At 36.1% G+C, this 144,179-nt stretch overlaps 2 protein-coding genes and 1 non-coding gene across 4 annotated transcripts; all 3 read left to right on the top strand.

The window, feature by feature from the left end:
- Positions 1 to 14,448: 14,448 nt before the first annotated feature.
- Positions 14,449 to 14,555, top strand: LOC114495757. Its single transcript, XR_003684434.1, has one exon. It is a non-coding gene; the product is annotated as a U6 spliceosomal RNA (small nuclear RNA).
- Positions 14,556 to 35,377: 20,822 nt separating this feature from the next.
- On the top strand, positions 35,378 to 131,285 carry PSMD14 (proteasome 26S subunit, non-ATPase 14). Of its 2 annotated transcripts, XM_028509295.2 has the most exons (12): positions 35,379 to 35,570; positions 41,374 to 41,499; positions 43,757 to 43,808; positions 88,923 to 88,994; positions 89,223 to 89,342; positions 92,232 to 92,302; positions 93,292 to 93,442; positions 108,773 to 108,880; positions 113,951 to 114,025; positions 118,574 to 118,699; positions 128,588 to 128,650; positions 130,871 to 131,279. In XM_028509295.2, exons 3-12 carry the CDS (start codon positions 43,761 to 43,763, stop codon positions 130,967 to 130,969), a joined length of 933 nt encoding a protein of 310 aa, XP_028365096.1. In that variant the 5' UTR covers positions 35,379 to 35,570; positions 41,374 to 41,499; positions 43,757 to 43,760; the 3' UTR covers positions 130,970 to 131,279. The 2 variants fall into 2 exon arrangements, with proteins under 2 accessions (XP_035879288.1, XP_028365096.1); XM_036023395.1 differs by lacking the exon at positions 41,374 to 41,499 and having other exon boundaries at positions 35,378 to 35,570; positions 130,871 to 131,285.
- A 4,597-nt stretch (positions 131,286 to 135,882) lies between these two features.
- On the top strand, positions 135,883 to 143,677 carry TBR1 (T-box brain transcription factor 1). Its single transcript, XM_028510954.2, has 6 exons — positions 135,883 to 136,650; positions 137,207 to 137,361; positions 137,711 to 137,832; positions 138,469 to 138,627; positions 139,693 to 139,754; positions 142,767 to 143,677. Exons 1-6 carry the CDS (start codon positions 135,959 to 135,961, stop codon positions 143,623 to 143,625), a joined length of 2,049 nt encoding a protein of 682 aa, XP_028366755.1. The 5' UTR covers positions 135,883 to 135,958; the 3' UTR covers positions 143,626 to 143,677.
- The last annotated feature ends 502 nt before the right edge of the window (positions 143,678 to 144,179 follow it).

Here is a 144,179-nt window from a genome sequence, read left to right as displayed (position 1 = left end):
CATGGCTACCTGAGTCACCTGTAACATTGCAGTGTTCTGCTGGACACAGTGGACTTTGCTCCTTGTTCTGGGTCATGTTTTTGACTGTTCCACCCACCTCTTTTATCGGGCTGAAGTAGCAACACCCTAGAACATATTCTTCCCATGATGAATGGTAGGAGTTCAATAGGCGTGGTGAAAATTTGGCCACACTTCTAAAATCTCAACACATTCTCTTTTCCATCCACACACCCACTGGTTTGAGAAAATCACATGGCCAGGCCCTAAATGAATGAGGAAGGGAAGTATAGTGCCTTCAAAGGCTGTGGAGAAAATGAAGGCTTGTAAACAAATAATACTTCTACCACACTGAGCTAGTTATATTTTTTAAGTCTCATGTTCCTCACTATTAAAATATGATTATTGTTAAGATTCAATGACATAGATAATAAATATCAAACACATTGGCACCTGGCATCTAGTAATTCAGTAAATGTGTATGTGTTTTCTCACAGTATACTATAGCTTTGCAATATACTTTACTGTGTGGAAGAGCAGATTAGCTCTTCACCATCATTCTTTCTGTTTTTGTTCTTTTTTTCTTTCTCTCTTTTTTTCCTAACACTCTTTTACAGGATTTTTTCTGACTATCATCTACCATTTTTTTCAAAGTGAATAAACAGACTTTCAATTCCATCACACAGGTTTATCTCATTGTAACTGAGGAAAACATCTCAATCACACTACTTTTAGATGATGAACAAGCTATTTCAAGGTCTTACCAGGAGGAAGTTAGGGGATTACTCTTGAGACCCATAATAATCAACATATTTCCTGTTTATTAAAACAAGTCAAAATTATACTGCACAAATTTGCCAATGATGTTAAATTAATTGAAGTGGTTAGTATCCAGAAAAAATAAATGAAAATTCAATTTAGGATAATGATCATATGAAAATAATGCTCAAAAAAAGCAAATTCAAGGCATGCTCATAAACATTCAGTGGAATATAGGATTGTACAAGAATGTCTAGGCAAAAGGACTAAAAAAAGAGACTGAGGTTTACTACAAAGTAGTGTCAACAATGTGAAAGAAAAGCATATGTGTGGGAACCCCCAAAAAACAGAATTTATTTATTAAAAATTGTGTATTTATTCTTAACACATTTGAATTCCAGTCACCTTCAAAATGCTTTCCCTTTGATGCAATACACCTATTGAGACATTTTTTCCACTGCTCAAAACAGCTTTGGAATTTGTTGATTTTGATGCCTTTTAAGGCTTCTGCTGTTTTTTGTTTCACCTTTTCCACATCAGCAAAACGTTTCCCTCTGAGGACTTTTTTCATCCAGGGAAACAAAAAAAAAGTTGCCAGGGATCAGATTGGGTGAATAGGGAGGGTGGGGCACAGGGGTCATGCCATTTTTTGTCAAAAACTGCCGAACACTCAGTTCAGTGTGGGCAGGTGCGCTTGTAAATTACTCACCGTGAAATGGCCAGATGTTCAAAGGGTCTTCAAAAAAATTTCCTGAAGCCAAATGAAGCTTCTCACAACAATGCCAGATGGTACATTGATACAGGTAGATACCTAGACCACTCACCTAGTGGGGGACACCTGTTTACATGGAGTCAGCCTTCCAGAAGATAATTCAGGGTATTTTGGGGCCTCCCTCATAATTTTTCTGATTTCCTTAAATAACGTTAAGTATGCAAGAGACAGTTTCTCCTCTGTATCATGTATTCATTGTACTTTTGTTTGAAAGGCACTTCCTGTTGGATCACACTTTTAAAAGATTTGGAGATATTGATGATAGTTCAATGAACAGAAAAATAACCAAAGAGATCTAATTTAGGTTCTTGCGGAAAGCTAAAGGAATTGGTATTATTTAACCTTAAAATCTAAAGTGTGACTTTATTCCTATTTAATTGTAAGATTTATTTTAAGAGAAAAGATGAAGAGCCAGGGTTTTCTATGTCTAAATAAGAAGAGAAAATTTATTAAAATAGACAGTTTTATGTGATTTTATAAGGATGCATTCATTTTTAGGTCAAGAAAACACTAGAGGTAAATATCAAGATTTTAAAATTTCTATTTCTGGAAAGAGAAATATTCTATTTTATAAGTTAGAAAATAGATAATTATTATCTGGTTAAAACTGCCATTCAAGGGTCACTGACAGACCAGATTAACCCTTCTGATACCATGAGCCATGAATTTATACCAAGATAAGTTGTGCAACACTTTAATCTGTATTCTTCATTAATAAATTGATTCAAATATTTACAATGTAGTTTCATCATACAATCATGCTGACATGTTTACCTAAATTTTGAACATGAGACAAAATAGTTACTGTGTTCTAATTATTTCTTCTTAATAATAATAATAGGTACATGAGAAATACATTCGGTCAGTTATGCTCTATGGGCCATTTTGGATTATTTTTCACAAGCATCTAATAAAATGTTGCCCAAACTATACTCATTCATTCTTGATTGTAACATAGAAATTCTGGGTTTAAATATAGTTTTAAACTGTACTTTGAGCATAGTTTTAGGGCCATATAATTTAAGTTGTTCTCCAAAGATGCAAGTTTGGGAACTAAAATGCCCTTTTAAATGTTACTTGTTAGTTCTGAAAACCTGATTTTTAAAAGGTATCATCTTCAACTCATTTAAAAAAGGGCCTTTAACACAAAAAAACCATGAAACTCTCAGTAAAAAAGCTGTTGGGAAGAGCTGAGACATCCTTTGCTTTCAGTGTTATGAGGCACTGGCTGTTTCTTGTGTGTATGTATACACGTATATGTGAGATAAGTTTTAAGAAAGAATAAACGTCAGTTTTCAAAAATATAACACAAACCTTTCATTAATTTAGATCCAATTATAAGAAATATGTTTCTGTATAAAGCAAGAATGAAATAACATGGTTTTGGTTCTATTTCATCATCTGCCAATGGTTCTGAGAAATGTGTGTATATACATAGAAAGCACATTAGTTTATTCCCAATTCGTGGCTCAGTGGTGCAACCTGTGTACAAGAAAGCAGCACATCTGCGTATTGTAAATGGACCAAATAATCCTGCTTTATTTTTTAGAAATATTTTACCCAAACCACTGATATTACCGGTACTGATTTCACTCCGTCCTAAGTCAAAGCCTGTTCTCACTTTTCTCCACTTAACCCATCTTTACCTGATTAAACGCACTTCACTGCCTGCAAGCCTTCCAATGGATTCCATATTTCTGATCTTATAATTGCATTATTTGAATGATTGATAACTTCATATTTGTATGACTAATAGGCTATCATAGTGTGCTGATGTCTGTGTTATTTTTGAATTAGTCAATTTGAATGTCCCTTAAAGTTTTCCTTGCACTGGAGCTACAGAGATTAATCTGTTTTAGAAGAGAATGAGATCAAAAGTGATAGCCTTGATTTTTTGGTCATAGAATTGCCAATGCATGCAGGTGTACAAGTTGAAAATAATGTAAGCTGTCTACTTTAATTTTGAAAATCAATTTCATTTTATATTACTTTGTATTTTATTCAAACATTCATTCCATTTTTTATAAAATGGAGAAATTGCACCCTGAGACTCTGCTGTAAGAACTATGATCTTAAGAGTAAAAAGATAGTTTATTCTGCCTTGTAACTTCCTGTTCCACCACTACACAGCACGTGAGGCTTGGTACCACTCAATACTTACTTGTTGGTTGGATGAACTGACAAAGTAATGTAATAGTATCAAAACTGGCCCTTTGGTTCTTTAAACTTTATGTAGTTTTGCTGTTTTTTAAGCTGCAGTTTAAAAGTCCTTAACAGATATTTTCATTCATTGTGGTTAGCAATTTGGCAGTGTTCATCAAAATGCAATACATGTGTTTGACCTAGCAATTCCAGTTCTTTGAACCTACCCTATAAAATACTCAAACACATCCACAAAGATAGGTATGCAAGGCTACTTGTTGCCTCATTGTTTTTAACAGAAAATATTTGAAAGAAACTAAGTGTTCATTGTTGGCAGATAGTTAAATAAAAACAAGGTATATCTATTCTTGGATCACCATGCAGAAATCTTAAAAGAAGCAAGTAGATGTATATATGTGTACATAGAAAAATCTCTAAGATATTGTTGAGAGTTAAAAGAGCAAACAAAAGTTTCCAAATAATTTGTGTGATGTTAACGCATAAGAATATGTTCTGAAATGATAGACACCACACTTTTAATTGTGTTTACTTCTGGGATAGAAAGATATATTGATGATAAAATTAAGTGTTTTAAAATGCTGACAAGGGCTTTTGCTTCTTACTCTATTGTACTGGTGTATTGTTTTAATTTTTAACAATGAGCATGCATTTATATATTAAATAATTAAGTAAGCCTGTGATTTAACAAAAAACAAAAAACAATACTTCTTTACACAGAGAAAACTATCTTGTAAACAATTATTAAAATATAATGTGAAATACTTAGTTATTCTCTACATCTCTTTCTGCCATTCCTCTCTTATACATCCCACCAATTACAAAGATACAACGAGCAAACCAAGAAAAGTCTCTTTAAAAAACAGAAAAAGGGCAATAAAGATATGCCTAGAAAAATACCTTGTTCAGATTGTGTCCCTCTCATGACAAATAATAACTTTTTTTAACCCAGAGGATACTATTCATACACCTGGTACTCAGACCACTGGAGGAGCTGGAATGTTGGTCCCTCCTAGTAAATTTCTAGGGAGGTGCAGCTGGCCATTTCTACCAAAGATTAAAGGTGGAAGAGTTCTTAAATGCTTTTGAAGGAGTAGATGCATTCCATTTTAGCATTTTATCTGGTTATGTTACATCAAATAATATTTGATTGGGTTAATATTTTTCTTTAAGTAGATCTTACATTGTTTTAATTTCACTAGGTATTAATATGTATTAGTGTATGTTCTGTTACATTTTTCTCTATTTTTTTTGCCTACCCCCCATGTGACACTATTGCTGAGACTAAGTCTTGTTCATGCCTGTGTATTTCAAATATAAGAACTACGAAATCATTACTTATCTCTTATCATTTCTTACTCTCTACTTTTATATATACTTGTATACAACCTAATACTTAATTATAAAATTATTTCCTGTTTCTATGTTTTCATATGGGAGCTATTTTAAATAATCAATAAGAAAGAGAAATACTGATATATAATGAGAAATTGCCATGCAAAGGAGGTGAATTTTTCAAATCTTACAAATGCTTAAACTTACTTGCTCCATGGAAACTCTTCCCTTAGATTTCAGCTACAGGTTTTGAGCTCCACTTTTCAAAACCCTGCATATGTAAACCAAGCCTTTTATTATTTTCTCTGAAGCCTAACTTAATCTGAGCAGATTTCTTTCTTGAAAAGAGAAAAATTTATTAGTGAGGCCAAAGGCTGTGTATTCAATGCCATTTTGAGCTGACTTCTAACATAAGGCTAAGAAGAAAATTTAGGTATCACCTGTCACATTAGCCTCTCCAGAATCTGATCTGGTCAGTAGAACCAGTTACAAACCAAATAATCATTTCATAAAACCACTATTCTAAGTGAAAAAACATTATGCTAATAAGATGAAACAAAATTGTAAGACAGTTAACTCTTTCTGCTCCATTTAAATTCAGAAATAGTCTCCCACTTTTCCCAAGGGAAATTTTTTACTAAATAAGTAGAAAATAAAATTTCTTTCATATATTTTTCTATTAAAGTATTCCAAGAAGAAAGAGGCAGTTAAAAACCTTACAGTAAAATACAGTAAAGAGAAAAAAGTGTCTGTTTATTTTTAATAAACAGGAAAGTAGGAAAATACAGTAAAGAGAAAAAAGTGTCTTTATTTTTAATCATTCATATTATTTTCTTTATTCTTTAAATCTACTCCCCAATTTCTTTCTAAAAGAGTTGTACTTGTAAAGTTAGTGGAAAATGAAGGCATTGTTGTAGATCAAGTAATATGAGATATGTTAATAATGTGTAACAATGTGGAAAATCCCACTGAGGTCTTAACAGTCACTCAGGACATTGGCTTCCCCTCACATCCTGTTATTTCCCCTTGCACCACCTCCTTTTAAATCAGTACTGCCATCGCTACTGAACACAAAAAGAATAAGTGATGCTAAGAGAGCTGCAACTTTCATTTAAATACAGTTCAAAATTTAAAATAGTTGATGGCCTAATGGAGAGACAAAATAAGCCTAAAGTGACTTCACTTAAAATAAGGTAATAGGTATTATTTAATTATAGTTATTTACTTGTGGGTTTGCTTTTATGTAGGTATTTATATATATATATACCTATTATTTATTATTTCATATGAACATACTACATGAAAGGGAGAAAGTGGTCAGTTGTTCTATATTAATCAGAGATGGCTTCTAAGAGTAGATTCCAAATATCTAAACATACAGATGGCTGATAATTCCATGCCTGTAGAAAGCTTTAAGGTTATAGTACATCAAAAAGCCACCTACATTTTTTACCTCTAGAAATTGCAGTGTTGTTACAGGAATGGTGGCTCTCTATGGGACAAATGGATGCACATACACACAATTATTTACCTATTTGCTTAAGATGCATAACTTCATTTCTTTGAACTTTGTTTCAAATTAAGTTTTGATGAACGGGAAATAACTTCATATATGAAGATGAAAATTTTTTCTGTTTTCCATTTCTGTACACAAAACAAAAAACAAATAAAAACAGTTTCATGACTGATTTCTATTTTAGGACTATTTGTCACACAAATCTACAGAACACACATGGGAAGAAATGTCTATGTTGTCAGCAGGAATGAAAATTTTAAATTACTTTACTAGAACTTAAACCAGTCTCAGGTAACCTTCACTCAAAAAAGTCAAGAGCAAGGTAAAAGCATCCCATTTACTGAAACGACCATTTATCTTTCTAAAGTTGACGATTTTAGTAAGATTACATGTTTTAAAAGTTAACAGACTAGAAGGATTACACTTACCTGCATCTGTATGAAGGAATAAATGAGACTATTATTAGAACAATTTTATCTATTTATCAGCTAGCCTATGTTTCTATAGGAATCAAGCTCCAGCAAATCTGCTTCTAATGATCTTTGTCTTGTCTTTGTTCAGTGAGTCGGGACCATTTTTGACGTTTTTGTGCTGAGGCTACTTCCAAAGCACTTCAAAATCAAAATAATCTTGAAGATCCCATCCAGCACAACTTTGGTTAAAGATACATTACCTACCTGTAATAAACCAGCAAAAATACACTTTGCTCAGCACAAAGTGGAAAAGTATCCTGAGTTAATGTCTCAAACTTGGTGCACTTCTCTTTAGGGCACACTGAACAAATTGAACACTTTCCTTTCCTGATTTTTTTGGTTAAATGGACTTTTAATAGTAGAGCAAGCCACCTAAGTGGTTTTCCTTTGAGAAGAGAAGTCCTCCTACAGCGACGTTGGGTTACTTTACCCAACATTTTTGTGATGACCGGCTTACGGTCATGCTGTGAACTGGACTGTTACTGGGCCTCATGGTCTAATTCTGTAGGGTCTTGGGAACGAAGCTCCACTACATCACTGGCAAGACAACTCTCCATTGTCGTATTTCAAGGTAGCTCTTCATTTCTTTAACACAGCTGGGTTTTTCAACTTTGAAAAGCAGCTACTGCCTAAGCAGCCTGACTTAGACTGACAAAAGCAAGGAAATCCTGGATCCATAAATCACCTTCCACCCCTTGACCTCGCCACCCGCCATGTTCGCGTGATCACACCCAAATACCAGCTTGTGTTTACACTTTCAGTCCCGATGGCGGAGGACCGCGTGCACGCGAGCGCTTGCTCTGTGAGCACTGAATGGGATCGCGACCCGGAGAGCTGGCAACGTAAACACAAGCTGGTATTATGGTGTGACTGGCGGTTTGTGGTCCTGTGTTTGGATACTTTAAAAATGGGCACCCTGGCAAGAACCAAAGAGGCAGAAAGCAGAACTGCTCTTAAAGGACTTGTCTTGTCTTCGTCTCGCCTCAGGTAGACCCAAAATAACTTACCCACTTGACCAGGTCCCTCTCAGCCATTTGTTTTTGCGTAGTTGGCTACACTTCAACGCAACAGTTTTGTTTTCAAATGCAGGCCGTAATACTTTGCTTTTGGTAATTTCAAATTATTTTCTGAGTATTTGCAAGTACTATATTTATCGAGTTAATATTTTTATCAAAATCTTCCATGTGGCCAATTCATTGTGATGTTTGATATGTTTAAGCAAGAACCTATATGCCTCATGTGATCTTGTTTTCATAGTTGCAAATTCACAATAGTTCTTTCACCCCAAGTGAGGATTGGCATCAACACAACTCCGTTAGACTACACGCCTACCTAGTGTGCCTGCTTATGCTATTTTAATCATTGATTTTGAAGTTCAGAAGTTGACCTCAGGAGAAACATAAAGGATGAAAAGCCTAAAATTACAAGCGTTATGTTAACATAACATGTAATGGCACAGTCCGTCCTTCAGTTTGCTCTGCAGCCTTTGTCACTTCCCCATCCTCACAGGCAGTTTTGCCCCGGGCTCTCCACTGTGAACTTGGAGTCTGAAATGGGTTTGCTTGTAAGATGAAGAGATGATCATCCATTTCAGGGAGAAAATTAAGGCATGTAAAGGAGAAAGGTTGAAAAAAAACGTATTTCTTAAAAAATGTCAACGTAGCTCATGATATGCTTGGCTTAGTGATCAAGTATATCATCCTGCTTTTTAAAAAATAAAATTTTCTCCTTGGAATTAGGGATGCCATCACTACCAAAAATCAGTAACAGAAGAAACAGTGGGTAGTTTGGCATATCCCTCTTAAATAAAAATTACAAATTCAGTTTACACCTGTTGAGGCAGCCATTCTCCACTATAAGCTTATTCCTGACAACTGTTTCTTTTAGAATCCTGTAAGTAATTGAAAAACAAAAGTGACGTTCTCAGTACAGTCAAGAATGAAGTTAATGTAAAGACATAAACACAAACAACTCATGGTTGTAGACAGTTCTGATGTGGACTGCAGTACTTAAGAAATAAGAGGGGTTTAAACTTGGGATCTTTAATGACATGTCACTCGCATGGAAACAAGTGAATTCAGAAGTGTTTCCAGTCACTTTAGACTACAAGGAAATAACTTTTAAGATATCAAATAATTTGCGCTAAAATGCTGTAGGGCAACAAGTTGCCTTGTTTATTTAAAACCTATTGTCTTTGATCACGTCACAAAACTGCACAACGTGACCGACCTTTGCCATCTTGTGTCTTGATTATCCATCTCTGTATGAGACATCTCCTCAAGACAGCCTGCAAGCATCTCTTAAGTTACAATAAAGGAACCACCTGCAAGTACATCAATAGTGACAGGTCTGGATCATCTTATTTTCACTTGATATACATTCAGGCTCAGTGGACAACCAAACTATGGAATGAATAGATGTACTGGAAGAGTGAGTATGGCCCTATCTTACACACTCATTTTCAGAACAACTGTATGAAGGTATTTTGAAGATTCAATACCTATGGTAATATGTTCATATATACAAATAAGTATTGTACAAAGAATTGACATTTTCACAAATTTAATCCCCAATACCATATACATTCATATCTCCTATGCTATAGTTCATATTCTGAAGGAAAAAAAATCCATGCTATAGGATTTCATAGCTTTAAACTTTAGTTTTCAGTTTGAGATTTTTAAAAATTCTTTACTTCAAATATATTATTATAATTTTACAGAAAGTTTAGAACATCTTTAAGCCTCCAGACTTCCTTCCCACTCCTCATAATTTGCTCGGGTCCATTCAGTTTTTCAGGTCATCACTTTTCTGAGCCACTTCATGCTTTTAGCGTCTGTTGGGCAAACACATAAACAAACCTGGCCTTTTAAATTAGAAGGTGTTTGACAAATTCCTCTTGTGGAAACAGAGAGAAAGGTAAAGTGGGGCCAGAAAAGCTGCAGCAAAGGCCCAGTCAAACATCTCTAGTGGTGGTTTTTTGTTTTTGTTTTTGTTTTTAAACAGATCATTGGAGATAGACGGTGGTAGTGATTGCACAACACTGTTCATGTGCTTAATGACACGGAACTTTGCACTTACAAGTGGCTCGAATGGCAAATTTTATGTTATGTATGTTTTAAACAATTTTTTTTAAAAAAGAGGTTAAGGTGAACTTGAATGAGAAATTAAGGACGGACTTTAAGAACCTAACTGTCCCACAAAAGAAAAATATATATACTACAACAATGTTGCAAAGATAACTGATAAAGTAAGCAGAAAAAAACTAACTTTCTTCCCAGTGTGTTGGAGCAAACATTTAAGAATTCTTTGTTGTTGGAGTTCATCAGAACACAAATGCCATGTAAAGTAGCCAGAAGATAATATAAAAGTAAGACAAAGTTTATTAAATACTTTTTAGTCCCTTCTCCATATTTTTTCTAACTGGCTTTTTTTTCCCAGTTTGTAATTTTTTTTAAAGCTCATGCACATGAGCATATAACTTGTCTGTGTAACTATGAATATAAATGCAAAGGAATAAAGTAAAAAGTGAAAAATAACACCGCCTTAAATACTGATGAACTTTAGTAGCTGATTTTTTTAAAGTAAACTCTAAGTCATACTGCAGGGCCTACTTTCCCACTTTTTAATAGCTTTCTAAAAAAACTCAAACCTTGAAGTGCATGCAATTAGAAACATGCAACAGTGAGGCTAGGCTTAGTCACAGTCCTATTTCAATGCAAGCTGCTCCTATTTTCAGTGTCCGCCAGAGAAATAGAATTAGAATGTTCTAACCTCTGCTCATTCTGTAGGTGAAAGCTGACAGCTGACTGTTTAAAAAGTTGGGGTGGGGGGGGTCTTCCTTTATCACCAGTTCTTTCTCATGTATTATATATTAGGTAATTTTATTACTATGATGTGGACACTTAAAAACAAATAATTAATTTTGTATGTACAATCAGCTCCAGACTCTTCTGGACAGATTGCCATGAATATGTCCTATTTGTGAGTATCAGAACATGGTTTCTGCCTTATATTCACAGTGTTCTAAGAGTTGTGTGCCCTAGCTGTATGTTTTTAAGACTGCTCCATGATCTAAAATAGTGCAGTGTTACATAAATTCAAAATTCATCGAATCCTAAGATTTGATGAATTTTAAATTCATCCAGTTCAAGCACCTATCTAAGGCTTGAATCTCTCAAGTACTTACTTGGCCTTAGCATTAATATTCCTTTTTAAAAAAGATTTTTATTTATTTATTATTTATTTATTTATTTATTTATTTTAGGGACATGGGAAGGAAGGGAGAAAGAGAAGGAGAGAAACATCAACAGAAGAGAGAAACATTGGTTGGTTGCCTTCTGCACATGCCTCATCTGGGGATGGAACCCACAACCAGGCATGTGCCCTTGCAGAGAATCAAACTGGTGACCTTTTGCTTGGTGGTACAATGTGGGCATTGTACCAACTGAGCCATTCCAGCCAGGGCAGCATTAATGTTCTTTGAAGCAAAATGGTGGTACTGCTTAATTCTTCCAGAGCATATCCAGTTGACAACAGGAAAACTAATAAGCCAGAGAAAATGATCGTTTCTTCATCTGCAAAAGATGTATAAGTTGGAGAACTAAATGAAGTAACCTACATAATCTTGCTTAGCGAGTGCTAGAAACATAATATATACTAAAAATAGTTATATTTAAATTCATTTATATCACACTTACTACTCCATGTGTTTCAAGCTTCTAATGCTGGTTAATGTCACCTAGATTTTGGGGTGCCTGGTTGTCTGTGATTATGTTAAGGAACAGGAAAATATTTATGTAAATATATCACAGTACAGCCATAACCCTAACACCACAAGAATCTAATATATAAGAGAAGCATCTTTATTTTCCTGTTAAAAAATTACGAACTGTATCATAATATTAGACTAATGACACTTGAGTAACCTTAACTTTAAATTCACCTTCCCATTCACTCACTAATGCTAACATCTCAGTTACAAACTATAAGAGTCACCACATGTTTTGGAATCTTATGATAGCCTCAATAAGTGCTTGTCTTCACAAAAGCAAGATTGCTCTTCTAGTTCATTCATAACTCTTTATTGACTAGATGTTGAGAAGCACAAAAAAACTACTAACTTCTTCATCTAAAATACACCACATATCCATTTTTTAAATTTTATATTCACATATTAAACCACCCCAAAACTTCCCACTGGTTCCCTGGCTGGTGTGGCTCAGTGGATGGAGTGCTGGCTTGCAAACCGAAAGGTCATTGGTTCAACTCCCAGTCAAGACACATTCCTGGGTTGCGGGTCAGGTCCCCAGTAGGAAGCATGTGAGAAGCAACTGATCCATGTATCTCTTGCACATTGATGTTTCTCTCCTTCTCGTTCCCCTTCCCTTCCTCTCTCCCTAAAAATAAATAAATAAAATCTTAAATTAAAAAATTTCCCTCTGGTAAAATCACAGTCGACTAGGTATTATAGTCTTTGAGCTATGGTTTTAAATGTTCTTAAAGATTTCTAGTTCTATGGCTATGATTATTCAGCAATCTGCATATAAGTAGTTTTATTGAAGACAAATTGATTTGAATTATGAGTGTGTGACCTAAAACTTCTTAAAGTAATTAGCAGCTCTGGTTTACCTGAAAGATGCAGTTATCAGGAGCATGTAGTTTAGTATCAGCACATCTCTAATATCGATGTTATTTAAAGCCATACATTAAGAGTCATAAGCATCTGTAGTGACAGAAGAAGCATGCAGCAAGGCACTGGAAAACTGGAATAGAATTAATTGGTTTTGGTCTACCCACTTCACATTAGAAAATAGCAACAGAAAAAAAATAAAAGACTAAATGTATTCGTTAGGCAGGATCAGCAATCATGCTGCCCACACATGATCTGCAATTAATTTGTAAACAAGAAGATTCATCACCTGGAGGATAATAAACTCTAGCTTTATGGACCAAAAGACTAGACAAGTAAAAAACCACTAATGAATGCACTGTGTAAACACAGGGGCAAGCATGTACATTGGTTGAGTAAGTGAGGATAACAAGGAGACTCTGTTTTGTTATTAAAGTAGACCAAAAGATACATGATGCATATCTGGAGATTTTCTGGTGTTAACACTTCTCAAAACAGGGTCATTTAAAAGGCATGGAAAAGTGTTTCTATCAGTAAGGAGGGCAAAAGTTGATTTTTAGAAAAAACATTTGAAAAACAAGTAAGGATCAGTGTAAAAAAAAAACCCTGACATAGTTACCTTAATTTTAATTATATTTTCATAGTTACTTATTAGAAAATCCTATGAATAAATAGTAATCTGAAGTAATTTTAGTTTACGATCTTTGGATATGATTTGAACTATGAAGAGATGTCCCCAAACATTATTTATTGAGAAAATAAGTACTAATGGAATTATCAGTATCATCTTACTTTGGAAAAGGCTTTGATGTGAACACTAATTTCCTTCCTGTAAGTTACGGTTGTATAACACACCAATTTTGAATCGAAAATAAAGCACTCAACTTTACATTTATTCAAGTGAGAATTGCTCCTTTAGTGTCAACTAAAAATTCTGAGAAACACAGAGGTAAAGAATCAATTTAGGGTGTTTGTCTAAAATACTGAGTCCTGGTCTCCACCTCATACCAACTGAAACACAGTCTCTGGAACTGGGGGCCCTGGAATCTATATACATTTGTAACAAGATTCTGATGAATACTAAAGTTTAAGAATGAATTTATTGGTTAATATACATGTTTTCACAAATGTCTATAAATTGTTCCTTTTTATAGATAAAAATTATTTTAATAAGTATATGAAAATCTATTTTTAAAGTGTAAAAAGTAGACCTGAAATTACTTGCATGAAGTAAGTTCTCAGACCTGGAGTCACCTTAATGGAGTGAATGGTATCATTAATGCCAAAATGAAAAGGAAAAGTAGTCAAAGGGAAGTCTTAATGTGGTAAATAGCACTGACATTTTTGAGTGTCCTGCACTTCAATTATTAATATATCAAATATATTCAAATATATATTTGCACATCAATATATTGCACATCAATATATCCAAACACATCACTTATTAAGCAACTTCAGCTTTCAAAATATCTCTACCCAAACAGATCATAGAGGACTCAAAACAAAAACCATAAACCATACTAAAGTATATGTAGTTCATCAATAAGAGTTCTATTTGACCCAATTTTAATAACTTCATTTCTCTTGTTGATTGGATCAAAATGCATTAGAAGTAGCAATATTTCATTTTTTAAAAGATTTATTTATGTATTTTTAGAGAGAGGGGAAGGGAGGGAGAAAGAAAGGATGTGCCCTAATTGGGAATCAAACTGGTAACCCTTTGTTTCACAGTCTGGTGCTCAATCCACTAAGCCACACCAGCCAGGATATAGAAGTAGTAATATTTCAAAACAAAGGATGGGCAGTGCCCACTTCAGCAGCACATATACTAAAATTGGAACGATACACAGAAGATTAGCATGGCCCCTGCACAAGGATGACACACAAGTTTGTGAAGTGCTCCATATTCTTATACTTCTCCAAGGAGGACATACAGAGGGCCCAGAGACATAGGAAAGGATGCTCAGCATCACTAGCCATCAGAGAGATGGAAATTAAAATCACAAAAATACCACTTCACACTGGTCAAAATGGCCATCGTTAATAAATCAACAAATAACAACTGCTGGCAAGGTTGTAGAGAAAAGGGAACTCTAGAACACTGTTGGTCGGAATGCAGAGTGGTGCAGCCACTGTGGAAAACAGTATGAAATTTCCTCAAAAAACTAAAAATGGACCTGCCTTTTAACCTGGCAATTCCATTATGAGAGACTATACCCTAAGAATTCTGAAACACCAGTTCAAAAGAACCTATGCACCCCAATATTCACAGCAGCACAATTTACAAGAGCCAAGTGCTAGAAGCAACCTAAGTGCCCACCAGTAAATGAGTGGATCAAAAACCTGTGATACATTTACCCAATGGAATACTACCCAGCAGAAAGAAATAAGGAGCCCCTACCCTTTGTGACAGCATGGATGGAACTGGGGAGTATTATGCTAAGTGAAAAAGCCAGGCAGTGAAAGACAGATACCATATGATCTCACCTATAAGTGGGACCTAATCAACAAAACAAGTGAGCAAAATAGGACTAGAGATATGGAAAGAAAGAACAAACTGACAGTGACCAGAGCGGGTGGGAGCGGATAACAGGGGAAAGAAGGAGAAGGGTCAAATCAGGGAACTTGTATAAAGGGCCCACGGACAACGCGGGTGGTGGGGAAGGATTGAATGTGGCTGGTGAGAGGTGGATAGGACAGGGAAGAGTAATGGGGGAAAAATGGGGACTATTGTAATTGACAACAATAAAAAATATACAAAGGTTGGGCAAAGATGACATTTGTTCCTAGAATTTTTAAAAGTAATATTTGGAAAGAAAAAAAAAGAGGAAAGATGTTTATTTAAAAAAAGCCCCAGAATACTAGACTAAACTAAAATACTGTAAAAAGTGAACTTAAAAGGCATAGTTATGTAGGGCTGTTTAATGTAGGATCAAGCACTAGAATGATCTTGTGTAGTGCTGTAACTGATGTTATAATGATCACTAAATCATCAGGCAACAGGTTTATTATGCTCTAGATTAAGAGAGAGAAATGTATCACTCAATTTAGAAAGATTGTATCCTGGCTGGTGTTGCTCAGTGGATTGAACTCAGGCCTGGAAACCAAAAGGTCGCCAGTTTGATTCCCAGTCAAGACACATGCCTCAGCTATGGGCCAGGTCCCCAGGTGGGGGCACTTGAGAGGCAACTGATCGATGTTTCTCTCTCTTTCTTTCTCCCTCTCTCTAAAAAATAAATAAAATCTTTTTTAAAAAGAAAGATTTTAATCCAAATTGTCTAAAATGAATATTTTTTAAAAGGTTTTATGTATTTTTTTTAGAGAGAGGGGAAGGGAAGGAGAAAGAGAGGGATAGAAACATCGACGTGTGGTTGCCTCTAATGAGCCCCATACCAGGGACCTGGGCCACAACCCAGGCAAGTGCCTTGACTGGGAATCCAACCAGTGACCTTTTGGTTCATTGGTGGCACTCAATCCACTAAGCTTCACCAGCCAGAGCTAAAATTAACAATTTTTTAAATCATAAAGAGATAAATTTTACCTATTATCAAAACTCAGCAGGATTTACCTCAAAGGAAAACAAGGTTATTTCCAAATTAACTTAAAAAAAAAAAAAAAATTTACTTAGACATAGGCGCCATCTAGTGGTAAAAAGCAATAGTTTCAGGGTAATTGTTTGTATTTTGGATTAAGACAAAATGGAAGTGGCTACATCCAGAGATTTTGTTTAAGATTTAAAATAATTGTCAATTTTAAATTATATGGATTAAATTGAAAATTATTTATTTAACTTCAAAAGTCTAATGAATATCACAGAGTGAGGAAGAAATTGAAGGTGATTAAGGCAGGTCAACATAAACAAAAATAAAGGGGATATAAAATGAAAAATAAACACAAATAGAGTTAAAGGAAAAAACTTTATTGAATATTGATTATGGATATGTACATAGGTAAGTGTAACATTGAATTGAAAAATAAATATAATGATTAACTATAAGAATCTTGAAAGCAAGATGGAACTGGCAGATAATAATATGGAAGATGAAAGAGCAGTTTATTGGAATTCAAGCATCTTAAGATCCTTGATTTGAAGAAATGAGAGAGATATTGGCTCAATATACATTGATAAGTTAAATAGTCATGTTAATATATAAGGGTAGCAACTAAAATGGCTAAATGTATAATATACAGGTAAAATCAATGGATTCCTAATTATATATAATAATTATAACAATAAGTGCATTACAAATATTAAGATATTTAATCCTCACAACAATTCCATTGAGTAAGAAGCATAATTGTCTGCATCCTCACTGCAAAATGTACTCTTAACCACTATGCTAGTGTTTTTTATTTATGTCTTATTTGGTTACCATTGCATATAAGTCAATATTTTTACACAGCTGACAATAAAGAAGAGTAAATGTGTCATGAAAAAATAGCAAAATGCTAACAATCAGTGTACAGAACTGAAGTCTTCATAGTTTAAGAAATAAGGACTGTAATATAGTACTTGTTCTTGGCAATATGTAAAGGATGGGAAGAGATAAAAACATTCATATAACTAAAGTACCAGAAACTAGAAATAGATTTGATGATATATGATAATTTATTATAGGAGAAGGATGACATTTCAAATCAATATGATGAGTAGAAAATAATAAATGGAAGAACAATTAGGTAGTAATCTTGGAAAATATGAATTTGGAGATCTATATTACTCCTTAAGTGAAAGTGAAATCCAGATAGAGCAAGTTTTAAATGTGAAAGTCTTTGAAGAAGGAAGATGTGACTGTTTAACAGTTTTTATGCTGCAAAGTCCTTTCCTGAGTATGTACAACCTAGAAACAAGAGCAACATCATCAGATTTTTTTTAAACATTTATGCAGTGAAAAATAGCATAAACAAATCTGCAGAGGGCTCTAGGTTTTTCCCATCCACCACCTCAGCAGAGCAGTTCTCCATTTATCTGTTTTGTATATTGATGCTGCATGTAAGATACCATTTGACAAAATGTTCTAACACTGGAATAGGAAAAAGAAGGGGAGGAAGTGCACCCCTCTCCAGTTGTGCACCCAGAAAAGTTAAGTGATACAAAGTTAGCAGCATATGGTGGTCCAGACCTGAGCTGTTTCTTTCCTTTTTACCATCTCTTTGTTAACATTAAATGAAGCACCATACTAGCCATTGAAATAAGTCTTCTTTTGAAGGAATTAAATAAATAGCCTATTGATTTTTTTCAAATTGCATAGTATTTAGTAGTTTTGACTGGTTTTAAATCTTTTGCATGTGTCCCATTATTGATTATTTAATTACTTATCATAGCACTATAGTCTAGAAATATGCAGGTTAGAAAAATTGAGTAGCCTATTCCAAGAATATACAATGTATCTGTTGCTTTTACAGTTATTTTTCCATTCCTCCAAACAATGAAAAATTCATTAGAAACAATTTATAACCTAATGAAATTTGGCATTATGCCAAATTTTGAGGAGCTATCCCCTTTGAGGCAATTCTGTACCACAGATACCGTGATTAGTATTTCAACTGTAGCAAGCCTTTTTGTATCCTAGCCTGATAATATTTTACACATATATTGTACATCTATAAAAGATTTGATGTATTACATGTGAATACTATTTTTAAATGTTTTTGGTCAAAACAATTAAATTGCTCTGTTGAGCATTAATGGCCCAATTATGTTTTTAAATATAAAATAAAAATGATCTCTCAGTAAAGAAAATAATCTGCCCTTTCTTTATTGAATAATTCTTAATCAAGTTATTTGTTGTCCCAGAATTACCACTTTTGAATCTTCCACTCAACAGCTGAGAGTTCTTTAAAATGTCATCATCTATCCATAAAGAATTCTTGTCATTTTGTCTATGAATATGAAATCCTCTCCATGAATGAAGTCATTTTCACCCAAATCATTAGGAAATTCATCTCTTACACTAACATTATAAAGCATTAAGGTTACTGCTTAATTTAGTAAGTGCACGATAATTATAGAAAATCAAAAATGCTAAGAAAACTAATATAAAGATTAAAAGAGTTTATAGTGTACTACTCTATGAATCAAGTAAGTTCATTATACAATAGTTATACTCTAATAATGGGATTCTTTATAGACCCAATTAATATCACCCAACAAAGATAATCTTGTTTAATCTACCACATAAGAGGCCAAGAAAGCTTTTGAAGTTTAAATGGAGAACATTTTCTGATCCTTAACACATTTTGATTTAATTTTCATATTTGTAAGTGGATCAAGTTTATTTTATAAAAGGTTCGGGCTTTATGTACGTCCAAACCTATGAGTCACTAATATTTTTATACTTAAAGTAGGAGATAATTGTCAGTTTAATGATATTGAAAGTTCCTTAACTACAATAAATAGCTGGCTTATTGTTAACTCTTTGCTTGAGATAATAGAACAGCAATTTTCTTCTGGGACCCCAAGGATACAGTGATGAGGCAGATACAGTCCCTGTCCTATGAGCCTGAGGTTGAGTGGGTAATTAATAAAAGCTGACATTCTTTTTACAGGTCCAGCAGTGTGTTAAATGCATTATATATGATGTTATTTAGTCACATAATCCTACAAGATTGTTAATATTATTGTTTCGACTTTCCAGATATGAAAACTGAGGCTTAGAGATTAGGTGATGCACCCAAAGTAAGTAAGAAATGGAACTGGGGCCCTGGCTGCTGTAGCTCACTTGGTTGGGTGTCGTCCTGCATACTGAAAGGTCTCAGGCGTGATTCCCATCAGAGAACATGCCTGGGTTGTGGGTTTGGTCTCCAGTTGGGGCACATGCAAGAGTCAAGCTATTGATGTTTCTCTCTCACTTTGATATTTCTTTCCCTCTCTTTCCACTCTTTCTCCCTCTCTCTGGAATCAATAAAATAAAGAAGTGGAAATGGGATTTGATTCTAAAACTGTCAAATACCACAGTATTTGTAGCTGTATTATAAGTCTTGAAGTCAGCTAGTGTAAGTCCTTCAACTTTGTTCTTTTTCAGAGTTGTTTTGCTTATTCTAAATCTTTTGCATTTTCATTTGAATTGTAGAATCAGCTTGGGAGGATTCTTAATATTGAATCTGGTTCAATTACTCAGAAACACTTCTATCTTTTGGAACCTTGCTTTAATTTTTTAAAGCAGGCCCAGACCAGCATTTAGTCTAAGGACAATTGTTTCCCACTACTGAAGCATACCCTACTTGGTGCTCTAGTGATACTGCTTCAGTTACGAGGGGTTTTCCCCTGAGTCTATTGCTGTTGGAAACAAGTATTATTTCTGGCCCCAACAGCCAGTCACCATCCCGCCTAGTCCTTTCACATGGTTCTTTCTCCAGCCCCATGCAATGCACTGATCACCACTGAACTCAAGGGGTCTCTGTGAAGATCTCTGGCATTCTCCCTCTGCGTCTCTCTCCTCTCTAGTTCTCTGCCCTGTGAATTGTAGCAGCCTGGCTTCCCAAGACTCCCACCTCTCTCTCCTCAGCTCAGAGACACCTCGAGGTTCTCTCTTCCTGTGCTGAGGCTTGGAAACTTTCTCTAGCAGGGGTGTCCAACTGTTTGGCATCTCTGGGCCACACTGGTAGAAGAAGAGTTGTCTTGGGCCACACATTAAATACATTGTACACAAAATCACAAAAAAATCTCATAATGTTTTAAGTAAATTTACAGTTTTGTGTTGGGCTACATTCATAGCCATCCTGAGTTGTGTGTGGCCCAGGGCCACAGGTTGGACCCCTCTACATAATGTAGGACAATTGGGGGGGCTAGAGGACTCTCCTTATTTGTTTTTCATCTCTCAGAATTCATTTTCCTTTGTTGTTCAATGTCTAATGTCTTAAGTTTCATTGTTTTCCTCCTTTCTACTAGAAATGACAGTATCTTCTTTTGCAGTTAACCACCAGATTGTAAATAAAAGGCATATGTGTAAGTACTAGTTCATGCTCTTAATAGAAAGCTGTTTGCCCATACTTTTTTCTTTCCCCTTCCAACATGCTGCTGCGTGAGAGGATAGTGGAGCAGCTAGGTAGGAGGGCCACAGATTCCTGGACAGCTTCACAGCACAGTGCCACCCTAAGCCCCTCAGTACCTTGAACTTTCATGTGAGGTAGAAAAAAATGTTATCACTTGTTTAAGCCATTACCATTTTGGTCTTTGCTAAAAAACAACTAATATGCCAACCAATTCAGCCATGGGAAGTAAATAACTTCCATAGAGTCAATTTATAAACCTAGATTTAACCATGATCAAAACCACAGATCACCAGCCAAGATGGAGGCATAGGTGGACACACTGTGCCTCCTCGCACAACCAAAATTAAGGACAACAAAAATTTAGAAACAAAAAAACAACCAGAACAGACAGAAAATTGAACTGTACGTAAGTCCTGACAACCATTCGTCCAGACCGGTAAGAAAGGGCAGAGTTGGTGGCCAATGGACAGGGGTCACAGCAGGAAAAAGCGGTGGCTGTTAGACCAGGGGGCACAGGGCACAGGCAGCAGCTGGCAGACCCTGGTGGCATACTGCGGGTGTGGGTGCGGGCTCGGGGAGGCAACAAGCAGATCCAGTGAGACACGCAAGGCAGCTGGCTGTCCCTAGTCACATTCATGAGCAGATAAACCAGGTGAAAACGGGCAGCCAGGAAGTAAAACCTAAAAGCACTGATTAAAAACACTTGTGGAGGTTGAGGTGCTAGGAGAGACTCCCAGCCTCACAGGAGAGTTTGTCGGAGACACCCACAGGGTCCTAGAATGGAACCGGCACCGAAAGGACCCAATTTGCTTGTGGGAAGCGGCAGAGGGGACTGAGATCCTATAGAGAGAAGAGCAAGCACCATTGTTCCCTCTCTGACCCCGCTCCCACCTACAGCATCACAACCCAGCAACTGGGTTGCCCCTCCCAGGGGAACACCTAAGGCTCCTCCCCTCATATGTAACAAGAACAACCAGGCCAAAAAAAAAAAAAAAAGAAAAGAAAAGAAAAGGCTCAAACGAAAGCACAAATCAAAGCCGTAGAGTCAATTTTAAGGCACCAAGAAATAGCCAACCTATCAGATGCACAGTTCAAAACACTGGTGATCAGGATGCTCACAGAATTGGTTGATTTTGGTCGCATATTAAATGAAAAAATGAAGGCTACACTAAGTGAAACTAAGAAAAATGCACAGGAATCCAATAGTGATGGAAAGAAAACTGTGTCTCAAATCAATGGAGTGGACCAGAAGGAAGAAAAAAACATACAATCAAAAAGAATGAAAAAATAAGAATTCAAAAAAATGAGGAAAGGCTTAGGAACCTCCAGGACATCTTTAAACATTCCAACATCTGAATTATAGGGGTACCAGAAGGAGAAGAGGTAGAGCAACAAGTGGAAAAGTTATTTGAACAAATAATAAAGGAGAACTTCCCCAATCTGGACAAGGAAATAGACTTCCAGGAAGTCCAGGAAGCTCAGAGTCCCAAAGAAGTTAGACCCAAGGAGGAACACACCAAGGTACATCATAATTACATTACCCAAGATTAAAATGAAGGAGAGAATTCTAGAAGCAGCAAGAGAAAAGGAGACAGTTACCTGCAAAGGAGTTCCCATCAGACTGTCAGCTGATTTCTCAAAAGAGACCTTGTAGGCAAGAAAGGGCTGGAAAGAAGTATTCCAAGTCATGAAAGGCAAGGACCTACATCCAAGATTGCTCTATCCAGCAAAGCTTTCATTTAGGATGGAAGGGCAGATAAAGTGCTTCTCAGATAAGGTCAAGTTAAAGGAGTTCATCATCTGCAAGCCCTTATTTTATGAAATGTTAAAGGGACTTATCTAAGAAAAAGAAGATAAAAAATATGAAGAGTAAAAAGACAGCAAACTCACAGTTATTAACAATCACACCTAAAACAAAAGCTAACTAAGCAAACAACTAGAACAGGAACAGAACCACAGAAATGGAGATGACATGGAGGGTTAGCAACAGGGGAGTGGGAGGAGGAGAGAGGGGGAAAAGGTACAGAGAATAAGTAGCATAGACGATAGGGAGAAAATAGACAGGGGGAGGGTAAGAATAGTATGGGAAATGTAGAAGCTAAAGAACTTATGACACATGGATATGAACTAAAAGGGGGGGGGGAATGTGGGTGGGAGGGGGTATGCAGGGGGAAGGGAGTGAAGGGGGAAATGGGACAACTGTAATAGCATAATCAATAAAATATATTAAAAAACACAGTCTAGTGTTTTCCAAATTTGGGTCACTTCTGCATTATTTTCACAATTTTTCCCACCCACATACTATTTGTGTTATTGTTTACTTTATATATTTTTAACATAGATGCTCTAAAAATTGAATGTTCTTTTAAGACGTAATAGACATTAATTCAAGGGTCAGACATGCTCTTTAAATATTTTTCTAGTACACATCAAAATAAGTACATATTTATTAATGCAAAAATTGTCCATGGACATTTTGTGCTACCTGGTACTCATGACAAATAATGAGAAATACATTGTACATTTATTTTGCCTCTCAATCACTTTACACAATGGCTTACATAGATCTCAATGAATAGAAAGATCAGGCTCATCAGAGGGTATTTACTACATTACACACTTTACCCACTTCATTCCCCCAATTTGAGTTGCCAGGGTAGTTGTTAACAAATTTCCTCTGTTATCTGCAAATATAAAGAACAAACCTGTGACTTCTCAAGGTTCACTATGAGGTGTAGCCTCCTTGGAGCTGCATTTCAGTCTCAGTAATAGCTAAGCCTATACACCTGCCTAGCTCAGAAAGGACATGATCATATGCAATCCAAAGTGTCATAGAAATCTAATATTATACTTGTTTCCACTTTAGAAAAATAAAATTGTAGCAAGAAATAAATGACACTAGTTGCACATAAGTTGCTTTTTCACCAAAAAAAAAATTACTGGGTACTAGGAGGTTTGACTTTGCTATTAACTGACTACATGACCTTTCCTATGCTATGTGTCTGCTTTGGGTCTCATTTGACTGAAGTACAAAGTTAAGAAAGCATGCAGAAAAGGACAAATAACTTCATAACAAAGAATGTGCCAAAGTCATTAATTGGCATTTCAGAAAAGAAAAAGTATAAATGACCAAGAAACACATGAAAATTGTTCAACCTTATTAGTAATAAGAATCATGCAAATTAAAGCAAAATGATGTTGTCTTACTCCTATTAGATTGGAAAAAATTATTAAATCTGACAAAATGTAATGTTAGTTATGACACAGAGCAATGAGAAAGCTTGAATATTATATTGGAGTACAATTTGGTATTATCTAGTAAAACTGACACGCATGCCTTGACTTAGGTATACACTCTGAACAATCTCTTAGTAAGATAGACCAAGGAACACAGAGAATATCTATAGAAGCATTCATAACACCAATACCTGGAAATAAGCCAGATGTCCATCAACTGGAGAATGGATAGTGATATAGTCATATAACAATGAAAAATCTGGATAACAGATAGGCATGGACAATAGAAGTTTGCAAGTCTTCAGAATGTACATGACACAAACTTTAAGCCTGAATGAAATGATACATAGAGCCCTGTAAAGTGAAAAGAGAAACTGGTAGAGAATGGCAGACGATAAGGGACCATCAAATTGCCTTTTCAAAAAGGCAGCGGAAACAAAGGCTTATACAGTAGTTCCCCCTGATCCATGGGGAATACATTCCAAAACCCCCAGGGGATGCATGAAACCACAGATAGGGCCTAAACCCAACATAACAATGTTTATTCCAAAACATACATAGCTATGATAAAGTTTAATTTATAAATCAGGCACATTAAGAGATTAACAACAACAAAACGGAATAATTATATAAGATTATACTGTGATCTTGCAAATGTGATCTCTCTCAAAATATCTGTTTCATTCTTACCTTTCTTCTTGTGATGATGTGAGATGATGCAATGTCTATGTGATGAGATGGAGTGAGGTGAATGACGGCATTGATGAAGACTCAGTCCACTAGGCTAGTAGTACATACAGTACAGATATACTAGACTAAGACAGGAATGATTCACATCCTGAGCAGGACAGAGCACGATGATTCGAGATTTCATTATGCTACTCAGAATGGCATGTAGTTTAAAATGTATGAATTGTTTATTTATTTTTTTATCCAGAGGACATGCTTATTGAATTTAGGGAGAGGGGAAGGGAGGGAGAGAGTGAGAGAAACATTGGTGCAAGAGAGAAACATCAATGGGTTGCCTCTTGTATGTGCCTAGACCGGAATTGAACCCACAACTGAGGTACATGCCCCGACTGGGATTCAAACCCACGACCTTTTGGGTTACATCTGATACTCCAACCAACTGAGCTACACTGGACAGAGCAGGAACTGTTTATTTATGGGATTTTCCATTTAATATTTTGCACTGTGACTGACCGTGGGTAAGTGAAACAGCAGAGAACAAAACTGCAGGTAAGGGAGGACTACTGTAAAGTCTTTGTTTTAATAATAATCTACCATGAATTTCCTTTGAATGTTATTTTTTATCTTTTTCATAAGGTTTTTTTTCAGTTAGAAGCCCTTTATAATGTGCAAAATTATCTTGTACTATAATCACCCTCTTTTTTAATCTTAATAATATGCTAGGTTTCTGAACTTAAAGTACATCAATTTGAAATCATTTGAGTTACTCTGTATATTTTATTTAGTTTGCTAGAATGCAGTAAATTACATTTTAGAGCCTTCTTGAAAACAGGGTATGCTGTTTACATACTAGCAAATTCAACATAGACTTGGGATTCTGATTTGTCCTCCTTATGATATTCCTTCTTTGCAGATGCTAAGAAATGAGGAAATTATTTGAGAAGATTAAATTTTATTGACAACAGGGATATTCAGACCACATCACCAAAAATTTTATGGCAATATCAGTAGAGCCTTTTAAATTAAATGACAAATTGGAAGTATTTAACAACATATGGTCGTTTTTTTCTTGACATATATGATTAAGAATATACTTTTTATCAAAATGTAAAATACCATCTGGCAGAAGTAACAATTATTCTATTGGTCTTATACATTAAATTAATTCACTGTACTTTAAAAAGTAAATATTTTCCTATTTTTTCTGTTTCTTGTGCTAGATCTATATTTATTTATAATACTCAGAAACTGCATTATTCAAAAACTATAATTAGGTATAACAATTAAAACTGACTTTGAATTTTGAACAGAAAAAATGTGTTTCTTAAGTTCTTTCCAAACATTTCTCAAAAATTAAAATGGCAACAGCCCTCTTCTGATATTCATAATTGTAAAGCTGGGCTATTGGAAAATGTGCTGTTATGATGTCCTGTTAGACACACAGTCAGACTTTGTACATGAAAAGAATTATATGTATATGCACATAATGTCCTTTACAAATAGGAGGACATTTTTATAAGGTTGATGCAATTTGAACGGGTTCCTAGTCATGCCACTCTAAATAGAGATAGTAATTCATTTAACAAAGCTGTTAGGTTCAGAAGAACCTACCAAATGAGTAGGAGAGCTTCTCTGACACAATGTGTATGTTGCATATTTAACAATGTGGACTTTTGGCAATTTATGATTCTACAACATATCAAACATTTCATAATTCCATACAGAGCCACAATGGGACTTACCTAAACAATGTATGCTTTAAGCTTAGCATGTAATATTCATATCAGATATGTGGACATTTAGATTCCATAAATATGTTATTATGGCAGATTAGTTTTATTTATTTATTTATTTACCTATTTGTTTATTAAATTTGTTGGGGTGACATCGGTTCATAAGGTCATGGAGGTTTCAGGTGTACACTTCAATGATGTATGATCTGTGTATTGCATTGTGTGCCCACTGCCCAAAGTCAAATCCTCTTCTGTTACCATATATTTGGCCCCCTTATACCCTTTACTCTCCTCCCACCCCCCTTCCCTCTGGTAACAACCATGCTGTTGTCTGCCTGTGCCTATGAATTTTAGTTTTATATCCCACATATGAGTGAAACCATATGGTTCTTAGCTTTTTCTGACTGACTGACTGACTTTGCTTAGCATAATAGTCTCAAGATCCTTGCATGTTCTCACAAATGGCAGTATTTCATCTTTTCTTATGTACCACATCTTTTTATCCAATCCTCTATCAAAGGACACTTTTGCTGTCTCCATGTCTTGGCCACCATGAAAAACGCTGCAGTGAACATAAGGGTGCATATATCTTTATGAATAAATGCTTTCAAGTTTTTTGGGTAGATGCCCAGAAGGGGGATTGCTGGGTCATGTGGTAAGTCTATTCCTAATTTTTTGAGTAACTCAATACTGTCTTCCACAGTGGCTATCCAATTTACATTCCCACCAGCCATGAATGAGAATTTCTTTTACTCCACAAACTCTCCAACACTTGTTATTACCTGTCTTGTTGATAATAGCCATTCTAACAGGTATGAGGTGGTATTTCATTTCAGTTTTGATATGCATTTCTCTAATAGCTAGTGAGGTTGAACATCTTTTCTTCTTTTTTTTTTTTTTTGGTTTATAACTGCCACTTCATTTATTTATTTTTATTTGAAGGAGGAGTTGAAACAAATCTTTAAGGGTATTTTCATTTTTCCCCCTCAACATGAGTCATTCAAGTACCACCAACTATAGAAATGCAGCGAAGTAAGGAAAAAGTAGCACAAAAACACAAGAGGCAAAGGTTGGGCGGGGATGGGGGGGAAGAGGTGGGTGCAGTCCGCATATACCGTATGCATAAGTGCCATATGATTCACCTGCTCAGGACTGCCTCCCTGGAATGAACATCTTTTCATATATCTGTTGGCTACTTGTATGTTTTATTGGGAATGGTGCCTGTTCAAGTCTCCTGTCCATATTTTCATTGTATTGTTCATTTGTTTGGTGTTGAGTTGTATGATAAGTTCTTTATATATTTTGGACATTGACTCCTTGTTGGAGCTGTTGTTTGCAAATATGGTCTCCCACGAAGGTGGTTGCCTTTTTGTTTTGTTGGCAAAAAGCTCTTTTGCTGGGAAGAAGCTTTTTAGTTTTATATAGTCTTGTTCATTTATTTTTGCCTTTAGTTCCCTTGCCTTTGGGGTCAAATTCATAAAATGTTCTCTAACACCCAGGTCCATAAGTTTCATGGCTATGTTTTCTTCTATGTAATTTATTGTTTCAGATCTTATATTTAGGTCTTTGATCCATTTTAAATGATTTTTTGTACATAGGGACAAACTGTAGTCTAATATCATTCTTTTGCTTGTGGTTTTCCAAGTCTCCCAGCACCATTTATTGAAAAGGCTTTTTCCCCCGTTGTGTGTTTTTGGCTCCTTTTCAAAAAACTATTTGCCCATATACATGTGGTTTTATTTCTAGGCTCTACATGTGGTGTAATTTCTAGGCTCTCAATTCTGTTCCATTGGCCTGTGTGTCTGTTTTTCTGCCAATAACATGCTGTTTGCATTATCATAGCTCTGTAATATAATTTGAAGTCAGGTAGTGTGATACCTCTGGCTTCATTCTTTTTGCTCAGTTCTTTTGTAGTTCCATACAAATCTGATGATTTTTTGCTTTATTTCTTTAAAAAATGACATCAGGATTCTGATGGGGATTACATTAAATCTGTATATTACTTTGGGTAAGATGGACATTTTAACTATGTCGATTCTTCTAATCCATGAGCATGGAATATCTCTCCATTTCATTGTGTCTTTTTCAATTTCTTTTAATAGTGCTTTGTAGTTTTCAGTATATAGGTCCTTCACATCCTTTGTTAAGATTCTGTAAATTTGGTTGTTTATTTTTTAGAGAATTGATTATTTTAAGAGGGGCTGTATCTGGATTTAAAATATTTCTGATCCTTTTCAGCATTCTTAGCAAGGAAACTACCTGGACAAGTACTACATCAATTTTTAGTACCTACTATGGACAGGCCATGCTCTCTATTCTCAAGCGTAAAGTTTAGCCAGGAAGGTAGACAAGTAAAACAAGGCTGGTAGAGTTCAAATGTAGGGTAACATACATGGCTGGTATTAACTAACCACACTCCAAAAGGTGGGCTTAAATGTGGGGATTGGAGATGGAAGGACATTTCAGATAAGAGAAACAATAGATTTGAAGATTCTGAGGCATAAAACAACATGATTTATCCACAAATACTTTGGTGTGACTAAGAAAAGGGATAAACTAACAAATTTGAGAATTTTTTCTTCTTTTAAGCCAACTTGATTATAATATAAATTATATGTAATAGAATGTACCTATTTCATGTGCACAGTTTGATGAGTATTGACAAACTACTATCACAATAAAGACAGAACATTTCCAACAACCCCAGAGGAAATTTCACACCCTAAGCAGTCAATCCTTCCACCTAACATCACTTGGAATCCCAAGATAACCACTGATCTGCTTTCTGTCACTACATCTTTGATTTCATTTGTTTAGAATTTCATTAAAACAGTATTATTCGCTCCGGGCTGGTGTGGCCCTGTGGATTGAGCCATGGGCCTCTGAACCAAAGGGTTGCCAGTTAGATTCCCAGTCAGGGCACATGCCTGGGTTGAAGACCAGGTGAGGTCCCCAGTAGGTGGTGCACAGGAGGCAACCACACATTGATATTTCTCTCCCTCTTTCTTCCTTCTCTAAAATAAATAAAATCTTTAAAAAACAATTTTATTCAATATGTACTCATTTGTGTCTCACTTCTTCAGTATGTTATTTTTGAAAGGCATCCTTGTTGTTGCACATGTTAGGAATTTCCTTTTTATTGCTGAGTATTATTGCATTGTAAGGATGTACCACACTTGATCCATTTATCACCTGAAAAACATATCATTTCCCATTTAGGGCTATTATTAATAAAATTGTTATGAACTATTATGGTCAAGTCTTGGTGTGAACATAGGATTTTTGCTTATTTTTGGTAAATATATAAAGTGGAGTTGTTGGATGAAATTGTATCTTTTACTCTATAAAAAAATACCAGTACAATTTTCAAAGTTGTTGTACTTATTGTTTGTATGCTATACATTTTTTATCCTCTTAGTTTCAACATAGTTCTGTCTCTAGTGAACTGCATATAGTTCTTTTTAAATTTTTCAACTATTCTGCCAATTGCTGCCTAGTAATTGAATGTTTAGTCTTTACATTTAATGTAATTACTGATAAGGTAGTATTTCCACCTGCCATTTTGCTATTTGTTTTCTAAACATTGTACATCTTTTTATTTCCTTATGTTTCTTCATTGCTGCTGCTCTTTGGGTAAAACACATATTTCATTGTGTACCATTTCAATTCTCTGCCATTTATTTCATTATATATTTTTGAGTATTTTCTTACAGGTTGCTCTGGGGATTATAATTACCAAGTTACAACAATATAGTTTGGACTAATACCAACTTAACTTCAATAGTATGCAAAAACCTTGCTACTGTAAAGCTTCATTCTTTCTCCCCCTTTTTATGCTGTTGCTATAATACAAATTACATCTTTATACATTAAATCAATACAGGTTTATAAATATTGCTTTATGCAGTTGTCTTTTAAATCATATAGCAGACAAAATAAATTGCAAACAAAAATATATCTGTACTGTCTTTTATATTTACTTACGTAGTTACCTATACAAGTGTCCTTCATTCCTTTATATGGATTTGAGTTATTGTCTAGTGTCCTTTCATTTAAGGCTGAAGGACTCCCTTTAGTATTTCTTGCAGGGCAAATTTCCTAGTGATAAATTCTCTCTACTTTTTTAGACATAATTTTAGGAATATGTTAATTTCTCCTTTTTTGAAGGATAGTATGTTTAGATATAGAAATCTTGGTTGAAAGTCTTTTTTTCGCCCCTGGCTGGTGTAGCCAAGTGGATTGAGGGTGGGCTGCGAACCAAAGTGTCGCAGGTTCGATTCCCAGTCAGGGCACATGCCTGGGTTGCAGGCTCCAGCCCCCAGCAACCACACATTAATGTTTCTCTCTCTCTCTCTTTCTCCCTCCCTTCCTTTTCTAAAAATAAATAAATAAAATCTTTTTTAAAAAAAGAAAGTCTTTTTTCTTCAGCATTTGAGTGTCATCCCACTGCTTTCTGCTTCCATAACTTTGGCTATAAATCTTACTGAGAATTATGTGATAAGTGGTGTCTCTCTTGACACTTTCAAGGTTCTCTCCTCGCCTTTGACTTTCAACAGGTTGATTATAATGTATCTGGGTGTAAATTTCTTTAAATTTATTTCAGTTGGAGTCTTATGCTTCTTTGACATACAGATTGTTTTTCATGAAATTTGGGAAGAATTAAACATTATTTTTCAAATATTATTTCTGCCATTTTCTCTTTCTCCTTGTCTTCTAGGACTCTCATTATACCTATGTTGTTATGTTTGATTGTGTCCCACAGGCTTCTGAGGCCCTGTTTATACTTCTTTATTTTCTTTTTTACAGGCCTACTTTGGAGTTTTACGAGTTTAGTTTCAGACCAGAGCAAGAAATTAAAAATCATAATAAGTAAGTCACACTAATTCTTTGGTTTACCAGCACATATAAAAGCTATTTTTATATTGTTCTGCAGTCAATTAAATGTGCTATAGCATTAAACCTGAAAAAAATAATGTACATATCTTAATTTAAAAATACTCTATTGTTGCCCTGGCCAGGTGGCTCAGTTGGTTGGAGCATTGTCCCATACACCAAAGGGTTGTGGGTTCAATTCCTGGTCAGGGCACAAACCTAGGTTGCAAGTTCAAACTTGGGTCAAGGTGCATATGGGAGGCAACTGATCAATGTTTCTTTCTTACATCAATGTTCCTCCCTCTCTCTCTCTCTCTGTCTCCCCCCACCCCTCTCTCTCTCTCTCTCTCTCTCTCTCTCTCTCAGATCAATGAAAACATGTCCCCAGGTGAGGATTAAAATAATACTTTTTTGCTAAAAAACCTAACCATCATCTCAGCCTTCAGTGAGTCATAATGTTTTTGTTGGTAGAGGGTCTTGCCTTGATGTCTATGGCTGCTGACTGATCAGGATGGAGGGTGCTGAAGGCTGGGGTTGCTGTAGCAATTTCTTGTAATAAGACAATAGTGAAGTTTGCCACATCAATGGATCCTTCCTTTCATGAACAATTTCTCTATAGCAGCAATTTTCAAACAATGCTGTAAGAATTTTTAAAACATGCAAGACCTAAATATTTAGTCAGGGGCACTGACCTCTTTTCTATTAGATTGTCAAATAAAAAAATGACAACAGCCAACATAACAAATGCTGTCTGGTGTGAATGAATCAAATTATACTTATTCCTTTTTGTCAGATCAGCAAAAAATGTAATATATTATTTGGTGTGCCACAGAATTTTAGTAATTTGTTTCTGTGTGCCATGAGATGAAAAAGATTGAAAATCACTTCTCTATGGCATGTGATGCTGTTTGATCCACAGTAGAACTTCCTTCAAAATCAGAGTCAATCCTTTCAAACCCTATAGCTTTATCAACTAGGTGTATATAATATTCTAAATTTTGTGTTGTCATTTCAACAATCTTTATGGTGTTTTCACCAGGAGTAGATTCCATCTTAAGAAATCATCCATGAGGCAACCCCTCATCCATTAAAATTTTATTCTGAAATTGCAGCAATTAAGTCACATCTTAAGGCTCCACTTCTAATTCTAGTTCTCTTGCTATATTCGTATTCACCAACTCTGCTGCTGCTTCTTCCACTGAAGTCTTGAATCCCTCAAAATCATTTGTAAAGGTTGGCATTAACCTCCAATCTCCTGTTAATGTTGATATGTTAATGTTCATCATGTGCCCAAACAATTACAGCAGTAGCATCAAAGATCACTGATTATAAATCACCATAACAAGAATGATAATAGTGAAAAAGTTTGAAATAGTGTGAGACTTAGCAAAATGTGACACACAGAGACATTAAAGGAACAAATGCTGTTGGTAAAAATGATAGTGATAGACTCATTCAACATATGGTTGCCATAAACATTCAATTTGAAAAAAAAATCTGCAAAGTGCAATAAAGTGCAATAAAACTGACCTATATCCAAATTTAAAAATTCTTTCTTCAATCTGATGAAATCTCTGTCAAGCCCCTCAAATGAATTTTTCACTTTGATAATTATACTTTTCTTTTTCTTTTTTTTTTAAAGAGGAGTCAAGACCCCAGGTTGTTGGTTTTTTTTAAGATTTTATTTATTTATTTTTAGAGAGGGAAGGGAGGGAGAAAGAGAGAGAGAGAAACATCAATGTGCGGTTGCTGGGGGTCATGGCCGGCAACTCAGGCATGTACCCTGACTGGGAATCAAACCTGCAACACTTTGGTTTGCAGCCCGTGCTCAATCCACTGAACTACACCAGCCAGGGCTGGTTATTATACTTTTCAACTCCAGAATTTTTATTTATATTTTAAAAAATGATTTATATCTCTTTATTTTTATTTTTTTAATGTGAGGTTTTTTTTCAAGATTTATTTATTTATTTATTTATTTATTTATTTATTTTTTAGAGAGGGAAGGGAGGGAGAAAGGGAGAGAGGGAGAAACATCAATGTGCGGTTGCTGGGGGCTGTGGCCTGCAACCCAGGCATGTTCCCTGACTGGGAATCGAACCTGCGATGCCTTGGTCTATCTCTTTATTAATATTATCTATTTGGTGAAACACACCTCATATTTTCCTCTAGTTTTTTAGACATGGTTTCCTTTAACTTTGTGAACATATTTAAAATTTCTCATTTAAAGTCTTTATCTGGTAAGTCCAAAGTATGAGCTTCCTTAAGGATAGTTTCTACTGATTCTTTGACCCTTGTGTATGGGCATTAATTACATTCTTGTTTCTTTGCAAATGTCATATTAATTTTTTTTTATTTTGAAAACTGGACATTTTGAAAAATAAAATATGGCAATTCAGGAAATCAGATTCTATCCTCTCCCCAGGGTTTTTGTTGTATCTGCTTATTCAGATAGTTGTTAGTTTAGTGACTTTTCTGAATCCATTTCTTAAAGTCTCTGCTCTTTGTTCTGTGTGAGCACTGAAATCCTTGCTTAGTTAACTTAGTGGTCATCCAATGACTGGACAGAGATTTCCTTAAACATCTTCAACTAATAGTCTCCCACTCTTTGCCATGTGGGTCTTACTATGTGTGTTGGGGCATGCCTTCTACACTCTGCCAAAGACTTTACAACTGTATCTTAGCCTTTACTTCTTACTTGTATAAGAGCCTCAAGGTCAGCCAGAAATGAAAGTTTAAGGCCTTCTCAGGTCTTTCCTGAGCAATCACATGGCCCTAGGCATGCACATAATTCTAAGCATGCGTATTTCCTTCTAGATTCTCAGGAATATGTCAGAGTTTTTAAAACTCCCTATGGACATCTCATTCTCCAGCTAAATACTTTAGTATGGGTGGAGCAATGGTGCTCCAAAGAAAGTTGAAGGATTCTTAATTTTCGATTGGATGTTATGGGGAGCCACTGGTGAAATTTTAAGAAGAAGGGGCATGATTGCAAAGACATTGCAGAAAAAAATCTTTTCCAATGGAGAATGGATTGAATGGAGACAGGCTGGAGACAAGGAGATCGAGGAGATTATTGCAATGTTCTGGGGGTGGGGGGGAAGTGATGCAGGCCTGAGTTAAGAGAGAATGGAGAAAGGGAAGCGGTGGATTGGAAAAGCTATTTTACATTTTTGACATTAGTTGGGAGGCCAGTGGGAACAAGGATATAAAAGGGAAGTGTCTACTCTCAGATCAGACTAGGAAAACTGGTTGAAGGATGGGTTCATTCACCAAAAATGTAAACAAAGAGACATAGGTTTTGGGGAAAACATAAAGATAAGGACCCAAATATAATTAATATTACCTATGCTTAAATAACCTATGTATTTTCTTAGATAGATAGAATACCTTTGAGAGGGAAATTCTGTGTAATCATGTCTCTCAAATAGTTTTGGATTCAGATGCGATAATCCCACCTTCCCGTTCATCCAGTAGACTTCATAACCATTCTTGGTTTATGAATGTTTTAAAAAAGCTTATTATTTGTAATATATTTGACCAAGTGAGTGGGACTTGGTAAACGTGTTGCCTTAAACAGAGCCTGTACCTAAGTGTGACAAGTACTTTCAATACTCATTTTTGGGTGGTTTCGCTCTCTTAAAACCTAGTAGAGAGCAGATAATGGATAAAACGTTATTAATGCAAATTACAAGGAGAAACATCAGCAAATGATTCTTTAAGCCCTACAAATTAAGTTGAGCTTAAAGTAGGTGATTTTAACATTTGGTAACTTTGGTTTTACTTGAAATCCAATCCTAGCAAAGCGGTAAAAACAAGGTCGGCAGACCGCACTGACAAAAAGCATCTGACCGATTCCCCTTCTTTTTACGCCCCTCCTTCTTCTTTTTCTCTTTTCTGGTGAGCGCGGTGAACACCAAAGCAAAAGGGGTTCCGATGTCTGCGATCTTGCAGTTCCATTTCCTAGACAGTCACCTCCCGGACTAGGTAGGCGGGCTTGCCAGATCTGGGGCGCAAAAACGTAGGGAAAGAAAAGAGAGGGTGTGGGAGCGGTGGAGGAGCGGGCTGCACCATTCCACCCCGCCCTCCTAGCCTGGACCCGAGAAGTGGGGCCGTCCCAGCCGACCGTCCCGGGAGCTCCTCCGGGGACGCAGGCAGGACTCCAGAGACGTCTCCAATTGGCCGTCGGGGGAACGGAAGCCGAAGTAGTGCAGTGAACCCGGAAGTGCTTCGCAGCGGAGGCCCAGGCGACTCTTTTGAATGGAATCGGGCTGATTCATCGCCGGTTCGCGGAGCCAGAGCTCGACCGAGTCTGACCCTTTGCAGCAGCTGCCGCCGCTCCCGCGTCACCGCAGCAAAAAGACCAGGGTGCAGATCGCGGACCCCTGCCGGTCTTCAGGTATGACGGGGAAGTCAAGTCCCGGAGATACGCGGAGACGGCCGCGCTAGGCCGCGGCCAGCCCGGTGCTTTCCTGAGTCACGTTGCCCAGCCGAGGTGGCACTGGAGGCCCGGGCCCTCACGGAGGGGCTCGGGCTTCTTCGTCTTCCTCGCGGGTTACCCGGGTGTCTGGCAGAGTTTGGTCTGGGCGTGATCTCCTTCCTCTTGGAGTTTCTGCTCCACTAAATTCAGATCTTGGGAACCTCTCCTTCCTTAGAGGGAGAACCCGTGTTTATGGCCCCAATTTGTGCTCTATTGATAGTTACCCCTATTTTGAAAAACTCCAAAGTAGACAGGGAAAAAAGGGGAGAAAGAATAAAATTAACCTAATTGAATGCATGTTTGCTTTATTACTTGCCTTTCCCATAGGCCTTGACTCTTCGTGTTAGGTTTTCAACTCCCTTCAAAAAACAAAAACTCCAGAGACTCATTGGTTTCTCACCTTGAAGATCTTCAAAACATAGTGTGGTAATTCCTGCTATGCCTTTTAACTAACTTTCAATGTGTCGTAACTGTAGTTTTGGTGAACTGATTGCATTTACTGTTTTCAGTAAAGTAGAAATCATCTACTGTTTGTTACCTTCTGATTTTGGTGGGGACGTTACTTAGTGTACGTCAAAAGAAGAAAAATGTAAACTTTTTGAAAGAGTCTGAATATAAGCCTGGTGACCAAGTGAAAAAGTACTGAAATTTTAAAATAGTACCAAAAGTTGATAAAGGTTTCATGGGAGAAGCAGGAAAGAGGCTTTAAAAATTAGCATCGAAATGTAGTTTTAGGGCAAAAATAATTTTTTCACTGCTCACAGAATTATGTTTGTAGAGCTGATGACTTTGTGTTTATGAGTAAAGCAACAAGACAGTCATTGGTAACGTTGAAATAACAACAAAAAAAGAACTGAATACAATTTTAGTGGAGATTAACAAAATGGTGACCTTCTTGTTCTGTCATGTAAGCCTACTATCATTCAAAGTGTAAATTATACGATTCAAACAAATTGTATGGGTTTTTGTGCATTTGAAGAGATTAAGACATATAATGGCTCAGAATTAACTAGCTACAATGTATTTAGTGAAGTGGTATTTAATGAAAAGCTTGACTATTGCCTTAAATTTGTCCCAGAACAAAATTGCATCATGCCAACAGAAGGAAGTTTTGAACTCATGATCTTTCAGTGAAGCTTCACCTGTTGAATTTAGGAGATTCCACTTACACCACCCCCTGCCCCATGCTTAGAAAATAATATATTGCTGTTCTAAGTGAAAAGCTGGAGTTGAACTTCTTTGACATGGGTTCGTTCTGTTGTGTGTTATACTTGTCATCTAAACTGTGTGTTTAGTATCTGTGCTCAGAAACCATGTTTGCAAGTCAGTAATGAGAAGCAATTGTACTTTTATTTTTTCAATTTCAGTAAAAAGCAATATTCATTTCACAAATCACTGTCCACCTGTGAAAGCCTTACTTGAATACTCATGTGATTTCTTACTCATGAACTTGACATATATCCTGTTTTTTATACTCATTTGACATTTATATTCTGTTTTGTGATAGTTTCATGTCCTATCTATAAAATGAGAATTGGATTCAGTAATCTCTTCCAGCTCAAAGATGATAGTAATAGTAACAATAACAGCAGTTATTGAGTATCTATGAATGTTCCAGGCACTATATTCGGTGCTTGTATTTATTCTTGCAGACTTGAAATTGCAAAGTCAGTATTGCCCCCATTTTATAGATGAGGTTGAGGAGGTTATCTTTTTCTAGATCCTATCTAGCGTAGGTGTTGAAACCGTGATTCAAATCTAGATCTGATTGGGCTCAGAGCCTTTCAAGCTCTACTCTGCTATCCTTTCATTTTATGTGTTTTTCATGGGTTTATGTCATGCCTCCCCAGGTAGATTATAAATTCGTTCAGTGTAAGCCACTAAGTTTCTTAGTGGGTCTATTTTTTTATTGTCTTATACACATGGTAGTACTTAATAACTGTTTTACTTGAATGATGTAATTAGGAGACACTGCAAAAGATACTTAGGATAATTCTATCCTCACTGTTCTGAATTGGGGAAAATCTTGCTTTCAAAATCTTGTTTATATAATTAAGGTTAATGTTGACTCTTTGTATATCTTCCACTGGAGAAAGCCCTTAAGAATGTGAGAGAGTTCCTAATTACTTTCTACAAATCAGAGTAAAGGAATTAGAAATACAGTGAGATCACAAAGGATTTAGCATCAGTCTGAGAAATAATAGTACATAACCACAACATGGGTTGGAAAGTAAAAAGGGAAAATAAGAAACAATGTTAAACCCAAACAGCTAAGGGTTTCATGATTTAGTTAGAATTTTATGAGTTATTGGGATACTGTGTCCCTTGTAAAAAGGTTGAAAAGTTAAAAAAAATCACATACTTAATCCAGATTAAGATAATTTTGAAGGATTTGTTTTTTAAGGTTATTTATGTGTACATAAATTTCCTATAGATATTTGAAAATGATATGTTTTAATTACAACATGAACATGATCTAACTATATATCAGGTTCTAACCAGATACTAACTTAGGAGATGAAAAAATAGAAAATCATTAACCTTTTGAAGGTAATGATACTTTGTACTGTTTTTACCAATTAAAATACATTACTGTATATATGGCATGTTGCATATAGTTAAACACTAAATGTTTTAAGTAAAAATCATATCATGAATGAGCTCTTAAGTTTTTCATATTTTGATATGTATGAAAGCCTTCTTTAGATTCATAGGCTTTTTGTATTGCTTTTATTCCTAAGAATTAGAAGTATTCTCTTTTATAGTATAACACTTTAATTTTATAAATCCGTTTGGTAAATTCTGCAGTGTGCAAGTCCCTTCTCTCTCTCCATTGTGGTTCATTTAGTACTGTGAAATATGCCCAGTCCTTGGAAACTCCCTAAGTGGCAAGCTGTGTGTGAAGAAGGATCTGTATTGGATGAACTATAGCTGTGCTCATATGTAATGCTGATGACAGCAGCTAGTGTTCATTGTGTACTTACTTTGTGCAGGACATTGTGTTAAATATTGTTTATGTCCATTGTCTTTAATCTTCAAAACCACTCTTTGAGATGGGTGCTATCATCATCCCCATTTCCAGATGAGGAAACTGAGGCTGAGAGAGGTGACCGACCCCAGGACACAGAGCTAATAAGTGTTAGAGGCAGGATTTGAATCCTGGCACTCAAACTACAGAATCATAGCTCTTAACCCTCATATACCAAGAAAAATAGTCATCATGTTTACCATCTGGCTTGTATGTTAGAAATAAAAATATAGTTTAAACATAGAAAATACATTTTTATTCTGTATTTTATTTGAAGGTACATGTAATCCTTTGAATGTATTTAATTGCTCTTCATCCATCATGCATAAACCTGGGCCATATCCATCTTGTAAAGATAAGCTTCACATTTTAAAAAATGTCTCTAACCAGGCCCTCTAACTCATTATTTCTTCTGGTTGTCCTTGCACTTGTAGTTCTTGGTATGTGTAAAAATATACCAACCTGAAGTTTACCATATTAACCACATTTAGGTGCACAGTTCAGTGGCATTAGGTACAGTCAGTTTGTTGTGCAACCATCCCCACCATCCATCTCCAGACCTTTTTTTATCTTCCCAACTGCAATACTTCCAGAAACACTGGCAGTTCATAGTTTTGTTGAAAAGAGGACGGTCATCATCTTTGCTAGCAAAGCATTTTATTTTTAGCTTCATAAACACCAATTAGATAGTCCAATGGTTTTTTTCCATTTCTACATTATTTTCTATTTTAGTCACCTCTGTGTTACACTTCTGCATTTATTTACATATAAACTGTATCAACTTTATAAAAGATAAAAGAATATGTTACACATCTCTTTAAGCAAAACAGGTTCTTGTAAAATAGAGTGTGATGAAGTCCTTCTTGTTGAAGACCTGACTGGGTGAGAATGTCATATTTCTATTTTGGTCTTAGAAATATTGTTGTTTGTACATTGATCCTTTTAAGAGATCATTTATTGAGGTGAAATTTATGTGACATAAAATTAACCATTTTAAAGTGAATAGTTAGTACAGTGTCATTCAGTACATTCACAGTGCTGTACAGCGGACACCCCTATCTAGTTTCAAAACATCTCCATCATTCTAAAGTAAAATCAGTTACTTTAAACCTGTTCAGCAGTGTCTACATTTTACTCCCTCCACCCAGCCCCCGGCAATCACCAATCTCCATGTGTCTCTCAAGATTTATATATTTTGGATATTTCATATAAATGGAATCATACAACATGTGGCCTTTTGTACATGGCTTCTTTCACATAGCATAATGGTTTGAGGTTCATGAACATTGTAACATGTACCAGTACTTCATTCCTTTTTATAGCTGAATACTATTCCATGTTTCATTGTTTATATAGACAGCCCTAGAGTTTGGTCAATATTTGGGCTGTTGCCACTGTTTGGCTGTTGTGAATAGTGATACTGTAAACATGCATGCACATGTACTTGTTTTGAATACTTGTTTTCACGTCTTTTGGATATATACCTAGGAGTGGAATTGCTGGGTCATATGGTAGTTCTATGTTGAACTTTCTGAAGAGCTCCCAAACTGTTTGCAGCACTCATTGATTAAGTTTGAGAAAATGAATCTAAGATATTGCCATCTGAAGATACATAATCTGAGATGTTTATACCAGTGGTTCTTACTTGGGAGTGATTTTGCCCTTTCAGAGAACATTTGACAATGTTTGGAGACATTTGTGATTATCACTGCTGGATAGGTGCTACTAGCATCCAGTGCAGACAGGCCAGGGATGCTGCTGGACATCCCGTAATATACAAGACAGCCCCTACAACAAAACATTTTTTGGTTCTGAATGTCAGTAGTGCCCCCCAAGCCCTAGCTTATACCATCAGTTTTACCGTCATTATTAGAGAATAGAATGCTGTTAGTTCTTTCTTTACACATTCATCTTGTGATTCTCTAATAACTGTGAAACTTTTTTTTCTTCTTTGCCATTATGGGTAGGATATGGAAGATTCTAAATTCTCAGCTATGTTCAATGAAAGTTAAAAAAAGACTACAGTGATAATGTCTCTAGTCTTCTGTATCTTTTTGAAAGATGAAGCAATGATTTGGGCAGTACAATCAAAACTAAAGGGTGATACAGTAGCTCTGATGTATTTCACCATTGCTTCATTTTGGATGGTGGTTTTCTTTCATTTCCTTCTGATTTTAGTCTTTTTTGGCATAGTTGGAAATAATGGATTAAGAAATGATGAACTAATTTCTAGGATAATGAAAATAGCAAATTTCAGGATATAGGACAGATAACATTATAATGATTCCATAATGCATCATAGATTTGTAATAATGTTGCAAACATTGTGGACCCAATATGGTAATTGCATAATTGAATGAATTTTGTCCTATTTATAATGTAAGTAAATTTTCTCATTGCTCCTTGAAATGCCTTTAGAAAGACTAAAAGTCATGACATGTCAATTTTTATGCATAATTAGAACTGCTCAAAAAATTAGAAACAAAATTTTGATACAAGATTAATTACTATGTCTTGTAACTTCCAGGATGGTATTTCATTTTATACCCTTGGGTAATTAAAAAAATCAGTTTTGATTTCTGGGTTTTTTTGTTTTGTTTTGTTTTTAGGAATTTTGCTTCTCATAAAGCCCTTGTTACATTTTCCTTTTTAGTTCTCAGTGTACTTATATCTTACTTATTTTTATTTTTTTAGGAAAGAGATAAAAAATAGTTGGATAAAATCATACCTGCCAGTATTAGCAAGAACTTGATTTAAAAGAAACTTGTCAGAATCAACAAATTGAAGTGAAACACGACAGGACTTGTAGTTACTGACCAGGTAAGAATTAAGAATGTATTTTACTCTTACCTATTCTTTCAGGAGATGATATAAGAATGTCATGAAAATATATTATTTTTAACACATGTCAAATTATAAATCAGATAACCAGATTTAAGGATTCATCAAAGTTAACTAGCGTTTTTGTTTGCTTTCTGTAAAGTTATAAAAAATAGTGTGATTTAGAACATTGATCAGTATATTTCATTTCTAAATGTTAAGATCTGATTATTTTATCTTAAAATGTTTTAGTTTGTTAAATATTTTTTCCCGTTTGCTTAGACATCTAATTTTGCTAAAGACACAAATTTGACCTGCCAGATTTTCTTTCCCTCTGCTCCCTACATTGCTCATGTATATTCACAGCATCTGGAGTCTGTGTAAAGTCATCAGAAACAACACAGGGGATTAGAGAAGCTGAACACAGCTGGGAGTCGACTTTGGCCTGGAATATACATCCTGTCTAAAAGTATACTGTATACTGTTAGTTTTTTTTCCATTTGTTTTTAAGTTTGTAAGCTTGAAATGGTCCAAAAGAAGTTTTTTTTCTTTGGTAATACAATATATTCTAGAGAAATGTCTTTAATATTTTAAATTGATATAGGTTTTTTTTCCTATCCACAATCTTTAAACAGTGCTATGTACTGAATTCCATATTTTAATTGAAGAATTTTAATGATAATTTGATGGAGATTTTATTTGTAAATGTTGCTATTAGGAATATGAGTTAAGGTTGTAAAGCAGAACTTTGTCTGGACTATCAAGTTTTCTTCTGTGCTTTTTCACTTTTTAAAATGAGTTTATTTCTTGTGAATCTCACAAACTTGTGGAGTGAAAGCCAGATAATGAAAGTATATGACTTCATTTCTATAGAATTCAAAAATAGCAGAGCTAATCTCCACTGTTACAAGTTGGAATTATACCTTTGTGGAGTAGCAGAGACTGGGAAGGGAGCGTGAGGTGTTCTTAGGTGCGAACAGTGTTCTGTTCCTTCATCTATGTGGTGATCATGGGGTTGTGTTCACGTTGTGAAATTTCCATGGCTGTATCATTTGTGTACTCTTCTATATGTGGACTTAAATACAGGTTGCAATGTTAATATTGTTAAATAATCTCAGGATTAAATTATTAGCAGGATTCAACAAACATGATAAGGCACTAAAGTAATAATCATAGGTACATTATTGAGTCTGTGTAGCAGTTTAACTTAGTTATTGTTAGTATATTGTTTAATTTAGTTAAACAATATGGACAAATGACTAAACATCTGTTAGTATTTAACTTAGAATATATTTGTAGTAATACCATTTTCTAAGGCATACCCTACTAGCAAGTAGGAAAAAATACTTTGTTCTTATGTTTAAGTATTTAGTTGTACTGGATATTGATTTTATAATTTTTCTCCTTTTTGTGTATTTGAGGCCATATACTATACTTGCTGTTTTTTCCTTTGAGTTTTTTTGTGAAAGTTTTAGGCTTATAGGAATGTCTTCTGTAGTTACTGCAGACGTAAAAAACAAATCAGATGGATCTTTCAAAGTTAATCCTCTCTATTGACCTCTAAGATTATAATTGGGAACAGCAGCTGAATTTCCTTAGCAAAAAAATACATATCTCCACAATATCTGAAATAACGCACATCTGTGTAGGTTCTAAAAACACTATCTTAATGCATTTAATGTTTACTTTTAATATTTCTTTTAGTATAATGAGTTCATTTTTTAAAGCCTTTGATGCTAATTCAGAGATCCATAATCTGCTCACAATGTCTTTCACGTGTAGTTTTGATGATAACTGACAAGCTGTAAGTTAATTAGCACAGAACTTACTATGAGATGTTAAAATTTAATTTAAAAGTGAGGATTTTTATTTGTACACTGTGGACAAATTGAAGGAAATTCAATCATACATATGATACGCATTTCAGGCTCTTTTTCATTATTCGGGTACTTTATTAGATAACAATAAGAAAATATAATTAACTTAATGATAGCAAAATTTTGAAATTATGCTAAGATTGCTTGTCTTTAAACTGGGGGTAACCCAAAACCAAAGCAGTAAAATAAGGTCTGTTAATTAGCATGGAAGACAGCTTCTTGAATTAATATGTGGTGTTAATTAACAGGAAAGTCTGAGTTGTGTTGTAATTACCACCAATATTTTTGACATACTGAGTGACTGAAGGTGAATTATATAGATAGCAATTGAGTAAACACTTTTGTGCTTAGAAACGTTTTCCTTTGTTTCTGTTTTCTAGAAACATGGACAGACTTCTTAGACTTGGAGGTGGTATGCCTGGACTGGGCCAGGTTAGTATATAGACGCTCAATATTTCTTTGTGTGTAAATTGCACTCCCTTTTTTAGTTATCCAGAGAGAAAGAAATCACTCCCAAGAAAATCACCTCATATATAACCTTGTTGTAAGAAGCTCATCTTATTGCTGGTACTGTATTTCAACATGAAGTAACATATGGAGAACGTTCTCTACTATCTTAATTTTCACCTAGGAATCGGAATTTTCTCTATTTGCTTTGATTTAAAATTTTGGGATATGTGAGAATATTGGACTTGCCTTTTAGTAAAAAAGGGACTCAAAACATCTTATTTGGAAGTTTACAATGTAGACTTTAAGAGTAACATATGAAAAGTAAACATGGCATATTCTTGGTAAGATCTAGAAAACTGACCCATAGAATGTTTGTATGTATAATCTTAAGACTGATAAATTCCTGTTAGTAATTAGGATACATGGATGAAGTAATAAATAATCTCTTTTTTCTTTAAATTTGGTATATATTTTTTACATTCTTATTAAAATTAAATGAGTTTTTAGTTGTTTTAATGTTATCATTTATCTTGTGCTGTTGGGCAGATGACCTCCAAATAGACTTCTGTCTCAGGGTATTCTCTCTGCTTAAAGAAGAAATTTCTGCTTCTTTTGACTTCTACACTAATTATCATTTTACTTCTCTGTTGATAAGCAAGATGACTATGTGTTGTTCTTTTCTTTTATATAGTGAATTGTTTTATTACCAAATTTTGGGACTTTTTATAGCCCACCTTCAGAACCCTTTTAGTTACCAACTTTTCCTTATTTCCATATCACTGTCAATGACTTTGTCTTCCTTCAGTCAGAGTAGTCTATATTTTGTGTAAGAAACAATTTTGTTTGAAATTTCATGAAATTTTTAGTGTTTTAGAATCACTTTTTCAGTAATTCTCTGATTAGGTCTATCATGGTTTATGACTAATGAATTTTTTAGAAAGTTTAATTCATTTTGTGATTCTATATATTGCATCCTTGCATAGACTTCAGTTATTTTTCATTTACTTTTGTTTTAAATATTCTTATGTTTTTCTGTTGTCAGCCTGCTTCTCCGTGATTATTTCCGTTTTGCAAGATGTAAATCCATACTTTTAAGAGGCCTGTCATGTCTGAACTTTATGGTTCCAAAGCTACTTCTATACTTTTATAAACATTCTAGATAGCTTCTAGAATTTTCCTAACTTATTCTGAAATTAACAATAACAATGTTCAAACAAAAATGTCAGAAGTGAGCTGAGGTGATATGTAGGTACTGCAAATTTACCTGCAAATTATACGTAAGGATGTTGCCTTAATAGACATTTAACAGAAGTTGCATCAAATTTAAATACCAAAATAACTTCCCTTAAGCATTAGATTCAATAAATTATATATCCATGCTGGAAAATTGCTGGCCATGAAGTAATGATTTTGTTTACTGCAAATTGAGCTACATCATATCTCAGTGACCATTGCAAACCTTAAGTTCTGGTTCAATAACTTCTCTTTGGTCTTTGATAATTCAGTCGAGCCCTTGGGTCCTCAGTTACTTTCTTATTTGAAGTTAAGAATATATTGTGTAAGAATCTGTCATTTCATGTGTGTGTTTCATCTGCCCAATCAGATGACAAACTCTCAAAGGAATAATTTGTGTCTGTTCTTATTTTCGTGATATCTCCTTTATCAAATACTTGGTATTAAAGGGATAAAATTTTTCATAAAATTTATTTTATTTTATTCTTGTTCTAGACTAATTTGTCATACTTATGATGTTACTTTTGCAACATGAAATGTTAAGTGTGTTGTCTTTTAATAAACAGGAATAAAGTGATAAGCATATTATTTATTTTTTAATAAGTCTTATCTTTGGATTGGTAATAGTCATTCTTGCTATTAGCTAATGCATAGCAGCCAATAAAAATAGAAAAGGAGACATAAGTTGTTTTACCTTCCAAAAATCAGTAGAGAATGTTACTATCTTTCCATTTTTCTCATAATATTTTTCCATAAAACTTGCTGGTGAGTTTGCAGGTGGCCCTTTTAAAACATAGGAATAAGAGCAGAAAAGGATTCTTTATTAATTCTATGTACTCTTACCTTTCTCCAAATAGAAGTAACTTTTCTCTTTTCCAAAGCTGACTGACATCAGCTTATTTTCTGATCCCCATCCTCTCTTAAAACTTAGTTCCATTGACCGATGTCCTTCTCTGCCTACAAAGATGTTTAAGTCTCCTGTATCCTAAAACAAACAAAACTGCACTGTACCCTGATATTAAGCCTTTTATTCCGTTTATTTCTAGAATTTCCAAAATAATAGCTTATACTCAAATATTCTACTTCTTTACCTCCGTTAACTCACCTGAGATTAATATTCGAGCCTCCTCCATAACTGTCCTGGAATTGCTTCAATTGCCAAGTCTACTTACCAATTTTTAGTTCTTTTTTAACTAGACTTTCCTATTCAACACTGTTTACAGTGTCTTTCTTAAAACTTTCTCTTCTGTTAGGTTTATCATGCTATGTTTTCTCAGTTCTTTGTTAGAGTGTCTATACCTGTAAAACAACTTCTTTTAAAGTCTTTTTTTTAAGATTTTAATTTATTTATTTTTAGAGAGGGGGGAAGGGAAGGAAAAAGGGAGAGAAACATCAATGTGTGGTTGCCTCTTGAGTGCCCCCTACTGGGGACGTGGCCCCCAACCCAGGCATATGCCCTGACTGGGAATAGATCCAGTGACCCTTTGGTTTGCAGGCCCTCACTCAGTCCACAGAGCCACACCAGCCAGGGCAAAGTCTTATTTTTTAATAGTAGATTTTAAAATATTAGTATTTGGACAGGGGTAGGCTAAAATAATTAAGTCTGCCCAAGGTCTCCTATTTCAATATAACTTAGATTGAAATAGAAACATGTTTTATTAGAAATACTAGATTTTGTAAACTAATTGCTTTAAATTTCAAATGTTTTTAAATTTACTTTGCTAAAGTGCTTACAAAGTATAAATTACTAAAAGATGTGAAATGATTGTATTAAAAGCATTCAGTGTTGTAATTTGGCTACCTGATTGTTTTTATAACTCTCCCAACTTAGGTCTTGGTAACTGTTTTCCAAAATCAGTGACAAAATCCAAAAGATGTGCATAACCAAAGCATAGTATCTAGTCTCTAAAAGTGTTAGTTTAAGTCTGGGTCCATTTTAATTTAGAAACAAAGTAAGCTCAAATGTAAATGAAACTTAAGTAAAATGTCAGTGGCATTTATTATCTTGTATTTGAATATTTAGGCAATATTTTGAGAATCTGTGTGTTGGGTGTTATGCTTTCAGGAATTACCAGGGTAAATAAGAACATCATTACTTAATCTAGATCCTTACATTCTAGCAAATACATGGCAATTAATGTTTTAAGTGCCTGGCACATATTAACTACTTTGAATAAGTGAATACTAGTGCTTGTTATAAATAATATGATTTGTAAGTATAGTGGATGTAGGGTTTAATTTTTTCCACAAAAAAAGGAGGAAATGGGCCAGATTTGAGGAGGTGATGTTTGAGCTAAATTTTAGATTGTATGCCAAGACATTAGAAAGGCTAGCAAATAGGTGATGTGAGGAGAAATAATGAGAGGAGAAGGTGGTAAAAGACTTTGGAGAAGATTATGAAAGGTGTTGAATGCAATTCTTAGTGAGTTTTACTTTTTATCCCATAAATATTGTAGTTCTGTGAATTTTTTAAGCAGTGTTGTGAGATAATGAATTTTGTGTTTTGAAGAGTAATTCTAGTTTGGAGAATACATACAAGGGAAAAGATTGAAGGTAAAGTCATCAATTATAGGAAATATTTCTGACCTTTTACCTTCTAGACACATTACAGGGTTATACTTTCCTATCAGTTTTGAAGTTAGCTTGATCATGATTTTACTTTGAACAGGGGGATGTGAGTTGAAAATTAATGGCCACTTTTAAGTGAAAGCTTTAAGAATTAGTGTGAGACTTGCCTACACTGGTAATCAAAACAGCATGCAGGTGGAACTTCTCATAGCTAAGTCCCTCAGAGAGAATGACTTATAACCTGTAAGTCAGAAATCCTGTGATTTTTGTGTAAATGCCCTAATTTTTTTTGGTCCCCAGTTTTTGTTTTAAGCAAACTGGTGTAGGTCAAACTAAGCACATAGGCAGGCCCATGTTGCCTATACGTGATTGGTTTGTATCTCTTTGGTACAGACCTCAGTAATTTCCAGATGCAAAAATAAGGGAAAATACTGTAGCTAAGTGATCAGAGAAGGCTTTCTGAAAGTGGTGAGGTATAAGCCACATTTTGAAGGATTATTTTAGATGGCTAGATTTTAAAAAAATAACTTCATAAATTGGTTATGATCTATTTTATTTGTTGTGAGTTACAAATAAGGATTTTGTATAACTAATAACCTTTTTTGGTTTCCTATTATGAATCTTAGATGAGAAGTATTCTTTCAGTTATTTGCCTTTTAGGTTTTGGTGTAATGTTTTATAGAAAGGATTAATTTAACATAGCAATGGGGAAATGACTAGAATAAATTAAGAAATAATACTGTTTTCAGCCCTGGCTGACATGGCTCAGTGGATTGAGCATGGGCTGTGAACCAAAGTGTTGCAGGTTCGATTCCCAGTCAGGCCACATACCTGGGTTGCAGGCCACGGCCCCCAGCAACCGCACATTTGATGTTTCTCTCTTTTTCCTTCTCTTCCCTCTCTAAAAATAAATAAATACAATCTTAAAAAAAGAAATAATACTGTTTTCATAGGTAAGGAGTCTTTTTTTTTTAAAGATCTTATTTATTTGTTTTTAGAGAGGGAAGGGAGGGAGAAAGAGAAAGAGAGAGAAACATCAGTGTGTGGTTGCTGGAGGCCATGGCCTGCAACCCAGGCATGTGCCCTGACTGGGAATCGAACCTGCGATGCACTCAATCCACTGAGCTACACCAGCCAGGGCAGAAGTCTTAATATCACATTCCAGTTCTCTCCAATTAATCTTAAATACAATGTAGTTCCAATAAAAATGCCAACCAGAATTTTCTTGGAATTAAAAAACTGATTCTAAAACTCATATAGGACAAAATAATCCAAGAATAGCAAAGAATTTCTTTGGTTTACCAAATATCAAAAGATATGTTAGTGCTGTATGACTCAAGGAGTATTATATTGGTATAGTGATAGCCAGGTAGATCTGTATAATCAGCGAGAAAGCCCAGAAATAGATTTATGCATGTATGGGAACTTAATTTGTGATAGAGTTGGTATTAAAAATTAGTGGAGAAGAAGAAGCCTGTGCATTAAATGATGCTGAAGCAAGAGGGTTTCTATATGGGAGGAAAACTAACATTAGATTCCTACTTTATTCTGTGTGTAAAAATGTATACCAAATGAAGACCTAGCTGTGAAAATCAAACATCATAATTTTGGAAGACATATCCATTAGGATGGCTGTTATCCACAGATAAACCAAAGTAGCTCTTAATGAGGGTTAGAACCCTTGTGCATTCCTAGTAGGAATGTAAAATTTTGTGATCTCTGTGGAAAACATACAATTACCGTATGATCCAGCAATTCCATTACTGGGTATATGCCCCAGGGAATTGAAACCCAGGGAATTGAATCCCCCAGGGATTCAAATAGGTACATGTACACCAGTGTTCACAGTAGCATTATTCATAAGTCAAAATGTGGAAACAGCTTGTATCTATTGATGGGAGAAGGAATAAAACAAAACATGGTGTATATGTACCATGGAAGATTATTCAGCCTTTAAAAAGAAAGAAATTCTGATACATGGTATAATGTGGATAAACCTTGGAGACATTATGCTAAGTGAAGTGAGGGGTTGGTGTTTAATGGGTAGGACAAGCTATTGTATGATTCCACTTATATGAGGTACTAGAGTAGTCATGTCCATTAGAGACAGAAAGTAGAATGGTGGTTGCGAGAGGATGGGGTGCATAGTGGAGTGAGGAGTTAGTGTTTAATGAGTACAGAGTTTCAGTTTGGGAAATGAAAAGTTTCTGTAGTTGGAACATGGTTATGGCTTCATAACAGTATGAATGTACTTAATGCTACTGAAGTGCACGCTTAAATATGGCTAAAATGGTAAATTTTGTGTATATTTTACCACAATAAAGATTCAGGGACCATATCTTTGCAATACTAATATTAGCTACCTTAGATGGTTTTTGTAAGGATAAAATAAACTCAGATGTGAACATGTCAGACACACAATAAATAGCCACAAAATAATATTTTTAGAAGAAAATTTTGTCCTTATGACCTCAAAATAGGAAAGCATGACTCAGAAGATAGTAATTTGACTACCTCAGTACCTTACTAACTCTTGTCCCAACAAAGACAATAAAAGAGACTTTAAAGACAAGCAATAGAGAAAAATTATTTGCAACACCTTTATCTACAAAACATTTAGCAGAACCATAAGTCAGTAAGACTATAAAGGAAACCTCATATTAAAAAAGAACATGAAATGGTAATTTGTACAGCAAGAATTGGTAGCAAGCATGTGAAAAGGTACTCAACCTCACTGTTTATCAGGGAAATGAAAATAAAAACAAGTATTAGATTTCTTTTTTAAGCAGAAGCCTGTTGTATTAAGTGTTAATGAAGATTTGGGGAAACAAAATTTCTCATGTAAGCTTTTTTTCCATATGGTGGGTTGGTTTAGGGTAAGGGAGTTGGTTGAAAATTGTATCTCAGTGCTTAGAACTTTACCTGGCAAACAGAAGATCATGAATATATGTTGAGTGAACACACTGATGTGGAGTATAAATGGTTAATGTCACTCTGGAAAGCAATTTGATGGTATCTAGTCAAGTTGAAAAAGCCCTAAACATGTATCTGTGGCAAAACATATTATGATGGAATATTATGCAGCATTAAAATGAACTAGATTCTATATATCAACATGTAAAATAGGCCTTATAAACATATTAAGAGAAAAATTTGGTTTGTAGAGGTGTATATAAAATGTGAAATCATTAACATAACTTAAACAAAATAACACTTTTCTTTTTTAAATAGATATAACTCTTGTGAAAGGGTTACAAAGCTTATAGCAGCACTGTCTAGTAGAACTTTCTGCAATGATGGGAATGCTCTATATCTGCACTATTAAGCTCTTGAAATGTGGCTGGAGCTGTTGAAAATGAAACTTAATTGAATTTTAATTAAAGTGACTTTAATAACCACTTGGTATGCTTAGTATGACCAAATAACTGAATATTTAGTTTTATTTAAATTTATGTAGTCATATGTAGCTGTGGTTACCATATTGTACAGCACAGGCCTAAATCACCCGTATCAAATTCATGAGGAGGGAGGAAGGCTCCAGAAACTTCCAGTTCATAATAATGTTCTCTATTTTTAATTAAAAAAAAAAACTTAAAGCAAAAGAACTTTACATTATGAGTAAAATTAAATGATGTCAAGTAACATTTTTCTTTAAAAAAACCATTTTCTTATAGTACTTTTTTAAAAAAGCCACCAAATAAAACAAAATCAGAAATTCTTTCTGTTATTTATTACTTTTTCTTGTACCTTACTTAGGCATTCCATATATTCTCCCTCAGTCTTAAAGAGGATAACTCTAGAGAGGTTGCCAGAGACTACATTATGCCTGGCCTTGTAGAAGATTCTCTTCTGAGTGATTTGGGGAGTCTTTAGAGATTTTTGAGCAAAAAAGTTGTGCTTATCAGACTTAGATTTTTAAAGAACCTGGAGACTCTGGAGATGAGACGTAAGAAGGCAAGAATGGAAACATAGACAAGAAGCTACTACAATACTGTTTTAAAATTACAGATTATGATGTTTATTTTTATTGTGTGTTTATTTGATAGAGAGATTCTGGTGTAGTTTAATGTGTACAATTAGTGTCTTACACCTGTCACATTTGAAGTAAAATTATTTATTTACTACTGGCACAGTAGCGTGAAATTGAGCAGGCTTTTACACAAGGCTTTTCATGAAGTCTCTTTTTGTTCCTGAGGCTCTTTAGCCTATCTGTGTTGCCATTTTGTATATACTGGTGGATGCTTCTGGTTACCTATTTTTTCCCTTTGATTCTTTGGCTATCCTGATGTGATCCTATGAACATTTACAAAGGGCCTTTCTAAACATTGGTAGATTAATTTGGTCATTTTTCTTCCTGTTAAGAAGTAGAGAAGGGTCCAGAAATTTTAATTGTTTTATTTCTTTGCTTAACTATGAATAGCAATTTTGCTTTAGAAACAAAGTAAAAATACAAGTCAATTTTAAGTTTTCTCATTTGTTCTTGTGTGATAATTTTATTATTTTTAAAAGTATAGTTCATGAATAGAATAGAATCATTCTAGTCCTGGAATTGAGCTGATGTTTCTACTGCAGAAAATTTAGAAAGAGGTCAGATCAAAAGCAAGGTAATTAGAGCATAGTTTCTAGTTGTCATTGTAGCAGTATTCTTTTTAAAAGATATTAAACCCCATGAGAGGTCTCAAGACAACTCTTGAGAGTTTTCAAATAAGTGAAAGGGAAACAAATTCATGGTGGGTACATTCTAGTTAATCTGTGTTATCTGGTTTGAACATTCTGGTTGTGACTGCTCTTTGAAGGGGAAAGATCTTTGATGCTGTGAAGGTTAAATCACTATTTTGATATGAAATTACCCTAAATGATTTTGAGTTCTTTATTACATAAGGGGAACAGTGATATATTTTTTAATTACAGTGAAATTGTCTTCCAAAATTAACCACTATCTGATGAAATAGAAAATCAGAATTAGGAGGAAAAATAAAATGTTAAGATTTTAAATTTGAAATCAAGGACATGATGTAACTATGACATCTTATATCATTTTTGATAGGAAGGGTATATGAGATAAGAAACAATAAGATACCTCTAATATAGGACACTAAGATATTGCAGTATAATCTCAGTATTTCAAATGTATGGGAATGTTATGATCATAAAAATCCAATCTACATCTTTTCTTTCCCTACCCTAAACATTGTTTTATATGTTTGATTTACTGGTTACATTGCTCATTTGGTACATTGATTTTTGGTTTCCTGTCTTAAACTTGTATAACATAACTTCTAATTTTTCTGTTCATATCATCATTTGGACAGTTCTCTAGAAATAACTCATTTAAAATCTGAGCAGACATGTCCAGTGCTGTCTCCCACAGCACACGTTCATGGTGGTTCCTTGTCAGATGTTACCTGGGTTGAGTGCCGGGAAGTATGCATCCGAGCAGGGCAGTGGTCTCCGCTGCACAGGCTCCAGTGCTGCCTCTCCAGCTGTTCCCAGTGATTTCATAGGCTCCTTCTTCTGGGAGACTGAATGCCACATGTGTTGGGCACAATGGGAAGGCTTAGGGACAGTGAAGGGTAAGTTAATAATTATGGTGGTTATACTTGAACTCATTGTATATATTTTTAAGATTTTATTTATTTAATTTTAGAAGTGAGGGGAGGGAGAAAGGGAAACATCAATGTTTTGTCTCTCGTTTGTGTCTCGGCTGGGGGCCTAGCCTGCAACCCAAGCATGTTCTCTGACAGGGAGTCGAACCGATGATCTTTTGCTTTGCAGGAGGATGCCCAACCAACTGTGCCACGCCTGTCAGGGCCACATTGTCCCTCTTTTTCCTTGATTACATTCTTGCCTGTCTGTGGTAGCTCTGTGTTGATTAGTTTTTTTATTCCCTTGTGCTGCAAATGCCAGAGCCTAAGTAATTGAAAGCCAAATGCTTATGAAAAGTATACAGTAAACTGACAAAACCTAGTTTTGGAAAAGCACCCCTTTCTGTTTTATAGAAAAGGTGTTTTTTTTAAATCTCATAGGAAATACTTATTTTATTACCTACTAGAATACATTTTTGTTACCATTATCTAGCTGTGTCACTGTGGGGAGATAATTTTTATTTTATGTTGGTTTGCACCTGGTTGTGCAGTTTCTGGCTACTGTTGCCCTTCCATTTGCAGGTTCTGGTTACTATATACATTTTCTGATTTCCATTTTATAGACTAAATGAGATCTTCAAATATTTTGTAGCTCAGTTTTTTTGTTTTTGTTTTTTATAAGTCCTTTCCTTGGCAGTTTCCTTGCGGTTGTGAGAATTGTAGCAATATAGGGAGATAACCAGGTACTCTGAATAGGGAATTCATTTGTCAGTGGGGTCAGGAGCAAATGTATGGATCTGTAAAGAGACCCCGCATAATTTGATAGTTGTGTCAGGATTCCCTTCTAGAATTTAAAGAAGTGGGGCGGGGAAGGGACTTCCTAGTAGTTAGTTAGGAATAAGAGCTAAATGGACTAATGCTGAGTGCCTCCTATGTTTTGATGTGTAAGGTGCTTTGTGTATTTAATCTTCTTATTTAGTCCTCACAACAATCCTATGTGGGTAGGGATAATTATTTCCATATTATAGGGTTGAATCACAGATCTAACAATGAATGGAGCTAGAGTTGGAACAAGTCTTTTGGATGCCAAAGCCTGCTCTACACCAACACGTTTCCTCAGGTAGATAATATCTGTAGTGTTACCACTGGCTACTTGCCTCATAAAATAAAAAACCTTAAATAGTCTGGAAGTTTTTACTGCATGTAGGTGAAGAGTAAGGTGCTTGCTTTTTAAATGGTAGGAAACCTAAAATATTTGAGAGGGTTTTTCATTATTCTGACATGTGGTACTTGGGTCTGTGTTCTCAGAATATTTAAGTAATGAATGAATATTTCATTTTATTCCCTATGGTAAGTATATTTTGATGCATTGATAGAGGACACAGATAGTACAACTTTGTAATGAAGACTTACATTTCTTACTCCTTTTAATTTATAAAACATTTTCCTTGCTATTCAGAAACTGATTAGTGCTCTAAACTCATTGCCAAAACATGTTATTTCATTAAAAAAAATCATTTTGGGAAAGAGGCTTCTCTTGTTAAGCTAATTTGAATGACCAGTTTTGTTGTACCTTGACTTGTAATAATGAAAGAAGAGGTACAGGGAGCTGTTTTATTTGAATAGACTTGCCAATTAGCCATCAAGTGCTTCCATCTGTGAAATTGTTGATCAGATGGGTTAGCTGGGATGTTTCCAGACTAGGGCATCATAAATGGCACTTGAAAACTGTCACTTTCATGATGAGGTTTCAAGTATTACACTGCTTGATGCTGTGGAACCTTTATTTCCTTTTGCAGTACCATGTTTTTTTAGAACATACTGATCCCACTTATGAATTCTGTGGTATCAAGAGAACTTGGGAGACCTGCCACTGATGTACAGTTCTGCTTAATCTGCTGCTCTGGGCTGTGTTGAGATTAAACTAGAGTGTTAACAGCTTCTTTCACGGCCTCCAAAGTGATATTTGGTGATCTGACTGGGACAGGCGAATGATGCTCATTGCTTATGGGCCATGGAGCTGGCACACATGGTCAAGTTTCTTTGTGTTTTCCCACTAATATAAACTCACTTTCAAATGTCTTCTTTAAATGAATGTATAGTAGCCTAAGACCACATAAGTATTAAGATTTCTACATGTTGAATTTGTGTGAAATGAATTTAATATCTGCTCTATAAATTTTTAAGGGTTTAACTTATTCATACATACTATATTTTTAAATTTGTTTAATAACTTGAAAATATAAATTTCTGAAAATAATTATCACTGTGCCACATCTTTCTTGTTTGGTCTTATATTTTATAGGACTTTTTTTTTAAATTTTATTTTAATCATTGTTCAAGTACAGTTTTCTCCCTTTTACTCCCATTCCAGCCCACAGACATTTTCTTTAGTAAGTTGGTGTCTTTGAATGATTGTGGATATGATTAGATGCTGGAGTACTTGAGTGGCATTTTCATCTGATAAATTATACTATGCTTTTGTGTTCCCACAAATCCAGATTCCTAAAATTTGGGCAGGCTTCCTGGTCACCAGTCTGTGGGGACAAATTCATACCCTTGCCACTTTGTGGATGCCAGTTTGGCCTTCTCTCTGCCCTGGCACAGATCTCTGACCTGCCCAAACTCACTATGAAAGGCAGTATGTATTGGGAACAATGAAAGGCAATGCTCTAGTGCTAGACTAGATTCAAACATGGCTGAGATCCATGGAGCAGAAAAAGAGAATGAAAATGCGGTGTTTATGTACAGGAAAGAGGACAGTTTGGAATCCTATTTGTATTTATTTTTCTTCCAGGGTAGATTTTCATATATTAGCCTCATCCCCAGGCTCTTTAACCTCCTAGAACTGACCGTCTCCTAATGAGAGAAAAGTATTGAAATGTTTTGTCGTTTATTATTTTGTGCTACCTGACCACTGTGCTGTCTTTGTTCTCAGAGGTTCAGCTGTTCCCTCTCCTAAGGCAAAAATGCCCAGTAGTTGGTAAATACCACTGGTTAAGCAACAGGTTTCCATTTTACAGGTGAGGAAACTAAGGCATATAGCAATTAAGTAACTTGTCCAGTGTATTATGATATTTGAAGAGGTATGACATTTGGGGGAAAAAAGGTGACTTCAGAGCAGAACTGAGAGACTGTTGCTGTTAAGTACTCTTCTGTACAGCATTGAATGGAAACATAAGAAGAGAAATAAATATGAATATGACTTATACCTTCCTTTCCAAAATAGAACTTGCCCTGTGCCTTTTGACCACACTTACTCTTTGAACACTTTGTAAGAATTTTTATTCTAATGCTTTTTTCTGTTCCTCTTCTTTTAATTCCTCAGAAATAGCAACTCTGTAATATTTTGCATTATATCCCAAATAGTATTGTGAATAGGTGATGCTTAATAAAGTTAGGGTAGTGGTCAGCAGTATTTCTAGAAATTATGAAGAGATGATTTCTACCCTTCATTCTCTGTTTTGCCTCAGAACTTCTGAGTTTTTTCTTTTTTTCTTTTTTTTTGGCTTCTAATTAACATAAATCAAGGAGATTTTTTTGGAGAACTATACAAGATTTTTTAAAGTAGTCAAATCGGTATTTTTCAATTAGTAATATATGATGTGTTACAGAGTTCAGAAATTATTACTGTATATATGTTGATTAGGTGTCCTGGCTGCTTATGTTCCCTTCCCTAGAAACAGTGACTGTTACCAGTTTCTTTCTATCCTTCCAAAGATATTCTCTATCAGTGTTGTCCAATAGAATGGTTGTGAAGGCAGAAATGTATTATAACCAGCTAGCCAGTATGATAGCCACAGGCCACCTGTGGCATCAAGTTCTTGAAATGTGGGGTGGTATGACTGAAGAACTAAATGTTTACATTGAATTTTAAGTTATTTAAGTTTAAATACCTGCATGTGGCCAGAGGCTACTGTATTGGACAGTGCAGTGTACATACTTAACAGTGTATGCTAGAGTTGGCCAACCCCATATCCATACATATAAAGCTCTGCCACATTTTTTTTAAACCGTTGCTTGCTATCCTACTTTGTGGATGAATCATGATTAAATAAACTAGTCTTCTACTGATATATGACAAGGTCTGTTCAGAAAAGGTCCAGTCATTATTAACATAACAAGAATGATTGTGCTACGTCGATATAACCTGGCAGCCAGGGAGAGTGTAGTGGAATGTGCATGCCGGAACAGTGACAACTTCACTGTATACTAGTCAGTAGGGGTGGTAGACACTATTGAGTGAGCATGTGTACCGTGTGGCCATCACATTTAAAATGACTGACTAGAGCAAACGAATCTGCATCAGATTTTGTGTTAAGCTTGAACATTCCTCTGTGGAAACTATTCAGATGAATCAGAAGGGCACGGCCATGGGCAACTGGTGATGGGCAGCTTCATCACACTAATGCACCTGAGCATCCATCACATCTCATGCAGAGTTTTTTGGCAAAACATCCTATCACCCAAGTGACTCAGTGCCCTTAAACCCCAGATTTGGTGCCATGTGACTTCTGGCTTTTCCCAAAACTAAAATCACCTTTGAAAGGGAAGAGATTTCAGACTGTTGATGAGATTCAGGAAAATACAACGGGGCAGTTGATGGCAATTGGGAGAGCTGTTGTGAGGTTCCAAGGTGCCTACTTTGATGGGGACTGAGGTGTCATTGTCCTATGTGCAGTGTTTCTTCTGTCCCATATGTTCTTCAGTAAATATCTCTATTTTTCATATTACATGTCTGGATACCTTCTAGATAGATCACATACACTTAGGTTGTTTCCATGTCAGTGTTTTCTAAAGGACATTTAGTATAATACTGGCAGCCTTGAATTGAGACCTCCCCACTTACCTTGATTACCTTGGACACATTGGTTAAAATTCTCTCAGTGTCAGCTTCCTTAATTGTACAATAAGCACAACAATATCCAAATTGCAGGATTATATGATTATTAGAAGTAATGTATATAATGTACCTCTGGAGTGGTGCTAGGAGCTCAAATTAAGACTGGTTGATGACAGCCTTACTTTCACTTACTATTTAATAACAAGCCCCAAGGACTATGTTTAATGTTGAATTATGGCAGAATGTCTGAAGACTTTGCTTAGTCCATTTTAGGTTGTTAGGTACAGACACTGTCTACCTTTTATTCGCTTGACTTCTGTGAATTGCACACAGCCATCTGTAGATTATTTTTCATTGACTAATTTAGAACTTTTCTATGTCAGCTGCCAAAATTGTACATTTCAAGTTTTTATGTGGTACTGTGCCTGTCATCCAAGTGTTAAATTTTAGCAGGGTCACTGTCTTAATGCAATATTGCTTATATTTGAATCGTTTATTGTATATTGGAATATTGATGGAAAACAGTAAAATAAAAATACTGACACTATTTAGAAGCAGCCATAGGTCCAAAAATTATATGGATTATGGAAGCATACTATGAATTTGGATATATTTTTTCATTATTATTTTCACTGATGTTGCTCATTTGAAATAAAACCCTTAGAATTATATTGAAGAAGTAAAAACTTACAACTTGATTCCTTTAATACAGGTGATTTTTACATTCTTAGTACAGTGACAAATATTAATAAGTTCATTTTAAGTTTTCTTTGACTTCACTTTTCATTAAGGTCTATTGTCAGCACTTTGCACTGTCATATGAGTGGTTTATTTATTCATAGTTAAAGAAAATTAGATTAAAATTTAAAAATCAGCCCTGGCTGGCATAGCTCAGTGGATTGAGCTCGGGCTGGGAACCAAAGTGTCCCAGGTTCGATTCCCAGCCAGGGTACATTCCTGGGTTGCAGGCCATAACCCCCAGCAACCGCACATTGATGTTTCTCTCCCTCTCTCTCTCTCTCTCTCTCCCTCCCTCCCTTCCCTCTCTAAAAATAAATAAATAAAATCTTTAAAAAAAAAATTTAAAAATCAGGAACCATAATTTTCACACGTGTACAGATTAAGAACCAGCTTTAGACATTCTCTCTGTATACTGCAAATGTAATGTGCTAGGTTTTGTTTGTTGGTTTTGTTTGTTTTAAAAACGCTTTTATCTTATATTGGTTTCTAGAGATGGGAAGGGAGGGAAAAGAGAGAGAGGGAAACATCAAAATGAGAAACATTAATCAGTCGTCTCTTGCTTCCTGACTAGGGACTGAACCCAAAGCCGAGGCATGTGCTCTGGGTGGGAATTAAACTGGCAACCTATATCATTAAAAGTGGTAGGGAGAGTAGTAGCAGCTGTGTACCAAGCATTATACTAAATGTAGTACATATATCATTTAATTTCCATGGTAACCTTACTATGGGTATGAATGGGTATGATTACCCATTCACAAGGGAAATTGAGTCTTAGTTTTAAGCAGGTAAGTGAGGATTCAACCTCACATTTAGTCTAACTACAGAATATCTATGCCCCTTACCAATATTTTAGTTTCGGGGGGCAGTTGTTTTCATATTATAGATAGGTGTTATCATTTTTTTATATACTGAATTTACTTCCTTTCCAATCCAGATGCCTTTTATTTGTTGCTTTACTGAACTGACTGGAACCTTCAGTAAGATGTTGAATTCCACGTTTCCACCCCCCACCACTCATCTGAATGAATGTGATGACTTTAATTCCTTGGTTGTCAGACTTCCATACAGCTTGATTTTCTGACAATTCTGGGTGATAGTTGTTTTGTAGTCTAGTTGTAATTTTTGCTATGGTTGTGTGAGGAGGCAAGATTAGGGGGAGAAACTGAAGTGTCTAGCATAAGGGCAAGTGCCAGGGGAGAGCTCCCTCCCAGACAAAACTCCAGAGGCCAGGTAGTTGCCATTATCCCTTTTCTGAGCTCTCCCCCACACGGAGCCACAGAGTGGCAACACCATATCTGAGACTCCATCAACCTGGTTCACACAGGTTGCCCTGCCCAGGTGATTACCTGAGGCTCCACCCCATCCAACTTATGTGTATGCTTTTCTACGTTAGGCCACATTACTAAGACAGGGAGTCATAGCAGCTCCACCTGATGCATGGAAACAAACACAAGGAGGTTGCAAAAATTAGGAGACAAGGAAATGTGGCCAAATGAAAGAACAGATCAAAACTCCAGAAAAAAGAGCTAAACAAAATGGAGATAAGCAATCTGTCAGATGCAGAGTTCAAAACACTGGTTACAAGGATGCTCAAGGAACTAACTCATCAGGTGCTTGAACAACATAAAAAAGAACCAGGCAGAAACAAAGGTTACACTACATGAAATGAAAGATTTGTGGGGAATCAACAGTGGAATGGATGAACTGAGAATCAAATCAGTGATTTGGAACACAAGGGAAAAAATTCAATCAGAACAGCAAGAAGAAAAAAAGAATAAAAATAAAACAAGGGTAGGGTAAGGAGCCTCTATGATAACTCAAATGTACCAACATTTGAATCATAGGGGTGCTGGAAGGAGAAGAAAAATAGAAACAAATCAAAAACTTATTTGGGAAAAAAAATGCAAGAGAACTTCTCTAATTTGGTGAAGGAAGTAGACATACAAGTCCTGGAAGCACATAGAGTCCCAAATAAGTTGGACCCAAAGAGGACCACTGCAAGACACAACATAATTAAAATGCCAAAGGTTAAAGATAAGAGAGAATCTTAAAAGCAGCAAGAGAAAAGCAGAGAGTTGCCTACAAAGGAGTGCCTATGAGATTGTCAGCTGATTTCTCAAAAGAAATTTTACAGGCAAGAAGGAGCTGGAAAGAAGTATTCAAAGTGATGAAAAGCAAGGATCTGTACAACCTAGATTACTCTACCCAGCAAAGCTATCATTTCAAATGGAATGGGAGATAAAGTGGTTCCCAGACAAGGTAAAGCTAAAGGAGTTCATCATCACCAAACCATTACTATAAGAAAGGTTAAAGGGACTTATTTAAGAAAAAGAAGATCAAAACTGTGAACATTGAAATGGTAATAAATTCACAATTACCAACAGTTGAATTAAAAAAGTACTAAGTAAACAAGCAGAACAGAAACAATTATAGATATGGAGATCATTTGGATGCTTAACTAGTTGGGAGGGGAAGGGAGAGAATGGGGGAAAGGGTGCAGTGATTAGGAAGAAAAAAATTGGTAGTAACAAAATAGACAGGGGTTTGTTAAGAACAGTATAGGAAATGGAGTAACCAAAGAACTTATATGCATGACCCACATACATGAACTAATGGAGGGGGTAAAGGGGGAAATATTGGGACAACTGTAATAGCATAATTAACAAAATATATTTTAAAACTTCTTTTTACAGTTGAGTAATATTTTGTTACGATATTCCACATTTGTATTTATTCACCCATTGGTGGACATTTGGGTGGTTTCTGCCTTTTGGCTATTATGAATTATGCTGCTGTGAACAACTGATGTGCAAATACCTGGTTTAATCTCTGTGTCCAATTCTTTTGGTATACCTAGAAGAAGAATTGCCAGATAAATGTTAATTCTATTTTTAAGTGTCTGAGGAACTACCATATTGTTTTCCACAGCAGTCTATTGTACTTTAAATAGGTTGAAATAAGAAAAAAGTAATATATTCACCTACATAGTTATCGTTTTCTGTGTTCTTTCCATTTTGTAGATTTATATCTTGTATGATTATCCTTCTTATAACATACACAGACACAACATTTTTGTAGGGCAGATCTGCCCATTTAAACAATTGGGCTATTTTTCATTCTTTTTTTTTTTTAGATTTTTAAAATTTATTTTTACAGAGGGGAATGGAGGGAGAAAGAAAGGGAGAGAAACATCAATGTGTGGTTCCCTCTCACACCCCCCCCAGTCAGGACCTGGTCCTCAACCCAGGCATGTGCCCTGACCGGAAATTGAACTGGCAACCCTTTGATTCGCAGGTTGGCACTCAGTCCACTGAGCCACACCAGCCAGGGCCTATTTTTCTTTTTATTGTTTAGTTGTAAAAGGTTTTTAGATTGTGGACACAAGTCCTCTTATATAATATGCAAATATTTTCTTTCACTCTGTAGGCTATCTTCATTTTCTTGATGGTGACCTTTGAAGCACAAAAGTTTTTAATTTTTATCTAAGTTGAATTTGTCAGTCTATTTTTTTAATCCTTACCCGAGAACATTTTTTTTTCATTGGTTATAGAGAATGAGAGGAAGGGAGATAGAAAGGAGAGAAAAAGAGGAAAGAACATTGATGTGAGAGAGAAACATCGATCATTTGCCTCCTGCACATGCCCTGACTGGGGATTGAACCTGTAACTTTTTGGTTTACAGGATGATCCTCCAACCAACTAAGTCACCTGGCCCAGGCAGTCTTTTTTTATGACTTGCACTTTTGATTTTGTAGTAAGAAATCATTGTCTAACCAAGTTCATGAAGATTAACTCTTATTGTCTTCAAAGATATGTTTTATTTTGACTGTTATTTTTACTTCTGTGATCCACTTTGTTCATGGTATGAGGTGAGGCTCATGCTTTTGCATATACTCAGAATCCAGTTGTCCCAACACTGTGTTTTGAAAAGACTCTCTACTTTCTTCTTTGAATTATCTTCCCCTTTGTCAAAAATCTGTTGACCATATATGTTAGGACTTATTTCTGAACTTTCAATTCTGTTTCATTGATCTCTGCATCTATCCTTATCGTTCTATAAATTTTTAATATTTTTCTCTTTATCATTGGGTTTAATTTTAAATCTAAATTTGGAATGGTTATTGGATTTTTTTTTAATCCTCACCTGAAGACATGCCTACTGTTTTTAGAGAGAGAAGGGAGGGAGAATAAAAGGAGAAGAACATCAATTGGGTGCCCTTTACACACTCCCTGACAGGGGCCCGAACCTGCGACCTTTCAGTCTGCGGACAACGCCCAACTTACTGAGCTATACTGGCTACGCTGTCATTGGTTTTTAATAATGTGCATTGATATAGTTTTCTTTATGTTGCTTTTTCTTGTGGTTTGTTGAGCTTCCTTATTTATAGGTATATTTTCATCAAGTTTCAATAACTTTTGACATTATTTCTTTAACTATTTTTTGTATTCTTCTACCAACCCTCCACCCTTTCAGGGATTTCAAAGACATATATTCTTATTGTAGTTGTACCATAGTTCACTGATGTATCTGTTAATTTTTTTTTTCAATCTTTCTGGTCTCTGTTTTATTTTCTTTGCTGCATCTTCGAGTTCACTCATTTTTTTCTTGCACAAGGTTTAATCTTTCATTAATCCCACCCAGTGTGTTTTTCACCTTTTGGTCACCTGTGGACACCATGGAGATAAAACTCCACCAAGCCTCTCTAAATTTACCTTCTACTTTATCCTGCTGATGTATCATAGTTTTTATCTCAGGAAATTTGACTTGGGTCATTTTTATGTCTTCCATGTTTCCACTTAACTTTTTGACAGTCATAATAACATTTTAATGTTTTTGTCTTGCTAATTTTAGCATCTGTGTCAGTTCTGGATTGGTTTCAATTGATTGGTTTATCTACTTATTGTGGGTATATGTTATTGCTTTTTTGTTTGCTTGGTAATTTTTTATTAGTGCCTGACATTGTGAATTTTACCGTGTTTATGTTGACTTTTTATTCTCATTAATATTCCAGATATGTGTTATTTTGAGCAGTGTTTGGTCTAGGTCTCATTATTTTTCACTATTGAGGCAAGACCCTTCTGCCTACTCGAATCAGTGCTCTGTGAATTTTGAAGTTTTTCAGTTTGGCTGATGGTGAATAGGCAGTATTTCCAGTGCTCCATGAGAAGTAGGTGCTTATTCTTCTCTTTAATCCTTTCAGGTGGTTTTTTTACCCTAGTCTCTGGTGGTAAATACATGCACTGATGGATACTCAGCTGAATATGCAAGGAGGAACCTCAGAAGACCTCTAGGGTTTTCTCTCTTTGCAGCTGTTTTCTCTCTGGTACTCTGTCCTCATAACTGTAGCTGCTTTGATCTCTAATTTCAGTCCCATCACCTCAACTCAGAGAATTACTAGACCCTGCTTGTTTCTTTTTTCCTGAACTATAGCCTGAAAACGCCCTCAAGGCAGTAAGCTAGGTACGTAGTGGGGCTCGCCTCCCTTGTTTTCTGGTTCTCAGAAATCACTGTCCTTTGTTGCCAATCAACAGTGTCTCACAAACTATAATACAAATTTAGTTCCTGTTACTCTACCTTGGACATAAGCAGATATTTCTTTTATTTACTTTTTTAAAAAGATTTTATTTATTTATTTTTTGAGAGGGGAAGAGAAGGAGAGAAACATCAGTGTGTGATTGCCTCTCGTTCACCCCTTACTTGGACCTGGCCTGTAACCCAGGCATGTGCCCTAGACTGGGAATCGAATCAGCGACCCTTTTGGCTCATAGGCCGTGGCTCAGTCCACTGAGCCACACCAGCCAGGGCACTTTTATTTACTTTTTAATGGGAAAATTTTGTGTTGGACTGGACATTCTAGATAGAGTTCTCTTTTCTGCTTGAACTTTAGAGAGATCAGTATTAAAATTGTACTTAGGTTTTTAAGAAAATGTGCTGAAATTGAGTAGTTAATTGAAATAAAATGAAAGAAAGTGCTATTCTTAGCATTCTGAGGCACTAATAAATAAGATAGGTCAAGACCCTAGATTGCTTTATGAATGCAGAAGTTTGAATACTTAAGGCAGTATTTCTTAAACAAGATAGAAATACTAGACACATTGATAAATTAATGTACATAGAAACTTAACATTCATTTTTCCTGTAAAAACACTGTTACAAAATAAATACTTCACATTTGTGGAGCGCTCACATGTGTTAGGCATTGTTGAATATAGTATTTTGAATATATTAACTTGTAACCTTTGCAACAACTATGAATTTAAGTTGTTATAATCCTAATTTTTCATATGCACCTGAGGCATACAGAAATGTGAATAAGAAAACAGTGAGACACAGATGGGGAAAGCTATTATCTAATATATAAAAGACAAAACATTAGATATTTAGCTTCTACAAATCAATAAGAAAAAAAAAGCACTGCCTTCAAAAGCTTGAAAGACATGAACATTGGAAGAAATGTGAATAGTCTATAAACACATGTAAGCTATTGCTAGTATACAACATTTTGGAAAACATTTTAGTAAAATCTTGTAATGATAAAGATTGGTCTGCCCTAACATCTAACATTTTTCAAATTATGTTTTCTAGGGAAAGTTTCCCACATGGATATAAGGACATTCATGATAGCATTGTTTATAACAGGGGTCAGTACTCTTTTCATAAAGAACCAGATAGTGAATATTTTAGGCTTGTGGACCAAATGGTCTCTGTTGTAACTACTCAATTCCATTCTGCCATTGTAGCGTTAAAGAAGCCACACGTAATACAAAAATGAATGGGCCTTGTTGTGCTCTCTAATAAAATTTTATTTGCAAAAACAATCAGCTGGCTTGCCTACAGGTTATAGTTGGCTGATCTCTAGATATATAAAAATTGAAAACAACCTAACTGTTCATTAGTAGGAAAATGTGTACATAATTTCACTTAACAATGGAATTTTTTTAAAATAGGTGATCTTTACATATCAACATGGTTAATCCATGCTAACATAATGAAGGAAAAAAGCAAGTGGAAGAATAATGCAGTCTGCATGGTTTTTATAATTAATTTTAAAACATGCAGTTACTATACCGTATATTACCTGTGTAGATTTATTTAGGAAACTGTAAAGAAATGCATCATAATCACCAAAATTAGACTAGTGGCTACAACTGGGGGTAGAGGAAGATTCCAGTCAATCAAGGGGATGACACAGGCCCTGACTGGTGTGGCTCAGTGGGTTGGGCATCGTCCCTCAGACCAAAAGATCACTGGTTCGATTCCTGGTTAGGGTGCATGCCTGTGTTGTGGGCCAGGTCCCCAGTTGGAACATGTACGAGAAGCAGCTGATTGATGTTTCTCTCACACGTCAGTGTTTCTCTCCTCCTCTTTCTCTTTCCCTTTCCCTCTCTCTAAAAATGAATAAATAGAATCTCAATAAAAAAAGAGAAAAGAAGGACAGCATAGGAGCTTCAGCCCAACTGTTTTAGTGATGTTTTATTTCATTAAGCTTGGTGATATAGTTATTGTTTATTAGATCTTTATGTATAACTTTGTAAGCTTAAAAGAAACAAACTAACATGGGTAAGTTAGAAAAAAACATGAGTTTTTCACTCTATGGATAATTGTCATTTGGCTGTCTCTTTTACTCACCTACTCACCTACTCACATACCTGCCTCATTGGCCTTTCTCCTCCCAGGAGGGCAACTTTCTACTCTTAAGCCTAAGACAGATCAGCTCTTTCAGTGAATAACCCTGTGCTCCATCTGGTGCCTAATTGATTTATTATCTCTGTCTCTTAGAATGGATTCTAAGTATACTTCAGGCATATTAGTTTCCTTTTCTCTAGCCTCTCATTTATTCTGCCCTTTGAATATACTTATCCTTCTGGGAGAAGGGATTTAAAGTTCTTAATGGAGACCACACAAGCAAAGGATTGCCTTTGGCATTTTCATGTATGCTTGGCTCATAGAGGCATCAGAATGCCTGCTTGGCATGTTTTAATGTGAGATAGTGATCAAAAATAAAAGCTAAAACTGAATTTATTTATAAAGAGACTGAAGAGTTATTTATTGAGCATCTTGTGTGTGTTAGATAATCTTTCTCTAGTGTGGAATTCTTTCTATTATGTCAGTAGCTGTCTCTTAACTTTTCTACTTTTCTATTAAGATGTACATCCTGGCTGGTGTGGCTCAGTGGATTGAGTGCCATCCTATAAACCAGAAGGTTACCGCTTTGATTCTCAGTCAGGGAACATTACCTGTGTTGCAGGGCAGGTCCCCAGTTGGGAGCGTGTGAGAAGCAGCCAGTTGAGGCACTCAATTGATGTTCCTCTCACACATCAATGTTTTCCTCCCTTTCCTTCTCTCTAAAAAATAAATAAATAAATAAAACCTTAAAAAAGACGTTCTTTCAGGGAGCAATAGGAGTGTGCACTGATCCAGATGCTATGTGAAGTTATAGATAAGTGAATGCTGAGCCCTTACAGAGTATTTCACTTAATGAAGACTTTAATATAATGAGGAGAAACTGCACAGCAGAGAAAATCTGGTGCATCTGAAGAGCACTGCCCAGGGCACTAGGGGCAGAGGTGGAAGAGACCAGCAGGGTCTTACACATAGTGTGCTCTGAGCTGTGAATGTTTTCTAGCCTAAAGGAAAAGACATTTGTTGGTTAATGAATGATTAGTTAAGCATTATGGAAAGAGAAGATGTTTCAAAGAAGATTCTGATTTCCAATAAAAATAAAAACGTGATGTGTATATATCATTAAGGTGTACATTTCATTTGTGCTGTGTTTGTAAGAGGGAATTGAGTGACTATTTGGCGGTGGTGCTTTAGTCTTAAAAGTAAGAATCAAAACAAAGAATCACTTGGGGTACTAAAAAATTAAAAAGATTTTTGGGCCTTACCCCAGGGCACATTAAATCAACATCCCTGAGGATGGGCATAGCCATCAGAATTTTTTAATCTCTCCAAGTGATTCTGGGGAATAAACAGGGTTAAGAACCGCTGGCTTACATCTTCATTGCTTATTTGCTTTCTGGGGATCCCTTTTGAAAATAAGACCTTGTTTTTATTATGTCCCCAAGGCTTATTTATTCTCTTTTATTATTTTGGTACCAAACCCAAGTTATAATTATATGAGGTCTGTCCAGAAAAAGTCCAGCCATTGTTAATATAATGAGAATGTTTTGCACGAAATCAATGTAACCTGGCAGCCAAGGAGACTGGACTGAAATGTGCATGCACAAACAATGATGACTTCACTGTACTAGTCACTGGGGTTGGTAAATACCATTGACTGAGCAAGTGTACTGTGTAGCTGTCGCATTCTAAATGAGCAAGTAGAACATTAAATTTGCATAAAATTTTACATTAAGTTGCCCTAGCTGGTGTGGCTCAATGGCTTGAGCAGTGGTCTGCAAATCAAAGGGTCACTGGTTCAATTCCTAGTCAGGACACATCCCTGTGTTGCGGGTGAGGTCACCAGTGGGGGCATGTGAGAGGCAACCACATATTGATGTTTCTCTCTCTTCTCCCTCCCTTCCCCTCTGTTTAAAAATAAATTAATTAAATCTTTAAAAAACATCTTACATTAAGCTTGAACATTCTTCCATGGAAACTATTCAGATGATTCAGGAGACTTTTAGGGGACGATGCAATGAAAGCAACACAAATAGGAGTGTTGCACAAATGCTTCAAAGATGATTGAGAGTCTGTTGAGAGTGATCCCTGTTCTGGAAGGCCTATAACAAGAAGAACACCTGAGAATGTTGAAAATGTACAGGCTGCAGTCAACAGAGATTGGTGACGGACAGTGCGAGAGCTGGTAACTGATCTGGAGATTCTGAAAACTACTGTCAAAGATTTTGATGCGAGATCTTGGCACGAAATGTGTTCTGCAGTTTCTGCTCCCAGAGCAGAAGGAACATTGTGCTGGAGTTGGGAGAACTGTGAGGTTCCAAGGTACCTACTTTGAAGGGGACTGAGGTGTTATTGTCCTGTGTGCAATGTTTCTTGTATTTTCTTTAATAAATGTGGCTGGATACTTTCTGGACAGGCCTTATATATTCATTTTTGTACTTACTTGTATTATCTGTCTTCTAACTTTTAAGGACTAGAACCACATCTAATTTGTTCATCATGTACCTAATGCATGTCATTGTATGTGGCACACAGAACTTTCCCAAGTCTTTTTCTCTTTTTCTCCCAGCCATGCCCGTATTCACCTGCTCCCCCCCTTTTATTTAGGATACCCTCTCCTCTGCATGGTGTTCTTTTTCTTCTGTATTGTCCCTTGGTCTTCTTTCATTGGGTTTGATAAATCACATATTTGAAAAATATAAAGCAAGGTGCAAATATAATGTACTTGAAAGATAAAAACCAAGGTACACCTAAACTGAAAAAATTATTAGTATTGTTTGTTAATACCTCTAGGGCCTGACTTTATGGCTGTTTGGGGGCTCTAACAGCTAATCACAGTAGCATCCACTTAACCTTCAGCTCCTTTGATTAGTAATCTAGGTAATCCCTGCTTTGAATTGTCTTCTCTTCCAGTGGTACCCCTTATTTTGATGTCAGTTAATCAGGTTTTTATAATGTTATTTGTTGAAAGAATATTTTTGTTCTCAGAACTGTATGTTAAAGAGATATAGTCCCTGGCCTCTGACTGTGAGTCAGATATAATATTTGTACAAATTCTATAAACCATGGAGGCATTACATAAGACTTTAAGATAACATTTTGTATGGGAAAACATACATCATCCCCTTTTCTGTCTTGTAACTGTATTTTTTAAAGCATGTCTGAGAACTTCAAAGATTTATATTCTGAAGTGCTGAATATTTTTCATAAAAGCAAAAGTGAATAAGAAAATGCACTTTTAAAGATGACTTTTAAAAAAAAAAGTTACATCCTCAGAGAAACACCCATTGAAATTGAAGCAGTATTGACTCATGTTTGACTTTTTAAGAATTCATGTTTTAGTCAACCCATTGTATTATTTAAAAAGCTTTGAATGGTTATGTACAGGATGTTTGATGTTTTATATCTCTGTGCATGTAAGTGTGTCATTTTTTTCTTGGAATGTTTCTACCCATCACTCCCTTTGGCTTGGAAATGTTCTATGTAATCTTCAAACCTTAGCATGATGGAAGATTTTATCAGGTAGATTGCTCTGACTTCTATGTCCTGTACACATGTCTCTGTGTTTGCACTTAGTCTACTCTCGTACAGCCAGTACAATGGCAAGTGGACTCTCAAGTCTGTGGTTGTTGAGTGAATAAATAAGAATACTCATTCTGTGTGTGTGTGTATTAACATTCTATACTTGGTTTTGCATAGCATAATATAGAAGATGGATTAATTAATGAGTTATGCATGCTTCCCAGAATAACCAGTTCCTTTGTGGATGATTATATTTCACGTGTTTTGTAATTTAAATGCATAAATAAATATTATGGTAGTTGAATAGTGTAAAAGAAAAAGGGGCCACCCAGGACTATAAGAACTTCAAAGCCAAAGCTAACTATAGGGCCTATTATGGAACAGATATAATATATTAGTGTTCTGTTGCAGGACATTCAAGTTCTGCTTTATTCCTATTTTCAGTTATAAAAGGTACTGTGTTTTAGCCACTCCTAAATACTTGTAGTTATCGTATGGTTTCTGAAGTTTGATTAACTCATCCTTGAAAATGATGCTTTACAGCAAAGGTAGCCAAATGTTGTGTTTGTCCTTCCTCATTTCTATGGGGGCAGAATGAAAGTCACCCATTATGGGAGAAAGCCCCCATTATGGTGAGACAGATTTCAAGGATGTCTAAAGTGATTGGTCCTTACGGCATATTTCACAAGTACATTTTCAAGTAGGTGAACATTGTTTCAAAATGAGTATCCCAGGTGGTCTTAAAGAGAAAGAAATGTCATAATTGGACATTGTGCACTAGACCATCAGCCCCTCTGTCACTTTGATCAGTTGTCTCAATAACCAGGTAATGGTGCTATCTTTCTTTTCCCTGTGCTATTACTATTACATTGCCTCATCCCATTGCCTGTTCCCCACTAAAATGTTTGTATTCTTAAAATATTGGCTCCACAGCAGCCACTTAGGCTTGCTGTATTGAAGGAGCTCAGTAGGTTTAGGGAAAGAAAGTTTTCATTGAAGCAAGAACTGAGTTTGTCAAATAATTTAAAGACTTGAAAGAAGGAGATGGGTGAGGTAGGAAAAGGAATATAGAATGAAATGTAGAAATATAGTGTAAATCTCTTTTTTTACATCCTCATATCATTATATTGCCCATTATTATCTAAACTCTTACTGGTCAAATTTATAATAAGCATATCATTGGTTATATTTACTCAAGAGCCCAGTTGTATTACAGCAGTGGGTGAAAATATGTCTCCATTGTCATGTTGGTAATTTGATTGATTTATCACAAGCTACACAGTGTTAGGTATTACAGGCTTTTTAATGTTTGGTTCTTAGTCTGATATTATTTTTATTAAGAAATAGTTCCAAGATTACTCAGAGATGAAAGATGCAGCATATGTAGGTTGATTTATAAATCACACTATTTAGAATATTATTTATATAATTGAATTTTATGCTAAATGTCTATAATATTTAAAAATATGGGGATATTAGCATTTATAAACATAGTATTTTAAAGCAATACATCATTATTTTGACATTTCCATTCTTATTTTTCTTTCCTTCTTTTTGTCTTTTTTTTTTTTTTTTTTTTTAAAGAATTAATGTGCCATCTGGAAGCCTCTGAGATCATGCCATAAAAGGAATTTTGGCTTTTTGGCTACCAGTTATCAGGCTATGCTTGCAACTATGTACCTTACCAGAATAATGAAACATGGTTAGAAAGGTGTTTAACATAAATGTTTCAAGACATTTTTATATTGGGGATTTTTGTACAAACATGGGGATAAAAAAATTACTACTGCTCTATTTGAAGATTAAAGTAATTAAGTTATCATCATGGGATAGTTGTTGGGTCCTTAAACAGAAATATAAACCAAAACTCTATGTGACTAAATGATTCTGAGCTATTTCTAAACACTAAATCCTATATCTTCAGTGTTAAAATAAGCAAATACAGTTTGTTTATATGTTTTTCAGAGGGGAGAGTTGCAAAAATACATTGCAATTAACTTGTTCTGTTCTCTTCTGAATAATAGAGTCATTGGAACTGTCAGCCAAAGGACCTTTTTTTTGGAACTTTTTTTTAACTCTAAAAAGTAACAAGTTTTTAAAAGTAATTGAGAGGAAACAGCTAAAATCATGCATTGAAAGGGTTAAGTCGACATGAAAGAATTCATTTCCACTTTAATGACCTAGCCTTGCTGGGTTAGGACTATAGGGAACACGCTTCTGACTTGTACTCCTATTGCCAATTAACACCTCCTATAACAGGTTGCCTCAGCTAGTCATTGAAGCTCAGGCGGTAGAAATAGTTTACATGCAGCTTGTTTTTCACACTGGTTGTTTAATACTCACAAAATTAAAGTATTAAAAGGTTGTTTCTTACCTTTCTGAGTAAGAGATAAACAAGAGAGTGGTAGTTATTTGTATGTGTTTGAATTTGCTTATTTTGTGTGGGTGGTTTTTTTAAGGCTTTTTTTAAATTGAGGAAACTGAAAGAGCTAGTTGCATTAAAATTTAAAATTTTTGACAGTTTGTTGAGTGTTATATTGGATATCATAAATTAATTATTTTCTGTTAACTATTCAATATATCATAAGTTTTACTTTGTTTTTTAAAGTAGTCACCTTGTTTATAAAATTTATTTTCTGTTGAAAAATACATATTTCAATAGATCTTTAAACATAATTCTATAATGCTGTACCAAATATAAGTCCTATGTAGTATTAACTCCTACAATATTTTTTTTTACAAATTTTGAAATGTTTGCTGTCATTTCTCGAGATAACTTTATAATTTCAGTTATTTTTGGAGTGTTGAAGTTCAGTGAAACCCTTTATTTTACATTTCTTTCAAATGACACTTTAGTTCATGTTTAATCAGGTATTTTAATAACATAATAAAATTGGCTAAGTAATTGATACCAGTTCACACTAAGAGAAAGGTGGAGTAATATAACTAATAGTGTTAACAAATTTGTTAAGAGGCCTGAGTAGCTAACACTTTGAGGCGTTAGTTTTTATCCTGTTATAATGGCAAATGCCTTTTTTTTTTTTAACACTTAGTCAACAGGGGCTACCCAAGTAGAAGTCACACCCTTTTATGCTGGATCAGATTTTAACCTTCTAAATAGGCGTAAGGGGTTGGGGGAACCACCACATGTCTCATTTAATTTAACCACACTTAAAATTTGTGGTCCTGACTAATAATTTCCATTTTACTAAATGTGGTAGATCCAAACTCATTGTACAGAGGTAAGTTTGATGCTTCTTTGAGTCCAGTATATGTATTATATCTCACTGGTTGTGTAGGTTTTCGTGTATTTATAAAGATTGGTATCACTCCTTATGCCTATGGCTCACCTATTTATCCCCCGGTTCTGTTCTGTTAGATAGCTGACTTAGAATCTTAGTCAGTGAAAGGAATGTAGTTTCTCCCCTTTTAATACAAACTTATTTTAAAGAGTCAGACTTACCTAAGTGATTTCAAAGTTGACTGTAGGAATTAAGTATTAAGAAATATATAACTAAAGTAATTATTTTAATTTTAAGTTTCTATAGCACTAGACTAAAAAGTTGCAGAACATTCAGAGGTTTATTTTATTTATCTGTTGTCAGCGATGTGTGTGTTTATTTTATAGTGGCATTGTGTGAAATACAGACCAGTTTTCTTTAGTTGTTTTATTTTTTCTTTTGCTTAATGCCATTTTAGTTATATCAGTGCCTTCAGTTATTCTTACAGTTGTTATTAAAGGATCTTGAAGTTTGTTATATCATGTTCAATCTCCAAGAAATGATTTTGCATACTTGTTTATTATGGTGGTAAAATAATTGTTATAAGGTCATCAGAGTTAACTTGAATAGTTCACACACTATATAAACGGATAATTTTAGAGCTATACTGTTGATTAAGCACCAGAAAGAAAACATTTTCTCTATTATTTATTTTTTGTAATAGTAATAGACTAAGCCAGTTTTTAAAATTCAAAAATATTTGGGCCTAGGTTTTCATTTGATTTCATTTGATTTATTGTACAGTTTTCACCTTAATTTACCCAGCATTTAAGTGTAAGTTCTTAAGCATAATTTCTCAGTAAATGAAAAATGACTCAAGTAATTCATATTCTCTATATTTATTCAGATTTCTTTTTCATTCTATGCTTGGGACATACAGAATTTGGCATTACATGGGATTTATAAAAACTGTCCCACATGATTTGTGTGACTTAAATTTGCCATAATATATTTTAATAAAAAGTCATATTTCATATTTTGGGGGAGGGATGGGTGGGCAGGCTGGAATGGGAGCAAAAGATAGAAAATTACTTGAACATTGATTAAAATCAAAAAAGTCATATTTTTATTTTCATAGTAGGGTCTGTAGTATCTTATAAATAAATACAGTAGTGTGTTTTACTCTGTATAGCCCAATATACCCATCTAGGTTTTGAAAATATAAGGAGGCTCTTTAAGTGTTCTCTGTTCTCAGCATATTGGCTGCTTTTGGGTAGGAACAATGTCCCAAGTCTTACTTCCATTTTCTTTAATAGGAAATGGTTCCAGGTGGCAGAGGATTCTAAAATTGTAAAGAAAGGGAAGGAATTAAGCTTTTAGAATAAAAGTAGATTTAGGCATCTGAAAATGGGATGGTATGCTATAGTGGAAAGAGCACATTGCTAGAAGGCAGAAATTGCATTTTAGTCCTGATGATTTATGCCAATGTATGTTTTTGTTTGCCTTTCTACCTACATCATAAACTTCTTGAAACCTTCATTTAGCCATACAGCTAAAGTGCCAGGCACATTGTAAATACTTAAGTATTCTTTGGAGCCTGGGATTGATCTCTGCCTTCACATTTGAAAAATTATAAATTTTTCAGGATCTGAAAAAGTAAGTCCAGATTTTCTCTGAGAATACCATGTGGCCCATGGAATGATTTGCAGAACTTCAGGTTAAACAGAGATAAACATTTTTTTCCACTCCAGAATTTTTCTTAAAGCCTTTAATATTCTAATATACAACATATACAGGTCCAGCAGAAGTACCTGCTTGAGTGTGATTGGGAGGGTGATAATATGGGTATAATAATTTATAGTTTTAATTTGAACATTTCACCTAAAATGTCACGTGGTATCCTTGAATATGATATTTTTATGTTACAGAATCACATGCTTATGATTTTGTAAAAAAAAGATTTTGAGATTAAAAAGGGTGTTATTTGTGTTGGGCCCTCCATTTGGGAGGTAAAGTACATATGCAGTATATTCTGAACTTACTTGACTAGGAGTGAACTCTTTGGATGGTATTTTCTTGAGACTCTCTTATATAAAGAATAGTTTTTGAAATCTCTGGTAAATCAGTGTGAAACCTCTGTCACACTGATAAAACTTGGTGATATGTTCAACGTAAGGACTAAAGGAAACTCAAAAAAAATTGTGTAGGTTTCTAGTTTGAGACTCAAGGTAATTAGAATTGTAAGTTGGGTAAATTAGTTTGTAGAGAAAGATGGTAAATTTCATGTTTGAGGACAATGGATTTGAGATGTGTCCTTTGGGAGATAATATGATGATTGGTAAGTTAGGAAGGAACCTAAAAAACATCACCTGCCTCAATTTGATATTTATTGTTTGAGCTGTTTCTATAACATTTCATAAATTTGAACATTTATGTTTCGATAACTCCAATTACAAGAAGCTCATTAACTTCAACTCTTCTTTAGACAGCTTGGCCAATATAAGGTTATTCTTATATTGAACTCAAATTTATTCCATTAGCCATAGTCCTACTGGCTATGTAGTCTAAATTAGTAGTCTCCAGTTTAGCCAGCATTAGAATCCCCTACAGTGCTTTTTCAAAATCCAGACTTGTGACCTTTGCTGCCAAAATTTCTGATTCAGTAAGATGGTGCATTTCTTTTTCTTTTTGTTTTCAGTCGTTGTAAGAATTACTGTAAATACTATATTTTTTGCTTTTTAAAAAATATATTTTTTTCTTTATACTATTACAGTTGTCTCAAATTTTCTCCCTTTGTCTCACTCCTTCAGGCAATTCCCACACCATTGTCCATGCCCATGGGTCCTGCACATATAGTCTTTGACGACTATATTCCCTATGCTTTACTTTTCAGGCCCATGACTATTCTGTAATTAGGACTTTTACTTCTTCATTCCTTCACCTTTTTCACCCATTCACCTAACCAACCCCTGCTTCCAGTTCGGCTGCCATCAAAACAATCTCTGTATCTATGATTCTGTTTCTGTTCTGCTTGTTTACTTTGGTTTTGAAATTCAATTGTTGATAGATCTGTGTATCCATTTTATTGTTCACATTTTTTTTCTTCTTCTTAAAGAAGTCCCATTAACATTTCAGATAATACTGGTTTGGTGATGAACTCCTTTAGCTTTTTCTTGCCTGAGAAGCTCTTTATCTGCCCTTTGGTTCTAAATGACAGCTCTGCTGGGTAGAGTAGTCTTGGTTTGTAGGCCCTTGCTTTTCATCACTTTGAATATTTCTTGCCAATCCATTCTAGCCTGCAAAGTCTCTTTTGAGAAATGAGCTGACAGTCTTACGGGAGCTCCCTTATAGGTAACTAACTGCTTTTCTCTTGCTGCTTTCAAGATTCTCTATTTAACATTTGGCATTTTAATTATAATGTGTCTTGGAGTGGGTCTCTTTGGATCCATCTTGTTTGCGACTGTGCTTCCTGGACATGCATGTTTATTTCCTTCACCAAGTTAGGGAAGTTTTCTTTCATTGTTTTTTAAAATAGGTTTCCACTTTCTTGCTCTTTCTCTTCTCCTTCCAGCACCCCCGTGATGCAGATGTTTGTCTGCTTGAAGTTGTCACAGAAGCTTTTCACCCTATCCTCATTTTTTTGGATCCTGTTTTCTTCTTGCTGATCTGATTGTTTATTTTTTGCTTCCTCATACTCCAAATTGCCGATTTGATTCCCAGATTCATCTATTTTACTGTTGATTTCTTGTAAATTGTTCTTTATTTCAATTAGTGTATCCTTCATTTCTGACTGTATCTTTTTTTATGCTGTTGAGGTACTAAGTTCCTTGAGCATCCTTATAACCAGTGTTTTGAACTCTGCATCTGATATATTACATTTCTCCATTTTGTTTAGTTCTTTTTCTGGAGTTTTTGTCTGGTCTTGCATTTGGGCCATGTTTCTTTGTCTCTTCCTTTTTGCAGCCTTCCTGTATTTGTTTTTATGTATTAGGTAGAGCTACTATGTAACCCAGGCTTTATAGAGTGGCTTAATGTAGTAGGTATTCTGAAAGGTCAAGTGGTATAGCCTCCCCTGTTACCCAAGCCGGGTACTCAGTGTGCATACCCTCCTTTTATAGTTGAACCTTGATTGCTATTAATATATCTGAAGTCAGCCATTGCCTGTGTTCTGTCTGGGTCACACAGCATTAGCTACAAAGTGATCTGAAGATGGCTGCTACTTATGCTGGGCTTGGCGATGCCCAGGTGAGTCCAAGCTGTGAACCAAGGCTGGCTCCTGCTAGTGCCATGCCTGGGTCAACTTAGCAATAGGTGTAGGGCGGGGCGGGCTGGGCTCCCTGAAGCCAGATGGTGTTTGTTTGAGAAAATTTAGGAAAAACTAAACCATGGTCCAAGACAAGCCATTCTTATGGAAAAGCCACTGGAAACAGCTTGGGTGGACCTGAAAGTTGAATGGTGCTGGACTTCAGGGAATCACCAGAGTGAGTCACACAGTGTGAGCCAGCTTGGTGGAGTTTCAGATATGGCGCCTACCTGTTGACTCTGTGGGGAGAGAACTCAGAAAAGGAACCATGGCCTCTGCCAGCACTTCTGTTTGGAAGAAAGCTGACCCCCTAGTTCTCTCCCTGATGCCAGACAATTCATTTTCTTCCTATTTATCTCTGATGCCTTGCAATCTGCTGTCCCAGCACTGGAACTCAGAGGGAGTTAGTTTGATTAAGTCTGTGCAGGGGCTCTTTAAGAGGAAGCCTGTCATTTCAGCAGTTTCTGTCTTCCACAGCCTCAATCCTGGCTGGGTTTTACAGCCAAAAGTTAATGTACACTTACCTTCCTGCCCTTGGAACCCTCGGCTGGGGGGCCTGGTGTGGAGCTAAGATCACTTACTCCTGAGATATCCTTCCAAATTTTTATCTGCCACATGTGGGTGTGGGACCAGCCTGTTCTGCGTCTCCTACTTCTTATCACTGTCCTTGTGTTTTCTTCTTTAATTCTGTAGTCGTCAGACTTCCATTCAGCTCAGTTTCTGACAATTTTGAATGATGGTTGCTATAGTTTAGTTGTAATTTTGATGCAGTTCTATGAGAAGGCGAGCCATCTTGACCAGAAGTCCTCATTTCTTTTTTTAATTCAATTTCTTTTGTTTCATCACCATTTATACCCTTTACACCCTCTTCTACTTCCCCCCATCTGCCCCCTTCCACAATCACCGACTTTGTCCATGTCTGTGAGTTCTTGTTTTCCTCTCTATCCCTCCACCCCAACCCCTGTCCCACTTCACCTCCCCCCCGCCCCCCCAGTATATATCTAACAAATTCCCAGATGATGCTGATGCTGTGTCTGGTTCAAGGACTTCACTTTGAGAACTATTAGTCTGAACTTTGATAACTCTTCATATATTTGAAGATTGCTCTTTTGTATCTTGAACCTTTTTCAAGTTATGTCAAATCCTTGAACCTTTACTGTATATCATGATTTTAGGTCACTTACCCATACTGCGAGCTCAAATTTTGAGAATGAAGAAATTTCTGAAGTGGAATCCCTTACATACAGTCAAGAACTGGCCCCAAAAAAGGCTGCAGCCTTAAGTGTTACAAAATACTCTACTTTGGTAAACATGGAATTCTATGTGGTTGTCTTATGGATTAATTCCTAATTTACCTCTGTTGCTATCATTTCCCCCAAGAAGGGAAAAATCTGCCTCCACATGAATGTACTTAGCAGCCATGCTCTATTGTCTTAGTTTTCTTTTTAATTGAGGAAAGTATTCTTTCAAGATTCTAAGTTAAAAATACTCAGTAGAGTAGCAGGCTGACATATTTTTAACTTAAAATGATATTGCTGATTAAGATATCCACAAACAGCAGAGATCTCAGAACAAGGAGCTTTCAACAGTATTTTGTAGTTATTGGTTGTTATTCTGTTCCTAGGTTTATTTGAATTGTTTTTAAAAGAACTATCATGCAAATATTTCTCCTTATTTACTTACATAATTCCTAGGAGTGCAAAAATGGGTCAAAAAGTTTGTGCACTTGTAAGACTCTTGATATCCATTGCTTAGTTGCTTTTCTGGTTGATTACACCAATTCGAATTCCTACCAACAATTCTGAGAGTATCTCCTTTATTATATCCTTTCTAAAATTGGGCATTTTAAAGCTTGTTTGAAAGAAAAACAGAACAACGGTGATGTCTTAATGTGTTCATTGGCATTTCTTAGTTAAAGAAGGTTAAGTAGTGAAGTTGACATTTTTCATATTTATTTCATCATGTGTTTGTTATGTAATGAAGTGCTTTATGATCTCTGTCCATGCTTTCATTAAGGTTTTAGTATTTTGTTAACTTGTGTGTTGATTTTTTTTGTCATAAACAGGGCAACCATTTTTTAGCATTTTTTTCTTTTTAGTATTAAGACATTTTAAGTTATGTTGTTAGTATACTGCAGAATTTACTTTCATTTTAAGCCTGAATAATATTCCCATGTGAGTTTATACCACATTTTGCTTATCCATTCATCCATCAATGGACAGTTGGATTGCTTCTGTGTTTTACCTATTGTCAGTAATGTTGCCGTGAGCACCGGTGTACAAATATCTCTTTCAGACCCTGCTTTCTATTATTTTGGCTATATATCCAGAAGTGGAATTACTGGATCTTACAGTGTTTTCTTTTTAATTCTTTGAGGAACCGCCTCATACTATTTTCTACAGTGGCAGTACTATTTTATATTCCCACCAGTAATTCCCACAAGGGTCCCAGTTTTTTTCACATCTTTCTTTTCTCTGTTTTTTGTTGTTGTTATTAGAAGCCATCCCAATGGGTGTAATCTTATTGTAGTTTTGATTAGCATTTCTCTAATGATTAGTGATGTTTAACATATTTTCGTGTCTTTCTTGGCCAGGAGTGTATCATCTTTAGAGAAATGTCTATTCACGTTCTTTGATCATTTTTGAATCAAATTATTGTTTCTTTTTGTTTTGTTCTTTTAGTTTTAAGAGTTTTTAATTATCCTGGATATTTAATATACTGGATATTAATACCTTGTCAGATATATAGTTTGTAGGTATTTTCTCCCATTCTGTGAGTTGCCATTTTACTCTGTTGATAGTGTCTTCCTTCCTTTTTTTTTTTTTTTTTTTTAAGGAGAAAGAATTTTATTTATTTTTTTAATCCACAGCTCAGGATATGTGTATTGATTTAGAGAGAGGGAAGGAGGAATGGCAGGGAGGCAGAGAGAGAGAGACATCGATGTGAGAAACATTGCTCGGTTGCCTCTCGCAAGTGCCCTGACCAGGGATCAAACCCATAAGCCAGGTATGTGCCCCAACCAGGGATTGAACCCACCCCCTTTCGGGCATGTGGGATGATGAGCCAACCAACTGATCCAACCACCCAGCCAGGGCAATAGTGTCTTTTGATGAACAAAATTTTTTAATTTTTATGAAGTCCAATGTATTGTTCCTTATGTTACCTGTGCCTTTGATGTCATGTCTAAGAATTCATTGCCAAATGAATATTATAGAGCTTTTGTCTTATATTTTTTTCTGTTACTGTTTTAGGTCTTACATTTATGTCCTTGATCCATTTTGAATTAATTTTTGTATGGTATTAGATACGGTTCTAGTGTCATTCTTTATATGTGGTTATCCAGTTTTCCCAGCACCATTTGTTGAAAAGACCACACTTTCTCCATTGAATGGTATTGGCACCCTTGTTAAAAATCATTTAGTTATATATGGGAAGATTTCTTTCTGGATTCTGTATTCTATTTCATTTTTCTATATGCCTGTCTTTATGCCAGTATCAGACTGTTTTGATTATTGTAGCTTTGTAGTAAGTTTTGAAATCAGGGAGTTTCCGTCTGCTAGTTTGGTTCTTTTTCGGAATTATTTTGGCTATTCATGGTCACTTGAGAGTACATATAAATTTCAAGATAAGTTTTTCTATTTCTGCAAAAGATATTGGGATTTTGTAGGGATTGCTTTGAAACTATAGAGTACTGGATAATATTGACAGTTCAACAATATCTAGTCTTTGAATTTATGAACATGAGCTGTGTTTTCTTAATTTTATGTTTTTGCAGAACTGTTTTGTAGTTTTCATTGTACAAGTCTTTTACCTCCTTGGTTAAAGTTAATGTCTAAGTGTTTTATTCTATTTGATACTGTAGTAAATGGAATTGTTTTTGTGACTTCTTTCCAGGTTGTTTGTATATAGAAAGGCAAACTATTTTTGTGTGTTGATTTTGTAACCAGCTACTTTGTTGAAATCATTTATTCTAATGTTTTTTTTTTGTTCTTATGGAATATTTAGAGTTTTCTGTATATAAAGTCATCTGCAAACCATTATACTTTTTCCCAATTTGGATGTCTTTTATTTCTTTTTCTTGCTTAATTCCACTACATAGAACTTTCAGTACTATGTTTAACAAGTGGTAAAAGAAGGGATTCTTTCTGTTTCTGATCTTAGAGGAAACTCTTTCAGTCTTTCACTATGGAGTACTGTGTTTTTCATTATGGCTTTTGTTCTGTTGAAGTAGTGTCCTTCTGTTTGTTAGGCATTTTTATCATGAAAGGGTGCTGAATTTTGTCAAATACTTTTTGTGTATCAGTTGAGATGATCAGGTGTGTTTTTTCCTTCATTCTGTTGATACGGTATATTACATTGGTCAGTTTTGTGTGTTGAGCCATCCTTGCATTGCAGTTGTAAGTTCCACTCTGTCATGTGTATAATCCTTTTACTATGCTGCTGAGTTCTGTTTGCTAGTATTTTGTTGATGATTTTTGCACCAGTGTTCATGGAAGATATTGGTCTATAGATTTCTTGTTCTGTCTTCATTTGACTTTGGTATCAGGATAATGTGGGCTCATAGAATGAATTTGAGAAGTGTCCCCTTCAATATTTTAGCATAGTTTTTGTTATGATTTGATTTTTTTTTTAAATCAAGTCATTAACCTTTTGGGAAGTATTATAATATGAAGTGGGGAAACATTTAGTTTTGTATATTTTTGGTATTAAAAGTGAGAAATTAAAATAGAATATGTTCAATTCTGTGGTGATAACTTTGAAATCTAAATGAAATGAATCCCTGAAACAAGGTAATAATAGTATATCTAGTCTCAAGACATAGGTAACCTGAATTTATTAATACCACTGAAAAAGTTATAACAATTAGCTCCAAAGTCATCTGCAAAGACATGTTTTACAAATGAAGTCTTCCAAATTTTTTAAAGGCATGAATAATGTATATAAATATTATTAGGACACAGAAAATAGGAAATTATAAAACTTTTCATTTTATAAATGTACAATAGCCTAATAACAAAACCTGAGAAATTTAACAGAAAAAAAGAAAATGCCAGACCAATCTCACTTATGAATGGGGAAATAAAAACCCGAACTAAAAAAAGTGAAACAAGAAAACAGAAAATAAACAAACACTTTAGCAACTTATCCCAGAAGTACAAAGGTCATTTAATACTGGGAAATCTATTAATGTAATCCATCACTGAGGAAGGCAGAGTGAGTAAAAAAATAGTGGTCATTGTGGCTTCTTTTACAAAAAGAAATATAGGTATATCATTGACACATCTCACCAATCTTTTTGTTTTATTATTTGTAAGCAATATATACATGAATAGCTATCTTAAACCCATTGTGAGAGACTTTTAATAAGAGACTTCAATTTATTTATATTTTTTCATTACCAGTATAATTGATCTTACCTTATGTTGTTTGCTATTTTTCTTTGCTCCTTTTTGATTCCCTGCTGTTTTTTTTAATGTCAGTGTTGTGTTTGCTTTTTCCTCTCCAGCAATTTGCTAAGTTATATATTCATTTTTAATGTTTATCATGGTTATTTTTCAGTTATTAAAAATTTTTAATCCATATTTCTGAAATAAAATCAACACTGAAACTGACTCATTTTTCCTTTCCTATATGTAAAATGAAGAATTTTCTGTACTTCATTTCTCTTCATTGCTTTATATATAGTTACTTGGATAATATCCATGGTGTTGGACCCTGACTATTTATTATTTAGATCTATCTCTAATTTTAATTGTTTTTAGTGGTTTTAACAGATTTTTTATATGATTTTTTTTTTCATTTTTAAGGTTCTAATTTTGGTTTATGAAGTTCAGCTGGATCATTTATTCAGGAAGTTCTCTGAGGGAGGATATATTGCATCATATATTCTGAGCTCTTATATATTATAATAATGTATTTATGAGCCTTCAGACTTTGTTTTTAATTGAGCATAAGATTTTTTATTAAGGATTTCTTTCTTAAAACTCTGAACATTTAATGTTGCAAAGAAATCCAGAAAAAAGTTGAATTTTTGTCTTTAGGTTATTTACTTTTCTACCTTGTATGGGTTTAGAAACTGTGGTCTATCCATGTAATTAAGATTTACATAAGATTTTTCAAGCTATAGCACTTTCTTCATTGATTATTGCCTGACATTTAGTGATCCAAAAGTGGACTTTTCATTCAAGAATGTTTTCTTCAGCTTTGTCTTTACTTATTGATTCTTTCCATTTCTTGTTTAATCCTTAAGAACAACTGCATTTTTCAGTCATATAGTATCATTATATTCTAATAGTTTTCATTTCTGACTTTTACTCTATATTCTGGATATCTTCTAAAGTTTGCATTCTAGCCCTGGCTGGTGTGGCTCAGGTGGTTGGAGCTTTGTCCCGTAGACCTGAAGGTCACAGGTTTGTATGAACCCCTGTGGGGAGGTATATAAGAAGACAACCAATCAATGTTTCTCTCCCCCCTCCTTCCTCTCTATAAAAGCAATGAGAAAAATGTCCTCTGGTGAGGATTAAAAAGAATTAAAGTTTATATTCTATATCACTATTATTTTTATCCTTGTTTCCTCCAGTGTATCTTTAATTATTCTTTTTATCTTTTCATCTTGGTCTGGCCTCTTTTTATTTCAACAATAAGAAACCTTTGTATATTCTACTGATGCCAAATAGTTTTCTATAATTTTGTTTATGATTCCTATTTTTAAGTGACATTCCTTTCTGAGTCATTGGAATGTTATTCCCCAGGAATGTTGGCCCAAAGACAATGAATATAAATTGTCCATGACCCCACATTTTTCTCAATTTGAGTCATCTTTGATCTATAGTTGTATAGGTTCTTACATATCTTTCTTAGTTCTGTTTCCAAGGTCCTTAATAGGGTTTCCTTCTCCTTCATTGCTTGGTTGTATGCTATTTAGAACAGGTGAGCACGTAGAAAGACGATAGCCTCAGATTTAGATACTCACTTCTAACAGAGGTCCCTACCATCTGTCCCACAGAAATTGTTTTACATAGGGTTACCTTTTTTCCTCCCTCCCTCCCTCCCTCCCTCCCTTCCTTTCTCACTCCCTTCCTCCCTTCTTCCCTCTTTCCTTTCCTCTCCCTCCCTCTCTTCTTCCTTCTCTCTCTTACTCTCTACCTCTCCTCCACTCCCCCTCCCTTTCTTCCTTTACTTCCGTGATGTAGTTAACTGCTACTTCTCTTTTTAAAAATATATTTTATTGATTTTACTATTACAGTTGTCCCATTTTTTTCTCCACTTTATTCCCCTCTGCCCTGTACCCCTGTCCCACCATCATTTCCCCAGCTTAGTTCATGTCCATGGGTCATACATATAGGTTCTTGGGCTTCCCCATTTCCCATACTATTTTTTTTTTTTTTTTTAGAGAGGGAGATAGAGAGAGAGAGAGAAATATCAATGTTCGGTTGCTGGGGGTTATGGCCTGCAACCCAGGAATGTACCTGGGCTGGGAATCGAACCTGGGACACTTTGGTTCCCAGCCCGCACTCAATCCACTGAGCTACGCCAGCCAGGGCTCTCATACTATTCTTAACCTCCCTACTCTATTTTGTACCTACAATTTATGCTTCTTATTCCCTGTGCCTTTCCCCCATTCTCCCCCCTACCCCTCCCTGCTGATAACCCTCCATGTGATCTCCATTTTTTGTGAATCCATTCCTGGTCTAATTGTTTGCTTAGTTTGGTTTTGTTTTTTAGGTTCAGTTGTTGATAGTTGTGTTTGTTGTCATTTTATTTGTATTTTTTATCTTCTTTTTCTAGATAAGTTCCTTAACATTTCATATAATAAGAGCTTGGTGATGATGAACTCCTTTAACTTGACCTTATCCAGGAAGCACTTTATCTGCTCTTCCATTCTAAATGATAGCTTTGCTAGACATAGTAATCCTGGATGTAGGTCCTTGCCTTTTATGACTTCAAATACTTCTTCCAGCCCCCTTTTGCCTGCAAGGTTTCTTTGGAGCAATCAACTGATAGTCTTATGGGAACACCTTTGTAGGTAACTGTTTCCTTTTCTCTTGCCGCTTTTAAGATTCTCTCCTTATCTTTAATCTTGGTTAATGTAATTATGATGTGCCTTAGTGTATGCTTCCTTGGGTCCAAGTTCTTTGGGACTCCCTGAGCTTCCTGTACTTCCTGTAAGTCTGTTTCCTTTGCTGTATTATGGAAGTTCTCTTCATTATATTTTCTAATAAGTGTTTGATTTCTTGCTCTTCCTCTTCTCCTTCGGGCACCCATATGATTTGGATTTTGAAACATTTAAAGTTGTCCTGGAGGTTCCTAATCCTCTCGTTTTTTTTTTTGTTTTGTTTTGTTTTTGAGTTCTTGTTTCTTCATTCTGTTCTTGCTGAATGTTTATTTCTTCCTTCTGCTCCAAATTGTTGATTTGAGTCCTGGTTTCCTTCCTGTCACTGTTGGTTCCTTGTTCATTTTCCTTTATTTCACTTTTCTTAGCCTTCACTTTCTGCTCTACTTTGGGCCATACTCAACCCTTTCTGGGAGCATCCTGATTACCAGTATTTTGAATTCTGCATCCAATAGATTGGCTCTCTCTTCATTGCTTAGTTGTATTTTTTTTTCTGTAGCTTTGATCTATTCTTTCATTTGGGCCTTTTTTTTTTTTTTTTTTTTTTTTTTTTTTGTCTCAGCATGCCTGTTAAGTAGTAAGGGGTGGTGGAACCTTAGGCATTCACCAGGGCAGGGCAACCCATGTCACTGTATTGTGGTGCTGTTACTGGGGGAGGGGTCTGGAGGGAACAATACTGCTTACTCAGCTCTCAGTAGGCTTGCAGTCATTCTGGTACCCACAAGCAAATTATGCCCTTCTGCTGATTCCTGGGTGGGTTGGCTTGTATACATTCTAGGACCCCATGGGTCTCTCCAATGAGCTTGCTTATGTGGCTGGGACTTTCTCCTGCAGCCTCAACCCCTACAGGTTTTTGTAGTCTTTATTTCCCTGTATTAGAACCCTGGGTTACTTGGTCTCATTTCCAAGCAAGACAGTTCCTCCTGGTTTATCTGCACGCAAATGTGGGACTGCCTGGTCTGCCAGCTACCACCATGCCCGCCTCAGTCCTCCAGCCACCACCTTGCCATGCGTCCTCTCTGCCCCAGCTGTCCGTTTCTGCCCCTCCTGCTGGTCTGGATGAATGTTTCTTCTTTAACTCCTTGGTTGTCAGACTTCCATACAGTTCGATTTTCTGGCAGTTCTTGTTATTTTTTGTTTTAAAATTTGTTGTTGTCCTTATGGTTGTGCAAGGAGGCAAAGTGTATGTACCTACACTTCCATCTTCACCAGAAGTCCCCAGCCCCACTCTCATGGCTACTTCTTGCCAAGTTCTTTCTGGGAAATGTGATTCAACTAGATCAAGAAATAAAGTAGTGATGGAGTGAAAGGGACAGCAGAAAATATCACCTGCTGCCATCTCTAAAAACAGCACCCATACAATAAAGAAACAACTGCATGGTTTCCTGGTAGTATGTTTCTGCGTCAGAAGAAAATAATGAGAGAGCAGCTATGGGTCTTCCTATCTACTTGCACATGGCTTGTTCTCTCTCACAGGGTAACCAGTGGGTATTTTTTATTTCTGTCCCATTTAAATTGTGCCCCAATTTGCTCATTGGTTTTTTCAACCAGTACGTACTCAGTTCTCTTATTGTGTGCCAGGCACTCTGCTAGATACCGTTTACATACAATGTTGAACAAAACAGTGTTTCTTCTTTGACTGATGGCAGAAATAGTTTCTGGACTTTGTCAGTAATACAGTTTGGTGATGGTATGATGTTTTATTTGTTCCTTTTTTCTCTTAAAAATGTTTTCTGTCAAGATGATACAGCCTGTATTAATAACTGTAGTATAGATAACAGTTTAAATCCTTCCTCCATATGCATTTTTTAAGTTGCTCTGGATCCAGGAAGTAACATTTGTGAATATAGTTGGTATTACTTCCCCAAAACCTGTCATCGCAATTCACTACCTTACATGTCCTTACCTTAAATTTCCTTAACTTTCTTAGATGAATAAAATTATATCAGTAACATTATCTTGTTTTATACAATGGCATGATAGCACTTTAGCTTACCTTAGAGCTTTTTTTCTGGGATTCATATCTATTTCAAACTCAAGCGATAAAGCTGTATTAGGTGACAATAAATGAAGAATTTGGTCAGTTTTTAAATTATTACCTGACATTTATTATTAAAAATAAAATTTAAAGGATTTGATTTTTCTTACCACTTTGTATATAAGGTAATTTTCATATGGTTTTTGTTTTTAGAGAAAACTTATTATAGAATCTTTTATGCTTATTAATACTTATTAAACTCGGTAAATATTAATGAGTTTAAATAAAACAAAAAAAAATCACAGATTTAGCAAATAAATGAACAAGAAGAATCACAAAGTACACATAGACCTATAAACGTGAAATGTAATGAGTAAAGCACTTGTTTAATTTTAGTGAGTAAACCTATATGAGCAAGATAGAATATTGACATAATTTGGGGAGCTAACATGTTTGTTGTATAATTTATAACTGGACCTAGCAATTATGAATCACATCTCATTTTAATTTCCTAGACCACCCAGTATTAAGAGAGAGAAAAAAAGTTTTCTCTGGTTGGGGCAGAATTACATTTATGATTGTAGTTATCTTGAGGGTTGAGGATATATGTATATTACTTTGTGCCACAGACTGTTATAGTAAAAGAGTTTTTGGCTTTTGATGAAGATAGAATCCTTAGGGAGAAACATAATATCTTTCTTAGCCTGTAATAAGATTAAGAGTAATGTTTGTTTTAAAGGTAGTGGTCAGGATTTGAAAGTATTTTTGTGTTAGCTACACCAGTCTCAACCAGTTTGTTCACACCTGTGGTTTATTGTATTAAATTTGTTGTTGTATAAGGGGAGAACAGTTTCTTCAGGTGAAGTAGAGCATGTTGTTCACAGCTCTTTCACATGGGGACTAAATCTTCTGTCCCCCTCCCCCACACTATACCTACTGTCTGCAAAGAGATCCCATAGCCCTGATCTACATGCTGTCTTTAGCTGAAAATCAAGCTCAGAGAATTTGCTGTTCCTTTTGATCCTTCAGTTAATCATGCTAGTCTTACAGCAACTTACATTCACATTGCAGTAAGAAACATGGCTAATTGGTGCATTATAGTCATTTCAGACTGGAGGTATTGCTTATTAACATTGCTGAAAGATTTAAGTTTATGTCCATTGAGCACTTGCTGTAGTACCAAGTTCGATCTGTTTTCTACAGATTTGATATTCCAAGTTAGTTTTATTTGTGTTGTACCTGAATAAAGGGATACTTGACTTATTTCCCCAAAACTTGTAAAGCAATAAAGTTTATGTAATACGTAACTTTAATTTTAAACTCATAAACTCTCAGTGTTTATAATAATTAATGTGCTTGTTTATAGGGGCCACCTACAGATGCTCCTGCAGTGGACACAGCAGAACAAGTTTATATTTCTTCCCTGGCACTGTTAAAAGTGAGTATTGAATGGAGTAATTTGCTTTAAGAGAGCTTTGTTGCTTTTACTGTATCTTTTACTTTGGAATATTTGTCACTTGAATCCTCTCAGATATAAGCTACTGTTTTAGCTGCATCAATAATAGAGTATTTTATTTCCACTCAAACAAAATTAGGTTCTTACTTAAAAAAAAGAAGAAAGACAAAGATCTCAAAGCCTTGTGTCCATCTATCTTCTTCTTAACAGATGTTAAAGCATGGTCGTGCTGGAGTTCCAATGGAAGTTATGGGCCTGATGCTTGGAGAATTTGTTGACGATTACACCGTCAGAGTGATTGATGTGTTTGCTATGCCACAGTCAGGAACAGTGAGTACTTTTATGGTTGCCTGCTGCAAGTAAATGTGTTTCTTTTCTCCTTTCTTTTTCTTTGCAAAATAACTTTCATTATATTATATCTTCTATTTCTCACAGGAAAAATTCATCATAAGATTAATGATAGAAATTCTATATTGTATTGAATTAAATCACTTATGCTTTAAGTCCATCATTCATTGTAGATCCACAAACTGAACAATGCTAACATTAAATCCCTTTACTCATACTATCAGCTTAAATTAGCATAGCATACTTGGTTTAGTTACTCTAAAATAGAAGGATATTAATTTGATTAGTTTGAACACTTCAAGTCCAAAAGATTTTAGACTCTTAATTCAGTTTTAATTTACATACATTATATAATTCCCATGTTTTGTCTCCATTGTTTTGAAATATGGCCCCCTTTATAAATGTCCCATATATGGTGATACATGACTCTTAATTAAGCTTCTATTCAAAATGTTAAGTTGAAAAAAAAAACAAACAAAAAACACTATGGCACCAGTGCTTTTGCCCAGGTATGGCAATTTATTTATAGAGGAAACATACTCATACAGATTTTGAAAGTCATCTACTCTACCTGTTTAGAATTATTGTTCTTTCTGGAACAGTGATTTCTTTTTTATTTTGTTTATTTTCTTTAATGCATTGGACTTGTATAGATAGATGTCTATTTCAATTAAAATGGCCAAAAAAATAGTAACCATTCTACCTACCTTCCAAAAAAACAACACACATAATACTTCTCATCTGTTTGCTTGCCTAGAAGAAATATAATATGTACATCTTTATGATGGGTTTTTCCTCTAATATGCATTCTTTATCTTATTGGATCTTACAAAATAGCTGGGTTAAAGAAATTGTTTTTATAAAACTGTTCTGTTTGTGGCTTTTTAAGTATGTTTTGAAAAGTAGATGGTAGAGAAAAATAAATTTTGTTTTTAAGTGATGCAGTATATGTATGTATATATATAATAAGCATTTTAAATGAAGTAGTTGCCATAGAATGTGGTTTACTTGTAAATAATGCAAAATATAGAAAAATATGCAGTTTTTTCTGTAAATCGTCCAGTTTGTTGATTTGGATCTGCTAATTTTGTCCTGAATATACATTATATTTATTTTGTACATTGGACATAAAGAAATGTACTATGTATTAACTAAAGATTTAAGATTTTATTTATTTATTTTTAGAGAGGGGAGGGGGGAGAGAGAGAAACATACATCAATGTGCGGTTGCTGGGGGCCATGGCCTGCAACCCAGGCATGTGCCCTGACTGGGAATTGAACCTGTGATGCTTTGATTAGCAGCCCACGCTCAATCCACTGAGCTACACCAGCCAGGGCTTTTTTTATTAACTAAAGATTTAGATTTGAATCTTATTGTTTGTATCTTTTTATGTAAGAATATATAAAATACAAAGTTAACTGTTAATTTCTGTTACATGTGATTCTTATATGCTTACTCTTTATTATAGAGGGATCTTAAGCTTTAATACTATTTCTCTGTGAAAGCTTATTTAACAATATAAAATTGTAGAATTTTATTTTATTTCTAGTTTTTAAAGATTTTATTTATTTATTGTTAGGGGAAGGGAGGAAGGAGGGGAAGAGAGACATCAGTGTGTGGCTGATTCCTACATGCCCCCTACTGGGGACCTGGCCCGCAACCCAACCATGTGCCCTGACTGAGAATCGAACTGGTGACAAACTGGTGACCCCCCCCCCCCCCAGTTCGCAGACTGACACTCAGTCCTGTGAGCCACACCATCCTGGGCTTTATGTAGAATTTTAAACTTTTTCTTCTGGCCAAAGAGTCAGCAAACTTTTTCTATAAAGACATATGTCTGTCTCATATTCTTTTTTTTTTTTAACAATCTTTTAAAAGTATAAATAAATAAATAAACCTTTCTTAGCCTGTTGGCTACAGATTGCATACCCCTGTTCTTGAGTATGCACTCTCAATTAGAATTCAAAATACTGTTCATTTTGCTGGAAAGGAAGTATTTATGTTAACTGGTTTAAGTAAATTCGACTTAAATATCTGATACCAGAAGAAAGCCTTTTGGGAGTTATCATGTCAGTGATCTATCACTAAAGAGATGATAAGAATGCCTTTGATGCTCCATGTTCTAAAATCTTTTGGTTGAACTAGCAAAGTAGTGCAGCATTGAAAAGAATTGGTTATAGATTTTCTCTAGCGGAGAATTATTTTATGTATGCTTTTATATTTGAGGTAATAACTAACAGTATATATTTTCATCCAACCACCAAATCTACCAAGTGTTTGTAACTGAAGCACTAAACTTCCTCCCCTTCCAACCCACCCACTCACTTATAAAACTACTCTAGGAAACCAATAAATTTCTTTCCTAAGTGTTTATATTACTGAGAAAAAGGTAAAAAATGTTAATTATTATAATAGCTGAATAGTGGAGCTTTGGGGGAGATGCTTATCAGCTATCAGAGGATGGCATTAGGAAGTACATTTTCTAGTTAGGTCCAACCAAAAATAGTTAATTCAGTTATTTGGTATTTCTGATATACACACCACACACACACACGGCCATGGCTATAAAGTCCTTATTTTTTAAAAGTTTATTTTATCATGGCCATAAACTCCTAAAAGATTCCAAAAATTGTCTTAACTCATAAGCCAACAACAATTTGGTAGTTGGCAATTTTAGAAGCGTTCTTGTTGATGTTATGGTTTATAATTGAATGACCAGAATGAGTATCAAATATCAGTGTCAAAACCGTAGTTATTTTGATAGCTCAAAATAATATACCTAGCTTTTGGGGGTAGCTTTTTGTTAATTTACATTGTATATAAAGTTTTTTCAGAGTTATAAAAGCTAATTATTTCTCTTTTTAAACCAGGGTGTCAGTGTGGAAGCAGTTGATCCAGTATTCCAAGCCAAAATGTTAGATATGCTGAAGCAGACAGGAAGGTAGGTATTTTAAATGATCATATAAAGGAACAATGGGAAATATTTTCAGAGATGCATCTCAAAAATTTTGAATGTTTTTGAATACCATTCCTAGAAAAAAAAAGCCATGTAGTGAATGTAAAAGTATCACTGTCAGTGCTGTGTACCACCTATCTAGTCTCTCTTCCATCTTGAATCAAAGCCACGTGCCAGTCAGAAAACTGTTTCATGTTAAAATTCTGAACCATACATAGTAAGCCTGTACTGTAGCTTCCCTCTATTTAGTATATGGAGTTACTCTCCAGTCACTTATACTTGAAAGAGAATGTATGTTCTATGTATTTAAGAGTTGCAACTAAGATTCTGAATGTTTAATTACATTTGTAGGCTTATGAGTTTTAAAGAAAGGGCAAATAGGATCACATATTCTTTAAGTTTTTCTCCCCAGATTAAACCTCTCAATAGTTGTCATTCTCTTGCTCAAATTCTTCTACTGTGGAAAAAACTTCAAAATTAATGTTAGCAAAAGGCTCAGCAGCTGAGCAGAACAGTGCAAATTGGTTTTTGACTGAGTTCCTAGTTCTACTGCTGGTTTAATTGATATTTAATCCTTTCACAACAGTGGATCCTGGTGTCCATTGTTAAAAATATACTCTGCCTGGAAAATCCAACTCCCAGAGCTAAGGAGTTAAAGAGTAGATATTTACTTGAATGCTGAAAGGGTAAAAACTGGCTCTGAGAAAGTGTGGTAACAAGGTGAAAAACTGAAAGCCTTATCTACCACTGCTAATGTGCGTCTCTTAATGATAGCACTCCTTTGTCACACTTATTCATTTCCATGTTTCGTGGATAATATGGTGTATGATTTCAGTGTTTCTAATGGTGCTTTTTCACACCTGTGTGTTTATCATCTCTTCTTAATTTATACCCTGTTAGTGTGTTGCTTCTTTTTATATCATAAGTGTATTACTTATTCTGTTGTGAATAGCTGAATGCCCTCTTTGTTTCAGGCCTGAGATGGTTGTTGGTTGGTATCACAGTCACCCTGGCTTTGGTTGTTGGCTTTCTGGTGTGGATATCAACACTCAGCAGAGCTTTGAAGCCTTGTCGGAGAGAGCTGTGGCAGTGGTTGTGGATCCCATTCAGAGTGTCAAAGGAAAGGTAGAGTAGATCCTGTCTTGATTAGCATCTACTGCCACATTCTGTTTGCAGCATTAAATAAAAATCTATTTTCTTTCAAGCAGAATTCATCATTACACAAAAACCCGTTTACTTTTTTAAAAACTCTGTAAGTCAATAAATGTGTTATTGGTATTACTTAGAGATTTGTTTCCACTTTAATCAGCTATTGTCTAATCATAAATGTTTACCTTTAAATTTTTTATTTCATAGATTTAGGAATGTTAGACCATAATAAAAGCCTGCTATACACATTTCACTAATATTTTAATAAGCATTACTCTACCTTTATTTTAAAACAGATAATTTGGGGTTGGCACATTTTAAAAATCCAGTTAAAGAGTTATGTTTTGCAGACACTGTGCAGGACATATTCTGGAATTGTTTATTTCAGAATTTTAGACAATGAAAACTTGCCCCAAAGACTTGGTGTCAATCATTCACATTTTTGGAGTGAGGACACGAGAATGATTAAATATGCTAAATAATTCTGAAAAGAGATTAACTTGCAAAGCATATTGGGTTATAGTTGTTCTTTGTTGAAGTCTTTTGTTCTTGTTTAGTTCTTTTTTTTTCTTTTTTGTTTGTTCGTTCTTTCTTTTTTTTATTTCTTTCTTTCTAGCCCCATATGCCATTTTCCTATTTCCTGCCTCATGACAGCAGGGAGCAGCTCTATTATCACCTTCACAGAGCTGTCTGCAAATGTGAGAGGCAATTCGATTTTGCTCAACCACAGGGAGAGTGGATTAGAAAAACTACAGAACATACAGAAATTGGCTAGGTGGTTACTGCTTTAAAATACTGCTGAGGTGTCTTGTTTGAGCATGTATTTCCATTGTAGTGTAGAATAATTGTTAAAATAAAATCACAATACATTTATGGAATCCTTTTTATGCAGCTTTTACAAATTATTTTTGGAGCACTTAAAAGTAAATATTAGCTTGCTATCTACCAGACCTGGAGTTTGATAGTACTGCAGATTACATTAACATCTGCTCAGCAGCTCAAACAAACTAATCTGGCCGTTAAAACATGGAGTTTTTATCTGCCGTGAATTTGAAGTTAAACATTTTCTGACATCACATTATTATGATGAATAAAAATTGAGGTCTTCTCTAAATCATGATCCTATTAGATGTGATTTAGCTTTTCAGAGGCAGAAACTAGCCACCAAAAAATAATAGCTGATATACTAGGCCATTCAGAATGGATAGCTTCTGGTGCTTGCTATTCCTGTATTTCAATTTATTTACTTTTTTTTTTAACTGGGTGTATTGTTACTTAAATAATATAGATAAAAAGATTTGAAAATCCTTGATTTTTGTCTTTAGTTTTCTGAATTAAAGTATAGGGTAATACTTCTTAAGTTTAATGCTCTGATAATTAATGTAACCTTTTTAGTAACTTATCTAAGTAATGATTCTTATTTTAGAAATGTAACAAATACCTCATTAAGTTTCCCTACTACAATATTTACAAATAATAATTGAAGCTTCATTTTAAATACAGAGTTTTATTTTGTATCAGTGTGACTTTTTCTGATACTTGGCTTATATGATAATAGCCACTTGGAAAAAGAAAATATAAACTTATATACAATAAAATAAAGCATTCTTAAAATAGAATGTAAACAAATGAACATGTATTTTATTTTTGGTTGTCTTGTTTATAGTTTTCTAAATGGCAGTTTTAGTTTTCAAGCCTAGTTTAAGTATTATATAAATTGGCATTTTTACTGTTTATAATTAAACAACTCATATTAAAAGAATGCACTGCATTTAAAAATACACATGTATCACATGACTACTCTCATGGTAAAATGTAGCATTTTGAAAAAATATATCTAAAATTATGAAATCACAAGTATTACTATCTAATTTTATGTCAAAGTATTTTTGAAAAAATTTAGTATAAATATGTATCATTGATGATTCATATCACTTATTGTATCTAACATACAGATTTTTACACTTATATTACCTGAAGTAGGATCTAGTTCTTTGTTAATTATGTGACTTTATCTATAAGGTTCTGAGTATGGTTATAACTTAACATTTTCAGTGTCAAGACCTCTTAAAACTATGAACAAAATTAAATGTTAGTAAGTCCGTGGCCAGTGTTCCTAGTTAAATCATTAAACTTAAGAATACAGACTTGTAAAAGGTGAGTAACATGAGACTCTGCCCTCTTCTTCCTTGCATTTGCTTTCTCAAAGCTGTCAAAATATTTAGTAAGGCAATGGGTAGATCAAGAATTAAAAATGGCAGTCTGTATGTAAATGATTTAAGTTGGGTCTCTGTTTACTACATGACCTCTTTCCAGTATTGTTTTATGTTTTCATTTTTATAAATCCATATTATCTTTCTGTTTTTGGGTGATAAAGTAAGCATGGATTCTTTTTAATCACAATTAATTCATAATGTGTTATTTCCTTTTATGTGACTTGATGTGTCTTTATGGAATTGTTGCTCTGTACCAGGTATTGCGGTGATAGTTATTTTAACTTGTCTCATTTATTCTTTCAGTAATTCTGCAAACAGACAGTATTTTATTTTTCTATTTTATCAGTGCAAGGGTAAAACAATTAGAATCAAAGAGATTACTTTGCTCAAATCATACCATTATTAAGCAGCAGAAAAAGGATGCAAATCTAAATTTATAAAATTTGAGAGCTCAAGCTGTTTTACCGGCTCTTTAAAATTAGGCAATGATGATGATATCATTGGAGTAACTCAGGAGTGGAAAATGAGCAGAGGTCATCACAGGGCCTTTTCCTAACTTTCATGGATGGGTGTCACTCCTTTTAGTGTATGTCAGGGGAGGGAGCTACACATTCTCTCACATGTTTTCAGTAGTTCTCTGTCCTACTTATAGTAGGAATTATATATTAATTTTTTCTCATGAAGTATTTGTTGTGTTAATTTTAAAAAACAGTTTAGACTCATCCTTGTCAGCTTTTGTAACATACTAAGGAAAAACATTGAGACCAACATAAATAATAAAATATACAATATGATAAAGAATCTGTATCACTCCATATATTATAGGATCCTGTAAACATTTTAAAATTATATCGGTGGCAATCAATGATAATAATATTCATAATTTAAATGGAGAGTTATCACATACAAATTACCATTGAGCTCTACTCTAAACTCACCAGTGAAGTAGTTTTTATGATTCTGTTTTAGTTTATTTGTAAAACACACATATTCAGATACTTAAATCTCAGTTCTTAAGTGGCACAGTGGCACCCTCTTGCTTAATGTTTTGTTATCTTGTGTATTCAGTCCACAATTTGGACTTGATCCAGCAGCAAATTTAGAAGTTAATTCAACTTGTAAGATGACAATACTTCTTCCTTGGGGCGTAAAAAATAATCACTTTGTACAAAGTCATAAAGCTAGCATACAGCTATTACTACTTTTGAGAACTCATTTTCTTGTCAGGATTCCTGTCAGTAAAATGTTCAAATGTTGCATGCTAACTCCTAACAATCTCTGTGTCCTCTCTTCTGAAAGCATTAAAACCTACACACACTATTAACCCTTTAGTCCAAAGAAATCTTGGGTTTATTGAAAATGTTTTATTTAATCAGAAATATTCGATGGACTTTTAAAAATGTGATGTTTATCTGCAGATCATCACATCTGTAGGTATTTTTTAAGTATATACCTGTTGTACCTGTATGCTAACGATTCTATGGTACAACATAAAGAAAAAGTGATGTTTGTCTCTTTGAGAAAATGAGTCGTGTGTGTACCTTTGGTATTACTTGTGAGCCAGTTAACATTATGCCAAGTATATGCCAATAGTCCTGCATTGCATACTGATAGAATACAAATTACACTGATATAGCTTAGTTTCTGTAGCTCAGTATTAAATTGGTTACTAGAGACATATAATTCAACACATACTTGGAATCTTCTAGGTACTAATATGCAATAAAGTACTCTTTCTTAGCAAATGTAGTAATTGCAAATTAAATTAGAAAAAGGGAGACAGGTTATAGGCTGCACAAAATAGATGAAGCATGGACTGGGCTTTGAGGGACAGACAGGACATCACTCAGAAAAGAAGATATTGTACCTATGGGGAAGAATGTAGGAACAATACCATTCCAGGTTCTACTTACCTCTTTGTTCACTCTTCTTTCATAGATGTGTTAGAATGTAAAGTAAGCAGGTCTTGTTGTTATGTTTTTAATCAACATTTTATAGTAAAAGATGGGTCTCTGAAGAGTAAATACAAATACAAGAAAAAAGAATTAGGGAATTCATCTTATAACATCTTTTCATTTTCAGGTATCTTCAAGGTTATATATTTTTCAGACAAGTGGGCACATATTATGTTTATTAAGAAATTTTGTTATTGGAAACTTTGGAGATGGTGGAGATTTTAAACTAGTGAACTAATGGTTTCGTTTTAACTTTTTATGATTTTAAAAAAGTATCAGCCCTGGCTGGTGTGGCTCAGTGAATTGAGTGCCAGACTTCAAACCCAGAAGATTGCGGGTTTGATTCTTGGTCAGGGCACATGCATGGGTTGCTGGCTGGTCCCCGGTTAGGGGGGTGTGAGAGGCAACTGATTCATGTTTCTCTCCCACTCTTTCTCCCTCCCTTCCCCTCTCTCTAAAAAATAAATAAATAAAATCTTATAGAAAAACCATTTTATTTATTTATTTTTAGAGAGAGAGAGGGAGAGAGAGAGAAACATCAATGTGCGGTTGCTGGGGGCCATGGCCTGCAACCCAGGCATGTGCCCTGACTGGGAATCAAACCTGCGATGCTTTGGTTTGCAGCCTGCGCTCAATCCACTGAGCTATGCCAGCCAGGGCAAAAATACATTTTTTTAAAATATCATAAAAGCAAGAAGAACATAGAGTAATGAAGAGCCCAGGCTCTGGGGTCAGGCCTGCATTAGAATTTCATTTTTGTATCTTCTTTACAGCATGACCTTAAGCAGGTTACCTAATCTTCTTGAGCTTCAGACTTGTCATCTATAAAACATATTTTAGTAACTACCATAATATTGTGAATATTATGAAATTATTTATGTAATGATTAGCATGCACACGTCATAATAGAAGGCATGCAATGAATGATACTTTTATTCTGAAGATTAAAATAATAGATACTTAAAATAATTAACAACTAGCATATTTTAAAAATGTGAATATCTCTGAAAACTTTGTTAAAAATAAGTCTATAAATTATTTACTAACTTGCTTACTTTAGGAGGATGAGGGTAATGACTATAAAAGAAATGAAAACTTTCCTTTCTTGAGTTTTGTACATACTGAAGAATTTATGAATGCTCTTCCGATTCAGCTAATTTTTATTGAGCAATTACTATTTTCTAGCATATTTCTCTGGGGCATGCTGATGAAGAGGAAAATTAATATATTACATTAAAATTCTGGCCTTTGAAGTGATTAAATGTATTACATTTAAAACCATTTTGTGTAGGTGCTAAATTTTTTTAAAGATTTTATTTGTTTATTTTTAGAGAGAAGGAGAAAGAGAGAGAAACATTGATGTGTGAGAGATACAGCAGTCAGTTGCCTGTTGCACATCCCCAAATGGGGACCTGGCCAGCAACACAGGCATGTGCCCTTACTCACTGGGAATCAAACCACCAGTTTTTTCCATTCTCAGGCCGGCACTCAATCCACTGAGCCATACCAGCCAGGGTGGTTTTGTGTTTATCCATCTGTCCATGTGTTATCTTCTCCACAGATTGGGGCCTCTTTTGGGGGTGAAACGTTTATAATCTTGGAATTTATATGTTGTCTGGCAAAAGTAGTTTTCTTAATAATGTTTATAAAATAAAATAAGGAATAAACGTGTCAGTGGTCAGCTGTAATTAGTTTGGCTATCAGCATATAAAAAACTACAGTTGCCCTGGCTGGTGTAGCTCAGTGGATTGAGCATGGGCTGTGAACCAGAGGTTCGCCGGTTCAATTCCCAGTAAGGGCGCATGCCTATTTGTAGGCCAGGTCCCCAGTGGAGGCCACATGAGAGGCAACCACACACTGAGTTTCTCTTCCTCGCTTTCTCCCTCTTTTCCCACTCTCTAAAAATAAATTTAAAAACCTTTAAAAAAGAAAAGTAAATAAAAAATAAAAAACTACAGTTAACTTTTATGAAGCTTAGTAAGTAATTTTTATACATTGCCAGAGTCCTTTATTTAATGCATGAAATTGATGAGGTCAGTGAGTCAGTTTGTTCATAGACATTAGTGTTGATGAATTTGAACTGTGTGTAATCAGAGCTCGAGTTCAAGTTTAACATGTTGTTTGCTTTCTAAAGGTAGTGCAAGATATTTAGAATAGCTGTTATTCATAAGATTTTCTTTTGATCATTATCCCATAATGGTCAATTAGGGATAGATAGTCCTAATCTCAAATTGTACATATATACACACCTTTTCTTCATCTAGTTTTCATAATTGAAGGAGAAAAGTAGAAAATAGGACACACAAACATTCTATTTTCAATTTTAATATAACTTTGTGAGCATATCCACCCAACTCTTAGAACAAGTTTAGTTACTGTTTTATCTTTTGTTTGCTTTCTGTTTTTTACTTTTGTTATCAATTTGAAGTTTTATAATAGCATTAGATTTAATCTGTGAGGCTATCTAAGGAAATATTATAGGTGCTAATGTACCTGTAGTATCCCTGACATATGTAATAGTTTAACATTTGCTAATATAATCAGAAATTGTCAGCTGGGAATCTTAAAGCAATTTTATGTTTACAAGTCTAAGAAGGATAAATCTTATATAAAAGTAACAGTTTTTAGTGTGGTTCTTTTTAATATAGAGCTTTTATATTAATAATACACTCTGAGCTAATTTATTATCGCCTAGTAGTTGCTATACATTTTGGATGATACAAATGTCCTCCAAATTAGTTCGATTCCCACTGTTTCAGTTAAGAAAAAGGAAAACCTTTAAAACAATATCCCATTATCTATAAGAATATTATTTATTGAATTCTTTTGCTTCTTTAATGCTTTTGTTTCCCTAGTTTAATTCCTGGTCATTAATTCAGCAGACACTTACTGACCACTACTCTATGCCACTTATACAACTGAAGACAGAGAAGGGTAACATTTACTCCCTGTCCTTGATGCCAGTGTTGTACTAACAAATGGAAATGGAGTACCAACATGACTTTGTACAAGAGGCCATTGCATAGCCCAAGTATATTGCTTGCTTACAACCATATTTAAATAATTTGACATTAGCTCTTGTTAATTGTGAGGATGTTTCTGGACCTGAGACTTAGATTTGGTGGTTTTAATATGTTGTTATCATTGTAATTTCCTGAAGAGGGTAGGATTGATGATGGTAAATTTTCTTCTAAGTCATAGGTGATTCCTCATTGGTTATTCTTAGAGTGCTAATAACCTGACTAATAGATGCCTACTGCCACTTTTTGCGTTTCAGATACCTTTATTATATGCAGTTTTTATTCCAAATTAAACACAAGTTAGTGCTTTGTGATGTTCTGAGTTTCTTAGTTCAGCATGCCATAGAAGATCTTTTCATGAATTTGAAACTGAGGAAATGGGAAGTGTATATTTTGTTAAGCCAGTGATTAGATTTTTATGGATAATGAATGTCTCTTTTTTGGAAGCTGAAAATAGACATGAATAGTAAAACTATATATAAAATAATATCCAAAACAACTTTCTTAGAGCATTTCATTTCAGTAGATATTTATTCTACACCATATTATTTGTGTCAGATATTCTGCTGAGAAATGTACATTCAACAGTGAGCAAGACTCAAACCTTTCTGTCAAGTAACTAATAGTCGTTTTTTCTTGCATTTGTGTTAGGATAACTGTTACATCACACAGCTTGATGATGAGAAATGCTGGCTTTGGCATGCTGTGTATGGGACAGATCATTGTGGTATCACTTGTGGTTGTGTCCTCTCATTTAATTAATTTCAGTCCTCTGATTTTCAGTTTCCTCATCCATAAATTGAGAATATTAATGTCTACCTCTTAGTTGTTAAGAGGATTAGATAATTTCTCTATAGTCATTTAATTGGACTAATAAGCCCAATTAAAATATGGAAAAGTGATACATAGAAAAGTAATTTCTATGCATATTTTTCTGTGCACCTTTGCATATTTTTCCTATGAAAATGACCTTGCCTATTGAGAGATGGCAGTTTGAAGGATATATTTCCATTTTTCTTTGAAGATGATGTTAAAGCACAAAAAATGTATGTAAGTCCTTTGTTCCCCTCATTCACCCTTCCTGCCGCCTTGTAGTCAGGGCCCAGCCTTTTATTCCTTAACTTTATATGAAATTGTGAATCAGCATACCAATTGTCTTGCTTTACTTTGTCTACTAGAAAGGATTGTGGAATCTGTTCATTTTATGTAGGCCACTCAGTAGCCACCAGATAGAACTGATACCCTGTGTTGATGTCAGACCAGTGACCCTGAGTTGACCGTCTCTTCTGGCTCATTAATAGTCTCCTGAGGAGTTCAGTTTTTAAATTCACTGTTTATTTGTCACATATAAGTCTGGAAATTCCTGTCTTGCAGGAGTATAAAGATTCTAGGCATATTGTTATTTTTTAAGCATGATAATATGCAGTGTAACTGTATGCTATTTTTATTTTTTAATTATTGTTCAATTATAGTTGTTTGCATTTTTCCCCCATGCTATTTTTATTTATTTAGGAATTTTCCTGAGGAAATATATACTTTCAAATGTCTCTGCTTAATTTCTTTTTGAAGTTTTCATATGTGAAGTGTTTGTGGATGTCAAATCTATGATTCTGATTTGATTTGGGGCATAACTTTTTTCTAACTTTAACATTATTACAGTAGTAGTACTCTGCTTTGTTTACTGTGTTAGTTGTGTTAGTGTTCCAAGAAGCAGATGCCAAAATGGGATTAGATATCCAAGAGATTATTAGGAGAGACACCTTTGGTGGAAAAAGGGTAGACCCTTCAGATAACAGTGCAGGTAGAGAAAGGAAAGGTAGGATTGGGTAGGAAGAACATCAGACAGCAACATATTTTGGAGAAAGTTTCAGTCAGGCTGATATGGAGTCCTTAAGGCAGATTCCCTTTAGAAGAATCCCTTATTTGGCCCTTGCTGGTATGACTCAGTGGACTGAGCACTAGCCTGTGAACCAAAGGGGCACTGGTTCGATTCCCAGTCAGGGCACATGCCTGGGTTGCAGGCCAGGTCCCCAATAGGGGGCATGTGAGAGGCAACCACACATTGATATTTCTCTATCTCTCTTTCACCTTCCTCCTCCTCTTTCTACAAATAAAAATAATAAACTCTTAAAAAAAGAAGAAGAATCCCTTATTTGGCAGGAATGGCTAGGTTCTAGTACCGCTGTTATGCTGAGTCTTTGGCTGGGAGCAGCCCAAGGAAAGCATGACCTAGGTTGAATCCCTTGAGGACCTAAAGGTTAGCATATGGAGGTTGTGAGTCAGCTGTGCTCTCTACAGCAGGTTTGAAAGGAAATCTGAGGTGGGCAACTCTGTGATGGCCAAGTTACTAACATTAGGAACTATGGAACAGGTACACCTGTATTGTTTTATTTAATCATATCACCAATTCTGTAACGTGTCAGTCATGCACAAATGGAAACATTGAAAGGTTAAATAACATCAATTACTAGCAAATGATAGGTCCAGAATTCTAACTTAGGCAGGATTCTGACATCAGAGTGTCTCAAGCATTTAAATACCTGTACCATAGTGACTACATGCATTCACTAAAAAATCATACCAAAACTTTAAGACTTAACTACATATTTTTTAACAAAGTTTCATGAATCTGCCCTGGCTGGTGTGGCTCAGTGGATTGAGTGCTGGCCTGCAAACCAAACGGTCTCAGGTTCTATTCCCAGTCAGGGCACATGCCTGGGTTGTGGGCCGGGTCCCCAGTGGGGGGGGTGCTCCAGAGGCAGCCACACATTGATGTTTCTCTCTCTTTCTCCCTCCCTTCCCTGCTCTCTAAAAATAAATAAATAACATCTTTTTTAAAAAGTTTCATGAATCTAAAAATGTCTAATTACCTTTTGCCATAATAGTTTTCTAAAGATCAGTTTGTTTCACTAAGGTATATATGTTCAAAACTTGTGGCTTTTCTGTCTGAATTTTGGTGCATGTCTTCACTTGTCAAAAAAAAATACATTATGCCAGTTACACCCCTTCCCTCTTTTTTCCCAATATATTGAAGTTGTACTACAGCTCTCTAGCTACAGTAAGCAGTTCTCCAAGGATGAAGAGAGAAAATGTACATACACAGAGGAATTTCTTTTCCAGAGCTAAAATTGACATTTTATAAATAATTTCCATGTTGCAAACTTGAGACTAGGAAATCACAGCGATTCAGTGATATGCATTTGGCATGAGTCAGTTTTAGTTTTTAGTGCTTTTCATTGGAAATGGCATAAAAAGTAAGATTTCTTTGAATTTTTTATGCTGTGGGCTTACAAGAGACATAAGATGTTTTTCTCTTATAGATGTCTGGCAGTGCATGACAGCAGAAGTAACAACATGGTCACAAACCCCAGCAGTACTTCCCAGTCACGTGCACCCTTAATTTTTAAAGACTCTGGAAACAGCCTAAGCAGTTGATAACAGGTCATTTCTAGGTGATAAAGGATATTTCATATGGGGTGTTGCTTTTCTTTCCACACCTAGCAGTTTTATAGTCAGAGACTTAATTTTATATGGTGGTGGGTTTGTATGATTTTAAATATGTAACTTAACTGGTAACTGAATTGTAACTCTCTTTACCTTTTTTGATGTTTGACATTGATTTTGAGGCCTTAAAACTGTTTTCAAGCTTTTAAAAAAATTATTCTAGTTCATTTTACATGTAAACACCTCCCATAGTCATTGACCTCAATATAAGTACAATTGGAAATGCCAAAAGCTGCAGCTACTGTTAAAAAAAGGAGAGGGGAGCTCTGGCTAGTGTAGCTCAGTGGATTGAGCAGCAGCCTGTGAACCAAAGGGTCACTGGTTCGATTCCCAGTCAAAGCACATGCCTGGGTTGCAGGCTGGGTCCCCAGTAGGGGGTGTGAGAGGCAACTACACATTGATGTTTCTGTCCCTCTCTTTCTCCCTCTCTTTCTCCCTCCCTTCCTCTAAAAATAAATAAATAAAATCATTTTTTTAAAGAGTATTATGAATTATACCATTACCAGAAGTGCTTATGCATTTTTCTCTCAAACACTTTTGTATTAAATGGATTTTAAGATCTTTGCTTCCTTTGTATGGAAAAATTGGGAACTATAGATTGCTGCTTTACAAATTAGTTTAGTCTTTCAGTGACCTAACAGTTGATATGAAAACATGAATTTAAAAATAAATAGCATATTGGATAAACTGTACTATAGGCATGAAAGAAGCCAAAAAAATGGATTAAGCTGAATTCAATAATTAGTTTTGAGTCCTAAACCATATTCATTATGAAATTGAAATGATAGGTCCTTGACCTCTGGGTGTGCTAGGAATAAATATGGAACACAGTATTGTTTTTTAAAACTATTTTGCTTTTATAAGCTAAGACAGATGTACAAAAAAGATGTAGTTTTTATTTTGTATTGGCAGCTTCCAAATATTTAGTATCTATTTCCAAGAGTTGCAATTAGTAAAGCAACCATGGTACTGAAATCTGCACATCCCACAAGCTAATTATATTTGCAAGGTCAGAGTGAATACATATTTTCAGAAAAATAAAGGGTTATATAAATATGTGTCTTCTACTTGGCTGTTATATCACAGTTTGTTGATCTGGAATATAATGTGTACAATTCACAAATTTGTCTGATAACAGAAAGTGGTGTGTGATTGTGTTTATTTTACTAACCAGTATATTCACAGCAATCACTTCCAAATATCTCTCCAGTAAAGATGTGTTAATTACAAAACAGACAAGGTCTTCTATTATATTAAAGCTACTAACAAGAAGACAGCAGGAATCACACATGTAAATAGCATCATCAACCCCTATTTTAGTCCTCTGTTTTGATCTGTGAGTTGCGCATAGACCAAAGGTGCTATTAAAGACTGAGTGTATGAAATAGGCAGCATTATATGAACAAAATTTATTCAACAAGAAAACAGACCTTTAACATGAATTTAACAAGCCTGAGAAATTATAAACTATCATATGCTGCAGATTCATGCAGTGATAATAAACAAAAAAGGAAAGTAAGAGGTTTCCCTAAGCTAGCCAAACTGCTAATGGTTGTGTTATAAGCTGTCTACTGTTGCAGTGACCTCTGAAAAGTCTCAAGGCACTTGTACCAGAAAAAATTAAATGATCAGGCTGGTGAATAGAGATTCAGTGTAGTGTGTAGGACTTCAGCATGGAAGGGAACTGTAAAAGCATCGTATTCCTGAAAATATTCATACTTTAGCTTGCAACTTTTTATTACATATATGGAAGTAGTTTTTGTGTAAGTTTTTTTGGCTCAGTTCCTATTTGGATTTGTAAGACATAAACTGAACTGGTTTAATATACATACACTTTAAAACAAACTCCTTAGAAAATTCATATAGCTCCAAAAATGTATTATTTCCTGTCCCCCTCATACCTTAATTAATCCTTGGGGGTTCTTTTTCAGCATATTGTATGTAAGATTTCCATTCTTAACCATGGAGTGACCACTTTGTCTTTCTATTGCATCATGTTGTAAATACATAAACTTGGAGAAACGCCTTCAGCTTGTACACACCTCCAAGTGCTCACTAGGGCTTTTTCTTGAATCTTACCGTGGCATAATTAACACCTTCTTTACCCATTGCTCATTAGTGTACTGGACATTAATGAGTCTATTTTGATAGGTTGCTCTAAAGGAGAAACCTACTTATTCTTATAGTGCAAAAAACAATTACAAAATTGTACAGAAATTAAAATGTAGACTATATCACCACATTTATAGTTTTATTGCATACTAAATCTAATTTTGGTCTGCAGGTTGTTGAACATGTTAGTTTCCTTAAGACAGTTGCTATAGTGATGGCAGTGAATTCCTCTAATCCTAGTGTATTCATTTTCTGTTGGCTATCGTATTGCTGCTCAGGAATGGTCCATCTAGACCTGTCATGTCACATAAGCCACCATTTATTAGTTGAACAGTATATTAAATTCTTGAATTTTCTCCTAATTTTTAAATAGAATTTTAAAATTCAGATTTGTTTTCAACTGATCATGATATCTACTTAGCTGGTATTTTTATTTCCTTTTCATGAAGTTTCACACCTGCTTATATCATTCCAGAGAAATTTTACAGAAATTTATGCATGTAAAGTAGCTGTCTTCTGTTTTAGTTTCAAAGTGTTCAATATAGAAATGTCTATAGGCATTTTGTTGTGATATGTAATGGAATTTTCAAGGTTTTGTAGAGAAGTTTTTTCCTATAAATGATTTTACTGAAATCTTAAAGTGGGATCAAAGTATTCTAAACAAACAGTTGGACCACAATGATGATTTGTTCTTAAGTATTTACCACTAATAGTAAGGGTGACAATTCTTAATTCTGTATTTATTTAAGTTGTGCATCAGTTGATCAAAATGCTCACTTTTCTCTTCTTTTGCCTAAATTTTAATTAAATTTTATGTACTTTTTAGTAGAAAATGTTAGAAAATTTTAAACAACTGTTTTAAAGTATTTATTATAATGTCTGACATTAATACCTATTTTTATTAATGCTTTATGGGAAAACACTATTAGAAGAATTTTTAAGTGTAAGGAAGAGGTCTATACCTAGGCTGTATTTATTTATATATAAATGTGAAAGTCTGGATTATAGTTATTGTATAACAAGAAAAGGTAGTTTTTACAAACTATTAAATCATGTATGTTCTGAGGATGCTTAGTTTTATTTTGAGGCGAGAGGAATCTTTGGGGAATTTCAAACTGTTAGAGATAAAGGCAACATTCAAAGTTGATTGTTTTAATTATTTTTTTCAACCAGAGTAGTAGGCCTTTGAATTACCTGTCATAATGATTTGGTCTAAGTTTGTACTCTTTGGAACTGTTGACCCTTTGTGACAACCTTTAGGAAGGGTGATTTTTGCCTCCCTCCCTTTCTTCCTGTTTTGTTCTTTAGCATACAATATATAGTAATACTTAATCACAAACAGATTTTTTGTCAGACTTGACTGGATTAACTTGAAATTTTATTTTAATCTCTTGGTATCCTCAAGTAATAATTATACAAATGAGAACTGGTCTAGTTAGCAATAGCTTTTAAAACATTGATAAATCCCAGTTGTTTAACACCATTAAAAACAAATTTAGAAGTAGTATATTATCTTGCTTTAAGTTTCTTTTTAGGTGATAAATGTATTGAGTTTATTCTCTCAGTAATTGATTTCACTTCCCTGAAAGAGGCATCTGTCATAAAGTCCCAGTGCTTTACTTAAAACTTTACAACATTTAAAGGTTTTAATGAGTTTTTTCAAATCGATGGTAATGAACAGAAAAAAGCTATAAGATAGTATGTGATTCTTGTTAAAACCCTTCATATAGAAGAGCTAACATGACATTGTATCATGCAAGAATTTAAACTCTTTCTGTACAGAAATATTGAAATACTCTTCGCACAAAGAGGATATGTATTGTTATTTCTTTAGTGTAAGCCTAGGGCCATGTCATTCTATACCATGTTCCTGACTTAAAGCACAGATGACCTTGGTCTTCTTGTGTTGTGCCTCCTATTCTTGCCATGGGCTTGGACCCTCAAGGCCATCAGACAAGGTATAAAGTCTTTTATAGTCACAAGAAATAAAAGGTATCTGACTAGAAGAGAATACATGGAGCAAGTACCTTGCTGGTTGTAATTTTGTTGTCATTTCAAGTACTGTGGTGGTATAATTGATGTGACAGGACTGGGCTTTAGATGTGGTCCCTTAGCTTGTGCTCACTTACAGTTTTAGTTTCTCTTTGTCATTCATTTTGATTAGGTAAAATTTAGGTGACAAACATATGCACACCAATGAAGGCTGTTTGGTGTGTAAGTTTAGTAATGAAGTATTTCAATAATAAAGATGCGAGGTTAATATTTTTCTTTACTGCTTCATGAAAATTGCAATAATTGGTGTCACCTTACATTACAAGATCGAGGGTGGTGTGCTGATGGCGCGGTCAGCAGGAGGTTCTTTTTTATTAATATTATAATTAAATGATTTTCTGGAAATAGGCCAGAAACAGCTGCAAGTTGATCATGCCTTGTCCACTCTTGCTTGGCATCATCACTTGCTTTTTTAAAAAGAATTGACCTGACACCTTGTATTTACAGGTTGTTATTGATGCCTTCAGATTGATCAATGCTAATATGATGGTCCTAGGACATGAACCAAGACAAACCACCTCAAATCTGGGTCACTTAAATAAGCCATCTATCCAGGTAATGCCTGCATTTGATAATGTGTTAAAGAAACTGTATTTTACATTTTAAAAGCTGGCATAAATGGCCATCCTTAGATCTAATACTTAGCACTTCAATTTGTTTACAATTAATTTGTTTGTGCTTTAAAAGATTATGGAGATATTGTTGTTGCAAATGTTAGATTTGTTCATATATGGTTCAACTTTTAGTGTAGTCTTCAAACTTTTCTCATAGTTTGAGGATACCCTTTTGGGAGCATAGTAGAGTCTTGCATGGTTAAAATTGGTAATAAATGATCAATAGGAGTTTTAGGTGGGGTGCGTTAAGTATCATTCTTAATTGGTAAGTAGACATTTCTCATAGCAGCATATAATGAGAAAATTGATGTAAACTTTAAGAAGTCCCAGGAACAATTCCTAAATAGTATTTAAAGTTTTCTGCTTTTTCTGTTTAATCCTCACCTTTAAAACAAATCCTACAAAACACATCTATATATTACCTTTGATAAGAGATTATATGTTGTTTGAGGTGATGTCAACCACCTTTGTTGCAGTTATTCAGACACTTAATATCCTCCTGAGTAATGTTTTCTTTGTATCATTCACATGCCTCATTGTTTTTCCACAAATCTTTATAATGTGCAAAAATTATTTTAAATGTGTTTTTAAATGCACCACAACCTGTGTCTATATAGTTAATTGCTTCTCTTAAGATTAATTAAAAGGACAGAAATACATGTTTGGTTACATAGAACACACAGACAAAGACTTTATAGCAGCTATTGCTGTTTCCCCTCTGAAACCTTGCTCTGTCATACCTTTGTCTTTGGGGAATTGTGGTTTTCATAGTTAACCATGTTTAAGCTTGTGTTATACTTTAATAACTACTTTTAGACATTTACTTTTGCAGCAGTCACTCATCCGAAATCTTCATCAGAATGAAATGTTTTGTTTCAAAGGATTTGGGGTGTGTTGTTTTTAAAAAATAGTCATAAGTCAGGGAAAACTGCAAAGTATAATGAGTATTGAAACAAGCTACCACTGTTTTTGATTGGGTACAGACAAGTCCATGCTTGTATGTTCCAAGAGAATATATTATTGGACCTGTTTAGCTTGTGATAATGACCTTTCTTATAAACCCCCATAGCATCATACTACTTTTTTTTTTTTTTTTTTGGTTTTTCTTCCCCCCCCCCCCCCCAAGGTTAAGTAGCATCTCACAATCCAAGATCATTGTGATTACAGCATGGTATGTCTCTGCTAGAAGCTTTTACTAATTGCAAGTGAACAGCCACCTGTTGCATATTTTATCTTTTAAATTTAAACACTGCTTGTTGACATTAAGAATTGAGTATAATCAATATTTTGAAATCTTTTCTTTTCCTACACTATCCACTTTGTATTTTTTGGTCCTACCTTATAGTCTGTAATATAAGGCAGACCTTGTAAAGCAGGTTCCAAACCCAATTTGAAAGGACTTGTGAATATAATATATAACAGCTATAGCATCATTTGGTTTTCTTATTTTAGTTTTTTTTTTTGCCTTCCAATTAAAATTTGTAAATATATTTATTTCACAGTTTATGTAGTGCCCATCAGAATGATATCTATCTGGGTACTTAAGACAATTTTGATACTAAAACACTCAAATGGGATCAAGCCAAAAAATGACATAGCAAAGCTGTGCCTTGAAACAATATCTTAGTTTTCTAAGACAAACTACAAAGGAAGCAACCCAAAAGAACATGAAGCAAATAGAATTTTTAATCTGGGGATCAGAAGTTATACCGAAAGGCCATAGTTTTTATTTTAAATGAAAACTAGTTCGTGTTGAGGTGTGTCTCGCTCCTAAACCAACTTTCAGGTAATGAGGATAGAAGCCTGCCAGCAACCACTCATGCTGGTGGTCACTGTGCTTTTCTAACACTGTTTTTGTTTACAATCATTCTTCTAGTAATGCTGAAAAATTATGATTTTATTGGACACTAGTATTTAATAACTTGAGGAAAGTTCCTAATATCTTAAGTAAGAAAAAGATGATAAAATAAGATATGCAAGTTGCAAATATATATTTTATAAACTGTGCCTACATATCTACACCAAAATGTTTGTATTACCTTTGGTTGGAAGGATTTTTTAATTAAATTTCAGGTTTTAAATAAGAGAAGCCATTAATAATCCAGGTAGAGAGGGGAAAGAATAATGCCTACACTATAGGCATTTTTGTTAATATATGAGACTTATTATTTTGTGAATACAGAAATATAAACAATTCAGTGGTGATTGATTGATTTTGACATTCATTTCAATGTGATGATTATTTATGTACTTGTTTTAAATTCGTCATACCAACAAAATTATAAAGCTCTACTCTAAAGATTAACTAGAGAGACATAGAAATAATCTGAAAGTTAATCAATAGGATCTCAAAACTCCCCTTTGTCTAGCTTCACCTCTAAACCATTCTTTGTCTAGAGTAGATAGTATCTTAGATTGGCACTGAGTACCAACCTAGGCAGAACTTTGTTTTTTCAAGGTGTCAGGCTTTGAGCAAGGAAAACAAGGGTCAGGATATCCAAGAACCAGGTAAGCTAAGCACTGTAAGTAAATCTAAAATATATTGTCCTACAAACAGTGCGATCAAAGGTGGCTAGCTTCCCAGGTCAGCCACCAAAAGTTTATTTAGCTCACAGTAGATACTATAAAATAGAACTATGATTTAAAACACTGCTTCTGTGAGAAACTGTTGCAGATTTCAAATGGCCAATTAACAAATGAGCTTCTGGAACATACCCTACTTTAATGAAGAATTGCCTAAATTTTTTTAAATCCATCATATCTTTTTTAGGTTAACTTAAAAAGTTAAGTAGTGGTTTTAAGGATTTTCTGGCTACATAACTTTCTCCTTTATCTGCCTGACATACTGAGTATATTGCTAGTATATTGTGTTTAATTTACCATTTGACCCTTTCAAAAGGTTAGTCTCTTCCTTGATAAAACTAATCATATATTTGGCATATGCTGCCCCAATTTGTAACTCAATGTCAGCTAGACTGTTTAATTTGAGAGGATTTATTATCTGTTGAGCTAAAAGAGGATGTAGTTTCTGGGTTCTTTTCGAAGGAGGAGCCCACACATGGTGAATTTACTTAGGGTTTGTGATAAACGCAATGGGGATACGCAGCAGGTGAGGAAGAGAAGTTGGAAATCTGCTTGAGGCTGTCATTTGATTTAAACTTATATTGGTTTTGTTATTATTCCTGCTAATCTTTCACACTGCCTGTGTTAGTTTTACTACTTCTATCTAAATAATATCATTGAAAATCAAGTAGGTGGTGCCTTCAAATACCAAACTATATATTTTACCAATACAGTTATCTCCAAAATGTGGATCTGTCTGGGGTACACTGACTGACTTCTGTAATTATTGGCCATAGCTGTTATTAACTATATGGCCACTATGTAGAATTATGTAGTTAGGACATTGCACAAAAGTACTTGGATGATGGAGCAGTTTGCACCTCAAATCTAATTTAAACCCTACCCTCCAACCAGGCTGTATCTGGAGGACTAAGCACCTTTTTCTAATCCTTCCACCACCCAGCAGATACATTTCATAATTTGCATAAAGATAAGTACAGGTTAAGATGTGTGCAGTATAATTTTTGATCAGTACAGCATTTCTATACACTACAATTTAATTCACTGCTCCTGATGATTATTAAAATGGATAGGGATTCAATAGATCTCTTAGTACTTTAATTTTATATATCAACCATTTTATTATAGCAGATGTTAGGAATATAAGTGGATTGTTACAGTATGTATTAAAATGTTTAATTGGTGGAGTGATTTTTGCCAGCAAACTAAGCTGTGCTTTGTTTTTATCCTGATCCTTAAAGTTCAAAGACTTATCCAGGAATTTCTTAAGATACATTATCGCATAGTATGGTAGAAAAAAACATAGGTTTTGGAATCAGGACTTGGTTGCAAATACCAGCTTTACCTTTTTACTAACTATAAAATGGAACAAATTCAGATTTCTGCCTTATTTTCCTCATCTGTCAAAATACAAATGGAACCAGCCTACTTACTAGGTTGTTGTGAATATTATAAGACTTAATGTATAAAGCAGATGATAGGTGCTCAGCAGGTAGTGCCTTCTACATAAACACTATAACACCTACACTGTAAAAAATCTAATAGTCAGACAGTGTGACCATTGTTTTGGTTAGTTTTACCTCTAGTTTCCTGAGAGTTAACCCCAGAGTCCTCTTTATTTTTATACTTGTTGTAAATATGTCCAAGGTGTATTTCTATACTTTGTCTTAGTAAGCTGATAGAGGGTCCCTCAGAATACCATTCTGAACCTCACTTGAACTTTTTTGGCTAGAGTTAAATATTTGAGCATTTATGAATGTATTCCAGCACACGCAAGTTTATTGTAACTTAATAAAGCCATGCTGTTAACTTAAATTTTTATTTTGGTTTGCCTGTTTGTCTTGGAGATCCAGGGCAGTGGGGATAAAATCTGGTTAGTGAGACTGAGTGTGAGCTAAATAAACCTAGTAAGAGCAAACTCTGCTTTCTTAATTTGGAGATGCGCACATACACAGTTATTTGAATCTATGAGAAGTGAATTAAGACGGGGAATCCCAGATTAATGTTTTAAGTGAAGAAATAAGTGTTTTAGTATGACTTTTTAAGCTTTAATTTTGAAATAACAAAGAGCTCCCTAGCTATAAAATCAGGCTTATTAAATTATATACTTATAAATTATGAACATTCAATTTATAATTTGGATTATGATGAGGTCAACCCTCTCTCTGAACAAGGCTACTGAAACTGTTTAGTTTGTGCTGCTCTATATCATACTTTGAAGAATCTGTGAACCAGACCTTAAAACTTCATTCTGAACTTGTAGCTGAGAGAAAAATACCAATTTAACTTTTATTGAGGATAAAACACAATTCTAAGAAGATAATAAAGGTATTGTCTACAGGTTATGTTAACAGTTTCAGATAGTTTTATTTATTTTAATAAATGAAAAATATTAATTTATCCTTTTTGAAATCTTTTACTTATATAGGCATTAATTCATGGACTAAACAGACATTATTACTCTATTACTATTAACTATCGGAAAAATGAACTGGAACAGAAGGTAAGTTTAAATTTTTATGTTAGGAAAAAAATCTTTTTCATACCATTTAAATTATGGCCCAGTGTATTTGATTTTGAATTGTTGACCTATTTCATGGATGTGTTCCAAATATTTTTTTTATTACTGATGAATTGCAGCATAGAAGAAAGGAATATTTTATTGGCTATAATGAAAGACATTTTACCTTATTGGTAGGTGCTAAAATAGGAAAGAAAGTAGGAAATAAACATTCTAATTTGGTTTTATGGCAAATTATAAAAATCTTTTTCCTAATTATATAATTTTTCCTGATTAATTTATCTTCTCAGTAAAATGAACTTTTGTAACTAAATTAGTAAATAGTTTTCTGCATTTGAAAGGAATAAATCAGATTGTAATTGTGTGCTACTTTTTAAAAAGTTCCATGTTTACCTAGGGTAAATGAAAGGTAAATCAAAAGAGAAATGCAGTTTGGGGTTTTCAGATATTCAGTGCTGGATTTTTTTGTTTAAGATAATCTTTTTTTTTTAAGATTATATTTATTTATTTTTAGAGAGGGGGGAAGGGAGGGAAAGAGAGAAATATCTACCAGTTGCCTGACATACACACCCCAACCAGGCACAAACCCAAAACCCAGGCATGTGCCCTGACTGGGAATTGAATAGGCAGCCTTTTACTTTGTGGGATAATGCTTTGTGGTTAGGGCTAGAGTGAGATTCTTTCCAATTTTTTTTATTTATTGATTTTAGAGAGCGGGCAGAGAGAGAGAAAGAAATACTGTTTGTTGTTTCACTTACTTATGCATTCATTGGTTGATTCTTGTATACTCCCTGACCAGGAATCAAACCCGCAACCTTGACATATTGGGGCAATGCTCTAACCAGCTGAGTTACCTGGACATGGCTAGAGCTAGATTCTTATCCCTGTTTATACCAGGCAACTTTCAAATTACTCACTTTTATTTTTATTTTTTTGATATTTATTTTAAATATTTTCTTTTTATTCTATTACAATTGTCTCTATTTTCCCCCTTTGCCTGCCCCCACCCAGTAATTACTTTTAAAATTATGTAGCATTTGGGGGGATTAGCATTCTTTTATTTCTGCTATTTCAGGATTATTTCAGGTACAGTTTTTCTCTCCACCAATGTCAAAAGTTTAAATCTGCCTATTTTTGAAATTTCAATCTGAACTATTTTTTTGTTTACTATTAAAACTACTCATCCTTCAAATTAGCTTCTTGTGTTTCTCTCTGAGAAAAACAAAAAAAAAAATTTAAGAACACCAAGTACTATTTTCAGCCAGTAATATTTGGTTCCTTCAAGTCCAAGATGCTCTCAAGTCCAAACATGGTAAGTAATCAGTAGTAAAGAAGACCTTTCTTACCAGTTCAAACTGTTCCTCACAAAGGTACCTTAGAAGGGAATTCTAGTGCATGTGATAAGGGGGAGGGGGAGTAAATTGAGGTCTCCATACTACCCCTTCTTTCAACCAGATAACTTCCATTTTTAATCTCATGTTTGATAAACTACAGTTTGAAAAGGTTAAAGCCACCGATAAACTCACATTAAGGTCCTAGAGGCTGCAGGGAACCAGTTATTCCTTGGCCTGAGGGGAGACGCAGAGTCATAAAGTTCTCTTGCAGTTGCTTGTTGTATCCCAAAGTTCTGATCTGCTGTGGTGGGTTTAGCTGATAGCTTGAAGTACAGAGTTAAAGGTTTTCAGCCAGGGATTGAGCATCGGCTTGTAAACCAAGAAGTCACTGGTTTGATTCCCAGTCAGGGTACATGCCTGGGTTGCAGGCCAGGTCCCCAGTTGGGGGCATGCAGGAGGCATCTGATGGATGTTTCTCTCACTCTCTTTCTCCCTCCCTTCCCCTTTCTCTAAAAATAAATAAATAAAATCTTTAAAAATATATAAGTTAAAGATTTTTAAGTTTGCTACATTTAACATTTTCCTTCATATATATTTCTCTACTATTTAACAGTCCAGAATTAGACCTCATATTAAACTTTATCAGTATTGCACAAAGGATTAATTCCATGAGAAAACAGTTTAACAGGTCGTATATTCACTGATCATAACATCCACTCCAGTATGACAAGCCTTAGATTGAGGCAGCATGCACAGGTTCATCACTTATTTTTAATTTTAGATAGAATAGGTACTGGTTGAAAATTAGTACTACTTGGAAATACTCAGCTAATTGCATAATTTTTCCCCTTTGTTGTTGTTGTTGTTGTTCCACATAAACTTAGCCTTCATTCTTGGCATAAAAAACGCATATATTACATAAACTAATTAATGTTATAAATAGTTATGTTTCTAGTAGTTCAGTTTAGGTGCTTTCTTGTTACCAAAAGCTTTGCCTTTACCCTTATCCCACCAACCTTTATACATACCCCAAGCCCTTCCTGAGAGCCCCAGTGGAATTCTAATCCAGGCATGGTAGGTATATCCTGCTGCTCTGTGGGAACTGTTTGCTATTGAAGTGGTAGGAAAATACAATTCTCAACACTTAATTACAGGTAGCTTTATAGCACACATAGTTGCAGCACTGAAATTTCTCAAGGATATATTTTCTAGTACACTATCAGTGGCAAAGATAAGAACCAATCAAAGAAATCAGAGGTACTTGTGCAGGATTTTTCCAGTTCCCCACCCCGAACTACTCTGGGCCCCAGCAGGGGCATGAGGGAATTTGGAGGTTTTGTTTCTTAAAAACCCTCATAGATGTTTGTGAAATGCAGTTTTTTCTCTACCATGGAAGGAACTTTGTACCATGTCTAGTTGTAAGCCTCTAAACAGGTAGAGTAATTTTTCTAAACTAAACTCAAACATTTCCAACTATATTTTCAGATCTTCATGGCTCAGGAATCTTTCTTCAAGTATACTGGTTCAACAATAATCATTTTGTAGTCACATTTTTTTCACACTGGACAATTGTATTAATTATTTTTAAAAACTCTTATTCAGTGATAGTCTGCAACTGAAGAACATCTTTAGAATGAGACTTTAAGAGGAACTATCTTAAGACTCTAAACTTGAAAATTTATGGACTTCCAAGAATGTATGCATATACTCAGAACCAGGAGTCCAGTTTGCAAAACAATGAACGATGGTGTTTAGTTCCATGATTATTCATAGAGTCTGATACCAACTTGCTAATGTGATTGCACACTGGACGAATTTATTTCCTTCCCAGTTTCATGACTTTTTGTTCTGATAATAAAGATGTTTTATTTTTTTAATTATAAATGGAATGTTAGAATTTGAAAGAAATTTAGAGGTTACCTAAAATAAGCCCTAAATTAATAGATTTTATAAGCAGAAGCTCAGAAAGTTTGACATAAAGTCATTCAGTAAATGGGGCATTTACCTTCTGGACATTTGAAAGCTGAGTTACGTGAACTGTTAAAGATCTTATGTGTCGTAGAATACTACACAGCAGTAAAAAAGAAGGAATTTTCACCTTTTGCAGCAGTGTGGATAGAACTGGAGACTATTATGCTAAGTGAAATAAGCCAATCAATGAAGACAAATACTGTATGATCTCACTTATAAGTGGAATCTAATGGACAATATAAACTAATGAGCAAAATAGAATTAGAGGCATAGAAGCATGAAACAGACTGAGAGCTGTAAAGAGGGGAGGGAGCAGGTGGGGACTGGTTGGAAGTAGGTGAGGGGATTAGTCAAAGAATGTGTATGTATGACCCACGGACGTGGACAAGTGTGGGGATTGACTACGGAAAAGGGGGGCAGGCTTGGGGGAGGGGGCAAAGGGGAAAAATTGGGGCAACTATAATAGCATAAACAAGAATATATTTAAAAGAAATGTAATCTATAACCATAAACCTGTAATGTTGATATAATAAGGTTTTAAAATTCTAAGTTGGTGATCTAGCACATTAAATTAATCAGGAAAAAAAAAGATCTTGTGTGTAACATAGTTTCACTATTCATTCAAAAGATATTTATTGAGAGTCTGCTATAATTAGATACTGTTCTAGAATCTAGACCCTGGTGATCTTAAATAAACAGGGCGAAGTCCTTGCCCTGTTGATTTGTCTTTAGTGAGAAGGAAGTGCATGATATAAGAAAAAAATTTTATGGTGAACACACAATACAATATACAAGTGATGTATTATAGAACTGTAACCATTGTAACCCCCATAAGTTTAAGAAAAATAAATAAAATGTCAGTTGATGATGTTACAAAAATAACAAAGCAGGTTAAGGGAAGAAAGATGTTTAGGATAATGTGGGGTGGCTTTTTTATATAGTATGGTGAGTGAAGGCATCTATTTCTAAGGAAGTGAAGAAGTAAGCCATGAAAGGATAAGGAAAATAGCCCTCGAGGCAGAAGAAGAGGAAACACAAATGCCATGGAGTTAGAGTACTCCTTAGGTTTATGTACGTATATTTAGGAGAGTTCTGAGTAGAGTTTATTTACGTTAATACGGTTAAATTCATTAATTCCTGAAGTTTTTGTGAAGTTGTTCTCAAGACAAATGAAGGAAATATTGTCCATACCGGAAAATAATGACTGTCTCTTTATATTTTTCAGATGTTGCTAAATTTGCATAAGAAGAGTTGGATGGAAGGTTTGACACTTCAGGACTACAGTGAACACTGTAAACATAATGAATCAGTGGTAAAAGAGATGTTGGAATTAGCCAAGAATTACAATAAGGTAAAAGTTATATCCAACACTTATTTCTTATAATCTTTGGAATAGGTATGATTAGATGTCAAGCATTTTATAAATATAATTGCTTAAAATCAAGTGACCTAATTTGTAGGTCAGGTAGTAAATATTTTAGGCTTTGTAGCCACCCCATCTGTCATAGCTACTCAGCTCTGCTGTTGTGATATAAAAGTTCGTAAAGGAATGAATGAGGCTGTGTTCTAGTAAAACTGTACATACCAAGATAGGCAGCTGGCTAGATTTGGCCCATGGGATATAGTTTGCCAACCCCTGCTGTAGACCAGTTAGAATAATTTCACATTTGAAGTCTCTTCATTGATCAGAGGACTTCATCTTGGAAGAGAAGGGGAACAGGGAGTTGTCACATAAAATTTATTTTGTGTGCTTTTCTGTTTTTATATTTAAAAGGGTTTATTGAAAACCTACTATGGAGGTATCAGGGATATGGTGAGAAGCAAGACCTGTTGGGAACCAGAAAGTTAACAAATAAATACAAAATACTTTATGATTAGTGTTATGAAAAAAAATAAACAGGGTGATGTAAAGAAGAGTGATTAGGGGAGACAACTTTACATGAGGACATTAAAAAAGTTGAATTTTATGCGAGCTGATGTGGCTCAGTGGACTGAGTGCTGGCCTGCAAACTAAAGGGTCACCAGTTTGATTCCCAGTCAGGGCACATGCCTGGGTTGTGGGCCAGGTCCCTAGTGGGGGTTGCACAAGAGGCAACCACACATTGATGTTTCTCTCCCTCTCTTTCTCTCCCTTCCCCTCTCTCTAAACATAAATAAATAAAAATTTTTAAAAATGTTTAAAAAGTTACATTTTGCAGAATCTTCTGAAAATGTTTTGTATACTAGATGTATATGGCCATGATAATGTTTTTGTTCATAATTTTGTGTTCTTTTACAATTTTGAAATTAAGAAAATACTTGAGCTATGACTAAAATGTATATTCTTTGTTGTATTAGTACTACTATATACTAGGTGTCTTAAAACAATGAATTTATTCCCTCAAAATTCCGGAGGCTAGAAGTCCAAAATTTATGACCTTGGCAGGGCCATGCTCCCTCTGAAGCCTCTAGGGGAAGGTCCTTCCTTTCTTTTTTCAGCTTCTGTTAGTCCCAGTCTTTGGTTTGTGGCAGCATAAATTTAATCTCTAATCTGGGTTAGGATACCAACATATCTTTTTAGAGGATGTGATTCAATGTGTAACATGTATTTACAAATTTTTGATCAGAGCCACATGAAGAATAGGTTTTACGTTTTGACCCAGTACAGTGCAAATGTATATGTGCATATGTAATTGCAACAAGTTTTATGAAACAATATTTATCCTCATTATGATTTACCCTCATTATTACCCTCATTTTTTATTCAGTTTTATTCTGTTTTGATTATATGCGTAAGCATTATATGAGGTCTGTCCAGAAGGTATCCAGCTTTATAAACTGAAAAATAAGAGACATTTATTGAAGAAGATACTAGATACAGGAAACATTGTACATAGGACAATAACGCCTCAGTCCCCTTCAAAGTGGGCGCCTTGGGACCTCACAGTTCTCCCAGTCACCATCAAGTGCCCCGTCATAATTTCCTGAATTTCATCAAGGGTCTGAAACCTCTTTCCTTTCAAAAGTGAAAGCCAGAAGTCAGGGCACCAAATCTGGGCTGTAGAGGGGCTGAGTCAACCTGGGTGATTTGATGTTTTGCCAAAAAACTCAGCATGAGTTGCAATGTGTGAGCAGGCACGTTGTCATGATGAAGCTGCCAGTCACCAGTTGCCCATAGCTGCACCCTTCTGAATCATGGGAATAGTTTCCGCGGAGGAATAATGTTCATACTTAATGCAAAATTTGATGCAGATTCATTGCTCTACTCATTCAGCCATTTTGAATGTGATGGCCATACAGTACACATACACACTCAGTGGTGTCCACCAGCCCCACTGACCAGTACAGTGAGGTCATCATTGTTCATCCATGCGCATTCCAGTCCACTCTCCTTGTCTGCCAGGTTATTTCAGTGTCACACAACCCATTCTCGTTATATTAACGATGGTTGGACTTTTCTGTACAGAACTCATATACAAATACATACAGATTACAGCCTACTAATGGATTGAACATCTAGAATTTATAAAATATATGTAGACATTATACAATGTTATGTTTACAAGTATTTATTGAATATCCTCTCTACAAGTTACAATGGAAACAAGGATCTTTCTTTTCATTTATAAGAAAACAGGTCTGTAAGAAAAGCTGATTACCAGAGTACTACAGACCACTAAACCAAAATTGGTGTGTTCCATTAACACCTTAGTGCTCAAATTGTCCAGAATCAGCTGCCTCACTATCATGTGGGCTCTTCTCTAGACTCTCAGACCTACTGAGGCATAATCTACATCTTAACATTATTTCTAGATTTGTATACTCATTCAAGCTCGAGAACACTGCTGTAAAGAAGTCCGTATGAAGTACTGTAGAAGGACAGAGGCTTGTGCTTTCAGCTGTGGAAGACCCAGGAGACTGTCTTAGAAAATAACATTTGAACTAGATGTTAAAGCATAAATACAATAAGATTTAGACATACAGAGACATGTTACCCTGGACAAAACGAACATCACAGGCAAAGTCTAGGAGATATGGAAAAGTCAAGGACATGTGTTAGAAACTGTTTAGCCACAGTACATAACGGATGAGGGTGATAATAGGGAGCAGATTTTTAAAAAGTTATCGAAGTCAAGTAACAGGGTTTAGAATATCAGGGGACAGTTATTTTTTATCAGGAGCATGATATACCCAGAACTTGACTTCAGAAACGTAAGCACCAGATTTTAGAAGCATAATTTAACAGTGGTTTTGAAGAAGGAGTGCTGTAATAGAGGTTCTGTGTAGGAGGAGCTTGCTATTACCCAGACAAAAGGTAGTGAGTGTCTGGATTATCAGAATGGCTGTAAGAATGGAGGCATCAATAGACAAATGAACAAAACATGGCACCTCCCATTGGACAGATGAAGGGAAAGAAGAAGGAGGAATCAAAGGTGAATTCAAAGTTTTCTGCCTAGATGACTAGAAGTATGATAGTGTCATTAACATTTCCAGTTTAGGTGGAAAGGATTGAGAAAGCAGATAGAGATCCATTTTAAACAAGTAGTTAGAAATGTGGGACTGCAAATAAACAGTAGGGGCTAGCGCTTATGATTTTGGAGGCAGTTACAATTCATATGCGCTGGCACACCAAAAAGTAGTATTTCTCTTTTTAAATCAAACACATCTTACCAAAACAAATATAAATATTAACCAAGAGACAGTGTATAAAATTTTCCAAGTATAGCAACATCTTTTGAGAGAATTGAGCTTTGAAAAAGTTGTTGGGCCCATACAAACTAAATTCCAGCAGAATGAGGTTTGGCTTTGAAGAGCATGCCCTATTTACAGGTTGTGTTCAAGCTGGAAGTCTCCTTTGGTTTTAGATTGTAAGGAAAATATTTTTTTATCTGTGAAGAGTAAAGAGAAAGAATAATTTAGCACACTTGAAACAGTTAACCTTTTATAAACTGAAAAGCTATGACAAATTATTCAGCAGACTGTAGGAATGGTTTTCATTTCTCTGTAATGTTACAAGTTTAAGTAAATTCATGTTAGTACCACTGCCAGGAAATAACTTATTTTTGGTCACTGCTGCCCATCCACAGAAGTTTTTGCTTTTTTAAAGTTTGAAAAAAATCTCTGTAGTACCCAAAAAGTTGTAAGGTTTGGTTATAAAATGAAAACAATGTGTAAGCTGTGATATGAAAGATTCCAAATTTGGAAATGTAATTCCCTCTATGATTGAAAGAGAATGTGGTAGAGTTTTTAGTAACACTTAAAATATAAAAAGAAAGGCTCATGCTACCAATTTTTTTCAGTATTCTTTTTAATTGGTTGGTGTTTTAAATTAAGGTAATTATTGTTAGGTGCCAGTTAGCTCCTATAGTAAGAGAAGGTTAGAGAATAATTAAATTCCTTTGTTCCAGCTTTTTTATTTTAAGTCTGAATTCCACACAAAGAGTCTGCTTGATCATTAGTCACTGATTTCTCTAATTACTGAACTTCAACACCCCACCACTACTATTCCACATTTTCCAATTTTTTCATGCCAGGCGCATCAATTTTTAAAATGTTGATAATATTTGATTGGATATTTATAAATGAATATGTAAGTGAAAACGAATTATAACCGCATTTTAAGAATAGCATAGACACATAAAATTTGCCTTGTTTTCAAACATGTAGCCCTATAATTCTGAGTTCTAACAGTTTACTTTTTAGGTAGAAATACTGCCTACTTAGAACCTGAAGGAAACTTTGGATATATATCTATTATGTGATTACATATAAAATATGTAACTGTGATTATATTTGGTTTACTGTGGTAGCTATATTAAATAGTAAAATTTTTGTGCTAGTGTAATACGATTAGAAAAGACAAAAATAAGCATTGGGAATATCGGGCCAAATTATCATTATTTAAGTGTGATAAGATATGTTTGCAATCAAACATAGAAACCCAAGAGAGTAAAGTAGAGAACTGTTAGAATTATTATAATCAAGAATTATGTAGCTGGTAACCATGCAATGCTGGTATCCAAACACTGCACAATATCTAAAGAATTTTGTAAAATAGTTTTTAAAAACAGTAATAAACTGGATAAGAGATCTGGGAAACTCTCTGAAGACAAATGGCATGTAAACATGAAAAAAAAAAGCTCAACCTTACTAGGTAGTCAAAGAAAAAAATAAAATTAGAAGTAAAAATTTGATTTTCAAATTTAAAAATTTGTTTGGAAAAATGCATTTCTAGAGGGAAAATAAACTGATGTAACATTTTTGAAGGCCCTCTTCCAATTTTAAATGCATATAACTCTTTGAAACAACATGTTCTCTTTTAAGGCTTTATTGTGAAGAATAAAAAACTGCACATACCAACTGAGAGAAATACTTACAACCTGCACTTATGTGTAAAAAATTAAATTGGATAGCAATATTAATCTCTATCATGTTACCTTCCTTCCTTTTTTCAAAGACACCTCTCTATCACATGTATTTCAACCTACTATGCTGTTAACAGTGTCACCTCTTAGGTGCAAGGTGGCGGAATTATATACTTTATGTAAATCCTGAATTATTTTCAGTTTTTGCACCAATCAAGTGTTACTTATACCTGAGATTGTGTTATTTCAAAGTAACAATGGCTTAAATGATATAGAAATATATGTATCTTGCAATTCAACGCCAGTGTGGAACTTTGAAATGATCACAGACACACAATCCTTCTGTCTTTTGCTCCACTTTCCTTATATTGGCTTCCGTCTTTTAGCTTTCCTTCTGTTTTCAGGGTGATCGCTATGGCTTTGGCCATCCCATCTGAGTTCTAGGCAAGGGGGGAGGGGGGGAGGAAGGGCAAGGAGAGATACATCCACCTAAATCAGTTCCCTTTCAGAATCTTTTCCGCAAGTTCCATTCAGCATTTCTGGTGATATCTCATTGGCAGAACTTAGTCAAGTGAACATACCTTGCTTTGAGAAAAGCTATAAAATGTGGTCTTTACCTGGGAACATTTCTGCCTTTAATAAAATCAGAGTTTTATTATAAAAGAAGAAAGAGAAGATGTGTATTAGGTAGGCAACTAGTAGGCTCTGACAGAATTTTTTAACAAGCTGAGCTACAATCATACACACACACTTCTGCATACACACAGGTACACATATGATCTTTATTTTATATCCCTGTTTAATTGATTACCTTTTAAAACTGGATTGCCTATATGGTTTTTAGAAAGAATTTATGCTGGTCAAGGCCACTTATTAAATCATGGATTTGGCTTTATTATTATTCAGGATGTGTCTTTAAAAAGTCATAATTTCCTGAATTGCTATGAATGTTGCTTCAGTTTTTGAAGACCAGTAGGCCTGTGTTTAAGTCACAGTTTCATTGCTTATGGCTGTGTGGTTATACATGTCCCTGTCATTCTTTGTGCACATTCCTTTTTTGTATATTTCATCTTGCATTCATCATAATTTGAGATTTACCAGGCAAGTAAAGCCCAAATGTGAGCTCCTTGAAGAGCAAGAACTGTCTTACTCAGAGTACATAATAGTGATTATTGAATGTGTAAAATGATAAAAATTATACTGTTGAGGACATCTCTAGAATGTACTGGAGTGTTATAAGCTATTCCAAAAAGAGCTGGGAAAAAATTTGTATAGTATAAGTATTATCAGAGTTAACATGCGATTCTTTCAATAAGATAGTGCCTAACATTTTCATATATAAAATGCAGATTAATTACTTCACTGTGATGTTTTAAGGATTCAGTAAACTAATATTTGTCAGGACTCTGTATGTTAATTTTTAATTCCTGATGGTTGTAGGAAAACCAGTTTTATTTTTTTCTATACTCATATCTCTTACACTTTCTCAGATAGTTTTTAAATTGATTTATGTTTGTTAATTTTATTTTCCCAAGTATGTTATATGAAACCATTTTTAAACTTACCCCCTACCACTAAACCCATAATGTGATCTTCAGTTAATATCCAATATATCGACTTGATATAAAAATCAAGAAAGAAGTAAAATACATTATCTTGAAATGCATTAGCAATTGTGCAGAGATTGTTTAATAATGAAAAGTATCACATAAGTGGTTTTAAAAAACAGGTACTTTAAAGGGATTATAGCATGTTACAGAGAGTAAAGAAACTTAACATGTCAAAGGGAAAAAAGAAGCCAAAGGAATAGAGAAGTGTGAATTGCAGTAAGAGACATGATGTCCAAAAAAAACAGAGGTTACAGAAAGGAGTAGGAGAGAAAACAGGTATTGGAATATCTCTGAGGTATTCAAGAAGTTCAAGAAAACCAAGTCTATTGGAATTCATCTGTTGGTGATTCTTAAGACTGTGAATGAAATACCAAGGATGTTGTCCATGTTTGTTAAAGGGTAAATAAATGGTAGAAGTTGAGATACAGGTTATCCACTTAAGAAATGTGACCATCACCAGAAAAAAAAGAAAATGAGGTAAATGAGTTTAGAAAAAGCCTTTTTGAGATAGGGGGTACATCTAAGGGGATTATGATAACATAACAGACCAAATTCCAGGAATTTCTTAGAATTGTGCAGACCATGCATGATGGGATAGCCATCTGGGGGTCTTTGTTGATAAACTGTTAAAAACGTTTCTGGTGTGAATAGCCACAAACATTTTCAGTGCTTTTTTGTTGGTTGAGTAAACCGAAGAGCACGAATGCAAAAGCAAAATTTGATGCCAAATCACAGAAGTTGCCATAAACACAGAAGTTCCCCTAGTGAGGACACTGCCTGTGCCTGAATTTCATTTGTTTCTGCTGCTACCATTTCTTAATTTTTCCTGGTGACTCGCCAGATGGCAGATAAGATATAGGTAACTTAGGTAGATGGAGAACATATTTTAGGGGTTGATGTGATGACCTGGTCTGGTCAGATCTTGTCTACCTTAGAATGTAAGAGATGTGCTTACTCTTTTGTCATGGGGTTTGCAACCTTAGTATATGCCTAAATCTACAGCTGCTCCTCATTTTCCAGATGGCATCTATGGCTGGGAGTACTTTTTACCATCTGCACTTCTCAAAGAGTTTGTGAACTCTCTATTTTAATTATTGGAAATGGAAAAACTAATTGGTAAAGTTGTTATATGATATAAAAGATTTTAAAAATTGAGTTTTTACATTTCTCTTAAGCTTTCATATAAGGTCAATGCTTTAAATGCCTTTTGACTTTCTCCTTTGTATATCTGCCATCTTTGATATTTACAATACTCCAAAATACTCCATAATAACTATTTTGTACATGAATTGGTATTTTGAGCCAAGTTCCAAAACTCTTACCTTCAATACTGTGAAGTACTGTTGCTGGCATGTGTGTAGAACTGCTAACACTGAATGGATATAAAGCACTAACTCATGTGAATTGTTCCATTCATCGAATATGTTTTCAGGTCAGTCAGTAAGGTATAGTGTCATATTTTTTAAAAGTAATTTAGAAGGACAAAACTTTCATGTGTTGCATTTTATCCGTATATGTGGAACATTGAGATAGTGACAGAAGCAATTTTCCAGTTAGGAAATACTTTTTTAACTAGCTGAAAATAATATGAGTGACATCTGACTCTGAAAATGAACATATTCTCTGTCTAGGGAATTCTGGATTTGGAGTGTTATTAACTTTATTTTTCCTTTTTGCAGTATTATGAATCATAAGTGTATTTCCTAATGATGTGTTGTATACTATAATAATCAGTACATACAATACTTATTCACCATCTTTCCTTTTAGGCAGGTTCTACTGAGGAAATTCTCTAGATAGTTTGTCCATTTATAAAATTAGACACTTGCCATCTTTGCTCATTTTCAAGTTCTCTGTTTACAAAACTATTAAGAAGGTGTGAAATGCAGCCAAACTTCCCAGTTTATGGGAAATGTCTGATGATTGCATTTCCTACATGTTCATTGTTCACACATGAAGAAATTTGGCAGCTGCAAGATTATTAAGTTAGAGTATCCAAATCTAACCCTCACTGGGATTTTTGGTTTCCTGCTTTCTGCCACCAATATCTTAACCCGTTTAGCCATATTTGTGGTAAGTGCTATGGTGTTCTTAAAGTTGGTGATCCTTAAATTTTCTTTGGTTTTGGTTTTGGGGTTTTTTTTTCCTTTTTTTTCCCTCATTTATCAGGTGCTATGAATAAATCATAGGCCAGGAGTTCACCTGATGTAGAGTTCTAGCTTCAGGCAGTAACGTATCCAAACTGCTAAGGAAGTTCCTTAAACTTAGGTTTCTCAATAAAGAGTTCTTGTGGTGGCGCCAGTATTGTGAAGGGAGGAGAGTGGTGGTAGCTAATCTAAATGCTGTAATTATTTCAGAATTACTCTGATAGAAAATTTATGATCATACACACAAAAGTTTGTGGCCAACTGTAGTAATAGTAGAACGTGGTTTGTGTATTTAAAAATTTTTTTTGATTTTGGAAACTTCAAATTATTCTGTATTTCTTCACAATCACTAAAAATCACTTACATGGCAAGGTGAGGTTTTTTCCTGAATCATGTACTTGGTTCAGAGATTTAAATATGTGAAGTTATTGAGGGAGAAAACTACATGATCTGTAAAAGGGATCAAAAGCCAGGAGCTCTGCCCTGGCCAGATTGGTCAGTGACTGCAGTGTGGCCCTGTGCATCAAAAGGTGGTGGGTTCAATTCCCAGTCAGAGCACTTAGCTAGGTCGCCGGTTTGATCCCCAGTCGAGACACATACAAGAGGCAGCTGATCAATATCTCTCTTTCTCTCTCTTTCTCCCTCCCTTCATCGTTCTCTAAAATCAGTAAAAACATATCCTCAGGTGAGGATTTTTAAAAAAAATGTCAGCAGCTCCTTTGAACTCAGGTGCTAGTGAAGTCTGTTTTTGAAATGATGGTGGTAATAGTTTTAATTATCCTCAAGGATATTCTGAAGATTGGTAAAATTGCTTTTTTGTTCAATAAATTACTTTATTAAAAAATTCTGCCCTGGCTGGCGTAGCTCAGTGGATTGAGCTCAGGCTGCGAACCAGGCATCGCAGGTTCGATTCCCAGTCAGGGCACATGCCTGGGTTGCAGGCCACGGCCCCCAGCAACCGCACATTGATGTTTCTCTCTCTCATTCCTTTCCTTCTCTAAAAATAAATAAAATCTTTAAAAAAATAAAAAAAATTCTGTGAATAAAAACTATGATAGCTATTATCTTTGGTGATTATTCTGCAACGGGGAAAATAAATTTAGAATTTGAAACTCTGTCCTTTGTGTTTCATTCACAGGCAGTAGAAGAAGAAGATAAGATGACACCTGAACAGCTGGCAATAAAGAATGTTGGCAAGCAGGTGAGGTGTACTGTAATAGGTTGTGCAGTTGCACAATAATGCGCTCTTGTCGAGTCAAAACTGTTTTAGGGACTGTATGATGTTTTCTCCCCATCTTTTCATTCTACATGTTTCTTCTGTCTTATAAATGTGATGCTAATTTTTTTTTTTATTTTGAATTTATTTTTATTGTATTTTTTTCATTACCATTTATCCCCATATACACTCCCCCCCCCCCACAATTACCACACTGTTGTCCATGTCCATGAGTCCTTTTTCCTTTGTTGTGATGCTGATTTTAAAGGTCACCGAATTATTTGATGTCATATTCTCTTTGCCACCTATAGAGAAGTAGATCACAAACATTCCTCTGGGGTTTTTAGTGAAAATAACTTACTAGAAATAGGAATCTTGTGTCCTGAGTTCATTTTTAAGTATTATTTTTACTTGAAATAATAATATCAGTGAAGATAATAGAATGGTAGATTTCTTTCATATATTACAGTTTTTAAATGATAGAGTTTAGCAATGTATAGGCTTTAATATGTAGGTAATGTTCCTGAGAGAGCTTAGAGCACTAGTGGATTATACTGAGTTAAGAGAAAGTGTTTTAAGTATTTGCTCTTTCACTTTTTCAAGATGAAATACACATTTTAGTTCTTATTTTCTGAGGGTTGGGGGGAACACACTAACCAATTAGAATCTACAGATTAATTAGACTGTTTTTTAAAGAATGTTGATTACATTTTTTTCATTTCATGGAACATGGTTATCATATTGCTGATGTTGGCAGAATCTTGATATTTCAGATGCAAGACACTAAGCTGTCTTTGCTTTCAGCCATCCTACCATATGCTCTGATCCCATCACATCTCACAAGCTATGTAGGTTTGGGCCAGGACCATTCTTGGATGGTAAATCTCTAAGAATCACCCAGCTGCCACAAGAAGTAATGTAGATAACTGAGGGAGTGTGTTACCATTTCACTACAAAACCAGTTATTCCAATAGAGCAGTAGGGGCAAAAGTCTGACTTAAAAATATCACAATTGGTGGAATCAAATCTCACTATATTTCTGAATATTATAATTTAAAAACAAGAACCCTCCAAAATCAAAATGGAATATAGTTCACCTTATTCTCTCACGCTGTGGGATCTAGTCACCCCTGTTGTCTTCACCCACTACTTATTTTCATCCAACGTACAGTCCTGGGTCACCAGCTTGGAGCCTTGCACTGTAAAATTTAGTAACTATTTTTTGAGTACATGACTCTCTGAAGCTATAGTTTCTTGGTGTGTAGGTTTTATGTAACAATTAGCAGTAAATAAAAAGACAAAATTAAAATAAAAATGAAACTGGCAATGTATAATTGGCAATGTATACTAAACATCAGAATCATTTAAAAAATGTAGTACTTCTCTGGTTTGGCTTATTCACAGCAAAAGCAAAACTGTCTGTGATGAAATTAGACTAATAATCGTTTACTCCTGCAAGTTGTTCTTAGTCTCTTTCACCTAAAACGCCCTAGGTCTTATTTCTGAAATAAAGAAAATTTATCATGGTCTAGTTACTCGGAATTATTTGTAGCATGTTGTATCTCTGCGTTGTTGAAAGAAATCAAATGTATTGAAATTATAGCTTAGAAGAGAACAGCCAGGAAATAATTCCAGTGATGAATATTTGTTTGAAGTTAGGAGCCTTAGGTATTTTAGCAATACTCATAAGCAAATATGCTTTAATTGAAAGTTTTTATTGTGTGCAATATATATCCTTTATTTAAAAGCTTTCAAATTTAGCTGAAATACTTCTTTTGGCTCAGCATTAAGCTTAAATATAAATTAAGATTTTGATTTAATTTCTGTTACTACAATGCAGTGTTAAGCCTTTTTTAACTCAGGTGTTTCAAATATAGATTTTATCAGGTTTAACCTAAAGGATTGCACCTGTATACTTTTCTCTGATAGGTTTTTTGGGGTTTTTGGTTTTTTTTTTGGTACAGAGTCTAAATGTACTGTGTATAAATCAATACTTCATTATGTAATCTATCAGTTAAATTTTTAACAGATTTAGAAATCCTAAAAATGTAACAATATATTAGGAAAGTTAAATTGTGAAATACATATTAATTTAGGTTTGGCTTTCTTGACTCATTTCATCAGCTACTGAAAGAAAATCTAAGTAATTTGTCTCCCAGTAATATGGTTCTTTTTTTCTTTCTTTCCTTATTTTTTTTCTTTTAGGACCCCAAACGTCATTTGGAGGAACATGTGGATGTACTTATGACTTCAAATATTGTCCAGTGTTTAGCAGCTATGTTGGATACTGTCGTCTTTAAATAAAGCAACACAGAAAGCTTTTAGAGATACTTTCAGTGTATATTACTCTATTGTTCCTAATGCTCCAAATCAAGGGACCTCTGAAGGTGTGTTTGGTTAAATGTAAGACATCTGGCATCATTTACAGCACTGTAACACCTTCAGTCTCAGTTGTGCAATTACTTCTGTTTCTTTAGTCAGGGTCTTTGCAGATTCCAAAGTTGTATAAGAATACATCAAAGTGGACAAATTTTGTTAAGATCCCATTTAATATTTGAAGAAATCAGTAACACAAATATATTTTGATTGTTGCTTACAAAATAAAATACATTTACAATCTGTGTCTCCTGAGGTCTGTTTGGCACTGGGTGGAATTGGCAGAATAGCATTTGCCAGTGCTTTAGAAGTCTCACACTAAGGTGTGTTTCCCCTTGCGTTCAAGATTCCATAACACATAAAACATCAATGTGGTAACTTCACAAATGTAAAATGATTGTCATTAATGAGTGGCTGATACCTCATTAGTGGGTAACAGAAAGAATGCTGACATATTTCATTTAAAGTATTTGTCACAAGTTAATATTGTATTTGCAGTATAGCTTGTTAACATATGTTCAGGATTTCAGAAGAGTACATTTAAGAAGAAGGGACAATTTTGATGTAGACTTTATCATTTTTTAAAAGAGTACAGTCTACCAATAGCATTGAGATTGTGTGGGAATTGCCTGCTGCAAACTCCCCTAAACTTCCAGCTAAAACAGCCGTAGAAGGTATACTGTATAATGTCTTCAAAGCAAAATGAGAAAAGTAGCCATAATGTAAGTTTAATATAATGAGCACATAAGCAACACTTTTGTTAGTTTTATCTTTTCTAAAGTAACTTAGAAATACTCAGTTTTCTGGTAAAGACAAAAATGTGACTAATGGCAGCTTTTGTAAATGCCTCGTCCCACAACCTGCTTTTGAACCTGGTGTACAGAAGTTCATCCCCCATTAACATTCACTCATGGCACAGCACCATACTGGATGCACCAAGGGGTGCTGGCAAAACATAAGGAGACAGAGAATTAATTTACTGATTTTAGAAAGGGAGAAACAATGATTTCTACACATTTATGCACTCTCTGGTTGATTCTTGTATGTGCCCAGACCAAGGATTGAACCACAGCCTTGGGGCCTCAGGAGGATGCTCCAACCAAGTGAGCTACCCTGCCAAGGGCTGGAGACAGAGAGTTAATTCTTATCTACACTCTTTGTGAGAATATGGCAGAAAATGTTTCTGAGGCTTCATTAAAGGAGGGTTTTGCTTGGGGACTTAGAATTTAGACTTAACCTCTGCTAGAGATAGTATGAAGTGGTAGACCGAAGTCCTGTTCTGTTTGAACAATTCTGGGCTCTTATTGCTTGCCTAATGAGAAGCTAGCAGAAACTAAAAGTGGAAATGGCTTAAATTTCCACTTTGTTTCACTGTCTCTTTTTTCCTTTTTGATGTAATAAGAGATATTCTGAGCATTTCTTCCTTTCCTGAGGTTTTATCTTTTAAGTATAGTGATAGCATATTTTATTCAGGACATGTAGTAATGTATTTAATTGTTGGGATTACAACTAATCATTTGCAATTAGAATATAAGTGAAAGGTTTCCTTTTGCCCAATTTAAACTGTGTGGACTACTGGTGGGGGGGGGATACGTGATTTTTCCCTTTATGTAAACAAGGTTCTACAGCTTATTTTCATAGATATTGTTAATTAGAGCTAGTCAGATTTTTTTTTTTTTTTTGGTCCAATCTGCCCTCAGAAGAAGGCCTCAATAATGCAAGGGCTATTCTCAACATTCTGTTTGGAAGTACTTTTTTTTTTTTTCACTGTAGACCCCTGAAACTATCTCCTGAGTGAGTACAGTGACTGAAAAGGCTCAAACAATTCCTGTCTTTCTTTGTGCTCTTATGTGATCACCTCATACTCCTGGACTCCCCAGTTTCTCTCACTTGGTTCATGTTTGGGACATTCCCATTTCAAAACCACATCAGAATCCCTCCTGCTACCAAAAGTCTACGTTTTCTTTGTAGATTTGGAGTCTATCAGAATTAGGATGCCCAAGGAAGCTCATTGAATATACCTTTGTGTCAGAATGTATTGCTATTTTAGCAGCAGCCGGATGGCTGGGGCCCAGTTAGGCACTGAAATGACTTACTGAATCACAGGCTTGATGAGCCACTTTAGGGTGTGTGTGTGTGTGTGTGTGTGTTTATGTGAGCATCTTTACTCAAGTACTGTACAGCATTAAAGCAGCACCAGAACCAAAAGTTTTGCTTGCCTCTACTACAGAGATCTCCCTGTTGTCTTAAACTAGTGTGGGGACATTAAAGTTCCAGCCTATTTAGTGTGATTTGCCTAGAATAGGGACACCTGGGTCTTCTGGGGCCTTACTATATATACAGAACTCAGGCCCAACTCCAGCCATGAATCAAAACAATTCTGGCATGGTTCCTGTGCACTTAGAGAAGACCTGCTCTGCATAAATACGGTTCAAGAGCAGGTGTGCTGTTACTGGGGCAAGCCTTAGTTTTTCTTGAGCATGTATAAATTAAAGGCACGGCCTATAAGTGAGGAGTCACTGGATTTTGTGACGCCCTCACTGGAAGGTAAAGGGCAGATAAAACACAACTGTCAAATGTCATAGCCACGGTCCCCAACCCACGTGAAGCCTCAACAGCTAAGGCCTGCTTGGTGTATGAAGCTTCCAGGCAAGGAGCTGAGATTTGCTTCCAAATGGAAAAATGGGTCTGGCTGTATTTTTCTCCCAGCAAACCGTCTCTGCTTGAATGTGGGACATCTGGTCATCAACCTGTCCAGCCCAGGGCCGCCCGCTCCGGGCACTGCTCACGACGCCCTGCTGGAGACCGCAGCTGGTGCCTTCTGCAGCCTAGGTGGCCAGCCCGCCTCAAGGGTGCAGCCTGAGCTCTGCGCAGACCGCAGGGCCCAGCGAGGCCCGGATCTAAAAACCGCGCCCGCCTAGGCGTTGGTCGGGTCTGGCTAAACCCTGTCTGACCCTGCCCAGGTCTCACCCAAAGACCCAAGCGCCGCTCTCGCTCAGGGCACTGCTAGGGCCCGGGGAAGACAGACAAGCTCTCTCGAAGGCGCAGACCCCACCGGGCGGAGGCGCCCTGTCGTGACTCCCGAAGAATGTGTGCCCCCGGTGCGTCCTCAGTCTCCCGGGTGGCGGCTCCCTCTGAGGATCCCCGGGGCCCTGGAGAGCCTTCTCTCTCAGGCCGCTCAGGGACCTTAGATAATTAGGGCCGGGCAGCTGGTGGGCCGAGCTCCGGGCCGGGGCAGGGGGGGGAGGGGGGGCGGCCTTGCCCGCCGCCAGCCCGCCCCAGCAGTGCCCTGCGCGGAGCCGCCCTCCTATCCGCAAGCTCCTCCACACTCTGCGCGGCTCCTCGTCCCGGGAAAACCTCAGGAGGGCAGGTTCTTGGGTGCCGCGTCAGTGACAGCCGCGTTGGGCGCCTCAGGCCTCTGCTGTTCTGGACCCTCGGGTCCAGGTGGGGGCTGGCTCTGGGCAGACCGAGCACTGGGAGATTCTTCCTATACCTGGGGGTCGCCTTTGGCTTCATGCTTGTTAATTTGTGCCAGCATCCTTTTAAATTGCTATTTTTCTCTATTTCTTCTCAAATTTTTCCGCATTTTAAAATTACTGGCATGGATTCTTTTCCTCTTCTCCAGATTATATAAACATTGCGCGGGCGCGCTCCCGCGCGCGCACTCCCGAGTCTTCAGTAACGATCCTGCGTTGGTAACGCTTCCACTCTGTCTCCCCAGATCAGCGCTTCTAGTGAACCAATTTGCACGGGGGCTCGGCCCTCTCTTTTTCTGGTGAGGCTTTTGAACCTGTCGCCAAGCCAGTAACTCAGAGAGAAGGAAGTGCAGTGAGACACGAGGGACGCAGGGAGCCTGTCCCCAGTAGATGCTCTTCAGATAATATGCAACCAAGCTCACTGATAAAATATTTAGATAAGACCTCGTAAACATCACTGAAAATACATCAAGGCACTTCAGCCCGACAGCGTATGATTATTTCAAAACTTAAGAAGATCATAGACTGTTATTGTTTCTGTGCTCACCCAAGAAACCGAACCTTCCCGAGGTGGGTGGATGGGTGGGTGGGTGAGTTGCTGCTTTTCACCCCCACTTCTCCCTCTTCCCGCCCACTTTCAACACCGTGGTTCTCGGTAGCAGTGGTTTATTTATTTATTTATCTATCGAATGTATTTAAAAGGGGTGTGCTGGGGTGGAGATGGAGAGGACACGCAGGACGCGCTCACAAAGGGCTGGCTCAGGTGTTGTGTGGTTCTGTATTAGCTGGAAAAGACAGACTGTGGAACTTTTACAGGGCGAGAAGAGGCCACCGGCTCGAGCTTTGTATACTTTGCACTTGAAATTGTTACATTCAACAGAATATTTGGCTCATTCAGATCTGAAGTCTCCTAGCATCTTCGAATTCCCTCCTCCGCCGCCCCTCAGCTCCAAAGAAGGGAGGGGGTAGGAAAATGTTTAGTAAATTGCACATCTTTGAATCTTCCTAAAGCAGTGGTCACAAAGCTTAAAGGTGACACAACAGTGCTCACGTAAGACCAACACACATTCCCCACCCCCCAAGCCAACAATAAAATCATCCCCTTCCATTTGCCACGATCGTCGCGACCAGGAGCCAGGTGATTATCCTAATTAATGTCTATCTAATTAAATTACTGTCAGCAGTTAACCAATGGCAGGAGCCGTTTCATCGGCTGCACAAGCAGCAAGATCAAAAGTGAGCGAGCCTTTTCTGATTGCTGCATAGTGTCAATTGGCCAATCTCTTCTCCCAGGGTAAAAAAAAAGTAAATCAAACCTTTGAGAAGCATTTGCTGGATGAAGTGCTTTCTGTCTAGTGAGGGGGTCTGTGGATTTCTAGTTTATGATAAATAGGACTTTAAAAACCAGGGACAGGAGGGCGAGTGTTCAGGTTCTAGAGCTATGCAGCTGGAGCACTGCCTTTCTCCTTCTATCATGCTCTCCAAGAAATTTCTCAATGTGAGCAGCAGCTACCCACATTCAGGCGGATCTGAGCTTGTCCTGCACGATCATCCCATTATCTCGACGACTGACAACCTGGAGAGAAGTTCACCTTTGAAAAAAATTACCAGGGGGATGACGAATCAGTCAGATACAGACAATTTTCCTGACTCCAAGGACTCACCAGGGGACGTCCAGAGAAGTAAACTCTCTCCTGTCTTGGAGGGGGTCTCTGAGCTTCGTCACAGTTTCGATGGCTCTGCTGCAGATCGCTACCTCCTCTCTCAGTCTAGCCAGCCACAGTCTGCGGCCACTGCTCCCAGTGCCATGTTCCCGTACCCCGGCCAGCACGGACCCGCGCACCCCGCCTTCTCCATCGGCAGCCCCAGCCGCTACATGGCCCACCACCCAGTCATCACCAACGGAGCCTACAACAGCCTCCTGTCTAACTCCTCACCGCAGGGCTACCCCGCGGCCGGCTACCCCTACCCACAGCAGTACAGCCACTCCTACCAAGGAGCTCCGTTCTACCAGTTCTCTTCCACACAGCCCGGGCTCGTGCCCGGCAAAGCGCAGGTGTACCTGTGCAACAGGCCCCTTTGGCTGAAATTTCACCGGCACCAAACGGAGATGATCATCACCAAACAGGGAAGGTAATGCCACATTCTCCGCGGTCGCTGCCCCAGGCGCGGCCCAGGGGCAAGTTGTGATCGCCGCCGCCGCAGCGATGATTTGGGGTCGGGAGCGCAGTGGAAGGGGTACTCCCTAGAGTTGGAGGGCTTTGGAAAAAACGGGAAGTGAAAGGTAGACCCACAGTGTTGATGTTGGGGGTGGGGTGGGGCGATCCTTCTCTAGAAAGGTGGACGGAGAGGCCGTCAGTGGCCGGAGAAAAGCGAGAGAGAGAGGGAGAGCCCGGGCTAGCCGCCGCGAGATGGGAGGGACACCCAGATACAGGACAGGTGGGAATGCGGGTCGCCAACCTTGCTCTTCACCTGGGCAGTGGTACCTGCCGACTCCCCGCGCCAGCTCACCGGCTGTGGCCGCACTTCTTTACCTCCCCCTCCACTCCTTTTCTAACCTAGCTAACAGTCGCTCCCAACGCTGCGAGAACAAGTTTTGCTTTGCTATCTGGCGCCGCGCTTCTTGCATTTAATCTTTAACATTTATGTTTTTCCCCCTTGTTTTCTCCCTCCCCCTTAATTTAAATAGGCGCATGTTTCCTTTTTTAAGTTTTAACATTTCTGGTCTCGATCCCACGGCTCATTACAATATTTTTGTGGATGTGATTTTGGCGGATCCCAATCACTGGAGGTTTCAAGGAGGCAAATGGGTTCCTTGCGGCAAAGCGGACACCAATGTGCAAGGCAAGTCCTTCCAATTAACACGTTTTTCTGACACTTATTTAGGTGAGAGTGATTAATTAAAGCCTTTGTGGACTGGCTCGAGCGACTTTTAAAACGATCGCCCAGTGACTCTTAAAAGGAAACGAGGGGGATAGGGGGACAGACAGACTGAGCGGTGAGAAGGGGGAGGATTATGCAAAAAGCCATTTTAATCATTCCCAGTTAATAGGAAGAAAAAGCGGCCTGAAAAGCCCTGGCTAATGGGCCTCACAGTGGTACAAGGGGGCGTGCACGCGTGTGTCCTGCACAGGGAGGAGTGGGAACTGGGCAGTGCCCGGGACATATGTAAACAACGTATTTCTTTCTCTAGGAAATCGGGTCTATATGCATCCGGATTCCCCCAACACGGGGGCTCACTGGATGCGCCAAGAAATCTCTTTTGGAAAATTAAAACTTACAAACAACAAAGGAGCTTCAAACAACAATGGGCAGGTCAGTGGCTCAAGCGCGCCCGCTTGTGCGGTCTCTCTCTCTCTCTCTCTCTCCCCACCCCCACCCCTTCGTCTCTCCCCCGCCACCCTTCGCCCAGTAACATTCAGTTCATTAGTTTAAACCAGCATGAAAAACTGAAAAACTGGATACCTATTTCTTGGCTTCGTTAAAAATACTTTTTAAATTCTATTCCCACCCTCAAAAATTATATTAATGACCTATAAAGTTGTTCTCGCTCCCTGCCCAATTCTTACTTCACGACCTAACCAAGTACAAACACTAGATAGATTTCGAGAAGGAAACCTATAGCATCTGCAGGTCGTGAAAATCTTTGTTCCTCGCTAAAGGACGACTAGGAGAAGGGCCCTGAGGATTGGGCGGTCGGGTTCTGTTCCCCGCAGGTGCTAGGGCGATCCCTGCTCCCAGAGGAGCGCGGACTATTTTGCCCCAGCTAGCGGCTCACCAGCTGGGCCAGCCCCGCGGTCGTTCAGCCTGAGGTCGGAGGGGGCGGGAGGGGGGGGGGCGGCGCGGCTAGCTGCTCCCGGCTCCTCGCGGCCCTCGGCGCACAGCCCCTCGCACACCGACCGGACCGCGTAAACGCGCCGTCCGGCGCTTCCCTTTCTCTCCGCGGGACAGATGGTGGTTTTACAGTCCTTGCACAAGTACCAGCCCCGCCTACATGTGGTGGAAGTGAACGAGGACGGCACCGAGGACACCAGCCAGCCCGGCCGCGTGCAGACATTCACTTTCCCCGAAACTCAGTTCATCGCCGTCACCGCGTACCAGAACACCGATGTAAGGACTCCTGGCTGGGGACTGGGCTCGCGGCGGGCCGCACCCGCTTCCCCCGGTACCCGCTTCCCCCGGCACCGGAGGGCATCCCCTTGCCTTTCCGGCTCGGGCAGTAACAGCAGCAACAGCTGGCTCTGCTGAGCCTTTTAGACGAAGGGGTAGGGGCCTGCTTCCCACCTTCCCTAAGCATCCAGCGGGTGGAAAAACGCTTCCTCTATGTCTCTGTTGCGGGTCATCCAGGCTACCTTTGAGGTGCTCGGGGTTTCTAGGGCCCCTTCTCTTTGGAATTTTCAATTTAGTTCTCAAAGTAGAACAGATTTAAATCTGCCTTTAAAAAGAAAAAGCCCTCTTGCATTTAGAAAACAAGCAGATATCCCCCTGCATTTTATTCTTATATTCTTGGCAATCTGTGGCATTACCTAATACACACACACACACACACACACACTTTTTAAAAAGTCTCAGAAATAATGGCTGAAATAAATATCATTTTTGGGATGATCAAAAGAATACACTAATTCATATATGTAAAAAACTACAGTAAATTAAATTACGGTGGGTTATGGAATGAGTTTTCCAGCTCTTGAACCTCTTCGGCATTGGCAAGTTTGCAAAAACCAAAACTAATTTTAAGGTGCAACTTGTATGTTTTCAAGTTGTGGCTCAGAAGAAACCAACTTTTAAAAATATGGTGAAACATTTAAAATAGGCAATTTTGATATTAATTCAAACACCCCTTAGAGACTTTTGTCTGAGTACATGCATTTTGTATAACAAGCATTTTAAAAATGTGCGTTTGAACCAATTTAGATCACATAGGAGAGTTCATTGAAAGCAATGCTTTAGTTTTAGTCACCATTAATTTAAAGATGTTTCTCATAACTTTCATGATAACTTTTTTCTTTCTGTCTTTCCATCTGTTCCCTCAACTTTTTAAGTAGGGAAACCTTACTACATGATGAAATCATAGGCCTAACCCCCTATAAAAATGGCAGATGATATATTCTCGAACACCCAATCCTCCTTCCTGTGTGGAAGGTGAGATCATATTAATCTTTTTTTTTCCAGATTACACAACTGAAAATAGATCACAACCCCTTTGCAAAAGGATTTCGGGATAATTATGACACGTAAGTAATTTTGTATCTTCGTTCTCAAGTAGTTGTGGAATGGAGCTTTAGGTCAAAGGTGGATTGTTATGTACCAGGCTTTCAGAAGCTAGAATGTGTGAAGACAAGGTTGTTTCCTTCTACCTTTTGTCAGCTCCCTTTCTCTCTGGTGACCTTGTGGCTTAGCACTTCAGTAGTTTTGGTCAAAGGTTTCCTCCACCTATTTTTAGCTATCTTATGAATTACAGAGTTGTTGGCAGGCCTCTGAGGCTGGCTGGCTGGCAGGGGAAGCTGCCCTGGTTCCTGGGTGCGGGAGTTGTATGTGGCGCTGCAGATGCTCAGCTCAGATTGTCTGTGTCTGAAACCTCCCGATTCTGCCTGAAAGTGCATGTGGCTCTGGCAGTTGTTACAGTCTCCTTGGCATATGTGACTTTTATTTACCCATTTCTAAGTTTTGTGTAATAGCTTTTCCTGTGCAAGTTTACTGTGGACTGAATAAAAATGTGCACCCAACACAGACAAATTCATGAGCAGAGCCACTACAATAGCCATTTCAGGCACTGGGGAAGGACCTAGGTGCTGTTGCTGTGTATTATTTATAAACTTTAAGAGAATAATATTTCCTCTTAACATGTTTTAACTAAAAGTGTTGGTTCCATTTTCTCCAAGCCTCCGGTACTCCATTTCTTTTCTGTCAACATGCTTCCTCTGGGGGCAACAGCAGGTGTAAACAGAGCTATGCTTGTTGTAGCATTCTTGCTTAGAGTCCTGGTATAGTGCCTAAGAGTTCAGGTAGTGTTATATAGCAAAATCTATATCTGGATTGTGGGGATCCTCACACTTTTTTCTGACTATAAAAGGGAAGGGTTCAGAAATTTTAATTTCACAGCTTGCATTAAGTGCCTGGGAGAGAGCTACAAAGTTGAAGATGTCTTTGACTAGAAATAGATTAAATTTATAGAGAGAGACAGTGGCCACTTCTATACCAATATCACCTCCTATATTTTTATAACAATTGAAAGAGAGTCATTGATATTAATCCCTATAACCATCTTGTGCATCCCTTAGAAGTAGGGAAGCAAACCTCAACAGTGACTCCCCAGAATAAAAACTTGGCTACTCTAGTCTTCCCAGTCTGAAAAGGTGGACCTGGCACAGTGGAAAGTGTGTGGCTCAGGAGACCAGAGATATTGGTCTCTGCTAGGGGGTCTTGTAGATTTCGAGCTTTTAATTCTGCTGTGAACATCTGTTCCAAAGCATTTTATTTTGCACAAATCAATTTGGTAATCCCAGGTGGATTGGGACCTGGATGGGCATCTAAATTATATCTTTTGCAGACTGTTTTCTTTCTTTTAAAGTATTGTGATAGTAAACAGAGGAGATATTTGCACCTTGCTTGTTGTGTTCCCTTTCTGCCTTCCTCTGCTTCTGTTATTTGAGACTGGAATTACATTTCAGGAGAGAAGTCTTGTGCAGTGAGCAAAAGGGACCTGAGCAGCCACAGCGTGACCCTCACCTGCCCCTTCTCTGGCTGACTTCTTTTGGAAAAGCCACTTCCCTTTGGTTGTTAAATCATGTTTTTCATTAAAAATTTCTTTATCTATATGAATGGATACTTTAGCTTTTTAAGGGCTCGGGAAAAGTAGAATGGTTTATAACATTCTCCCTTTCCACTGTTGTGTTGGTTATTTGGGCATGGCTAACTTCTGGAGAAACAGGGAGAGCAGTAAGAGTTCAGGGGACTAGCAGGTTGCTTGGCCACTCACCAGGGAATCTCCTCCCCAAAGGCTTAAGGTCTGACGAGAATGAGGGTTCTTTCAAAACAGTCTGTTGATTAAAGATTAAACCATTTATGTGTGAGCTAAATAGAAAGACAGGCATGTGGATATGTGTATGAGAAAACACTTCTACCAATCTTGATCCAATCTCTGGTTCCCTCTCAATTCTAATGGAATTTTCTAGGCCCAGGGCCTAGAGTTAATCTTTGATTATTTTATCTTAGGTAATTCCCAGTAACACAATTACTGTCTGGGCAACTACTGATAGGCCAAGTTTTTAAGCTTCTCTTTGCCTCAGTTTCTTCATCTGTAAAGTGGAGTAACAATGAATGGTACCTAATTCCAAGGATTGTTGTGATGGTTAGATAAATCACTGTCTGTGTAGTCCTAGACACAGTGCCTGGCATGCAGTCAAGTTGTGTGCAGTTAGCTATTATTAGTGGGAAATTGCTTGAAGGAAGTTTATAACTACTGTAACAGTTTACCCCAAAGTTTTGTGTTTTTTTTTTCTTTTCTTTCTCCTTCTTTTTCACCAATAAGGAAATCAAAAGATAGAGAAGGTCAGAGTAAGGAATGCTTTTTCTTTGTAAAAGAATTGTATTGATTGTTGACTTTGTTTCCAAGTAGTCATCCTTGTTTGCACTGGTAGAGGTAGAGGTTAAAGGATCACACTTGGGAAACCAGACAGTCAGTACGGTGGAGACTTCCAGCAGCCATCCTCCCGTATCAGAAGACTGGTGAAGGCCAGTTTTTGTTTTATTACGACCTGGACGGCCCGCGGGTGTGTCAAAAGGAAGAAAGTTGTCTTAAAAGGGTGGAGGAGTGGGTACCTTGTTTGGAAATTTGGCTCAGAAACACCCACCGCTGAGGGAAAGTCCACTGGGCAAATAACACCTTACTCCCTGCTTTGATCTGTCACGCTGTCTGCATATACTGGAGATGTGAGATGGAAACCCGCTGCCGTGCTCCTCTCTCCGTCCTCTATTTACTTGGCGTGTGAGAATAGGGGACGAGGGAAACCTTTTTTTTTTTTTAATTGTGTCATTTTTAGGTCCCTGAATAGACAAATTGGTCCCTTTTTAATTACGATTTCCGGGAGGATGCAGGTCTGTGACCTTTTGTCTATCTCCATCCCGGATGGCAAGTTACAGATAGAAAGTGCGGTTGTGGGTGAAAAGTGGTGGTTTTTCCTTCCGTCCCCAGAAGGGACCTCTGCGCCACCCCTCGGTTCTCTCTTTCTCTCCTTCCCTCGCAGGATCTACACGGGTTGCGACATGGACCGTCTGACCCCCTCACCCAACGACTCCCCGCGCTCGCAGATCGTGCCCGGAGCTCGCTACGCTATGGCCGGCTCTTTCCTACAGGACCAGTTCGTGAGCAACTACGCCAAGGCCCGCTTCCACCCGGGAGCGGGCGCCGGCCCGGGACCAGGCACGGACCGCAGCGTGCCGCACACCAACGGGCTGCTGTCGCCGCAGCAGGCCGAGGACCCGGGCGCTCCGTCGCCGCAGCGCTGGTTTGTGACGCCGGCCAACAACCGTCTGGACTTCGCCGCGTCGGCCTATGACACAGCCACGGACTTCGCGGGAAACGCGGCCACGCTGCTGTCCTACGCAGCTGCGGGTGTGAAGGCGCTGCCCCTGCAGGCCGCCAGCTGCACCGGCCGCCCGCTCGGCTACTACGCCGACCCCTCGGGCTGGGGCGCACGCAGCCCCCCGCAGTATTGCGGCGCCAAGTCGGGCTCGGTGCTGCCCTGCTGGCCCAACAGCGCCGCGGCCGCCGCGCGCATGGCGGGCGCCAACCCCTACTTGGGCGAGGAGGCGGAGGGCCTGGCCGCAGAGCGCTCGCCGCTGCCTCCGGGCGCGGCCGAGGACGCCAAGCCCAAGGACCTGTCCGACTCCAGCTGGATCGAGACGCCCTCCTCCATCAAGTCCATCGACTCGAGCGACTCGGGGATTTACGAGCAGGCCAAGCGAAGGCGGATCTCTCCTGCCGACACGCCGGTGTCCGAGAGCTCGTCGCCGCTCAAGAGCGAGGTTCTGGCCCAACGGGACTGCGAGAAGAACTGCGCCAAGGACCTAGGCGGCTACTATGGCTTCTACTCACACAGCTAGGCCGGCCCTGCCCGTCCGGCCCCGCGCCCCGCCAAGGCCGGGACCCCGCCAGCCCCTCACAGCTCTTCCCAGCTCCTCCTCCCAGACCCCACCTCGTGCACTCCGCCCCCCCCCCATTTTATTTGACCCTCGATTACCGTCTGCAGCAAATAAGTACAGGTCTCCAAGTTTGATTTTAACCTTTTTTTTTTTTTTTGCACTGCAGTTAGCCCACCGACCTCCAACTTGGCTGTAAACCGTTTGGTTTTCCTACTTACTTTCCATCTGTGAAGTTATACTCCTCACACTCCTCCCCTCGTCTTTTTCTTGCCCCCCCCCCCCCCCCCCCGCTTCTATTTCTTGTAAGGAAACCCTTCACCTTCAGGAGACCTGCGGCAGTCCTGTCAGACAGCAGCGATTCCGACTCGTCAGTCTCGGCCTTCCCATTAACCATAGGTTGTTGACTCTAGAATCTGGACCCACCCAGCGCGTCCTTTCTTATCCCCGAGTGGATGGATGGATGGATGGTAGGGATGTTAATACTTTTAGTGGAACAAAGCCTGTGAAATGATTGT

This window comes from Phyllostomus discolor, chromosome 4 (assembly GCF_004126475.2).
Source record: "Phyllostomus discolor isolate MPI-MPIP mPhyDis1 chromosome 4, mPhyDis1.pri.v3, whole genome shotgun sequence".
Taxonomy (NCBI): Eukaryota; Metazoa; Chordata; class Mammalia; order Chiroptera; family Phyllostomidae; genus Phyllostomus; species Phyllostomus discolor.
Note: the sequence above shows the minus strand (reverse complement) of the source record. Positions and strands in the feature narration are given on the sequence as shown.

Excerpts from the sequence above, each read along its gene's own strand:
- PSMD14 (XM_036023395.1), top strand. The coding sequence starts at position 43,761 with ATGGACAGACTTCTTAGACTTGGAGGTGGTATGCCTGGACTGGGCCAG. Across the intron at positions 92,303-93,291 it reads ATGCTGAAGCAGACAGGAAG|GCCTGAGATGGTTGTTGGTT; the intron begins GTAGGTATTTTA and ends TCTTTGTTTCAG. Across the intron at positions 118,700-128,587 it reads TAGCCAAGAATTACAATAAG|GCAGTAGAAGAAGAAGATAA; the intron begins GTAAAAGTTATA and ends TTTCATTCACAG.
- TBR1 (XM_028510954.2), top strand. The coding sequence starts at position 135,959 with ATGCAGCTGGAGCACTGCCTTTCTCCTTCTATCATGCTCTCCAAGAAA. Across the intron at positions 136,651-137,206 it reads ATCATCACCAAACAGGGAAG|GCGCATGTTTCCTTTTTTAA; the intron begins GTAATGCCACAT and ends TAATTTAAATAG. Across the intron at positions 137,833-138,468 it reads CTTCAAACAACAATGGGCAG|ATGGTGGTTTTACAGTCCTT; the intron begins GTCAGTGGCTCA and ends TCCGCGGGACAG.